At 39.4% G+C, this 144,179-nt stretch overlaps 3 protein-coding genes and 1 long non-coding RNA gene across 7 annotated transcripts; 1 reads left to right on the top strand and 3 right to left on the bottom strand.

The window, feature by feature from the left end:
- Positions 1–34,043: 34,043 nt before the first annotated feature.
- On the bottom strand, positions 34,044–39,350 carry LOC138930917 (uncharacterized). The gene is made up of 3 exons (XR_011446285.1): positions 39,066–39,350; positions 36,759–36,958; positions 34,044–34,811 (listed from the first exon to the last, which is right to left on the bottom strand). It is a non-coding gene; the product is annotated as an uncharacterized lncRNA (long non-coding RNA).
- AP1S2 (adaptor related protein complex 1 subunit sigma 2) lies at positions 39,218–66,290 on the top strand. Of its 4 annotated transcripts, none has more exons than XM_070291362.1 (5): positions 39,218–39,586; positions 41,714–41,892; positions 47,720–47,828; positions 48,453–48,590; positions 64,730–66,290. In XM_070291362.1, exons 2-5 carry the CDS (start codon positions 41,714–41,716, stop codon positions 64,775–64,777), a joined length of 474 nt encoding a protein of 157 aa, XP_070147463.1. In that variant the 5' UTR covers positions 39,218–39,586; the 3' UTR covers positions 64,778–66,290. The 4 variants fall into 4 exon arrangements, with proteins under 4 accessions (XP_070147463.1, XP_070147466.1, XP_070147465.1 ...); XM_070291365.1 differs by lacking the exon at positions 64,730–66,290 and adding an exon at positions 54,118–54,269 and having other exon boundaries at positions 39,267–39,586; XM_070291364.1 differs by lacking the exon at positions 64,730–66,290 and adding an exon at positions 59,938–61,378 and having other exon boundaries at positions 39,363–39,586.
- Positions 66,291–67,721: 1,431 nt separating this feature from the next.
- On the bottom strand, positions 67,722–90,738 carry ZRSR2 (zinc finger CCCH-type, RNA binding motif and serine/arginine rich 2). The gene is made up of 11 exons (XM_070291358.1): positions 90,652–90,738; positions 90,186–90,265; positions 86,703–86,793; positions 81,415–81,523; positions 80,981–81,067; positions 78,146–78,184; positions 77,444–77,562; positions 72,654–72,867; positions 71,752–71,807; positions 70,720–70,829; positions 67,722–68,690 (listed from the first exon to the last, which is right to left on the bottom strand). The coding sequence occupies exons 1-11, from the start codon at positions 90,690–90,692 to the stop codon at positions 68,233–68,235; spliced, it is 1,404 nt and encodes a 467-aa protein (XP_070147459.1). The 5' UTR covers positions 90,693–90,738; the 3' UTR covers positions 67,722–68,232.
- Positions 90,739–95,065: 4,327 nt separating this feature from the next.
- Positions 95,066–127,575, bottom strand: CA5B (carbonic anhydrase 5B). Its single transcript, XM_070291359.1, has 8 exons — positions 127,354–127,575; positions 118,301–118,495; positions 105,873–106,070; positions 103,101–103,219; positions 101,959–102,054; positions 101,360–101,422; positions 100,161–100,316; positions 95,066–97,380 (listed from the first exon to the last, which is right to left on the bottom strand). Exons 2-8 carry the CDS (start codon positions 118,440–118,442, stop codon positions 97,201–97,203), a joined length of 954 nt encoding a protein of 317 aa, XP_070147460.1. The 5' UTR covers positions 118,443–118,495; positions 127,354–127,575; the 3' UTR covers positions 95,066–97,200.
- Positions 127,576–144,179: the final 16,604 nt, after the last annotated feature.

Raw genomic sequence — 144,179 nt, 5'->3', positions numbered from 1 at the left:
TTTAGCAATTAAAAATAGAAGATGCCAGCAGGGAGGAGGGAGGGGGTTTCAAGCTGGGGGGACACATGTATACTTGTAGCTGATTCATGTTGATGTATGGCAGGAACCATCACAATACTGTAAGGTAATTATCCTCCAATTAAAATAAATTAATTTAAAAAAAGATGCCCAGTTAAATTTGAATTTCAGATAACAATGAGTAATTTTTTGTACAAACATGTCCCAAATGTTGCATAGTATTTAATTTGGCAACCTTATTCCCCATGAAATACTAAAATCATAAACAAATTGCCAATTCATGACAGGGGGAAAACGATTAAATAGTTACTGTGACTCTTTTCTACTCCAATGCTGTATTGAAGTGATGAGAACTGGGCTGTGTTGCAAATAAGTCACTTTGTTGTTGTTTTTGTATTGTTGTTAAAATAATAATAATAATATACTTCACAGCAGGTCATAGTGAAAACAGCACTTACTTTGGAACCAAGTAGCTCTGAGTTGAAACTTGACAGTCATTTTTGAAGGTGTGAACTTTGACAAGTTAACTTCTGAATCTCTACTTCCTCTTTTATGAAAAAATTAAAAAAAACTCGCAGGCATGGGAGAGGGAATTATAAATTCTGTTACTGAGTAGCTGGGTGAGTCTATGATGAAATGAGGTAGCTTTTTAAAGATGAAGTGAATAATATTAATACATAACATTGCTGGCACTTGGCACTCTCTGGATGTGTGGGGATGATGACCTAGGACTCCAGGAGGCTGTGGACAGGATGTTCTTCTGGTGCTGCTCCTATCCCAGATGTAATCTCATAGGCCCCAAGCAAAGGTCCCAGGCAGCACCTGCCAGGGGGCAAAAGAGGAAGCTAAGTTACCCATTCACTCATAGCCGCACCTGACTAATAATAGCTGAACTACCCACTCACAGGGCCCCCTGAATGGGTCTGCTAGCAATACTGAGCAGAGAAGTGTGAAAAACCGAGAAAAAAAAAAAAAGGGAACCACAGCCTGACATTTGTAAGGCTATGGTGTTCAACTCCTAAAATGCTCTTCTCAAAAAAGCTTTTCACTCAGATTTTTTCACCTTGCAACTGGTCTGACAGTGTAAAAGATATATTGAGTTTTTTAAAAGATACTTCCCTGTATTTCTATTTCTTCATTCCCAAAAGGAAGGAGTGGGGCAAGTGAACTCTAATATTCATTCCAAGTTTGAAAAACTATGTGAAAAAAACTATTCCTCCTTTCAAAGGGCTTCCCTCGTGGCTCAGCTGGTAAAGAATCCACCTGCAATGCAGGAGACCTGGGTTTGATCCCTGGGTTGGGAAGATCCCCTGGAGAAGGAAACAGCTACCCACTCCAGTATTCTGACCTGGAGAATTCCATGGAGTCGGACAGGACTGAGTGACTTTCACTTTGACTTCACTTTTCCTTTCAGAGGCCCAACTGAAGCTGGTTCCTCCTGAAGGGTTTTGCTCTGGAAATCCTGCCAGCACTAGCCTCTCCCTTAGCTTGTGATATAAAGATTATATTACCTGCATAATGTATAAAGAATAAAATAAATATCTATGTTCCACTGCTCAATCTAAGAAATAATGTTACTGATGTTTTCAAGGCCCCATCTGTATCCCTTTCACTCCCAGAAGTAAAAGGGATACAGACTTTTGTTAACTATGTATCCTTTTTTTACTACTTCTTTGCTTTTCTTAATAATTTTATAACATATATATCTATCCCTAAAGAGTATTCATTTAAAGTTGTTGCTTCTGAATGTTATATCTGTGTTTTCATACTTTATATATTCTATATTCTGTGACTTTTACTCATTAGTGTATTTGTGAGACAGCCATGTTGATGGGTGAAATTCTAGTTCAAGCATGATCACTGGCTCCATCACATTCTATTATTGAATATACTAGCATTTACTTATTCATCATACTGGTCAGTGGACTATTAGGCTGTTTTCAGTTTGCTGCTATTTTGAATAATGCTTTGGTGGCCATTTTATTCTTTATGCCTCCTGGTGCAAAGAGACTAGGGTTTCTTAGGGTAGGTCCATCTTCTCTTTTCTCGGTTCAGTTCAATCGCTCAGTCATGTCTGACTCTTTGCAACCCCATGGACTGAAGCACGCCAGGCCTCCCTGTCCATCATCAACTCCCGGAGTTTACTCAGACTCATGTCCATTGAGTCACTGATGCCATCCAACCATCTCATCCTCTGTCATCCCCTTCTCCTCCTGCCTTCAATCTTTCCCAGCATCAGGGTCTTTTCCAATGAGTCAGTTCTTCACATCAGGTGACCAAAGTATTGCAGTTTCAGCTTCAGCATCAGTCCTTCCAATGAATATTCAGGACTAATTTCTTTTAGGATGGACTGGTCTCCTTGCTGTCCAAGGGACTCTCAAGATTCTTCTCCAACACCACAGTTCAAAAGCATCAGTTCTTCAGTGCTCAGCTTTCTTTATAGTCCAACTCTCACATCCATACATGACTACTGGAAAAACCATAGCTCTGACTAGATGGACCTTTGTTGGCAAAGTATTGTCTCTGCTTTTTAATAAGCTGTCTAGGTTGACCAGCAAGCTGTCTTTTAATTTCATGGCTGCAGTCACCATTTGCAGTGATTTTGCCCCCCACCCCCACCCAAATAAAGCCTATCACTGTTTCCACTGTTTCCCCATCTATTTCCCATGAAGTGATGGGACCAGATGCCATGATCTTCATTTTCTGAATGTTGAGCTTTAAGCCAACTTTTTCACTCTCCTCTTTCACTTTCATCAAGAGGCTTATCTTTACTTTCTGCCATAAGGGTGGTGTCCTCTGCATATCTGAGGTTATTGATATTTCTCCTAGTAATCTTGATTTCAGCTTGTGCTTCTTCCAGCCCAGCATTTCTAATGATGTACTCTGCATATAAGTTAAATAAGCAGGGTGACAATATACAGTCTTGACATACTCCTCTCCCTATTTGGAACCAGTCTGTTGTTCCATGTCCAGTTCTAACTGTTGCTTCTTGACCTGCATATAGATTGCTCAGGAGGCAGGTCAAGTGGTCTCTTATTCCCATCTCTTTAAGAATTTTCCACAGTTTGTTGTGATTCACACAGTCAAAGGCTTTGGCATGGTCAATGTTTTCCAAAGGGGCTTACCAATTTACATCCTCACCAGCAGCCTATCAGTTCTCCTTGCTGCATGTCTTCTACCCAGGATACTGTGAGAGCAAAAAAATCAGTTTCTCTGCTTGCAGTGGGCAAAGAGACCATTCTCCTACCCACCCCTTTTCTTAAGAGTACTTCCTAAAACACAGGGACAGAATTAATCTGAGCCCTCATTCTAAACTTTGGAATAGAGATAAATCTCTCTATGGGTTAAGCCCAGTCTCCAGCCTTTACAACAGAGTTATCTCCAAGGCCAGGAGCAAACAGAATTGTAAATACACGTGTACCTCTGGAATTAGCTAAGGGGTTGGTAGGAGACTTTCAGAAGGCACAATCCCTTGTCTTTCCAGGAGATAAGAGAAGTCATTGCTCTTTCTCCTGCTGTGCTCTATAAATTACATGAGACTTTGTCCTAATTTGTAGTCTCTTGCATGGACCACCTGCATCATGTGTTTTCTCTCTTCTAAAATTGATATGGAGGAGGTCTTGCTGGCAGGATTGTTTTGTTTCTCCAACATATTACTCTTTCATCCATTATTAAAATGTTTTTTAAATTTTGGGAATAAATTTAGATTTGCAGAAAAATTGTAAAGATAGCATAGAGAGTTCCCATGCACCCCTGATTTCCACTCACTGGAAATTTTTATTTAGTTGAATATTTAGTATCTTACATTATTTGCATATCATGTATATTATACATATTATATATATATATATGTTTGCTCATATGCATTTTTATTTACATAAGGGTCTGGGCAAGGTGCTGCTCTAGGTATCAGTACTTACTGTAAGGTCTTAACAATAGGAAGAAAGGCCCTAGCTGAATTTGAAGGCAGAGGTGGGAGAGGGCCAAATTGTTCCCTTAAGAAAATGAAAGGAATTTATATTTGTCTTCTGAGAGAAATGAAGCAGAAAATGGGAAGGAGAAGAAAACTTAACAAGGACACAAGCTGATACGGAGCTGCAGAGGAGGCCAAGCAATTGTTTTAAGAACCAGGATATTGAATGTTAATTTTAAGTTTTGTCCACTCTAAAGCTGGGATGCACCAAAAACACAGTTCAGCCACATGCCCAATGGCCCAAGCAAGGCCAGAACCAAATATTCTATCCTAGGATGAAATTCCATACATAAAATTTTATTTTACAATATTAGAATTGTATTATTAAAAGTTATAGTCATTTTTTAAGTACAATGGTTTACTGTAGCTATAGAAACATTCGGGCTCAGACAGCTGCTGGCCTGCTCTTTCAACCACTGCACCATCGTTTGTAATTTTGTACCAAAGGGATACTCACTTTCAAGTGAGGTCAGAACAGGTACACCATGTTTCTGGCCAGCACCACCTGCATGGAATTCTGTCCCTAGTGATGCCATCACAGATTTATTAAGTTTCTTTCCTAATAGTAACTGACCAAGGTCAAAACTTACCTCTTGAAGTCCAAGGTTAGGTCGATAGTGACAGTGCAATTTCACTGAAGCAGGCTCAACCAACTGAGCTTTGTGCAGGATTTAAAGAAGACAATTTCTGAATATTTTCAGGAGCTGCCTTAAGATTGTTTTTCTTGCTCTGGTTTTATATTTCTAATATGTGTTCAGCACTTACAATGTTTCACATGATCACAGGAGATAAATTTGTCCTCAAACCTTGGATCTGGAAATGTGGCATTGGAGCAAGTAATTGGCTTTCAAGATGACAAAACTATCTCTGAATTTCCACCTGAATCTCAGCTTTCATTGCATTCACACCAATTTCAGCATCTTCACTGGAGAAAAATGATAGAGGTATCTCTCCAGCAGGTCATGGAGAAAATACTTGCAGCTTCAAGGCACATCAGGCTGGTTAACTGCTTCAGTAGCTTTCAGCAAATAACTACCTTCTCTGCAAATAACTGCTGGCTGCTAATAAGCCCTGCTATGTTGGTATCATTATCTTCAAAACACAGAATTAAGGTTCTATTGCCCAAGTAACTTTTTTTTTAAATGCGTTAATGCTGCTTTTATATCTTGTTTGCTGCAGTTTGGAAAACACCTTGCACACTGTTTAAGAAAGGAGTTCTCGTTCATTAAAGGCAACAATGAGTTAAATTAATACTTCCTCAGCTTTAGTGATGCCCAGGGATTCTGATTTGGTAGCTTGGGGTAGGACCCACATTTCTTTTTTTTTTTAAGATTTATTTATTGATTGATTTTTAGCTGTGCTGGGTCTCTGTTGCTGCATATGGGGTTTCTCTAGTTGCAGCGAGCAAGTGGGGGAAGACTTTTTGCTTGTAGTACGTGGGTTTCTCATTGCAGTGGCTTCTTGTTGTGGAGTGCAGGCTCTAGGGTGCTCAGGCTGCAGTAGTTGTGGCACACAGGCTTAGTTGCTTGACGACATTTGGAGTCTTCGTGGACCAGGGATCTAACCCATGTCCCCTGCATTGGCAGGCAGATTCTTAACCACTGTACCACCAGTGAAGCCCCAAAATTCACATTTCTAATGAGTTTCCAGGAGCTCCAGCTGCTGGTAAGGGGCCTGTACTTGGAACAGCTCCAGGTTAAATCATGACCTTGTCCCCACCCACTGTCTTCTGTTGTGGGTCTGGTTTGCTGCAGGGGTGTCCATCTGCTTTTCTTATTTTGCCAGCTTCTAAACTTCTTTCCAAGGAAACCACTTAGTCTTCTATTTTTTTTTAACAGCTTCATTGAGATATAATACACATATCGTATAATTCATCCATTTGAAGTGTACAATCCAATGGTTTTTACTGTATCTACAAAGTTATGCAACCATCATCCTAATTTTAGAATATCTGCATCATCTCAAAAAGAAACTCTCTTAAACTCTCACTACCACCTCTCTCCAGGCCCTGGCAACCTCTAATCTTCCTAATGTCTCTACAATTGTGCCTCTTCTAGCCATGTCACAGAAACAGAACCAGTCACCCTCTGTCCTTGAGTATTTTCATGAAGGGACAGGAACACAGCAATATTTGTCATGACTAAACATGATGAGAAAAACAACCCTGTTGGGCACCGTTCTTTAAAAGACAAGGCCCTTGAGGATGATATCTCTTCAGGAACAGGGTCAGTTAGTGGCGTTAGCGGCAAAGGTTATCCGGATTTTGAAAGTTTACTGTTGTGGTGGCATCTACTTACCTTACGTGGCCATCACTCCACCTTGTGAGAACGATTCATTCTTCTTTTGGAGAACTCATCTTCACTGGTCCAATAGTGTGGTTGTAATGGTACTACTAGTACCTCTTCCCAACTCCCATCACTCCACCTCTTTAATCCACATTATGGACTGAATGTTTGTGTCTGCCCAAAATTCATATGTTGGAACCCTAACCTTGAATGCATGGGCTTTAGGAGGCAGAGCCTTTCTTTCAGAAGTGATTAAGTCATGACGTGGAGCCCTCATAAATGGGATTAGTGCTCTCATAATAGAGAGAGCTTGCTTCTTCTCTCTGCTCTGTGCTAAGTAAGAAGGTTCAGTTCAGTTCAGTTCAGTAGCCGTGTCCGACTCTTTGCAACCCCATGAATCGCAGCACGCCAGGCCTCCCTATCCATCACCAACTCCCGGAGTTCACTCAGACTCACGTCCATCGAGTCAGTGATGCCATCCAGCCATCTCATCCTCGGTCATCCCCTTCTCCTCCTGCCCCCAATCCCTCCCAGCATCAGAGTCTTTTCCAATGAGTCAACTCTTTGCATGAGGTGACCAAAGTACTGGAGTTTCAGCTTCAGCATCATTCCTTCCAAAGAAATCCCAGGGCTGATCTCCTTCAGAATGGACTGGTTGGATCTCCTTGCAGTCCAAGGGACTCTCAAGAGTCTTAACCACAGTTCAAAAGCATCAGTTCTTTGGCGCTCAGCAACTGTAAAGCAGAAAGAAGGCTCTCATCAGAACTCAACCATGATGGCACCCTAATTAAAACTCCCACCCTTTAGAATTCTGAGAAATAAATGTTGCTTAAGCCCCCCAATATATAATATTCTGTTATAGCTGCTTGAGCTAAGACAACCCAATTCATAGGAGAAGATACACGATCCAAGTTTGCTCTGTCAGAGGCCTTCCCTGGACATTTTCAAAACTGTCCTAAAAAAATAATAATAATAATAATAAAAGATGCAAAAGAAGAAGAATGTACCAGTTTTAAAAAGACAGCCACCATGGAAAACAGTATGGTGATTTCTCAAAAAATAAAAATAGCACTACACTGTGATCCCACAAAAAAAAAAAAAAAACTGTCCTAAGGGAATGAAACTGCTGGGAGAATATGAGCCCTTGATCTGCCATCAATCAAGAGTTTCAACGTCCTGGTTGATATGGGCAGGGAGTCAGAATCTTGAGGAGAGGGGATTCCAATCTTGTCCCTGAGGTTCCCACGTTCTTGCTTCCCTAAGAGTTGGGTTTGTTCATTCAGTCTCTATTCTAGAAGTATGGAATGGACCTCAGGCAGGTCTGAAGGCTCAGACCTAGAAACTTGTGGTAAATTAACCTTTAATGTTACCAGTCTCATGGCAAATGAGAGGTGTGTCTACTTCTTATACCTTCTATCTGCTTATATCTCTGTGTCTCACTTCTCATATACAGTGAGCAGGCAAGCAGATAGCAGGTTCTCCCCAGTATGACTGAAAGGGGCTAAGAGAGTAAAAAGACCTCAAGGGTAGAGAAGAGCGAAGTTCTCATTCTGTGCTCACTGTCCTTAAAGGGATCCTGGAGGAATAAGGATGTAAGCCACATCGTCTCCTGCTTTGTGAGGTTGCTGGGTGCAGCTGTCTTTGTATCTTTTGATATCAGAGAAAACACATTCCTTTAAAAGTGTTATGGGCATCTTTCCACCAATCACATCACTGCCCCACTGAGACACAGTGCGCAATAAATTATCCCAAGATCCTGCCAATAAATCCCTTTTAACCTAAAGTCCTTGGTTTGCTTTACCATATGTTTTGAAAAGTTCCAACTATATACAACTACTGATGCTAAGAAATTTAGTTGTCATCCTGCTTATTTAAAGATAAGATATTCACTATACTTTTGCATAAATGTGACTGTCAGGCTGAACACCATGTACCGCTACCAACCCTAGAGGAGGACTCCAAACACTTCTACCTACCTGGTGTGTTGGGTTGGAGTTGCCAAGGAAAACACAACACAGTCAAGCACCAGATGGAATGATGCTTTACTTACATAGAGAGGAAACAGCAAGATCAGCTTCAATAGTGGGTTTCAGCCCCTTGTGGCCAGCAGGCCCCAGGGCAGCCAACACAGAGCAAAGGTCTATGCACACCCCTCTTGTGCTGCAACAGAAGGACCCTGACCTCTCCCTGTGGAATCTGAAATATTGAAAGCTGGATGCCTGCCTGTGGGCCGTTAATATACATACTTAGGCACCATCAACACTCTGTGAGCATAAAACAGGGAAAGATACTACATACAAGACAGAAAGACCAGCATGGGCTATGTGGGCTCTTAACCTCTTGGTAAGGAAGTGTTCCAGGCCCAAAGTGAAAGTGTTAGTTGCTCAGTCATGCCCAACTCTTTGCCCAAGGCTCTTTCTTATTTGGCTGAGCAGAGGGTCAAAAGATTGCCTTTCGATCCTGTCTTTACCCAAAACAACCATATTTACTTGGAAACTTTGGCTTTCGAGACACAGAAACCCCAACTCAGAACTGGCTCACACAACTAATAAAGTTCAGTAGTAAGAGTCTCAGCTCCATTTATTTGTAACTCTTTGCTCTGCCTTCTTATGCAATACTGTCACCATTTTAAGACAGGTATTCTTTATGGAAGCAAAACAGGTGCACACTTTGTCTCTCCTTAAACTCTTCTGTACTTGGACAAACTCAGCATTCTTGAAACAAAGGGGAAGGCATTAAGGCTGCCACTTGTTGCGAGAGACAATCTCAAAGTTTGACATGTTTTTCTGGGCTCTGTTTTCACTTAGTTTTATAATGGTTGAATTCAATTGTTTCCCGAGTATTGTCAATGAAAGAACATAGCCCTGCCTCAAAGAAATGGAGTCTTCTAGTCAACACACAAATAGTTGCTCTGAATATAATACAGAATGCTAATTTAAAGGTAACCCAAGAAACCCAGAAGAGGCTACTTAGCCTAACCTAGAGTACTATAACCCTGGATGAGGCCATGGCAATCCACTCAAGTATTCTTGCCTGGAGAATCCCATGGAGAGAGGAGCCTGGTGGGCTACAATCCATGGAGTCACAAAGAGTCAGACATGACTGAAGTGACTTAGCACAGCACAGAGTGCTATAAAGGCTTCCTGGTAAACAATTTACCTGCGCTTTGAAGGTATTTCCACTTGGGACTTCAACTCCATACAGACACTTATGAGAGCAAGGCCTGTCACCACAGTATCCACTTATCCTAGCAGGGACTAGCTCTCATGCCAACCTAAATTTGTTCCAGAAGAAGCCATTGCACAGTTGCATTTTAACTGGTTTGTGGTTTTCTTGTTTCCATTTTCAGTCAGTTGTTTATTCTTTTCGTACATTCTCCTTCCTCAACTTCTGACAGTGTAACAATCCAATCCTGCTCTCCTCCATTTGTTCTTACAGCTCTCACCTTCTCTATCTACATGTGAAAACTTGATTTTCATTTTCCAATGTATGGAGACACAGAAGTAGTTTTCAGAGCAAGTTTGACAATACGGGGAAGGTGAGAACTGACATTTATTAAGCACCAACAGTGTGCCAGGCACAAGAGAAGGCTTTTTTTGCATCCATTTAATTCTCAGAGAAGTCTGTGAGATAGATATAGTATCCTTGTTTTACAAATGAGGAAACTGAGCCCAGAGAAGATATGTTACTCACAGAATTCTATACAGCTGCTTAGTGGAGTGGTTGCATTCTCTACATAAGGCTACCTGATTTCAAAGTTTTTCCAAAGCTACATTCTTTTCATTACCAAGTGATTTAAATTTTCATTGCAAAGAAAAATCATCTGGAGAAGTTATACACACACACACACACACACACACACACCAAGACCTGGGCCCCACATCTAGAGATCCTCATTTTAAATGGGGGTGGGGCCAGTATTTTCCTTCAAATCTCCTTGGATGATTCTAATGAGAATCCAGGCTTAAAACAAATTGTACTAGAATGTGTTGCCTCCCAAACCATATCAATAAATTTCATGAAACCTAGCAGAGGCTGGACAGCACTTCAATCTCAACATCTAAAAATAGCTAATAGCGGCACCAATACACAGTATTAAAGGAAACTGAGGATAATTTCACCTAGAATGCTTCACCCATGCAAAGTGTTTATGATCGGCCTGGGACCAAGATAGACAGCACAAATCAGACTCCGGAAGCCTGCTCTTGACTTTGCTTCTGAGCCTGTGTATGACGGTTGTCTTCTCAGCACACACTGCAAATGCCCTGCACCATGTCCCCCTGGCAGGGCCTGGGTCATCTGCAGCTGTTGGGAAAGACAGTCTGCTGACAGCTCTTCACCTCCAGCAACCACCATGTCTCTTTCTATCTCTGCCCCAGGGCTTCACTAGCACCTTCAGCGTGACCTCAGTGGTGCAGGGCATCTAGGAAGGGCCAGGGACTTAACTCAGCCTTTTTTGCTTACTTCTCCCTCGCCGTCCAAAAGTCCCCACTCCCTCACTTATGCTCCCTGAGGTCACGTCCCCTGTTTACTCCCTGCACTCAAATCCTAGTCTCAGGATCTGCTTTGGAAGAACCAGACAGGAAATAACCTCCAAGTGTTTCATTTTAGCCTCAGATACAAATAAGCATTAGGCCAACAATGATACTAACTTATATATGAATTTTACTTTATAGCTTACAAAGAGCTTTCACATTCTCATTTTGATCACTAAAGGAGAACATTCCCTAACACCATCACAAGGGGAATTGGAGATGGATACAATTCTCTTTCATTTCTTGAGAGTAAAGTATTCCATTATCATAATAAAGACAGGCATAGATTAACTTTTCCCTGTATGCACACACTCTGCCCATTCTTGACTCTGTGTGTTCTTCATAAGAAAAATGGACAATTCAAGCAAATATTAGAAATAATTCTATTGTTTTATATAGTGGATTCTCAATCAATTAGTGCAACAATGTTAGTGTGGGTTTTTTTTTTTTAACTTTTATCGTGAATAGTCATTCATGCTTCATTACGTAAAATTATATGTCAAAAAATGTTGTGGAAACATTTTTCACTGAGGTAAATACAATTTAACATGGGTCACAGACTAGGGATAACACGGAAATTCAACATTTTTTATGTGTTCTTATAAGTTAAATAAAAATGAGATAGAAAGGGGGAGATCATTGGGGTTGCACCGTAAAAAGTAATATACCTTTGCCATTTCTAAAGATTCTGCTGGGTATTATAGCTTACAGCAGTGTCAACTATAGAAAACTTTAAATAAAATTGACTGGCTTGAGGAAAGGATATTATTATTTTGAGAACAGGAATGAGCAAAAATGCACAGTTCTCTCTCTGAATCTAAATCCTTAATGAAATGGATAATCCTGCAGTAGAAGAATTCAATTTAAGCTATTATTTTCCCATCTGTGCTGAGTCAGGGCTGGCCACCTTGCACAGAAAAGTAGGGCTCCTTTTCAGTAGAATTGCCATCTTTTCTCTACAATTTGGATCTTTTTGCTGCTGGTTGGATTTCTATTATTTGTATTTGAAGGAATTTCAAAGCATTTCCTTAAAAACAAGATAAAAAGTTTTAAGTTTATATGAGAGGTACCACATGAACCATGTAAGTAAGGTTCTTTTAGTTCTTTATTTACTTTTCAAGAAAATTTAGAAGATTTCTTAAAATGTCTAAACTCTAATATCCACAACTGAAGCCTTGAACTTTCAGAGTTTTTTATCTTAATCCATTGCCTGCCCCCAGGGAGAAGGTGGATTTGCTAGTGACTGCATATTTGACCTTCTTAGTATAGTCATGGTTCCTCAAATACATAAACAATTCCTGTTTTAGCCACCAATCCCTACTGGAACATTCTGTGTCAAACTGGGGAGAGCAACGGGTTGGGCTCTGTCTGTAGTCTAGCATTTCTATTCTTGATAATAATAGTAGGGAGATGTTCACATATTAATTAAAACAGTAGTAGTGTTCTTGATCATGATGCTAATTATTACTACAGACTTAGGACAGACTGCAAAACAGTAAAATGTAGTAAGTGCATATATTCACCCATTTTCCTGTGCTAAATTAATACGACATTTATCTTGGGGAAGCAGAAAGGTGTAATGCTGTTTTCAACATTTTTCTTTGGAACTTTTCATCTTTACCATTGGCTTTTGGATTGTAAATGGAAATCAGTTCTTTGGAAAAACTCAAAATGCATTCACATCTCCTTTGAGGCATATAATCTAAAAGAGGTGATTATTTGTTATCAGCATTCCAAAAATGCTGTTTATTGGGATGACTGCCCTTATCTACATTTATTTTTATAACTTACCAAACACTATCATTCTAGTCTGCAAGTAACTTTAAGAGGAAAAAAGTGTTTGAAATGGATTGTACTGAAATTAATAGAGACTTCAGTTTTGGTATTTCCTACCTGAGGACTGTCTGAGACTCAGTTGAGTTGTTTAGAATCTTCCTATGGCCCCACATTGACTTGAATTTTATGAGTGTTGCTCATGAAGATGTCATCTTATCCAGATGAGGCATTTACATTTTACTCTGGGTTATGGAACAACTTCTGTTTTTCTCTTTGCTAGGGTAGATGTATTTGTGATATATGAATTTATGGTTCTGAAAAGTTTTAAGTAATCAGTTAACTTAAAGTTCAAACACTACCACATAACACAGAATACTTGTTTGTGTTTGCAAACAGCAAACATTACTTTAAAATCATTCCTGCTGTAATGTTCAGATGAGCTTTCTTTCAACACTTGGAAATTATAATATTCTTGGATGTTTTATTTACCAGCTCCCTTTCTCCTACTGCTGTTTGTAAGTTGAAAGAACAATGCAAGACAAAAGATTTAAGTTTAAATCAGGTGAAGGTTACAAACGGTGGTGACTGTAACTGGACTGGAACACAGATATTCCTATGTCACTTCATGCAGATTTTTTTCTGGGTCTGGCTAAGAGTTAAGTCCTTTGATATCAGCTAAGACTGTCAAAATCAAGTCAGTTGTGAAAATTCAAGTCTTATGAGGCATTCTTTATCTGGAAATCTGTAAGTATGCCCAGGCCCTCAGGAGAAAATCTGGTGAAAAAGATTTTGCAAGAGCAGATTTGAATTTTCTAATGCATGTTTCACAGTTGGAAACAAATCATGTTTATTACCTTTTTCTTATTTTTCATCTGCAATTTGTAGATTCATAAATACTATACATAGTTAAAAACTGAATGGAATTCTATGATTTACTTTTTTGTAATTTTTTAGAATGCAATTGTCTTGTTCTTTGGTGCTCTAATGATATTGAATATAAAAAGTATTATATAAGCATTTTGATGGATTTTCGTTTTAAAAAATCAATGGTGTGGAAGTTGACTCTGGAATAATACAGTTTCTGATTTGGTGTCTAAATTGAACTTTTTCTACTCCTACTCCCACTCTCCTGTACACACTCCACTCATTAACTGCATTAGGTATGGCACCTGGGGGGGAAAGTGCTCCTAAGAGAGATATCAGTACATCAAGCAAAATATTTGATAACCAGTGGTTTTTGAGTTTGTCAATATAGAAGATTACTGAAATTTTAATATTAATCTGTTATGAGATGTTGGAAATAAATCCAGGCACTTTTAGTGCATTCTTCAACAGGCTACCTGGGTAGCCTCTAGCACTAGCAGCTATTGTCATGTTGATTTTTCTTAAACAGGCATTTATTCTTCCTAGCTTTTGTTACTCTCTGAAGGAAAAACTAAATCCTTAAAATTAACCCTGGTTAAAATATATATTCGGTTCAGTTCAGTTCAGTCGCTCAGTCGTGTCCAACTCTTTGCGACCCCATGACTGCAGTATGCCAGGCCTCCCTATCCGTCACCAGCTCCCGGAACTTACTCAAATTCATGTCCATTGAGTCGGTGATGCCATGCAACCATCTCATCCTCTGTCGTCCCCTTCTCCTGCCTTCAATCTTTCCCAGCATCAGGGTCTTTTCAATGAGTCAGTTCTTCTCATCAGGTGGCCAAAGTATTGGAGTATCAGCTTCAGCTTCAGTCCTTCCAATGAATATTCAGGACTGATTTCCTTTAGGATGGACTGGTTGTGTTAACTGGCCTAGGAAATCTCTGGGCTTTGCTGGCGGTCCAGTGCTTGAGAGTCTGCCTGCGAGTGCAGGGGACGAGGGTTTGATCCCTGATCCAGGAAGATCCCATATGTTTCAGGGCAACTAAGCCCATGCACCACAACTATTGAGCAGGTGCTCTACAGCAAGTGAGCCACAACTACTAAGTCCATCTGCCACAACCACTGAAGCCCCTGAGCCTAGAGCCCATGCTCCACAAGAGAAGCCAATGCATTGAGAAGCCCACACACCACAAAGAGTAGCTCCCCTCACCACAACTAGACAAAGCCCACATGCAGCAACAAAGCCCCAGTGCAGCCATAAATAAATATACACACACACACTCATAAAGAAAATTTCCGATTTTTTTCTACAGGTGACCCATCTGACCCACTGATGTTATTTGCAAAATTAAAAAAATACACACACACACACAAATAAATATCATCTGGTTAGGTTTTAACTCATCTTTCCTGCTTGCTTCAATCTTTCAAAATCCTGATTCTAAATCCTGATTCTAAATCCTTCCATTTGGATGTCACCTGAAAATTTGATCAGTTTGCCATTTCAAGAGACGGATAGTCTGCTGGATGGGCCTGGGCCTTCCCTCAGGGAGCTGAGTAACACACTGTCTCATAAAAAAGACCTCAAGGTGTTCAGATGAGAAGCATTTGCGGTGTGCAAATTTTATGGTGCTTCACATCCTAGATAAGGATGAGTCTCACTTCAGCAAGGCCATTCTGCTGACCATTAATCCAAGTCTTCCTAATTCCTGATGATGCTCTCCTGATGTGGTACCTCTTGCCTTTCCTAACTTCTCTAGAAGTAAAGAGGAGCAGAGTCCTCCTAGAGCCAACCCTTGGTGCTTCCCACTATATCCTGCCTCTAACGCTTCCCATGGAAAGAGCAGCTGCTGTGAAAAACAGTTCAATAGTTCCTCAAAAGGTTAAAGACAGAATTTCCATATGGCCCAGCAATTCCACTCCTAGGTATATACCCAAAAGAATTAAGAACAAGTGTTCAAACAAAAATTGTTCACAAATGTTCAGAGCAGTATTGTTCACAATAGCCTAAAGGTGGAAACAACTCTAATTTCCATTAACTGATGAATGGGTGAACAAAATCTAATATAACATTACTCAACTATTAAAACGGATGAAGTACTGATACAGGCTACAACACAGATGAACTTTGAAAACGTGATGCTAGGTGAATAGAAGCCAGATAAAAAAGACCATGTTATATGACTCCATTTATACAATGCCCTCAGAATAAGCACACTCACAGACACAGAAAGCAGATTAGTGACTGCACAGGAATGGGGGTAGGGGAAAGTGGAGAAGAATAGCAGTTTCCTTCTGGGGTGATGAAAAAGTTCTAGGACTAAAGAGCAGTGACAGTTGTACAACATTGTGAATGTACTTAATACCATTGAACTGTATACTTCAAAATGGTAAATTTTATATTATGTGTATTTTAGTACCACACTTTAAAAAAAAGAAACTAATAAAAAAGAACAAAGCCAACTAACAAGGTGACCATTCAGAGCATATCTATCCATCTCATCTATGAGGATATCAAGAACTTGCCAAATACTTTGCAGAAATCTCTGTACATGATTTGTACTACATTACTTTGATCAACCGGCTTAATATCATTCATGAAGGTGTAAGTGAAAGGAAGTCTGATAACTTATGTGATGTTCTTTGTGACCCTACCATCCTAGCTCCCACAGTTCACTCACTTCCTGTGTGGGTGCTTATAAATCATTCTTTGAATATCGTAGTCAGTTACCTGGGAGTAACATCAAGTATACTAGGCTGTTATTTTTGGCACTGTCTCCTTTTTCAGAATTAGGACTCTCCCTATACCCCACCCCATGCCCTTCCATTCCTCTAGCTTTTCTCCTCTTCCCCAACCACAGGAATTTAGGGTCTCATTTTTAAGTTTTCTCTGAGGGTTTATCACATTCACCCAGGCCCGCCCAGCACTTACAGCCAATCCATCCTGCACCTTTTGTCTCTGTGGTGGTGGTGATGTTCTTGTTTTTATCTCACTTCTCATCACTATCCTCTTCATTCACTTCACTCCAGACATACTAGTCTCCTTCCAATTCCTTACATTATATATGGCTTGCTTCCTCATGCTGAACTCTAAGATTTGGCAGTCTCTGTTCTCTCTGCCTGGAAAGCTTACCTCCTGGATTCTACTGGTTCACTGCCTCACTTTCTTCAACTTGTGCTCAAATATCACTTTGCCAGAGAGGCATTTCCCAACCAGTGTATATAGAGATTCCTGAGACCCCTCTCTGACATTTCTCTCTCTCCCTATTTATCACCTTCTGACCTATTTGTTTATCTGCTTATTGTGTGTCTCCCTCTCTCACTCTCTTCCCTTCACCTCTTGGCACTCCTCACCACTTGACAGATTTATGTGTTTATATTTGGGTTGTCTGGCTCTGCTAGGATATGACGGGGGCTGTTTTATTTATGTAATAAATCGAGATTGGCCTTCAACTCTCCCCTGACCCGTTCAGTCAATCAACCAGGAGTTACTGAGCAATTTTTATATGCCAGGCACTGTGTTAAGTCTCTGAACTAAGGAAAATGAAAAGACATGGCCCCTGCTTATAAGTAGCTTCCGGACTAGTCAGAGTAGGTCATAGGAGAGGCTACAACCTAGGGAATGAAGAGGTGATAAGGGCTGAGGTTTTCTGAAGGCCAAGGAAGGCTTCCGCAGATGTTCAGAGTCACTGAGTTCTCATTCAAAGAACTTTAATATTCTAAGGCTGGAGCACCAGATATGAGGGAGAGAAGGGTAGCACTTATTATCACTTGATTATTTGTTAATTGTTTATCTGCCCCATTCTCTTCCCTTTAGTTCCTGGGCTTATCACCTTCTGAGCAAGCCCCAAGAGTCTGACCCCGAGGGCCATCACACAGAGTTTGACACCTGTAGGTCATGGAACATGTGGTCAAGAAGACAGCAAGGGGGAAAGGAGGCCTGGAACCCAGCAGTTACGCTGTTTGTACAAAGCCCTCATTATTCTTGCTTTCAGATGGCTGCAGTACTTAAGAAAGCTGCCAAGTCAGATTAAAATCAATCAAGAATGTAGAATATGGGTCTTAGGTTCAACAGACAGAACTACTGGCGAGGGAGTCGTTGTTAATACAAAAGCCTCCCTGTTTCAGCGTAGGCTGGATCAGGGCAATGTTCAGGGAAAGGCTGGTTAACCAACCCAGCATGTAATTGAGTCTGTTCTTTTCTCTGTTCTACTAATGATTCATTAAGCAGAGTGTACCACTCACTGTGATCCAGACTCATGACTTCAAATCAAACAGAGGAGGCCAATTTCTGCAAAGTACAGGAAGGAAACAATCAGTGCCCTGGGCTTGGTTGAACCCTGCAACTGCTTTGCTCTAGGCAAGGCGTTTTGGGAAAACTATAGCTTCTTTCTGCAGAACCAGTAGTAGAAAAAGTCGAGGCTAATAATAAAGACATGCGTTGGACTTGGTTACCATCACACAAAATTTTTTTTTCTCACAAACCTATAAATAATTATGAAGTTAGGACATTTTACCTGTAGTTAAATGATTGTGTTAGGGAAAGAGATGGACAACCGGCACTAAATTTTTTAATATACAAATATTATAGTGTTAAGAAATTAACTTAGACATGTTACTTTAAGGGAGGCTGAGGATTATTGGAAAGTTACTGTGTAAGAAATTAATAATAATATTCATATTCCATGGTATATCTACTACCTACTAAGCATTATGATGTTATTAGCATACTTTATTTCACCTTCAAAATAACTTCCTGAAATATATATTAATGACCTCCTTTAACAGATGAGGAAACTTTGTCTCTGAAAGATTAAAACAAAGTGACTAAGGGACCCAGAAAAAGCCAGGATTTAAAGCCTGAGACTGTTTGGATTGGTAGGGCAAGTCTTATGTTTTCTATTGTGCCCTGAAAAGCTCTTCTAAGCTTTTGTGTCAAATACCAAGTACTTTTCAAATCAAAGTCCTACTGGAGAGAGACTAGGATGAGAATTAGGAAAATATTTTTATTTAACATAAATTTACAATGATGGAAATCATAGTATGGAGGCGCAGTTTCTTTAGAGTACAAACACACAATTTTTCACTCTTAAATTAGGAGATATCCACAAGCAAAAAGAAAGCACTTGAAGGAGAGAAATCACCTCAATGCAAGGCTACATCATAGATATAAAGTGAGAAAGCATCTTCATGAGAAATACAGAGAAGCTTCAGAAAAAGAGCCTCTTCACTGAGTGCCTGCGGGTTGGGCATTATAGGGGAGAGCCAAAACAAATTCTTGACACTGGCCTTTTACCCTATTTGTGCCTGTATATTCTAGACTTCTGATACATAAATCAGGAACATCTCATTTCTGCTTAGGGTGGAGAGAAACGACATCAAAACACATACCCACAAATCCCCAAACAACTGACTGGAGGTAGGATTTTCTGGATGCCTAAATCGAAAAAAAAAGCCTTTAAGGTTCTGAGCATTCAACCCTTCATATAGCAGAGGAGTCCCCTCTGCCAAGTCATTTGTTTGAATATCTCCAACAACTGGGAGTTCACCTACTTTGATTCCAGACTCTTAATTATTAGTAGTTACTTGTTTATATTTTATCTGAAATCTACTACCCCAATAACTTTTATCTGTCAATGCTCATTTTCCTCTTGAAAGTAGAGAGAATTCTGTCTTATGTTCCAGCTCTTTCAATGTTGTGAGAGAGCCATCCTTTTGCCCCTATTTTATTCCCTGAGCTAACCATCTTCACTCATTTAAGCTGTTGCTCATATACCATGATTTACAGTACTCTATGATAGGACTGCTATGAAGGAGTTGAAGTTGGTCTATGTCTCTCATGAAATATATTTCCCAGAATTGAACATAATAAATCAAAGTTTAGTAAGATTGATTATCAAAAGCCCAGAACAGTCAGAATACTGTATTTCTACTTAAACAGCCCAATATTCCTTTGGTGTTTTTTTTCTTTTTTTCTTCTTTTGTTTTATAGCCTTATCATGCTCTTGGCTTATATTGGCTTAAGGCCACTAACATCCCTAAGTCTTCTTTTCAACATGCTGCTATTTAGCAAGTTCTCCCTACATCCTCAACTTTGGTTCCAAGGATAGAACACTAAAACTTGTCCATTAAACTTTTAATAGAGATGACCATTTAGTTACATATTTACCCTGCCTTTTTGCAAAAGATACTAGCTGATACATCATTCCTGGGCCGATGCCAATTTGGAATCTGCTTTGTCATCTGATTTATTCACACAATTTATTCACACTCTCTCCCAGATTCTTGTTCTCTATACACTGATAACCAGATCCATTCAGCCCATATCCAGATACTTAAAAAGGATCATGATAGTAAAGCAACCCTGTTCAAGACAGATTTTCAACAAAATTTGCCAGATTTGACAGAGATCCATTAATCAGCTTTCTTACAATAGAATGATTATGCTGTTAAATTATCCAATCATCCATCCAATAATTTCTCCCTCTTTTCAGGAAGGATGCCACAAAAGTGTTTGAAAAATGCCTTGCAGAAGCACAGAAACTCTATGTCCACAGGATTCCTTTGATCTACTCATCTAGTAAACATATAACAAAAGAAAGCAAGGCCTGTCAGGCTATCTCTTCTTAGTGAATTCGTGCTGGGTTCTTTAAGGATCACCGCTTCTCTCTTTGGGAGTTCACGCATCATCCATTTGATGGTCTTAACAGAGAGTAAATATTGAAATCTTGTTAATATTTGCATCATCTACCATCTCCCCGGGTTGGGAAGATTCCTGGAGAGGGAAATGGCAACCCACTCCAGTACTCTTGCCTGGGGAGTTCCATGGACAGAGGAGCCTGGATGACCATAGTCCATGGGGTTGCAAAGAGTTGGACATGACTGAGCAATTAACACTAGACTACTACACCATCTCCCAGTTTTGAAAACCAAGACATTTGTCCATCTCCTGTCTTCAGGAAGTACTTCTATTTCTAATCTATAGGAAACATAGATTGCAGATGATATTTTAAGAATCTCTTTTAAAAATTGTCTTCATAATCTCAGATGTGATGTGTCCCAACTTGAAGATTTGCATTTTTAGTTTGCATCCTTGGAATGGGAGTGATGGTGGTATGGGGAGAGAATAGTTTCCCTAAAGAATAAGGGTGCTGTTTTTAGAAAGAGTGAGAGATGCTGGGCAAACAAAAGAGATTCCACTGCATCAGTGAACCTTCAAATTCAAATACCCTTCAGCAAGCTTCAGTTCTCTCTAGCTGGTCTTTCTTGCATTAGTGTTATAGCTCTGTGCTGTTCTTGTGGTTTGAGTCTTTGATTACTACCTACCTCCCTCTTCCCAGGTTTTTATGTGTCTTTTACAATCTGAGCTCCTCAGAGAGCCTTAGCCCCTCTCACCAGCACATTTAGTCTCTTGGATTACTTCCTGTACCATTATTAATAAGGGGCTCTAGTCCCTTCATACAGATAACAGTCCCTTCTGCTTATTTGTAATTGACATTTTCCGGAGGTTGATGCATTCATTCGGCTTTATTGCTTTTAGTAGGCTCTGATCCCATTTTTGCAGTTTCAGTTTCCAACATGGTTAAAAAAAATTATCCAAAGACCAGAGAAGATAAAGCTGTTGAGGGCTTCTAAGGTCAATAGGTTAGAAAATAAATTATTCCATTATCACGATGAAAACTGAATCCTCGCATTAACGTTCCTAATTGCTTGCTTACCTTGTTTTCATACTTTCTAAGTGAACAAGAACAAAGCCACTTGCTGCTGTTCTCATTAACACTAATGATCAATAAGTGGAAAAAACTTTTTCTGCTGATTCTTATATTTTGTTCAACATTATGTAGGCTTAATTTAGAGCTTATTAAGGCATTGCCAGTTTTGCTCATTATCTCCTCTATAAGATGAATGTTTCTTAGGCAAGTAGTTAACATGAAGCAACAATGACTGACTCAGTTTTTGTCATTAAGCAAGACTTCTGGTTATGTTTACTGCTGGGGGTGGGAGGGAAAAAGCAAGCATGAGTGTTTAATACTGACTGAGATACTCCCCAGAGAAGGAAGAGATGTACTTATAACAATTTCAAAGCTGAATGTCAATGACCAGAGTTGACTTTGCATACAGGCAAGTGTTTGCCTTGCATCCTCTCCCGAACTCTTTTGAGGTTCTTTCCAGCCATTAAAATCGTGCTCTGAAATGAAATCCTGCCACAACATGGATGAACCTTGAAAACACTATGCTAAGTGAAGGAAGCCAGACACAAAGAACCACCCATGATATGCTTCTGTTTATACTGAATGGTCAGAATAGGTAAATCTTTAGACAGAAAGCAGATGTGGCTGCCAGGGGTTGGGTGGTAGTGAAGAGGGAGTGCTGGGGAGATTGGAGATGATGACTAAGGGGTGTAGAGTTTCTTTTTGGAGTGAGGAAAATGTTTTGAAATTGACTGTGGTGATGGTTGCACAACTCTGTGAATATACTAAAAGCCACTGAATTGTATACTATAAATGGATGAACTGTGTGACATGTGAATTATGTCTCAATAAAAACTTCTTTTTTTTAATCACACCCTACTCCTCCTGCTGCCATTATATACTACTCCTTCTTTGGAGTCTTTAGCAACTGGATCACTGTCACCTTTTCCATCAGGTCTTGCTACCATCCCGGATAACTTCGACATCCACATAGATAACCTACTACTCATCAATCAACCAGAGAAGGCAATGGCAACCCACTCTAGTACTCTTGCCTGGAAAATCCCATGGATGGAGGAACCTGGTAGGCTGCAGTCCATGGGGTTGCGAAGAGTCGGACATGACTGAACGACTTCACTTTCACTTTTCACTTTCATGCATTGGAGAAGGAGATGGCAACCCACTCCAGTGTTCTTGCCTGGAGAATCCCAGGGACGGGGGAGCCTGGTGGGCTGCCGTCTATGGGGTTGCACAGGGTCAGACACGACTGAAGTGACTTAGCAGCAGCAGCATCAGTCAATCAAGTGAGTCCCTTCCTGGGTCTTCTCTGCAAAGGAGGACCTTTGCCTCCTTTCTACCTGGCCACCACTCCACCTTTATTTGTTACATTTTCCACCCAACCTCCCACCTCCCCCACCTCTAAAACAATGCCCTCACAGGTCTATCTCAGAACACGACTCCCAACACTTCCAGCTGGCTCACTCAGCTGCTCTAATTCTAACCTGGCCCTGGTGCACACAGGGTCCTCCTCTTCCACTGACCCCATCACTTTGCCTCCTTCTGCTCTATCATATCATCATCCACCACCTCCCTCCTGCCCCAAAACTCCCTGCTTGGGAATGGCTCTCCTTTTCTAGCTTGAATTCCACTTCAGTGGTTTGTCCTTCTCTCTCAGCCATCAGGCAAATCTCAACCCTCCACCAAAGCACCTAATTCCAGAATGACCCAGCCACAGATCTCATCTCCACTGCACACTCAGCGCCCTCAGTGATCTGTTCACATTGCTCCAGGATCCTCTCTCCAGTTCTCCAAGGTCTCTGGGAGAAACCTGCAGATAATCTGCCCTCCGCCTCTATGTCAGAGGGGAAGAAGTTGCTTCCCTACCACCAAAGTATGTGCTTGCTGGCATCCTTTTCTCTCCCACCATTCGCTGATCTGAACAAAATGGAAAAAATATCCCTTCTCTTATTTAGCCTATACCCTGTCTGGCTTGCATCACCTCCCTCACAGCATCCTTGTAGGACTAGTATTTACTCCTTCCCCCCATATCTTCAGCGTTTTCCTCTCTACTAACTCCTACCCATCAATATGGCTCTCCCTCCTGAAGCAATAAGAGCACCTCAAACTTGATGCCATCCCCCCTTCTCCAGCTCTCTTTCTTCCTCTTTAAATACAAAGATGTATTTGTATTGTAAATACAAAGATGTATTTGGCTCTCTCTCCCAAGACAGCCATCTTCACTTCTCCCTTTCCACTTTTTCCTCTATGTGCTCAGGGTGTTTCCACACATCACTTCAAGCAAATGGCTTTTTTGAATCTCATGAGCCCTTTCTATTTCTTCTTGAATTCTCAGCAATATCTGGCACATTCAGCAACTTTCTCCTTATCAGGATCTCTTCCTTTAGCTTCATTACTCTACATACTTCTCAGTCTCCTCCTATGCTTCTGACCACTCTTTCTCAGTCTTCTTCTGAGGCTTTTCATTTGCCTGCCCCCTAAAAGTTAGTGTTCCTGAGCTGTGTCCTGGGTATGTGAATAAGTAATTAATTTATAACAAACTTACACAAACTTAGCAGTTTAAAACAACATCCATCTATTTTCTCTCAGCTTCTGTGGGTCAGGAGTCCAGATTAGCTGGGTCCTCTGCTCAGGTCTCACAAGGCTAAAATTAAGGTGTTGGCTGTGGCTATATTCTCATCTGGAGCTTGGAGTCCTCTTCCAAGCTCATTCAGGTTGTTGGCAGAATTCAGTTCCTTGTGGCCATAAGACAGGTCTGTTTTTGGTTGGCTGTCAGCTGGGTTCATTCCCACCTCCTAGAAGCTATCCTCAGGTCCTGCCACGTGGGTTCCTCTATCTCATCAATGAAGAACTCCCTCTGATCAAATCCCTCTTATGCTTCAAACTTCTCTGATTTCTTTTTCTATTAGCTGGAGAAAATTCTCATCTTTAAAAAAGTCCCATATGATTAAGTCAGGCCCAGTTTTATAATCTCTCCACTTTGTCAACTGATTGGTAACCTTAATTATATCTGAAAACTCCCTTTGGCCAGGTAAACTAACATAACATCATGGAAATCGCCTTATAATTCTGTCTTTCATGGTATTTTTTAAAAGAAATATATTATTGTTGTACACAATCTTCTGGAGTGACCTCATCCTCCTACTCAGCTTAATTTACCAGTTCTATGCTGATGACTCACAAACCTCTAGTTTCAGCCCTAACCTTACTCCTGAGCCTTCAGATTTAAATCAGCAACTCCCACTGTCCATTTCGAGGCCCCACAGATATCTGATTTTGGAGGATGAAAAACGAGTTCATTATTTCACCACCAGTCTGCCTTCCTCCTGGGATCTGTCTCTCAGGGAAACATCCCCCAGTGGCATCCTTGACTTTACACTCACTTCCCCTACACTGGGATCAAAGCAACCTACCTCCTAACTCTCTCTAATCAATCCTTTCTTTTTATTCCTTGTTCAAGCTACCTCCACCTCTCATGTGAATTATTTAATAGCTTCCCAATTGCTCTCTCAGCCACCAGTCTTGACCCCTGCAGTGGACACTGTGGATCTGCTTGCTCAATATCAGTGCTCCTGATATTCAGTATTCCTTCCAGAAGATTCCAACAATCAGGTGCACCTATGCAATACCTGGAAGGGGGAAGTAACAGATCATGAAGAGGCGGGGGCCTCACCTCTCCTATTGCTGCTGACTAGCATGGTTAGGGAAGCATCTGACTTTCAGGAGCAGTTGTAGAGGGAGTCCAGTGCCCAGTCTCTAGCCACAGGAGTGTAAAGAAGGTAGACCCATGGCATCTACTTTGCTAGCAGCAGATTTTTTATTTCTCAATTACAGCAGAGGCAGTATAGGCCTGAAGCTAGCAGTGATGAAGACAGCTTCTCAGCATTCCAGCTCACTGATTATTGCAGACATAGTAGCTCCCTGGCAGTCAAGTTCTGCAGTGTTTTTCTGGAAGGTTTTCCCAGAAACTCAGCCTAGATTTGGCTCTTCCAATCATTTTCAGACTGCTTCTGTTTGTTTTAGTTACAACGGTTTATTTTATCTGCAACTAAACTCAGATTAAAGTGCATCCTACAATTAACTGCATTTCACCCTGAGTGATTTTTCTGAAACTCTAAAACTCAAATCCAGTAATGGTACTGCCCTTGCTTAAAATCTTTAAATATCCCCAATATCTTTATATAAAGCCCAAAGGCTTTAATCCTGTTGAAACATCCTGTATAATCTGGTCTTCTTATTCTCTGCAGATTCATATTTACCTAGGTACTCCCTGACCACACTGATCTTCTATTTAGGTCAGCGAGACAGTCATACATTCATCTCATCTTTGTACATACCATTCTTAGAACACCCTTGTCTGTCTTCTCTTGACTTTTTTCTTTCCCAATTTTGGCATAATGGCTGTATCCTACAAAAATACTTCTCTGACCTCCCCAATTCTGCTGTGGCCCTCTTGGTAGGATGGATGGGATGGGGATGGGGGGGTCCTTTTAAAATGTACACTCCTTGGAAATTCTTAGAATTCTGTAATAAAGACGGGGGCTCCCCACTCTCCATCCAGGAACTGGGGGCCCTCCATGCCAGGCATCCTGCTGGCAATGCTACACAGGCCCAGGAGGAGCCCCTGTCCTCCCAGGCTCACATGCTTGTATCACCATGAAGGCTGGCTTCTGAGATGTTGCAGCATGGGTACCTCTCCCAGAGGACCCGACCAGTGGCTTAGATGGTGACTGCAGCCATGAAATTAAAAGATGCTTGCTACTTGGAAGAAAAGCTATGACCAACCTAGACAGCATATTAAAAAGCAGAGACATTACTTTGCCGACAAAGGTCCACAGAGTCAAAGCTATGGTTTTTCCAGTAGTCACGTATCGATGTGAGAGTTAGACTATAAAGAAAGCTGAGCACCGAAGAGTTGATGCTTTTGAACTGTGGTGTTGGAGAAGACTCTTGAGAGTCCCTTGGACTGCAAGGAGATCCAACCAGTCTACCCTAAAGGAAATCAGTCCTGAATGTTCATTGGAAGGACTGATGCTGAAGCTGAAGCTCCAATACTTTGGCCACCTGATGCGAAGAACTAACTCACTGGAAAAGACCCTGATGCTGGGAAAGAGTGAAGGAAGGAAGAGAAGGGGATGACAGAGGATGAGATGGTTGGACTGCATCACCAGGTCGATGGACATGAGTTTGAGCAAGCTCCAGGAGTTGGTAATGGACAGGGAAGCCTGGCATGCTGCAGTCCCTGGGGTCGCAAAGAGTCAGACACGACTGAGTGACTGAACTGACCCCACCACTTATCACTGTTGCTGTCTGGGTTAGGCACTCTCCTGTATGTTCTCACAGCAACCTGGCCTTCTCCCTTTTGAAACACTTACTTTACTGCAGTGGGATTGCCAGTTGTAAACTGTGCCCTCCTGCCCTTATAGTATATGAACCTGGTAGAAGGTTTCATGTCTATGTTGTTCTCTATTTTACCCTTAGTACCCAATGAGTATCTGGCCCAGACTTAGGCGTAAATATTAAAGTAATAAACAAATTGAATCATTTTAAGTAGAGGGTCTAATCTTCACTGGATTTAAGTTTCAGGGGAAAAAAAAACACTCAGATGGCCACATGCAGAAGAAATTACAGTAATGGGATCAGATGGAGGAAATGAGCTGAGAGAGAAAATCCAGTCTGTTGATCTGACCCAGAGCAATATTAGTGGGGATGGAAAGGAGATTACTCTGTATGCTATGGTAGGGTGAGAGGAGCATTAAAAACTGATAACACTCAAGGAGTTTATTTGAGCGATATGGGCTTATTTTTCTTTTAGCATCCAATTCAAAGTAATGTATTCTGAGCATCTACTCTATGGACTTAACAAGGTGGCAGAATAGAAAGACATGTGCTCATCTTTTCCCGCGAGAATTCCAAAATTGCAACTCGCTGCTGAACAATCATCAACAGGAGAATGTTGGATCCCATCAAAAAAAGATACTCCATATCCAAGGATAAAGGAGAAGCCCCAACAAGATGGTAGGAGGGGTGAAATCGAGTTTAGAGTCAAACCCCAACCCTCCAGAGATGCTCGGAGGGCTCAAGTAACCTTGTGCATGCACACCAGGACCCAGACGCCCCACAGAGACTGAGCCAGACTTGCCTTTCAGTGTTTGAGTGTCTCCTGCAGAGGCACAGGTCAGCGGTGACCTGCCACAGGGACAGGGACTCTGGCTGCAGAAGACCTGGGTCACACTGTGTGTAGCATAAGCCCTCTTGGAGGGCTTTAGCCCCACCATAGAGCTGCCAAGCAGATGACTCAAAAATTGCAGAAAAATTATGCCAAAGACATTCTTGTACTGTTAAGTTCTAGAACCCACAACAGATTTCTGAACCTGGGGATCCAGCAAAGGAACTGAGAACCACCAGGGAATTTGACTTTGGAGGCCAGTGGGAGACTGAGCCAGACTTGCCTGTGAGTGTCCAGGAGTCTCCGTGTAGGCATGGGTCAACAGTTCGGCCTCAGGTCAAACAACAGGGAAGGAACATAGCCCCGCCCATCAACAGAAAATTGGATTAAAGATTAACTGAGCATGACCCTGCCCATTAGAACAAGACCCAGTTTCCCCCCACAATCAGTCTCTTCTATCAGGAAGCTTCCATAAGCCTCTTATCCTTATTCATCAGAGGGCAGACAAAATGAAAACCACAATCACAGAAAACTAACCAAACTGATCACATGGACCACAACCTTGTCTAACTCAATAAAACTATGAGCCACGTTGTGTAGGGCCACCCAAGACGGACAGGTCATGGTGGAGAGTTCTGACAAAACGAAGTCCACTGGAGAAGGGAATGGCAAACCACTTCTGTATTCTTGCCTTGAGAACCCCACGAAAAGTATGAAAAGGCAAAAAGATAGGACACTGAAAGATGAACTCCCCAGGTCAGTAGGTGTCCAATATGCTACTGGAGAAGAGTGGATAAATAATTCCAGAAAGAATGAAGAGATGGAGCCAAAGTGAAAACAACACCCAGTTGTGGATGTGACTGGTGATGGAAATAAAGTCGGAAGCTGTAAAGAACAATACTGCATAGGAACCTGGAATGTTAGGTCCATGAATCAAGGTAAATTGGAAGTGTTCAAACAGGAGATGGCAAGAGTGATCATCAACATTTTAGGAATCAGTGAACTAAAATGGACTGGAATGGGTGAATTTAATTCAGATGACCATTATATCTACTACTGTGGTTAAGAATCCCTTAGAAGAAATGGAGTAGCCCTCATAGTCAACAAAAGAATCCAAAATGCAGTACTTCGGTGCAATCTCAAAAATGACAGAATGATCTCTGTTCATTTCCAAGGCAAGCCATTCAATACCACAGTAATCCAAGTCTATGCCCCAACCATTAATGCCAAAGAAGCCAAAGTTGAATGGTTCTATGATGACCTGCAAGACCTTCTAGAACTAACACCAAAAAACGATGTCTTATTCATCACAGGGGATTGGAATGCAAAAGTAGGAAGTCAAGAGATACCTGGAGCAACAGGCAAATTTAGCCTTGGAGTACAAAGTGAAGCAGGACAAAGGCTAACAGAGTTTTGTCAAGAGAACACACTGGTCACAGCAAACACCCTCCTTCAACAACATAAGAGAGACAACTCTATACATGGACATCACCAGATGGTCAACACTGAAATCAGATTGATTATATTCTTTGCAGCCAAAGATGGAGAAGCTCTACACAGTCAGCAAAAACAAGATCAGGAGCTGACGTGGCTCAGATCATGAAATCCTTATTGCCAAATTCAGATTTAAATTGAAGTAGAGAAAACCACTAGACCATTCAGGTATGACCTAAATCTAATCCCTTACAATTATACAGTGGAAGTGACAAACGGACTCAAGGGATTAGATCTGATAGACAGAGTGGCTTAAGAACTATGGACAGAGGTTCGTGACATTGTACAGGATGCAGGGATCAAGACCAACCTCAAGAAAAAGAAAAGCAAAAAGGCAGAATCATTGTCTGAAGAGGCCTTACAAATAGCTGAGAAAAGAAGAGAAGCAAAATGAGGAGAAAAGGAAAGATATACCCATTTGAATGAAGGGTTCCAAAGAATAGCAAGGAGAGATAAGAAAGCCTTCCTCAGTAATCAACACAAAGAAATCAAGGCAAACAATAGAATGGAAAAGACTAGAGATCTCGTCAAGAAAATTAGAGATACCAAGGGAACATTTCATGCAAAGATGGGCTCAATAAAGGATGGAAACAGTATGGACCTAAGAGAAGCAGATGATATTAAGAAGAGGTGGCAAGAATACACAGAAGAACTATACAAAAAAGATTCTAATGATCCAGATAACCATGATGGTGTGATCACTCACCTAGAGCTAGACATCCTGGAATGCGAAGTCAAGTGGGCCTTAGAAAGCATCACTACGAACAAAGCTAGTGGAGGTGATGGAATTCCAGCTGAGCTATTTCAAGTCCTTAAAGATGATGCTGTTAAAATGCTGCATTCAATATGCCAGCAAATTTGGAAAACTCAGCTGTGGCCACAAGACTGGAAAAGGTCAGTTTTCATTCCAACCCCAAAGAAAGGCAATGTCAAAGAATGTTAAAATTATTGCACACTTGCACTTATCTCACACACTAGCAAAGTAATGCTCAAAATTCTCCAAGTGAAGCTTCAACAGTACATGAACCATGAATTTCCAGATGTTCATGCTGGATTTAGAAAAGGAAGAGGAATCAGAGGGCAAATTGCCAACAAAAAACATCTACTTCTGCTCTATTGACTACTCCAATGCCTTTGACTGTGTGGATCACAACAAACTATGGAAAATTCTTAAAGAGATGGGAATACCAGACCACCTTACCTGCCTCCTGAGAAATCTGTATGCAGGTTAAGAACAACAGTTAGAACAGGACGTGGAACAATGAACTGGTTCCAAATCGGGAAAGGAGTGCATCAACGCTGTATATTGTCACCCTGCTTATTTAACTTATATGCAGAGTACATTATGTGAAATGCCGGGCTGGACAAAGCACAAGCTGGAATCGAGACTGTCGGGAGTAATATCTATAACCTCAAATTTGCAGATGACACCACCCTTATGGTAGAAAGCAAAGAGGAACTAAAGAGCCTCTTGATGAAAGTGAAAGAGGAGAGTGAAAAAGCTGGCTTAAAACTCAACATTAAGATCATGGCATCCAGTCTCATCAGTTCATGGCAATTAGATGGGGAAACAATGGAAACAGTGACAAACTTTATTTTCTTGGGCTCCAAAATCACTGCAGATGGTGACTATAGCCATGAAATTAAAAGACGCTTGCTCCTTGGAAGAAAAGCTATTACCAACCTTGACAGCATATTAAAAAGCAGAGACATTACTTTGCCAACAAAGGTCCATCTAGTCAAAGCTATGGTTTTTCCAGTAGTCATGTATGGATGTGAGAGTTGGACTATAGGAAAGCTGAGCGCCAAAGAATTGATGCTTTTTAACTGTGGTGTTGGGGAAGACTCTTTTTGAGAATCACTTGGACCACAAGGAGATCAGACTAATCAATCCGAAAGGAAATCAGTCCTGAATATTCACTGGAAGGACAGATGCTGAAGCTGAAACTCCAATACTTTGGCCACCTGATGCGAAGAACTGACTCCTTGGAAAAGACCCTGATGCTGGGAAAGATTGAAAGCAGGAGGAGAAGGGGATGACAGAGGATGACGTGGTTGGATGGCATCACCAACTTGATGGACATGAGTTTGAGTAAGCTCCGGGAGTTGGTGATGGACAGGGAGGCCTGGCGTGCTGCAGTCCATGGGGGTCACAAAAAGTCAGACAGAACTGAGCAACTGAACTGAACTAAACTCTATGCAAAGTATTGGATTAGGTTCTGTGATAGAAAGATTAGTAAATTACTATCCCAATCCTGGAGATCGCAAAGGTTTCAGTTTGTTTGTGCAGACAGAAATACTTTAGAGCCAAGCAGAAAGGCAAGATAAAGAAGAGTTTGTATTTTGAGGTGTTGTGGGTGTGTGGTTTTCCAGTTTATCTGTTTATTTTTGTCTAAAGATAGTGGGCAAAACCAATACAGTATTGCAAAGTAAAAAAGTTAAAATTAAATAAAATTGGCTTAAAGCTCAACATTCAGAAAACGAAAAAAAAAAAAAAAGATAGTGGGTTAGTAATTTATGGGCAGGAGACAATGGACTATGGTGGGAAACCACTGGCTGGATATAGAACACAGGGCTCTGAGCTCCTCATGATCTTGAGCAACTTGTTTACTTTTGGGGGGCTAAATTTCCTTATTTGTAAAATGAAGTTTTTAAGTGAAGCGGCCTTTAAAAATCCATTATTTCACTTAATTGTTACATTTAAAATGTATGTATTTTTTCTAAAATTTTTTCAAACCATTCAATTCAAATGTCTGTTTATTCTAAACAGTGTTTCAGGATAATGTTTTAACTTTGTCTTATAGTATTTATTTTTTTATTTTTTTTTTATTTTATTTTATTTTTTTTAAATTTTAAAATCTTTAATTCTTACATGCATTCCCAAACATGAACCCCCCTCCCACCTCCCTCCCCCTAACATCTTTCTGGGTCATCCCCATGCACCAGCCCCAAGCATGCTGCATCCTGCGTCAGACATAGACTGGCGATTCAATTCACATGATAGTATACATGTTAGAATGGCATTCTCCCAAATCATCCCACCCTCTCCCTCTCCCTCTGAGTCCAAAAGTCCGTTATACACATCTGTGTCTCTTGTCTTGCATACAGGGTCGTCATTGCCATCTTCCTAAATTCCATATATATGTGTTAGTATACTGTATTGGTGTTTTTCTTTCTGGCTTACTTCACTCTGTATAATCGGCTCCAGTTTCATCCATCTCAACAGAACTGATTCAAATGAATTCTTTTTAACGGCTGAGTAATACTCCATTGTGTATATGTACCACTGCTTTCTTATCCATTCATCTGCTGATGGACATCTAGGTTGTTTCCATGTCCTGGCTATTATAAACAGTGCTGCGATGAACATTGGGGTACATGTGTCTCTTTCAATTCTGGTTTCCTCGGTGTGTATGCCCAGAAGTGGGATTGCTGGGTCATAAGGTAGTTCTATTTGCAATTTTTTAAGGAATCTCCACACTGTTCTCCATAGTGGCTGTACTAGTTTGCATTCCCACCAACAGTGTAGGAGGGTTCCCTTTTTGTCCTATAGTATTTAGAAGACAAAGATATAATCTGATCATAAATAAACTGTCAGCTTTGGTGTCTTGGTTCTAAGAAACTGACATCATCCACTTTTGACAACTAGGGATAGTTCACCAGAATATGCTCCCCCATGCCATTTTCTTGGCTCCTTGAGTCATCTGATTTTTAAAATATTGCATCATCTACTGCCTGGTACAAATGCTATGTTTTGCCAGAGGAATGTAAAGTTAATGAGAAATCTCAAATCAGTCTTTTCTGCCCCTTTGATAGATGAGTAGTTTTAAATTCTGAACTAAGATTTTTATATATAGGTTTCTCTTCATATTTCAATCAAAGGGAGACACATGTAGGAGCACAAAAAGGTTCAGAATTTAGACAAAAAGCTAGCCACTTGAAAATGTACCACTCTTCCCATCGTTATGGCTTCTTCTCTTTGTAATAAAGTATGTAACAGTTTGCAAGGATGGCGAGTAACACTAATAGTTGTAACAGATGAACCTGGAAAAAAATCACTGGCTTGATATAGTTATTTCTCATTCACTTAAAGTACAACTGGTGGAAGGAATGATGATGCTGGTAGTAGTCCGTGTGTCTGCTCCATGCAGTCATTCAAGAACCCAGGCTGATAGCAACTCAGCCATCCTCAAAGCCTGATTTCCAAGGTCACCCTGGGTGGCCACCTCCAGGGGACAAAAGCAGGGTTGAGGTGGGAGGGAAGGAAGAGACCTTCTTGTGGAAGGTTTTCTGGGCCCAGCCTGACAGCTCTTCCATCCACATTTCATAGCCTGATCTCAGCCCCACGGGCCTATCTAACTGCAAGGGAGGTGGAGGAACAGGGTAGCCGGATGCCAAGGAAGAGAAGGCAGATTTTGATTAAAATACTACTTAGTGGTTTCTGCCTTATCCAGGGATACAGATTCTGTTTAGCTGGTCCCTCTCAACTCTCTCCCTTCTACCTCATGTCTGTAATTGCTGACAAAGTATTTAGAGGTAATCCCCACTTGGAGGAAGTAGTTGGAAAAAAAATTTGTATCAGTAGTGATATTCATCAAGTAAGAATCTGATTTTTATGGTACAACCTTCAAGTTTCTCTACGTGCCCTAATTTCTAACTTGGACTATTACAGTACATTAGTTTGTAAAAGGCACATCATGATCATAGGCAACTGTGGGTTGTGTATATAGACTGAGTTTCAGGTTCATATAACTGGGAATATTGCTTTCCCAATGTTATAAGACTTAATGAGATCAGCAATAAAAAATATTCAGATCTCAAGTTTCTTTTAGATCATTTGTCTGGGAAAATTATATCACAATCACTGGCTTTGAGAAATTTTCTACTAGCTATCATAGCTTTTTTTTCTATAGGGTAGTAGAAATGGCAACCCACTCCAGTATTCTTGCCTGGAGAATTCCATGGACAGAGGAACCTGGCAGGCTACAGTCCATGAGGTCGCAAAGAGTCAGATACAACTAAGCGACTAACACACAGTGTTTCTCCAAGTGTGATTCTAAGTCCAGGAGCATCAGCACCACCTGGGAACGTTAGAAAAGCAACTCTTACCATAAAACTTCTAAAAGAGAATCAGGCAAAAGATTATCTGACATAAACTATAGCAATGTTTTCTTAGTTCAGTCTCCTGAGGAAAAAGAAATGAAAGCAAAAATAAACAAATGGGACCTAATCAAATTTATAAGCTTTTGCACAGTAAAGAAAACCACCAATAATACGAAAAGACAATCTATGGAAAGGGAGAAAATATTTGCAAAAGATATGACCAACAAGAGATAAATTTCCAAAATATACAACCACCTCATACAGCTCAATATATATATACTTTAAAAACCTATTCAAAAAACAGGCAGAAGACTAAATCAACATTTGTCCAAAGAAGACATACAGATGGCCAACAGACACATGAAAGATGTTCAACATCGCTAATTGTAAGAGAAATACAAATCAAAACTACAGTGAGATAACATCTCATATGGGTCAACATGGACAGCATCAAAAAATCCACAAACAATAAATGCTGGAGAGGATGTGGAGGAAAGAGAACCCTCCTGCAGTGCTGATAGGAATATAAATTGATACAGTCACTATGGAGAATAGTATGGAGGTTCCTTAAAAAACTAAAAGTAGTGTTACCATATTATCCAGCAATCCTACTCCTGGGCACATATCCAGAAAAGACAAAAACTCTAATTTGAAAAGAATCATGCACCACTATGTTCATAGAAGCATTATTCACAATAGCCAAGACATGGAAATAACCTGTGTCCTTTGATAGATGATTGGATAAAGATGTGGTGGTGGTTCGTGTCTGACCCTTGTGACCCCATGGACTGTAGCCAGTCAGTCTCCTCCATCCATGGGATTTTCCAGGCAAAAGTACTGGAATGCGGTGCCATTGCCTCCTCCAGAAGCATCTCTAGGGGTTTCCTAAAAGAAAATGTATTCACATGTTTGACTGGTGATTGCTCCCCTGACCATCCAGAGTTTGTTGCCAAAAGACATGGAATTCTGTGTCAGGAGATCATTTTGGAGCTTTAGGATAGAGTCAACATCTTACTTGTCTTTGTATCTACATTACCTTCCATAGTGCCAAGCAGAGAGCAAACATAATAAACATGTATGTTAATGAATGAATGTATGGAATAGTCACCTCATGGATCTTGGTTGTAAGTAACTCCCACTAATATTCCAGGATCACTTTGAAAAAAAATCCCATTTGGATAGCTTATTCTTGTTAGGTTAAAGAATACTAACTGCCTCACATATGTGGCCAGCCTTTTTAGCAGTTACGGATTTTACCTATCAAATATTAAGAATGCCCCCAACTATTCCAAGAGAAAACAAACATATGAAGGTAAGTGCTTATTTCATTTCTTTAAATATCTATATGATATCTCCATTGCTGCATGTTAACCTCTTCATTGACTAACTCAGGTTTCTCAACCTCGGCACTATTGACATTTTGGGCTGCATAATTCTTTGTCATAGAAGCTGTTCTGTGCATTACAGCAGCATCAACAACTGTTCCTGAGCTCCCTTATCCTGCTGTGACAACCCAAATGTCTCCAGATATTGGCAAGTGTCCGCTGGTGGGGGATAAAATTGCCCAGGCTGAGAATCCTTGCTTTAATGTAATACTAAAAGGAGAAGAGTCATTTTCCTGCATTTTCTTCAAAGCTATGGAAACAGGCTTCAAGAAAGAACATATGTTCTACATTTCTCTTTAGTTCATTGTGGAAGACTTTGTGACAGGGACAGCCCTTTCTACTTGAAATGATTTGGCTCATAAATCCTCATTATTTTAGGCCAGTTTTCTCCTTAAAACAATTTTATCTTAGGAGACGCAAATTCACAAACTCTAAGTATCTTTTTGACACTTGCTGTGATTTTCTATACTGATTCAGCACTGAATTCCATTAGAAGACATTTTTATTTAATAAATAATAAATAACATATAGACTGGCTAAAGGAACACTGCACAAATCCATAATACAGTGCTAGCATTAACAGAAGAGTTTTTATCTACTTCATTACAGTATTTCAAAAAACTAAGTAAAACCTACACTAAAATAAAATGTAATAATAACTTTTATTACATCCTACCTCAAGATTCTATCCCTGGAAAGACATCACTGCTTCTGGAATTTACTTCCTGGTATTGAAATATGCTAATAATGCTAATTCTCTCTTCTTTTTAGTCTTATGTTATTTTTTAATATTCATTTTTATTTATTTATTTGGCTGCACCAGGTCTTAGTTGGGGTATGTGGGATATTTTAGTTGCACCCTCTATTTCTAGATTTATTTTCTGTTACTGCATGAGGGCTTAGCACTGTTTCAACATTCCTTCACTTCTGTCCTCCATATTCTCAATATAAATACAGTACTATTTTTACTTAAATTGTCAGTGCTTAATAATGCACCTTGTCAGTGCTTAATGACACCCTTGTTGACACCCTCACATTAATGTCCCCTTAACATTCCCTCCCTTACCATCTATGTGGGTCTATACTTTAAATATTCCTCTTCTTTTATTTTTTTTTTCATTTAATGGCATTTTGAGAGGGAGAGGAGATAAAAACATATGGCCATCACATATTTAACAGGAAATTAAAACTATTTTTGAAAAATTATAAAAATCTCAAAATTTTACTGTTAGAAGGTAGAAATCTCTATTTCACCCTCACCACTTGGATTTAGTACAAATAAAAGCTAGGCACTTTTTTTTTAAGAAAACAAGTGATGTTAACTTGACTTACTGCAATCATTTTGCAATATACATAACTATTGAATCATTATGTTATACATCTGAAATTAATATAATGTGATATGTCCATTATATCTTAATAAAAACATAAATAAAAGGTAGGTTACCAGAAATACTTCAATTCTTCCCCTTCTGTACACTTGGAATACAGTTATTTCTATTCCATGATAAATCTCTTCTCTCTTCTGACCTTGCTAATTTTCTTTTATCTACCAGGACCACTGAAACCTGGAAAACATCTGGCAGCCGTGCGTCATGAAACCACATGCTCTTTTTCCATGAGAAACAGTAGTGTAATAAATATCTCCTGTATCAGAAAAAAAGAATAAAATCTTATTTTTAGTTTTTCATAAAAAATAATTCTTGTACCATCAATCAATAACAATCAAGAAATCAAGACCACCCAGATAACAATAGCAGAGGACTAAAAACAAGATACCCTATTAACATGACAGATGAAGAAGATACTAGGTGAGAAGAACCCTCTATATAACAAACAAAGCCTACAATTTCCAAATTGTGGGAATCAAAGTCAAGCAGTTAATTACCAACAAAGACAATAACAGTGCTCCTTTTGTCTTTCACAGTGAATGCACAATTAACACTTAATCTAAGACTGGGAATAAGCCATCTATAATCTACTGAAAAAGACCATCTGCTTCTATAAATTTTGTTCTTATACACTTGCCAAAAGAAGAGAACATATTAACAAAATAATGGGCCCTGCACTGTTAATTGCTAGGTTGTTTGCAGTTGTGCTGTTGCTATTAGAATTTAATAAGCCATTCCTTCTGCTAAATTAATAAGCAGCCAAGATTATGTAATAACTGCTTTCAGCTGCTAATTATTTTTCCCATAATTCCTCTCCCTCCCTCCCCTTAACCCCCACCTTTTCTTGGCTAGGAACATCAGAGACTGCCAGCATGTCATCAGCAAGTCTCCCGGCCTCGTTTTCAGAACCACAGACCAAGATGAGGAACACAGCCAATGACTTTAAACTTGGAGGTAGTTATCTCAGGAAATTTGAGGACATGAGTTTTATACAGAAAAGCAGCTTTTCTAGATTTGGATTCAGGGGGCGAGTTTTCATTACATACTACTAGATCTGTCTTTGGCTAATGGCATGTTTTGTGTAGTAAGGGAGAAATGGGACATTAACATGTGCCTCTGGGACAGGATTGGTCAGGTTGCTGAGAGAAATTTGGACAGGGGGCCTAAAGACCTACAGGAAGTCAACTCTGTGCTTTATGTTGACCACTTTTAAAATATTACAGTAAATGTTTATCATACACATTAGTAGCAAAATTTCCAAGCAGCATAGCAGTGTCTGAAAGGGGAGGTAATATACATTTTTATCTTGCCAAAGAAGGGCATTAAAAAATGCCCCCAAATCCCTATTATGTACTTAGTTTTACAGACATTTTAACACACGTGAAAAGAACACAATCCCTAGTAAAGGATTCCTTTAGATTGATTAAACTTCGCTTCCTAGAAAACTTTCCCTTTGGGCCATTAAAAAATTCTGGCGACTATGTTTGGGTGCCTCTGCAAAAAGGCCATAGCTTAACAAAAGCAATATTCTAAATTTCCTTTGTAAGAACCGGTGACTGGGATAATGAATAGCGTTCGACATAAGAAACCCGTGGCTGCTCAAGCAAGGTCACTTAATCCCGTGGGGCTCCCCTTTACTCATCTGTAAAAGATGAGTCGGACTGGATGATTCAACCACTCTCTCAATCGAAAAAAATGGACATCCATTATGTGCCAGACACAATGCTCAGCACCATGGCTCTTAACAAACAAATCTACCGTTTTAGAGTCCTTATCAGTCAACTCACATTTATTAGTGGTGTTACATACCAGGCAGAGAACTAGGCTGGGATGCAAAATGAATAAAACTCAAGATGTGCTAATGGGTATATGGGTGAGTGAGGCTTCATAGGAGCTGTGACATTTGAGAGCAAGGGCATGCCAGGCAGAGAAAGTCGTCGGCAAGACTAAACTGGAACCCAAGCGGCTGTGGGGGAGGTGAGGGTGAAAGCAGCGGAATCTAGAAGAGGTGCCGGTCGGGCTTTTCAACAGGGAACGGACAGTAACTCCTCAGGTTCGCAGCACTGAGGATGGGCGAGGCAAGCCCCGGCAAGAGACAGTTGCACAGTTTGGGGCGAAAAGGTGTCTAGGACTGCAGCACTGCGATGGGAAGGGCCGGATTCCCGGTGGTTTTGAGGCAAAGTAATTGCAAAAAAGCCCTCTAAACGCGTGCACGAGCTCCACGAAAGAGCTTTGTTTTCTTCCGAGTTGCAGCACTCCCTCTCTCCCCTCACCAACAGTACCGGCCATTAAACGGCCCCGTCCCACCCTCTCGGGGCACCGAGAGTTGTCGGAGCTCGAATGTGGTTCTTGGAAGTACGGACCTTCCCTGCCCAGCTTAGTACGGTCAATAAACGGCACAGTGAAACACTGTCTTCTCTCCACAAAATAGACCCGACAGCCGCGCGCGTCAGAGAAGCGCACTCAGGAGAGCGCAGGCGCGCCAGCCCTGGCAACAGCCGCTTCCGGGTCACGTGGCCTGGCTTCCGGTCCGGACCTCCCTCTCGGTAGAGACGCGGCCAATCAGATTCCTCGGACTTCGCGGTCACCTGAGCTGCCTTCGGAGCCGTTGGCAACAGCCGAGCTGCATCCAGCGCACCGCCCAGCCCGCCCCTCTGCTCGCCGCAGCCCCGGCTCCTCCCTCGTCCGGCCCCCGGGGCGGGGTCTGTCGGCTCGCCCTCCCCTCTCAGCCTAAGCCTTCCCTCCGCGAACCGGGTCCCCTCCCCACAGCAAAACGGCTTCTCTTCCTCAGCTCAGCGACAGGGGCTTCCCCTTAGTCGCCGCCGCCGACGCTGCCGCCGCCGCCGCCGGCCGAGCCCCGCCGCAGTCGCGGCCCGCGGCCGCCGTAAGTCCCGGGAGGCGAGCGGGGACACCGGGGTCGGGGAGTGGGGAGGGAGGGTCGGGCGAGCCCCCCGCCGCCCAACGAGCGCCTGGACGACCCCACCCCGCGCCCGCCCGCCCGGCCCGCTACTGGGGCACCGCGCCCCGAAACTCACTTCTCTTTGCTTCCGCGCCCCTCTCCACTCGGCGCCGCGTCCCGGGCTGCGGGGGCCAGTTTCGGACGCTGCAGCGGGTCCGCGGCACCTGTGGTTTGGGAATCGCCTCAAGTTTTGCGGGGCATTTGCGGGCGGGGTCGGCGGCCGGGGGCGGCGGAGACGGAGGACTCTTGGCGCCCCCTGCGCGGCGGCGGTTGCCATTGTCTTCCCCGCTCCTTGCTTGTCACCTCGCCCGGGCTCGATCGGTCAGTGATGGAGTGCGGCCCCGTGGGGCGGCGGGCAGGCAACGGCCACTGGCCCCGAGCCCGCTCCGCGGCCGAGCCCATTGTTTTTAATACCAATCTCCAGGAATTGAGGCGCCTTGTGATTTGAAGCAAAATCGGAGCGTTGGTTTTTAACTAGAGGGAAGGAATACTTGTGCCTTGCGACCAGGCATCATCCTATGTTAACATATAATTTATTTTAAAGAGCATAAATTATTTATTCGTCATATAAAGTGATGGTGGGGAGAGATGGAGGACCTTGCTATAGACTCCCTTGAGTCCTAGAGTTTCAAAAGCAAACCCCCAGTCCTCCTGGTCTCCAAGATCCTGGAATACGGGTCTGTTCTTTTCCAAGTTCTGCTAACGGGTTTGCGTGAAACATTGTCCAGTTGATGCGTTACTTGCTGTCCCCTTCTAATGTCGCTGTCTTAACAGGACTTCTGTATGAGGTTTGACATCACCAGTATTGTTCGTTTATTTCGTGCCAGTGATGCGTTTTAAGTGTGATGTTAACAGCCAGTTTCAACTTTATTTAAGTTAAATTGTCGCATCGTAAATTTCTAAATACCTTATTGATGCCCGTTTGGATTATTACAAAAAGCGGCAATGATTTCTTGGCGAAATTTAGCGCCCATTTTATTCAGATGGATGGTGTAAATTCCCCCACCCCATGTTCAAATTCAGTATGGTGTGGTTAATACCAAGAGTCAGGCTGAATCCTACTTGCAGAAACTAGTACTGAAACTTAGAATAATTAAAAGAAAAGAAAATATCTAATTTCTACCTTTAAATTACCTTTGTAGAAACAATGCTTTCTGTTTGCAGTTGGGGAGACTGAATTACAAGAAGGTTTCCTTAAAAATTAAAACATGTAGACTAATCATCATTTGCAGATTCTAAATAAATGTATACAAAATAGTTTGCGTGAAATACACTAGAATTCAGCATCCACTCCATCTGTAGATGCTATGTTTTTAAATCGTTTTAAATGAAGTATTTCGTATAATGTCTGAATGTGTGTAGCTCTTAGTTTGGCTTTTTAAAGGTTTATATTCTCTTTGGTAAAACTATATTAACTCACTTTATTGTGTGTATATTTATGTTGGAATTTTTAAAATGAGATGCGAATTTTTTTAATCAGGCTTTTATTAAGAAAAATGTGTGTTTATGGGATTTTTTTGGTTTATATTTTAGTTCTTTTGTTTTGCTTAAAATATGTAAACATAAACTGAAGACAGCATTTCAAGTTATAACAGTCTGTCTACAAGTAATTCAGTTTGGCTCTAGAACAGCTTGTTCTGTGTAGGGTGGAAAATAGTAGGTCTGTTTATTTCCAATGCATCTAAACCAGTTGATGTCAACAGTTCTCCTTTGATCCATATACATTCCTATAGCACACATACACAATAGTTTCTTAAATTGCAAGAATTATCTTTCTTTTTCATCAGAATTTTCACCTCACCTGTTTTTGTCCTCCCCCCTCCTCCAAACTTAAATGGAACAGGGTGAGGTGGGAGGATTTGCATCTGGTGGAAAGATCTTTCTACAAGAATTTCCTGCTATTTTAACTAGCATAGAAATATTGATGGCTACTCATCATTTGTTGGCTAAACGCCCTGTCCCTCAAAGCTTCTCTTTGCCACGTGTCATCTTAATCTTAACTTTATTGAATCAAAGTATTGCCTGTAATCTTGGTTCTGTTTATCTTAACAGATGCAGTTTATGTTGCTTTTTAGTCGTCAGGGAAAGCTTCGACTGCAGAAATGGTATGTCCCATTATCAGACAAAGAGAAGAAAAAGATCACAAGAGAACTTGTTCAAACCGTTTTAGCACGGAAACCTAAAATGTGCAGCTTTCTTGAATGGCGAGATCTGAAGATTGTTTACAAAAGGTATAATTTTTATTTATTAGAAGGATGAAATAGAATCAGATATTAGATCATTTATAATGTGGAAATTGCAGACTTTCAAGAGATTACATTTATAAATAAAGATTACTAAAGATATAAATGAAATAGTCTTAAGGTAAAGCTTTGTACTTTTAAGATAACTACTGTTTTGGTGAAATGATAAAATCATGGGACTCTTTTTAAACGAAATTATGTAACTAAAGGCATAAATGATACTTCATGCTTAATCATCTTTTTAGGAAAACTGAAATAATTCATTTCTTTGCAGGGGAAAATAAAATCAGTATTTTAAATTGTGTGAGTAATTTTCTGAATTTAGATAAGCATTTACCTCCCCCTCCCTTCTCCCCGCAAATCCGTAATGACTGGTATTTGATATGCCTTTTAATCTGACTTTCAGAATCTCTTATTCATGTATAAACTCCTTGGATATGTACACTGTTTTAGTCATAGATGTTTAAAAATCGGATATATACACGATTTGTTCGTTACTGCTTATTAGTTTGAAGTACACTTGTTGCTGTGGTGGTGGTGTGATTAGATCTGGTAGATAGATAATTTTGCCCAGAACAGATTTTAAAAATTTTGATGTTGCAAAATGACTCATAGATTGGCTTTGAACACTAAGCTTTTAAATGATGTTATACATCTTTATTAATAGCTGAAACCTTTTTGATACCTTAAACTTCTCAAGATTGTTCTAATAGGGTTAAAAGAAATATAATCACTTTGTTTCTTCACTATTTCTGTTCCCTTACAGTTAACTTTCTGAATTTAAGATAAGAATGTTCATGCATATAAAAATTCTCTTCTGTGGGGGCTGTGCAGAGAACTAACTGTGGATTGCAAGGAGGGTCAAAGAGAAGTCTGGGTGTTATCTCAGTTTTCATTTATTCCACTTTACTATGGATGGGGTTGTGGGCAAGATGGCAAAGAAAGACATGAAGATTATAGAACATGTAGAATTTTTAAAATACCATGGATGACTCTACAATTTTTAAAATACCATAGACTCCTCTTTACAATCGAATGAATTTAGTCATCTTTGGGTGATTTTGTATCCAGTGTTTGCTGTAGTATTTGTTGAGAAAACTCATAAAAATACCATTTTAGAGGAGGAAGATGTTTTAGAGTAATCTAGTCAAGTGTTTTTTTTTTTTAAAGAAACTTTTTGTCCCAGAGATGAAACCTTAAATGAAACAAGTGGAAGTGGAGGTGCTTGTGTGACTGTATCTCTACTCACTTGGCTTCCACCCTCTGTGTAGGGCTCCTGAGTTTGAAAACCACTACTGTTGGTCAAAACTGAGTTTTATTTTAAAAAAATGAGAATTTGGGAGAAGTGACTTGTCCAAGGTCAGTTGCTCATGACTGCCATAGGGGCCAGAACTCAAATCTTAAACCTGGAGGCAAGGGTTTTAAGCTGGGATGAGAAGAAAATTTGCATTTCTTTAAGGATCCTGTAGTTGGAAAATGGGTAGGGGGAGGGCTGAGACTGGCACCTGAGGGATCTATTAGGTTATGTCGGTCCTGAAGGAAGATTTCTGCTGTGGGCTCAGCAGGTGGAAGAGTTGTTGCTGAGGTAAGTTTGGTAAGACTTGGTCATTGCTAGAAGCAGGGAGGGCAGTGAAAGAGGGGGAGGACTGGGGTGATTCTGGTTCAGCTGATGAGGTAAATGGTGAGGTAGAAAGTTGACTTTGAGGAGCCTGTGTGACGATTTGGAGATGCCTAGGTTTCTCAGGGTGGGCATAGGCATGGACATCTGGGGGGAAATGAGGCGTAAAGTGTTAATCACCAGCATTTAAGCGGCAGACAGAGGGTAAGTTATAGGGTCAGTCACCTTAGGGAAGGGGAGAGAGTTCAAAACTAAGGTCACCAGTGCCAAATGTTGCATGAAGGTCAACTAAAGTGAAGAATCTATTAGATTTTACAGTGAGCATTTCACAAAATGTCCTTTTCAGTGAAATAGTAGAGACAGAACTCTTGAAAAAATAGGACAAAGTGTGAAGAGGTAGAGACAATAAAACAGCAGGTGTAGACTGTTGGGGGGGGTGGGGGGGCGGGGGGGGCGGGGGAAGCTTTGCTATGAAGGACAGAAGAGGTGATAACCACCCATAGACAGGAGTGGGGAGACAGGGTTAAAAAATGGCATGAGAAACTTAAGCTTATTTCTAGATGGGGAAAGGAGTCCCCCATGTGGAGGAGGAAAATACTAGCAAGGGAATCAGTCCCGGGAATCAAGATTCTTGGAGCTGAAGGAGATGGCCTGTCCATCAAGAGGAAAGAAGCGCTAGTTGGTACTGTGCATAGCATTCAGCCCATCCATGTTGGGATACTGCTTTTTCTGTTGTAAAAACCTGTAAAGTGTAGTCTCACCTGACTCTGATATTTACATCAAATTCCTATAAATAAAGATGCATTTAAAAATACCAGCTTTGCTAAGATGAAATTCACATACAAAAGTTAGATCCCATTTTATACTAGAAACTTTCCTAGCACCTTAAGGACATTTTTTTGGTAGATATGAACAGGTGGTTATTTCCCTGGTCCAGCTGGAAGAGAAGACCTTTTAAGTAAAAGAATTACCACTTAGCTCCTGAGAAATTCTGAACTAGCATTTTTTGCTGTTCATATCACCAAGTGATCTTTCTGTTTGCCTTCTTCAAGTTGCCTCATCCACATTCTTTATTCCTGAGCCTTTCTTACAGTTGCCCCTCTTGGGGAGGGAGAGATGAGAGAGTGGAGTAAGCTGAAAAAATAGACTGAAAATCTGGGGACTTAAGTTCAGTTCCTTTGTGCCATTAGTTTTGTGACTTTGAACAGGTCATTTTGCCTTTGTTTCCTCATCTCTAAAATAAATACTCTTGAAGATCCTGCGAAGACAGAAAACACTGCTTTTTTGATTCCTATTTTGTGCAGCATGTTACAGGATTAAAGTCTTTAAAAAATATACACCTACCAATTACGAGCTTCAGAATTTGTTTAAGAGTACTGTATTGATTTTCTTCACTAACAAAAGAATTTTTAATGACATACCAGTAGAATATTGAGAACAGTTTGGTTACGTTCATCCATAGTCAGCTGATATTTAGCTGACTGGGGAGAAGTCATGTGTTATGAATATAAGAATAGGCACTTTCAGATGTTCTCTGAGTGCCAGTAATTAGAGTAAGCCTTAATCTACTCTGCTAAAAATAACCAAACATACCTTCTTTCTTACTAGTCTATTAATTTTACTTCAGATTTAGACTTACAAATAGGCACTGAGAGAACAAAATGAATTCATTATTGAATTTTTTTTTTAAATCACTTGGTTCTAAAAATAAGGAATACTCTTCAGGTTCTCTTGGTAATCTTTTACTAAATCAGTATAACAATTTTTCTTTCCCTCAGAGCATGTGAAATATTGCTTTGAATATGTTTTAATTTTTACCAGTTGCAGGATTACTTTATTTAATACAGTTTTGGACTGTAGTTTTTAATATAAAACTTGGGCTCTGGAGTCAGATTACTGTTCCTGAGAAGGTTACTCAGTTAAGCCCAAATCTCCTATAAATGCAAATAATAATGGTATCTCTCTGAAAGTTTTTTTGTGAGGATTAAAATGGTAAATTATGCCAAGGCCTTAGGTAACATTTAGTGCCTTAGTCACAGTGAGGATTCAATGAATGTTACCTGTTATTATGCTTCTGTTTCTTCCTTAAACTTTTTGGAACGAGGTGCCTTCTTATGGTCCTAATAACTAGATGTTCACCTACAGTGAAGAATTCATTTAATTTGATATTAAAATAATATTTCTGAATGATTCATACAATCTAGGACCTTTGACTACTGTTTAAATGCTATTTATTTATAAGTAGAAGGCAGTTCTGTGTTTAAGGAACAAGAGTGATGTAAGCATTAGATTGCTTAACAGTAGCATTGGAGAAATCTTGAAATTAAAAGTAAAAGGAATTTTACCCAACATTGCCTATTAGTAAATTCTTTCTAGTAGAATTTATTTAGCACTGTGTTCATATCAGCTAGTCGTGTCAGTTTTTTATTTACCATTTTTAATATCTTTCCCTTTCATCTTTAGTTTTATTAATTCAGAGAATCTTATGTGTCATTTGTATCAGTTTTCCAGATTTACAACTCTATTTGAGCAGCATGGGTTAAGGAGGATGGAAGGTTGGGTTGGAATATCTCATTGCCTTTAAAGCAATAAACAGAATAGTGCTGGGAGAGGGAGCGCTTTGTTAGTAAAGTTGGAGGTGGTGCATGTTGTGCCCTTTATGATAATAAACGAATGTGCTTGAATGCCTTCTCAAAGACTGCAGGAGACCAACCATTTAAAATAACGTCGTGAATGTAGAAATCAGATAGAATGGACATGGCAACTAGTGTACGTGTATGACAAGGGAGTCACTATGGTAGGTGGAAAAAGGCCTGGAGTTAAGGTCTCAAGATCAGATTTCTTGTCCCAGTTCAACCACTTGGCAGGCCTTGTACTTTTGGGCCTCTGTTTTCTTCTGTAATCAAGGATGATGGTGTTTACTGTTGAAAAGCTCAAATAAGAGGAAATGTTTTTTGGTAATATTGAAATTAATAGTGTTATGAAAATGCTAGTTATTCTCAGACTGAAGAGCAGAAATTCATTGGATTTCAAAACTGAGGTTGTATGTGTGTGTGTTTGTGTATTATTTTACATTAATGCTATGAGCAGTGATTACCCATTGTTTTTCCTAAAAATTGCTTAAATGCTCCTCAGTGGAAATTATAACGGCACCTGAGACTTATTTGGAATGTCTTAGTTTTTCATTTTGTTCCTTTTCAAAAGCTTCAAACACATTTAAACCATTTGAAAATACTTTTAATCCTCCTCAAAGGACTTGGTTAGGTCATCCTTTGTTGTGCCTCAAGGTTTTGTGTTAATAAGTTTTGGCTTCCTTGGGTCAAGTATAACCTAGTCCCATGTACTAGAATTCTTATTTGGAGAATATGAGTTTTCCAACCTTATACCTTCTTCAAGGGTAAATAGCCTGAACTTCAACAAGGAAAACTTAGAAAATTTGAGGACATGTCTTAGTTTTCCCTGTTCTCTTTCTGCAACTTCTGTGATACTTGCAACTTGTTTTTTTTCCCCCTCAAGGCTTATTTTCCACAATCCTATATACCTCCTTTAAAAATAATTCTATGCTGTTAGGAGTCAAGATAGTAGTTACCTTTGGGGATAGGAGGCTGTGACCTGGAGAGGTTAGAAGAGGGGCTTCAGAGGTTCAGTAATAATTCTGTTTTGTGGTCCAAGTGCTGGTACCACAGGTACGTTCACAGTGAAAATCATCAAGCTGTACATTTATGACTTGAGGTCTTCTCTGTGTGTATATTACGTTTTAGTAAAACATTCCAGAACATTGACTTCATGTTGACAGTATCTTCAATAAATCCTTCAGTTGGAAAGTTTATTTTCTTCCCTGTTTACTTGTGGTTTGAAATAGTCACACAGTGCATTTTGTTTTAAGTAAAATTCAGAACAACGTATGTCAACTATGTTTTAGAATATTCCTACAAAAGGAGCCTGAATGAAGGAAGAGCAAATAAATAACTCTTTCTAGATAGTGTGTGATTTTTTTTTTTTTGGCTTTCCTGTACTTTTCAGAATTTCTTTTTTGTACATTTATTATTTTATAGTCTAGGAGAAAAACAATTTGCTGTTGTAAAGAGGAAATAAATTGTATAGGCACAAGGTCTTTCACGATAGGATATGAAAGTATATTTTAGAAAATACATGATTATAGGGTAAATGTTTTTCTGCATCTGTTTTTTGTTACAGATATGCCAGTCTGTATTTTTGCTGTGCTATTGAGGACCAGGACAACGAACTAATTACCCTGGAAATAATTCATCGTTACGTGGAATTACTTGACAAGTATTTTGGCAGTGTGAGTAGTATTTTGTTTTAGGAAATTGAATGCCATAATATATATTTTTTAACCTTTTCTGTAACAAGTTTATTATTTGTCTTCAGAATTCTATTTGACAGTAACCTCAAGAGAGGGAAGGAATGACTCTATTTCTTGTCATTGCATGTCAGAATTGCCTAGTCAGTTAACTGCCAGAATTGCTTGACCCCACAGACCTACTCATTTAATTATGCTGGTGAGAATGAAGTTTAAAATAGTGAAATAGAAAGGAGTCCAGCTGTAAAGATTAATATACTGGAAGTGCTTAGTATAGAATTTAGATTTGGTTAGCACTTGTAATCATATTACCCAGAAATATGTAAATATTTCAAAAGACCAGTCTTTATGAGTAGAAAATCATTATTAAGTTGCCCATGTTAGGAGCTTGCAGAACCTGGTCTTTCTTAGCTTGAAGGCATTGTGTGTTTCAAGTACTTGGGACTTGAAGTTAAGCTGACTAAATCAATGATGCTTAGTTAGCAGGATTGCCATTTTTAGATATAATTAGATTAATTCACTCTGGTCAGATTTTATTGACTACCTGATAGTAGATAAATATCTTCTGCTTTCTTCAGGTTTTATTTATTTATTTTTGCTTTTCAGGTGTGTGAACTTGATATCATTTTCAATTTTGAGAAGGCTTATTTTATTTTGGATGAGTTTCTTTTGGGAGGAGAAGTTCAGGAGACATCCAAGAAGAATGTCCTTAAAGCAATTGAGCAGGCTGATCTACTGCAGGAGGTAAGCTACTCAGAGTTTTCTTAACTAGACACTGGCATGTTTTGCTCTTGCTAGGGAAGTCTCAGTCATCTTCCCTCATTCTTACAGTTTCAGAAATTACTCTGAAGCATGCTTGGCATGTAGTGTCCATGTGCAGTTTATTGATTGGCATATTTGTCAGTCACATCAACTCAGTTATCTGTGGATGTATTGTTTACTTTGGAGATGGTCTGGAGATGGCCCATTTTTGGACCCCAAAACACCAAAGTCTAAACATTTAGAGGGACAGAGTACTTTAAGATGGGAAAAGTAGGAGTAATTTGAGAACTCTGTGTCTGTTGTTCTGAATTACTTAAGATAACCCCTTATCTCATTAGTGTCTGCAATGAGGAGTTGACTGTGAGATTATGGCATTTTCATTCCAAGTTGGTTCATATTTTCATCCCATGTCCATTAAGTGCAAATGTAGCCAAGCAAATGATAGTGTTTTATTATATTTTTTGTAGAGTCCTCTAGTTTCTTGTTAGCAAAACTAACTGAAAAGTATTTCTACTTCTCTTTGCTTTTCTTGAATACAAACCCACGTTTTGTCAAACAGCTACATTCTTGTCTTGCCTTGATATCACAAGAACCACTGATAAAACCCCCTTCACTTTCTAATTTCCAGTTGTCTTTGGTTAAATGTATATTTGATGCTTCTGTACCTTCAATTTCTGAAGCTAAAAATTCATAGATAAGGCTACCTTTCCTGAAAAACTTAATGATACATTAATTCAGGTACCTAGTTGAATTATGCTTTAGTCATAATTGAAGTTTAATCAAATAGAAAATTTGTAGCAAGAGGAGGAATTAGTCAATATTAAAAAATGTTACTTGTTTTCATTACAGTAAGTATCTTTTATATTATTATTGAAGGAGGTTTTAAATCAGAGTAAATCTTTTTTCTTCATTATAATTTATTAACTGTTGGCCTCATTCGGGCTTCTCATTCAGGATCTCTCAGTAATCCCTCTGCATCAGTCACTGATTTAGGTCAGTTGTGGGGATTGTTTGAAGTTGGGATGACAACATCTATAACATACATAAATTAAACATTAGACAGTGATTTTTTACATTTAATGATACTGAGTTACCAAAACAGGGGTTAAGGTGCCTGCAGAATGAAGTATTTTGTTGACAGCCCTAATACCATCTGCTGCTCACTAGTGAAATGAACACAGCCCCTTTTCTGTGTGTGTATGGTTTACTATAGTTTTTTATTAATTGATTGCATACTTGTCTTTGGGAGTTTTTTTTCTTTAAGTGTCAGGTGTGCTGACTACACACTCCTATTCTACTGTTATAAAATTGGGTTAAAGTTAGCACCTCCTTATTTTGCTGTTTGCTGACCAGACTTTTCTGAAAATTAGGTCAAAACAAGGGTCATAACTTGGAAATTTTTCATATTTGTTCCTTTATTTGATCACTTTTATATTTCATTATTATGGAACTATATTCTGTTGTATCAGATCCTGGTATTTCCTTTAGTTTGTTTATCATTTCCTAATTAACTACATTTGCCTTAGAACATTTCTATAGTTGTTGAAGTTAAGCTTTTATTTTTAATATGTTTTTTCTGGAGAATAATGTTTAGTGCATTGATACCTTCTTGTGTTTGGGTTGTTTTTTAAACTTTACTGGGAAATCGCTATATACTTTACAATATGACAAATATGCTGAATTTACTTTATAGCCTGTATTGAATAATGTACTAGAGGATCAGAAAGTTATTACATGTACATGTTTGTGAATGTGTGTGTGTGTCTCCCCTATAAAAGTATTTTAATAAGAAGGCTCCTTTTTTGAAGTTGTATTTTATATCTCTAAGTGGGAAAAGTAGGAATGGAGAGAGAAGCATGGGATGTCCATAGTTCCATGCAAAATTCTCCTTACCCCATCTTCACCTAGTTTAAAAAAAAAAAGTTTACTACTGTTAATTATAGTTCCTTGTCTTTAGAAGAGACAAGGCCCTATTTCTCTTCTGTGACTACCTTTACATTTGTTTTCTTGGTACATAAACCGAATTGATAACTACTAAGGACATTTTCTATTCAATGGACCAAGTGAACCATTTTTCTTAATTTCCCCATGCAAGCAAGTCTTAAGGAGACAGAAAGTGGCTGGTCCATTCTGAATTTACAATGATGTTAAGGCCTTTATGAAACCAAGCTAAAGTCTGTATAAGGCAGTTAAGCTTCAGGTTATTCTGTTCAGTTTAACAGTTTAACTTGTTTATTCATATTATTCACCAACAACATATTGTCACAGGAAATCCAGGATGATAAGATGTTTCCTAAAACAGTCATTTATATGTTGATACATGATACAAGTTTACATCTCTGGGAGAGTATTTGAATCTTATGTTCACCAAATAGATGATAGAATATGATGAGAAAAAACATTCCACAAACTGCTAAAATGATTTGTCTGGACACTGTGATAATAAAAAAGAACTTCGATGATAGCTAATCCTTACTGAGCACCGGGGCATCCTATGCTAATCATCAGGATTTCCTGAAAAAGGGTCCTGAGAGCTTTTTAACCAATGAAGTAGAGGCTCAGTGAAGTTCCAGTGACTGATCCTAGGTAGCAGTTGGCAAAACCAGGATTCTAAACCCAGATCTGCTAGACTTCAGAACTGTATGAAATCTTAACCACTGTGTTGTCTGCCCCAACTCCCATTCAGGTATTTTCTTGGTATGTATATTTTAAACATTCTGTTTTAGATACCAAGTTCTGTTTGCCTCAGTAATATAGTAAAGAAATTCCTTATTCTCCTGGAAATATTGTCCAGTTTATCAGTAGTTGGAATTCATTAATCGGATATATAGATATACATTAGTATTTTTCAAGTCATCTCTTGTTGGGTTTATCAGAATGTCTAAATCTATAGTAGCTTTTTTGGTCTTATAATTTAGGGTATAATAATCACTTAGTTTATGTCATGAAATGATTTTGCTTCCAAAATTGTACATATAACTGTAAAGACACTTATCTAAATGCAGTCTTAAATTTGTAGAAGTCCAAATTTATTTTAGTTTACATATATCATGATTTTTTTTTTCCTGGTGTCAGGTCTTTTACTTGAATCAATTGTTCTGAACACCAAAGATGACTGAACTATATTGAAAATATCTGCTGGCTTAAAGATACATGCAAATCACAAAATAATTTTGGTTTTAATCCTTTTTTAATTTTGTGAAATAATACATTTCTATCTTTATGAATTTTTATTTTCAGAAATATTTCTTTGAAATGTCTCTTTTACTTTGTGTAAATGTTATGTAGTTTGTCTAGGTAGTCCTTCATTTCATAGGCAAATAGGGTAGGACATCAGTGGATAAAGTAGATTTTGTATTAGCATTTTACACTCAGTAATGAGAACATAAAATGAATGTTTATTTGAATCATAATTACTAAAATATCAGACATTGTGATTAAAAAATAAAGATATCTTTCTTATTTTACTTACTTAGTAAAGAAGGGTTCAGTTTTAATATTTCTAGACTGAACTCTGTTTATTTCTTTTGGTATTCCAGTGTATGACTCCTTAATTAGATTTGGGGGTAAAGCCCAGAAAAATTGGTCCATTATCCAATTTTTGATGTTTGACCGTTGGAATTTAAAACATATTTTCTTGACATGCCACTAGTACTTAACTTGATTCTTAAATTATTAAAGTGCAACATGCTGAGATTGCTAAATTGACTTTTTTTTTTTGCAATACTTGAACATTTTCCCTAGCACCAAATACCTATTTTAAGCTAGATTAGATTTTTTTTGGAGGGAGGGCATGGGGGAGTGGTACAGTTGGGGTTTATTTTATAAACATTACATATAATGACCAAGGAAATAATAGAGTGCATATTCTTTGTGAAGTCAGGCACTTACCAGTTTTTCTCTGCTCCTTAATTTTATAGAGCCAGAATGAAGAATGGGGAGGTTTGTCTGAGGATATCTTATGATAAAGAGCAGTCTAAGGCTTTAGTCCCTTTGACCCCCAACTTATTTATTGGTAACTACTAAATTTACCATTTTTGTGGCATGGATAAGATGGGGTGTTATGCAAAAACTGTTGCACGTGAAATGATTTCAAGTCCTTGCTTGATCTGTGAAGATCAAATAGTTAAATACTGGGCGTTGGGCTTTAACCCTCAGCGGTAGATGCATGATGGTGTTGATCAGCGCTTTGAGATGTGTCAGCCTTTTTTTTTTATACTAACAGCATCATTTTCAAATTTGTGGAGGCTTTCCTTTTGAGCTTTGTTTGCTGTTGGTATTGTTTCTCACTAAGGTAATCTGAGAAATGAAAAACAAGTGAGGTACCAAAAGCAAGCATTACACTCATGAATTTGCTTCTACTTCACGGTGGTCCACTATATAAACAGGTTTATTGGATTTACAGTTGTTAATTTGCCTCACCTAGAAAGTGGTGCTCTATGGAAAATTAGTGCTGCTAAAATTGATTTGTTTTAGTGCTGGGGCTGCATGATATATCTTAGTACTATACAACATCTTTGTGGAAGTAGTAATTAATAAATCTGTTGGACTGCATAAAAACGGAAAGGTAAGAATCTTAGGCGACAAAGGGATTTCTTTAAACATGGATCTTTTGTAAATTAAAAGTATTTTAAGTAAGTACATACTTATCAAAGTATTTGATAACATGCTTCTTAATAAGTTTTTTTAATTAAAATCTTGCTAATTAAGAATATTAAGGCATTGGGTAGTTAAACTCTATTAAGAATATCTTACATTGTTTTAAAAATCAGATGCTTTCAAATATGTACAGTAATATACAGTAATATAACAGCAAAAAGCATTTTGATAAAAATCCTCTTAGATTGGTTTTAATAAGACAAACTCCTATAATTCCTTTGTAATTACCACTGTTTATGTTAAAACCTTTAAGCCTAAACCTTCTTTTCAGTTGGGTTAAAAATTAACAAGGCTATAGTCCTTTATACCAGCATATTTTAATTTTTTATATGTTAACTTGATTGGGTTCTACTAGAACCGATTCTGGATAAGTGAGGTTTAGTTACATTAATGCTTCAAATGGAAAACACAGAAGGATAGATACAGAGAAAACAGAAGGTGGAACAAATCTTGCCTTTCACTTTGCATTTAATAAGAAGCAATTTGGCCAATGCCCTTGGTCACTGGTTTTCAGGTTGTAATCATTCGCTCTATGTCTTTCGAGCTCTTTTTCCTTTGCTTTTCAGAATTTTGAGAATTTCCTCCTTACTCTTTCATTTTAATTCATTTTGAGCCAACTCTTGCTACTCTGGTCTATTTGTAATAAAAGTCGGAATAACTTAAAATATTCAGTTACTGTAAATCTGATTTTCCGAAGTGTTTGACAAGAAGCCACAGTAATACCATACTTTTTTATATCACAATAGTTACATATACATAAACTTAAATTATATATGCTTACTCGTATTTCTTGTTTTATAGTCTCATGTTGTCTGTTCTTTTTTTTTAATGCTGATCCTGATCTACTAAGTTGATTGCATGAGCCTAGGATTGAGACCTGCACAGGGACCTGCAAAGAACATATTCCTAGGTGTTGGTGATGGTTTTGTTTATTTATGTATTTATTTTTTAAAATTAAAGTAAGTTGACATGATTTTTAAAAAAAAAGTACTTTCTGAAAAATTTCAGTGTTTGAGTTCTTTTTTTACGCTCCTCTGAGACATTGGTGGTTTTTTTTTTTTTGCTTTTTCTGTGGTCTTTTTTAAAATAAAAATTCCCACTATAGGAATACAAGCAAAGACACTAGAATATAATCTTACCCACCAACCAGAGAATTAGATTAATTCTGGTTCTCAACTGGAGTTGGGAGTAGGGCAGTTGTGCCTCCTCAGGGGACACTGGGCAATGGCTGGACACATTTTTTATTGTTACTACTAGCCACTACTAGCCATGAGGTGCCACTGGCATCTAGTAGGTGAAGATCAAAGATGCTATTAAATATCTAACAATGCCCAGAACAGCCCTCTCAGAGTAAGAAATTATCCTGCCTCAAGTGTCAATGGTGCTGAGGTCCAGAAACCCTGGTTTAATTTAACACCATGTAATATATAAAGATTTCATTTACAGATTTCATGTATATTTATGGACTGCTACATCTTTTCGATACAATATGCAGATTACAAATGACTAGCCAAAAATGAATCAAAAGTATAAGGGGAAAAAAAACCTAAAAATTGTGAAGAAAGGGATAAATGTACTCAAGAACATGTAAATGGCTATAAAACTCACCTCTGTGATTCACCAAAATTACTTTTACTTGATCAAAAATAACTTTTGATAACCAGAGATAACCCACAGCAAAACTTACGGGATGTCACTGTATAATTTAATTTCCTCAACAACTAAATCTGTTAACATTTATTCATGTTATTCAGTTTTTGTCTGGAAACAAAATTGAGCATACCCTGTAGGCAGTTAGAACACTTGAACTTGCTGCCAATTTCCCTATCCACCTTAGGGATTTGATAATTCCTTATGAGAGGAATAGTTTAAATGACCAGAAATTACATATATAATATAGACTTATATTGTACATACGTACTTTTTTATTGTTTTTCTTTTATGCCCTATTAGCCTTATAGAATTTACTTAGTAAAGAGAATATTTGAAATTCAGTGATTCCAAGAAATCATTTATATTTTGAAAACCTTGGTTAAATTTAGGGCATTTCAAGTTATGATCCAAATGGAAGACCAAGACAAATACAATACAATTACCCTAAGATGTACTTAAAACTATTTCTTTACAGCCTAAAGTTATATTTACTAAGTTAATTATTCTGCTTCTTTATTTTTATTTTTTTGGTTTGTTTCTTGGATTGGCAAAGAATTGTTTTCTCCTTATGAGCACTTAAATTTGTATTCTATTTTGGAGGATTAGTTTAGTGATATCTATTAACAAATGTGTACACTTTTTGCCCCATTAGTTATACTTGAAGGAATTTTATCCAACAGAAATACACAAATGCACTAAGACACACGCTGGGTATAATACTAAACCATTGGAACCTAATCAGATGTCCATCAATGGGAAATAGGTTAAGAAAATTACAGTATACCATATATGAAACTGTTACCTGGCTATAAAAGAAATGAGATCAATTTCTATGTAATGATATGGAAAGATACTCAAGGTTTATCAAATAAGAAAAGATCTAGGAATAGGACATTAAAAGTATTACCTCTGATGATATTTGAGGTTCCCCCCACCTCCTGTTTTAAAACATGTAATGTAAAAAAAAAAACACTCAACTTTCCTAGTGCTTCAGAAGTGCTTGTGAAATAAGACACCATGAGTCCTGTCATCTAAAAGATACCACATTAAGTGCTTTCATTTTTTTCTCTTTTTACTCATTGCTAAAAAGAGATCTTCATGAGTTTGGACACTCAGCGGCCCTTTGGTCTTTAGATCAAGGAATAGGGTTCCAGAGGTAAGAGTAAGGACTTTGCCACAGTATTCAATAAAAACTAGCACTGTATTCTAGAACATGAAGGACTAAGGATACTACATTATAGTGCATGGAATAAGTGAAGCCCCTTTAAGAAAAACTGGAGTGTAGCAGTAACTTCAAATTATACTTATTTTTATATATATATATATATATATTTTTTAGGGCTTCCCTGGTGACTCAGTGGTAAAGAATCCACCTGCTAATGCAGGAGACACAGGTTCAATCCCTGGGTTGGAAAAATACCCTGGAAAAGGAAGTGGTACCCCACTCCAGTATTCTTGCCTGGAGAAGCCCATGGGCAAAGGAGCCCAGTGGGCCACAGTCCATAGGGTCTCAAAGGGTCGACACGAACCTCCGTGCATATGTATATATATTATTAAATGTACGTAATTTTCTCTTTGATTGCCTTGCATACCAGAAAGAAAAATCAGGATACTAGGTTTTCCGTTTTGGATCCATACCACTAGTTTATTTAAGCACTTCTCGTCCCAACAAGACTTAAGCCTTTAGATGATTTTACTTGTGAGTCATCAGCCTAGTATAGTGAATATCTGGGAATTTTAAGGTAGTGGGGTTTGTTTTAGAAACATAGGTGGCTTTGAGAACAGGTGTAACTTAATTCCTCTCTGCTGTGTTTGTCGTCCTACACTTCCCACTACAGTTCAGTTCAGTCGCTCAGTTGTGTCCGACTCTTTGCGACCCCATGAATCGCAGCACGCCAGGCCTCCCTGTCCATCACCAACTCCTGGAGTTCACTCAGACTCACGTCCATCGAGTCGGTGATGCCATCCAGCCACCTCATCCTGTCGTCCCTTTCTCCTCCTGCCCCCAATCCCTTGGATTGAGAAAAAGATTATTCTTAGGATGGAGGAAAGTTGAATGTGCATGTATACTAAGGAAAAGAGCGAATGCAGAGAGCGATGAAAAACAGGAATAGAATAACGGAAAAAGTATATTGGGAGGGTGAATAGGAATGGAATCACAAGCATTGGTTTGGGTAAGACGAGTCTTCTCCCTCCTCTGTTTTGAGGTTAATGGGTTTAATGAGCTCAGTGGGCCGTAGATTTCTTTTTTTTCCTCATGAGTTAGGTGAGTTGAGAAACTGTGTCTAGAGGAGAGCTGCTGGGACTGAGGAGAAAGAAGGGGCAGATAATTTGAAATGTTGAAGGTTTGGCACAGACTTAATGGGGAAGAAGTCAGTGATTTGCCCAGATTAAAGGCCCATTTCAGATTGAAAATAGTAAATATCTAATCTTTATTCCAAAAATAGGTCTCCAGTGTGTACTAAGGGCAACTTGTGGTTTATATTTATTTGTGTAATACACTGGATTAAAATTCTTTTTCTCACTATTTTCCTTTTGGTCTTTATTCCCACATGGTCTATATCACTGACATTTCAGTGTATTTAACTCAGTTTGCTAGGTCATAGAAGACAGTAGGTCTAGTTCTGCAGAGGACTTTCACCCTCCCCGATTCTTAATTAATATAATTATTCCATGACTCATAAAATGTTCTGGTGGTGTGAAGGCCCAGAATACTGGGGTTATATTTAATCCACTATAATGTTTTCATTGTATATAAGAGAAAAAATAACTGTTAATTATGGGCATATCTATCATTTAACTAAAAATCAACCTTAAGTGTTAAATGGTCATTAAGGCATTTATTTATAGCATAACCTTTTCTGCTTCTGTCAGTTTAAAATGGGAAAGTATTTGAAACATGTTATAGCAACTTAAAAGTGTTGAAAGAATACATTTGTTTTTGTAGATTTTAGAGTTTTTCTTCTTGAAGAATGTTTTTCAGGTGAGGATTTCTGCCTTTGAAGAGTATTCTTCACAATTAACTGGATGCTAATTTCTTGTTTAAGTACAGTAATATGAATCATTGCTATAAAGAATAGTTTGGCTTTATCAACTCTTTTCTTTCCTGGTAGTGGTTTAGTTTAGTTGCTCAGTTGTGTCCAACTCTTTGCAACCCCATGGACAACAGTTCTTTTCTAAAGGGTAGTAAAAGGTCTGTTAGAAATGCCCCAGGCAGTCAGAGTTGAGAATTGCTCCTATAGAATTGTTCCTTTTCTTTCATGGTTGTCTCCTCTGGTGAGGAACTGCTGTGTACTTGACCCTGTTTGGGAAACTACCTTTTTGTTTTCTTTTTTTTCCTCCCTTACTGAATTTTTCTTTTAATTGTTGGTTTTTACTTGGTGTAATATAAAATTGAGAAACAAAACAAAAAAGATGCAAAGCTATAAAGGCTCAGATATTGGTATTATTTAGGTGAAAGTTTATTTGATAGATTTAAATTTTTCTTGTTCTCGCACCAGAAAACAGAGAATATGTTTTACAGCAAGAGTTTGACTGGGTGTAAGAAAAAGCATACTAGAATACGTGCTGGAGTACTAACATGCATCAAAATGTAGTAGGATATATAAATTCAGTTTGTAATAACAGTCTTGTCAAGTTCGTTACTTATTATGTGAAAAGTTTAATTACATTAAATCCTAAGAGATAGTCCCATTTACTTAACTGATGATATTTTCATAGGAAATTTTGCTCTGATAATGATTCATCATTGGGGCTTATAATTTATTGTTTTACACAGAGAATATTGAAATAGGTTCAGAGTTCATTGACCAAAAAACTATTATTAATATCATTGATACAGAAATAGAATTCCCTCATTAAAATGAAGCATTTGGGGGTTCGATTTATTATTGATATTATTTTAGCTTTTTGCTTTATTTCACAATGTTCCCAGTGGGAGAAAAAAAGCAATTATATCTTTAAACTGTTTAGGGATTATCTGAGGATTAAAATTTTACTGGCTTTTTTCTTCAAATACTTTTGTATTTAATGGTTATTATATAAGGTATCTGTTACATATTTTACTGGAACAGTTTATATTGACTTTGTAGCCTAACAGTTCAAAGTGCCAAGTTGAATAAATAGTAAATTGAGGATATCTTAAAAGCAGTCAAGCAATTTTAAACTTTTGGCTCAGGGTATAATTGCTTTGAGAGTCTGATGGTCCATGGGCTGCCTTTTCAGGAAAATCTGTATCTAATTTTGCCCCTGGTTTCAGGGAGTTTTGGAGTCCCTAGATATTCATCTCTTCTGTGCGCTCTAGGGTCAGTTTAAAACCACTTCAGGTTACCTTGTTGATGTGTGAGAAACAACCTTTTAGATACATTTAGAGGCATAGACATTTAACAAATCTGTTTGGTGAATTCTTTAAAATCTGTCTTCAGGATTATTCAAAAAGTAATACCCTTAGTCACAAAGGCATAGTCTTTGGAATTTTCTCTTTTTTTGGTAAGCTAAGCGAATGATTAAAAACCTCTATTGCTACTAAATGGGTAACTACTTTTCCATTCTTTTCTTGGGAAAGATTTTCCTTTAGAATCTGTAAAAGTTCATGGTCATTCTAGGATGTAATGATTTTCATTAAGGGATTAAATTCCTTTGCTTCATGTAGTAAAATCCTGATGAACACTGGCGGGAGGGATTATTCTAACTGGATTTTGAGTTAACTCAGTGTTGACTAGATGACTTATACTGAAAAATCTTTTCAGTATATTTTTAGTAAATACAGTGCTTTTTGATTTTGTAGGACATAGGTCATCATTTTGGTTATTGTTATATACATTAAAGTTATAAAAGATGAATATGAATTCCTGGGCATTGTTTAGAAGTTAAGTATTCCGCCATGAACCAAAATTCTAAAAACAAATTCTAAGTTTCAATTAAGTTTTCTTTGCTGTGCACTGAACATTCTAGAAATCTGATTGTGTCTGTGTCAGTTTGTATACTGTGTGTAAGAATATATGCATTTCTTTTGTAGCCACGTCATGAATATTTTAATGTCCCTGTGTACTAAATGACCACTCATCGTGTATGCAGAATTTCACAGAGGAAATAGAAAGCTGATATGCTTATGAAAGAAAATATCCTCAGCTTGGTGACTGATTGCCTTGTGTAATAATAGAACATTTTAGAACCGTTACCTTTGTAATAATTTTCCTGTTCTCATCCTCTTTTCTGTTTTATTTTCATTCTGTGTGTGATCTTGATACAGCTTTTCCTGCTTGCAACTGGTTTAATTTCTTCTTGAAAAATATGATCTATGATCATTTTGAGTAATGTTTCATTTCAAACACCTACATGTCGTCATTTGTGAACCATCTGTGATTAATCTTGTAAGAGAATACCTAGCAATCATTAAATGTTTACCAAAGAAAATGGAGCTGAAATGCTTGGTCAAAATTAGCAGTGCCACAATATAGCATGATTTGATCTTCAAATGTTGGCAGGATGGGACTATATTTAGGGTAATTATAGTATACATGAGGAAACATTTTTAATTATCACATAAAAGTATATTTGGCAATAATACAAGAAAGTAAAATCTATACTATTATATAATATTTAAGGTAAAACATTAACGATTTCTAAAAAATTTGTAATGCCACATTTATTGACTCATATTTGTGCTATACAATATCAGTCCCTCTAAGAACTATCAGAAAGCTATGTCAGAAAAGTCTCTTCTGCAATATCTATTGTTTAAAAGTAAGTAATCCTTTCAAAGTATTAATATAGGGTTTATTTTATATAGTTAAGATTCTAATATTGTTTAAATACTATAATATTTTACTAGTTATATAGTTAAGTCTGCATTTAGATACTTAATGATTTGTTAAATATGGTTTTATATTTCAGATATTAAAACCTTTAATATTGATCATTGTGTTTTAATAAAACATGCAACATATATTATTATAAAGAGGAAATTACCAAATAATTCATTGTTACTGTTTAGAGAGTTTAAGGCCCAACTTAAGTAAGCTATCATTAAACAAGTTCAAAAGATGCTCAGAGTGGTTTACCACTGAAAGAAGACCTGTGAAAATGTGTATTAGACAGGGGTGCAGATCAGTTGTTTCCATTCTTCCATTCTTGCTGTACTACATGACATTTGAAGCACCTGGATGGGCTATCAAATGAGAAATTAGCATTATACATTGATAACATTGGGAAACATTGGTCTTTCATTTCCACTTTTTTCCTCCTTCCCTCCCCCAGCCCTGCAACATGGTATTCATCTGGTTTTAATGCTGCATAAATATGCATTGTCTCATGCCTGTTTGCTTTGGATGCTGTATGCCCAGCTGTAACAAGATGTTGCTTCTTTTGTTATTTGTATACAGCCGCTTGCTTTAAACTAGTAGATTCTGAAATAGCTTTCCTTGCATGTCTAAAATAAAAATATTGCATGTACTTTGTCTCATGTGAATGACTTTTTTCTTCTCCATCCTTTTGACAAGTAATATATTTCATATTTTAATTTTTCAGGTAATTTTTAAAAACGATGGTTATTAAATGTAACAAAATTTACTAGTTTAACCATTTTTAAGTGTACAGTTTAGTAGGTTCAGTATATTCACATTGTTGCACAACATATCTCTAGCTTTTCATCTTGCAAAACTGAAACTGTATCCATTAGAAACAGCTGTTCCCCATTTCCCCTCCCCTCAGCCATTGGTAACCACCTTTCTACTTTGTTTCTATGAATTTGACTAGTTTACATAATAGTTTTTTCTAGATGGTTTTGAGCTACAATTTCAGTGTGAACATGTGAAAATTAATTTTATATTACAATTGATTAAAAAACTAACTTACTATTTGTATAAGTCTCAGTGGAAGAAAATATATAAATGATTCTTTGAAATTAGGCCTTTTAGAAAGGACAGATATTTCAAATGCATTGAGAAGCAATGTGGTTCTCTTCAAGAAATGCTGTCTATATAAGATTGCAAGCAGTGAGCACATAAGGGGAAATCTAACCAGCTTCAACGAGTAGGATGAGGGGGCATGTTTACATGGATAAGCTAAGAATCTTAACTCTATAGAATTCAATGTAGGCACCCTGTAATACCTTAAAGGTTGCATGACATTTTAAAAATTATTTAACATTAAGTGAAAATGATTATTTTTAAATTTCCCCCCTTATTTAATATGTGATTCATGAAAACTCTGAGACCGTACAAATAGAACAGTATAAGAAACCCTTATGTACACATCACTCATCTCCAACAACCATCAACAACTCAATGTTGTTTCATAAATCACCACCCTACCATGCCTTTTTTGCCTGAGTATTTTACAGCAAGCCCTAGACATCCTATCATTTCATCTTATATACTTCAGTATGTATCCCTAAGAGATAAGGACAGTCCCCCAAATTAACAGTAATTCCTAATATCTTATTCTTGATTCGTTATTTTCCTAATTGCCTGGAAATTGTATTTTTATAATCAGTTTCTTAGAGCCAGATTCCAAACAAGTTTCACACTGTATCTGATCTTTTTAAGTCTCTATTAATCTTTAATGAAAGTGAAAGTGAAGTCGCTCAGTCGTGTCCGACTCTTTGCCACCCTGTGGACTGTAGCCTACTAGGCTTGTCCCGTCCATGGGATTTTCCAGCCAAGAGTACTGGAGTGGGTTGCCTTTTCCTTCTTCAGGGGATCTTCCTGACACAGGGATCGAACCTAGGTCTCCCTCATTGCAGGCAGACGCTTTACCCTCTGAGCCACCTAAGTACTTTAATAATTAAAGTAATCTTTAATAATTCTGTAAATCTTTAATTTTTACCCTCCCTTGCCTTTTTTTTTTTTTTTTTTTTTTGGTTAAACTGAGTCTCCTATACGGTAGAATTTCCTCCATTCTGTATTTGGCAGATTATAATGGCGATGTTTAACTTGTTTTCTTATCCTCCATATATATTTAGATCTGTAGCCTGGTTAGGTTGAGGTTCAATTCAGAGGTGGAAAGGAGGGCAAGAATACTTCATAAAAAATAGCCTTTTTTCACCAAAGCTGACTTTTACCCATTTTTCCTTAATGCACAAACATACTAAAAGGTCATTATATGAACTTTGTATATAGAGTTGGTTTATAAACGGCTAAATACCTTTATTTAGATTTCAGTTGTGTCATGTATCAGCTAACATATTTTGAGCACTTTCTGTGAATCAGGCACTAAGCCTTATTTCTCTTAATCTCTACAAATGAAGGTAAGTGCTATGATCCTTGTTTTCCAAATAAGGAGACAGACCAGAGAGTTTAAATAATTAATTTGAGATTATTCCATGTAGTGCTTTACATAAAATTAAATCTAATGTATGGATTTATGGTTTAATTAATTTTTCTTCTCCTGTTTTGTGCTGTACCACAATTAGGATGCAAAAGTAAGTCATTTGGGTACAAAAAATTGTTTTCCTCTGTTAAAATCTAGTATGCCTTTTAATTACAAACTTGTTGCTACTAATACCTGAAATTTGACCTAGTTGGTCCTTTTATTTTGTGCTGTACAAAACTGACACTTTGGAAAATTTTTAATTTTTTAATAGTATGCTTGCTTTGGTTAGTCTTTGGCATTTACAGATGAGTATTGGTTGTTACATAGAACAAAAGGCACTTCTGTCTCAGGTATCAGAGCATTCTTTCTGTATGTTGCTTCCACTGAAGCCATCGGTTGCTCTGGGGAGGTCTGGAAGGTAAGTTCCTGAAGACAGGAATAAATACGTGTGACTCAAAAATAAGAGCAAGGAAAATAAAAATATGTGAAGAATGGGGAGAACTCAGGGGGTTTCCCTGGTCTTTATTTAGGGGAGGTTTTGAATTTTTACACTAAGACAACTTACGTTTTCTGTAGAAAGTGTGAGTCGCTCAGTCGTGTCTGACTCTTTGTGACCCCATGGACTACACAGTCCATGGAATTCTCCAGGCCAGAATACTGGAGTGGGTAGCCTTTTCCTCGGAGAAGGCAATGGCACCCCACTCCAGTACTCTTGCCTGGAAAATCCCATAGACGGAGGAGCCTGGAAGGCTGCAGTCCATAGGGTCGCTGAGGGTCGGACATGACTAAACGACTTCACGTTCACTTTTCACTTACATGCATTGAAGAAGGAAATGGCAACCCACTCCAGTGTTCTTGCCTGCAGAATCCCAGAGACGGGGGAGCCTAATGGGCTGCTGACTATGGGGTCGCACAGAGTCGGACACAACCGAAGTGACTTGGCAGCAGCAGCAGCAGCAGCCTTTCCCTTCTCCAGGGGATCTTCCCAACCCAGGGATCAAACCTAGGTCTCCCACATTACAGGTGGATTCTTTACCAGCTGAGCCACCAAGGAATCCCAAGAATACTGGAGTGGGTAGCCTATCCCTTCTCCAGCAGATCTTCCTGACCCAGGAATCAAACCGGGGTCTCCTGCATTGCAGGCAGATTCTTTACCAACTGAGCTATCAGAGAAGCCTTTCTGTAGAAAGGTCACTATCAATAATTTCCTTAAATGCCAGTGGGTTTGACAGCTTTTTGTATTACAGCAATGGAGCACAGCACAATTGGTAGGTAATCAGTAGGTATTTAATGCATGCTGAAAAAATCTTCCTGTGGTCTCTGGTGTTTGGGACACAAATTGCTAAATAAGCACTGGCTCTCCATGGAAGTGCCCAGACTGCTGAACTGCTTGTGTTCAGCTTCTCTGAAACTTGCATGCGCTTCCGTGTCCGTGTCTTCACATTCTCAAACCTCCCCAGATCTGCTTACCAGAGTCTCACATTTTCCCTCCACAGGAAGCCGAAACCCCACGTAGTGTTCTTGAAGAAATTGGACTGACATAACTCTCCTCCCCTGTTGATGACTTCCTGTGGCATTTCACACACTGTAGATGGTCACTGCCTTCATGTCCATGTTAGCTAATGGTGTAAGATGATGTCTTGTCAGTATTACTGTTCTGCTAAGCTGCTTCATTCAGGCCTACACAATTTTTTTTTAAGGGAACTTTGGTTAATCAAGTGATAACAAGGGACTTAAATATGAATTAGAATGAATGCAAAAAAAAGTAGTTTTTCTGGCTATTTTAAAGTTTATAGGTCCGTTTCTCTTGAATAGGTTATTACTTTTGATTATGTGTATCTATGAGTATGACACAATCAGGCAATATACATTTATTATTCTCTTTGGCAAAAAAAATCATGTGAAAGAAACCTGGTTTTATGAAACCAAAGACTACTACATTTCAGTATATATGCGAATAAAGGGAATTGACATGTCACATATCAAATGAATGGAAATTTCACTCTATGTTGAAACTCAAATTATACCAAAGACCCTTATTAGAAAATAAACACCTTAAAACAAAGGGAATACATACAAAAAACTAATGGAATGATGCTGTTTTACACTAAAAATTATTTCATAGGCATTCCAAACCTGGGACGAGGAACAGACAGAAGCTGTTTCATAATAGTAAACATACTATTTTTAAGGCCAAGCAACATTTGACTCCGGACAAATTTTTTTGTGGTCATAATCATTTAGTCACTTAGTTGGATTGTTTTTGATGTCTCCCAAATAAAATGAAAATGTTGACTTACCAGGGATTCTTAATAACTGTATCTTATGGAAAATGTGTTGCTCTTTTCACAAAGTGTTGCATAAGTCATTGTTTAAAGCATGAATATTCCTTCTGGGGTGCTTGTTACAGCCAAGTTTATTTTACTCCCCTATTACTTCCCTCCACTTAGAAGTGCAGTAAACTTTAGGGCAGCTTCCTTCCCTTCCATGGCACTGCCTAGTTATTGGGAGTCCTAAATATAAAAACAGACACCACCTCTCATGAAAGTGTGAGTTGAATGAAGTAAAATGGCATTAGTGGGCACTATATTTTTTAAGGATATAGTCGTTTCAATGTCACTTTTATACATACTTCTACGTATGTAAACGTCTTCACAGTTTACACTTTTCATTTGTATCGCTGGGCTGGATTAAGCTTTGTTGTGATTGTGACCAATATTGAGGCCACGTGAGCACTATCTTACCACATTGCCAATTAGTCGTAATAAATGTTCAACGTACACAACTGTAGTGTGTTTTTATCTTTTTCCAAAAGCCTGTCAAACTATGAAGAGCTGCTAAAGGAAGAATTTTTTCAGAAAATTTTCGAGTTAAGATGTTGAAAATTCACCTCCATTTGAATGTGGTGGTGGTTAAAAGCACACACAAGATAAATGGTGGAAGATTTAAGGAGTCTTCATGTACTTCAAACCCATTAAAAAATAATGTGGAGTCCATGCTACTGAGAGCTTATCTACATACTTATTTTCAATCAATAAATGCCGCTTTTAAAACCTTGATGCAGTTGATTTTTCTCTTTCTGAATGAGTTCAAATCACTCCAGGTAATCAAAGGTGTCCTAACTCAACTGGAGTTCCCCTACAAACTGGAGGTACTTGCACACTTGCTGAGATGGATGGGTATAAGCAAATTACTGCATAGTATAAGTACCAAAGCAAAGCTTTGGTTATCTTGATAGTTGAGGGGCTGCCTATTAACTACAGATAGGAAATGTGACATAAAAATAATGTGGAGTTTTTTTAAAAGTATACTCTGATTTCTGGAATAAAATATCTTTATAGGAAAATAATAAAAAGGATATTTAAGAAGGAGGAAACAACTACCATATCAAATGAAGTTGCTAGTCTGCTAAAAATAAAAGATGTGTGCAATTTTTAAAACGTATGTGTAGATTTAAAGAGCCTCTAACAATGCAGGTGTCTCTTCACTGAAAACAGGCCTATGGCAATGTAGAGTTGCAATTTTTGAATCATAAATAGTAATCAAATTATAAATTAAAAAAAATACAAGTTTAAGTTCAAAGGAATACACAAAAGACTAATAGATATTTAACAGAGTAATGACCCAGTCACTTGAGGGAAAAGTCAATTACCTTGAGAACAAGCTGATGTTCATCTTTTTTCCTTCTTGATCTATTAAAATGAATGTTCAGCTTTGAATGCCACATTTTATTATCTCATCTGTATTTAGGAAAGGATTGAAAAATTTTGAATTTAGTGAGAACTGTTCAGTATTAGTGAATCCTGTAGATACTTACAGAAATTTTTCAATAATTTTCCAGGCATTTATATTTTGAAACAAATCAATTTTTCTTTTTTTCTTGGCTGTGCTGTACAATTTGTGTGATTTTAGTTTCCCAACCAGGGAAACGAACCCTTGGCTGTGAGAGCTAGGGGTCCTAACCACTGGACCACCAGGGAATTCCCTAATGTTTTTTTCAACAAGTTTTCTCTGAGCACTTTTTATCAGAATTGCTTTAGTATCTGGCATATTTAGCAATAAACTCTGTAACACAATACAAAATAGATGAATGCCCTAATGGAAAACTGTGGGGGAGAGGGTGGGGAAACAACTAACTCTTTAGTACTTTAAGAAAGTGAATTTTAAAGTAAAAAGCTGTTCAGCTATTAACATATAAAAAATCCAACAATAAGGGGCAAACAACCAAACTGAATGCCCATTAAATACAGAAAGTATTTGGCTTAGCTTATATGTACAGAGATAAGTAAACCAAAAAATTTTCCAAACTGGCAAAATAAACTGGAAAAGTAACTTGGCATAGGAACAGCAAAATTTATTGTTGACAGCATAAAATTTTTCGTAGTCTTTATGGACGGCAATTTGGAAATACTTTCTCTTGATATAATTTATACTATGACAATGATCAGAAATGGGTTAAAGTATTTAAGAAAATCCACCACAGGACTGTTTATAGCATGGGATTCTTTAATAGTGCAAAATTTAAAATAACTTAAAAATCCAACAATAGGGATGACTTAGTAAACATAGATCCACACTATGCAGTGAGTAAAACAGACTAGAGCTTGATGAAATAAGACAATGTTTGGTGTGAAAAAAACATTTCAACTACAGCCATGATCTTTGTGTAAAAAAAATGTGTGCACACTCATATACTCAGAAAAAAAGATTTAAAGGAACACTGCAGTGTTAACTGGTTATCTTTAAGGGTCAGGATTTTAAGTAATTTTGGGGCTGTATACATTTTATGTTTTCTAGGTTCTCTATACTAAACACACTGTGATTATCAGAGAATAAAAATATTTTAAAACAGGGTTCCAGTCTACATACAGTTTTGCCAGACTTGCTAAGCCACATGAGCTGAGAGCCCTCCATCCAAGTATGTAGCCGCCATAATAAATAAGGTGTACGATCACTGAAAAACACAGTCAGTTTATTTGGATTTGGGGCTCTGAAGAGTTCAGTCTCTGCTCCCTGACCTCCTCCCGCCACGGCTCCTGGACCTGGAGGAGCTCTGGCTGCGGCTCCTGCGGCTATGGCTCCGGCTGCCCCGTCCGCGGCTGCGGTCCCTTTTTCTTCCTCTGCTTCGGGAACTGTGCCTTCCCCGGCTTCTGGACCTGTGTTTGTGAGATTTCTTGGCTCCGTGACTACTCCTCCTCTTCCGGTCGGCCTCCCCGTTCCTCTTGTAGGAGTGGGCCAGCCCAGGGCTCCTCCTCCTCCTCCTCCTCGGCCTGCTGTAGTAGTCGTCGTGGGGGCCCAGCCTCGCCCTCCTCTCTGAGCTCTTCCCAAAGGAGCCAGTCCGATCTGGAGATAGGTAGATGTCTCGATTCGCTTCCCAAAACTCATTGTTGGGATTTCTGAACACGTGAAGGAAGTTGCAGTGTTTCCCTCTGGGACACTGCTGTATTTCAAATAAACCTGCAATGGCACAGCAAGGGAACAGGTTTACTGCTGGCACTACATCCTTTTCACAAGGTACATTTCTGATGTTCGCTTGTGATAGGACTAGTTTCTCCTTACATACTTTGACCTCACAGTTTGGGTTCCCTGAATTTCAAAAATATTAAATGCTCTAACAAAAGGCACTGTGAAAAGTAATACATCAGAACTTCTAATTAACCAGAATGTCCCATTCCCCTACTGGGTTATGGTGTGGAGTGCAACCCAACCAATGGCAACCATATTATTTATTACTTTTTCTATTGTTTTACCATTCTGCTGACTGACAATGCAGATCCCTAACTAACACTGAAGAACCAGCCCTGGTCGGCAGTCCTGGTGGCAGCATGTGTTGAGGGCACGGTGGTGGGAGGACAGAACCACTGGCTAAAATAAAGAGCATGTTGTAAGTAGAGGATCCTGTATTTTCTTACATCTCAAGAAGATGATAAACACTGGCCTAATGCTTTATCAGGTGCTTTTAATATGAAAGACTTTTGTCAACAGTGAAATCTACTTGCACAGTTTAGAGATCCTTGAAGATTTTTAAACTTTTTTGAAAAAGTGGTAAATGATCTAAATATGTAAAAGAGTTAAACATGAAATACCTGTACACCATACACTATATACAGAAAGTCAGTCAAAATGGGTCAGAGTCCTAAACGTAAGCTATGGAACTATACATTCTTGGAAGAAAACACGCAAGTAAATCTTCATGGCATGGGCTGACATGGATTCTTAGATATGATACCAAAGCACAAGCAAAAAAAAAGAAAAAATAGATGAATTGTGAGTCATCAAAATTAAAAACTTTTGTGCTTCAAAGGACACCTTCAAAGTGAAAAGACAATCTATATAATGGGAGAAAATATTTGCAAATCATATCTCCAATAAGGGACCTGTCTGTAGAACATATCAAAGAACTCTTACAACTCAATAATAAAAAGACAAAAGAAAAATGGGCAAAGTATCTGAACAGACATCTCTCCAAAGATGATATACTGTGGCCAATAATCCAATAATAAAGACACAAAAAATGCTCAGTAGTTAACTAGTCACACTCAGAAGCACCTCACTGAAATCACACTGGATTCCTGGGAACTGACAAAGGTAACTGCCTTCATGGAGAAAACAGAGCCATCTCTTTCAGTCCCAAAGTCTTTAAGGTATAATGGTTCTTCTGGCCTGCCAAAGAAAGGAATTCTAAATGCCTCCCCCCTCGCCCACCTCCCGCTTCACATGATTTTTAAGCGACAGCATCCATTAAGACCAGGTTTGCCAAAGATTCAGACTTTATAAATTTACAGATTTTGAAATAGAAGGTTTTAAGCAAGCGAGTATAAAGTGAAGTGAAGCAAAAGGTAAGGGAAGTGGCCCCCAAAGGCACTGGCAGCTCCTCTCATAGCTTCCGGGGCACTTCAACAATAAATGGTTTGGCTAAGCCTATTTGATAGAAATCACAACAGAATGACCCCTTCAAAATTGCCAGCTACTCAAAGACTGACTCATTTCCTGATTCGGCAGCCACTATCTGATGAGTCAGTCTGACTGAATGTGCCCTGACCAGGTTCCAAAGCTATAATCAATCTCTAAGGCACAAAAGTTTGTATTTCAATAAGGCAGGAAGTGTTACAGGTACTGTTTTAGGTGGCAAAGATGACAAGGTTCATTAGGGATAAAGATGGGGGAAAAAAACAGCTCAAGTGAGGACCCAATGAATAAAAAACATAGACACAACTTCTCAGGCTTCCTGCAGAGCCTAGGACTTTGAGCACTTACCTTGTCACCTATACACCATGCCCCCAGTCACTGCATCCATAAAGTGACCCACAAGGTCGGTTACAGGTCTAAAATGTGATGTACTTTATATAGTGGTCTCTGTTCATCTACCAGGTGAGGCAAAAGCTAATCTCCACTCCTTTAAAAGGTTGCTTTCCCCTCTCCCCCCAAGAATATCACTTTATATGACAGTAGAACAGTTGGGGGAAAAAAATCATGTTGTATTTACCACAAATTGCCATTTTCCATCGGGTCACTGGGCAGAATTCACACTGAAGCTGTCGTCCTGCGTACCACCGTCCATTAAACAGAGAAAGGGCTGCTTGGCATTCTTCTTCCCTTTAAACCACAAAGGATGTAACTTTATAGAGTAACTTTCTAATATGTAGATTAATCCTATCGTTAACTAAACTCTTCTATTTGTTTACCAGAGGGCCACCAAGCTCACTGCTTCTGTGCTACCTAGGGAGTCCTCATTACAGCATTCAAGCTCCTGAAGCTCACAATTTATTCAGAAACCTTTTTTTTTTTCTAACTAACCTCTCAGAGATTCTGATGCATGGAAACCAGCTTGAGTCAAAGCTTCTTAAACCAAAAGACTGGACCATTAAAAATGCAGAAGTGTTTTCCACTGTCAGTGCCTGTTCTTTCTCAGCTCAGATCGCTGTCCTTCCTATTACAATGGTTAATTTACCCCATTAGCCATGGCTCCGCGCAGGCAAACAACATGACGAGCATAAATGACACACTAGCTGCTCTCTTAGCAGGCAAAATGCACACTGAAATTATTTGGGGCTTTAATTTCTCACTCTTTCGATTTATCCTTTTCTGTTCTCTATTCTGGTTATCCCTTTTCAGTTTGTGTTTTAATTATTAAAATTATATAAGTAAAAAATTCACTATATTGCAAAAGATTAAAAACTCTAAGTATACAAAGAATGAAATACAAATATATAATTTTCTAATCTTTTCTGTATTTCTAGATCAGCTCCTAATATTTACACTTTTAAAAATACCATGCAGGGACTTCCCTGTTCCAGTGGTTTAAAGACTCTGAGCTTCCAATGCATGGGGCACAAGCTCGATCCCTGGTTAGGGAACTAAGATCCTGCATGCCCTTCAGTGCAGCCAAAAAAAAAAAAAAAAACCAACCCATGCATATGAAAGCTATATAGTCAGGGAAAAAAATCCCACATGTCAATGTAAGTCACAACACTGTACTGTGACAAAATGTGAAGCTGTTTATGTTCAGAATACTTACGATTGATACTGAACATACACATTGCCCCTCAGATGAGGTTCCAAGTTGCAGCTGACCTAAGGAGCAACGAAGAACTGATTTACTAAAAAAAAGACAAAAACGTAAGGAAAAGAAGCCCTCCAGTCATCATACGTACTTCTGTCCAGGCCGACATTACCATAAGATGTTATCAATCAAAAATTTCAAAATTAAGATACTACCCCATGCTCACATCTATTTAAGGCATACTTCAGCACATAGCAGTGTTGCAGGCAATTACCTGATCCTTTTTTTGTTCAAAGATATAAAATGTTACACACATGCATAAAAATAGACTATTAAAAAAAAGAAAAAAAATACAGAGACTAGTAATCAGCCCCTATATACATCACCCAGATTTAATACTAACATTTTCCATTTTTGACTGAGCATGTTTAAATACATAAAACATGAAAGACCCAGTTAAGGCCCTTCCATCCTGTTCTCCCTCCTCCATCATATAGATCAGCACTCTCCTGAGGTTGGGCAAATCCTTCGCATTCCAAATACACCCAGACATGGGCACCCCTGTCTACATAGACCCAATACCCACAGCGCACATATACATGTGCATGCATGCTAAGTTGTTTCAGTCTGTCCGACTCTGCGACTCTATGGACTGTAGGCCGCCAGGCACCCCTGTCCATGGGATTCCAGGCAAGAATACTGGTGTGGGTTGCCATGCCCTCCTCCAGGGGATCTTCTTGACCCAGGGATTGAACCCACATCTCTTATGTCTCCTGCATTGACAGGTAGGTTCTTTACCATTAGCACCATATATGTGTGTCATAAAATATATATATTTATGCATGGACATGACATAGAGGCAGAGCCTGCACCCTCGCTTTCCCACTCCCTCCTTCACGTGCACTGCTCGTGCCCACCTTAAACTGGATCACTTTTCCCACATTCTTGAACTCAGGGAGCACGTCATCATAAAAGTCCAAGAACTGCTGGTAGGTTTCCTCTTCGCTGTACTCCAGGCTTGCATCGGGGTCATAGTCGTCCCTTCTGCACTGCTCCATCCCAAACGTTGTAAACATGCTTTTAATAAGAAGGGTGGGACTCGATGTCGGGAAATTATGTTTACGTGAACACCTGCGTATGAAGGAAAAACTTCAGCAGTCCAATGGTGAGAAATTACACATAAGATACCTGCATTAAACTGTGAGATAAAGACTTGAGCAACTTAGCTGTCTTGACTAAACTGTAAGATGACAAACCTCATTCAGACTTTAAATATCAACACTTAACAAAACTGTTCTACAGCTGACCTATATATTGGATCTCATTAAAATGTATAGTTGGGAATTATTTCCAAGTTCAGGAGTCATTTTAGCTGCCTTTTACTGAAATTCAGAAAGCCTTACAGACATGGAAGCACATGGAAAGAGGAGCTGCGTGGGCATGACAGACAGTGATGACAGGCACAGAGACACCATGTGTGGGACTCAGGACAACGTGAGAATAGTGCAATCCTGATTCCATACAGTCACCAACAAACCCAACACCTAGAGAACAGAGTATGCTGACAGTTTTAGCTAAATGGAATGCAGTTCATAGTTTTCATGGCATTTTTATATTATTTCCTCTGATCCTTGCAACCTGTTATGACAGCCAGGGCTAGTATTTTCTCCACTTTGAAAGAAGGAAAGTGAGGCCTAGAAAAGCACACAAGTTACCTGGCTGGGGAGAGAAGATCCCAGAGATCTGAGCTAATCGACAGTCCACTGCTTATGTGTTATATGATGTGCTAAATGTTAAGGAATTTCTCTTTTATGAAGGAGGTTGACCATTGTGAAGAACAATTTTCTTTTCAGTTTAAATTAGACCGGGTTGTAACTGAGTAATTTTTTACAAAAAAATCTTTCATATGAGTTTACTTTCTTATTTATTCTTTCTCCTCAAATAAAATGAAGAGGGGAAAAAATACAGTTTAAGATTCCAAATCATCAAATTTTCCTGATTAAATTTCTAGCTTAAAAATTACAACAAAATTTTTAGAAAAAAATCCCAAGAACTCTTGAAGAAAAAAAAGTTGAAGAACAAACCAAGTGTTAGAAAAAAAAAACAATGGCCCTGAAATGAATGTTTAACTCATGTTTACTTTCCACTGTCTGTAACATACATCTGTACACCTGGCTGAGACAATGCACAAGAATGCCTTGCACATAACATGCCCAACTCAGAAATGTGCAATCAGTGCTCATTAATGTGAAATTTTCTAGTTTTCAAAGGACTCTCCTAGATTATTCAGCCAAAGACTTAGTTATGAAATCCATCTTCCCAAGGACAAGTGCCCACAGAAAAAAGAAAAGGAATCAACCTGGTTGGCAGTGTTAGCAGAACCAGAATTTTACAAGTATGAAGCACATACAGAATTAAATGAGAAACCAATTTAACAAGGTTAAAATCCTCATGGGATTCTTATCTCTGAATAAACTGGGCTCTAGTACCCAGGATGTCAAATGAACATTTGTGAGTTTTGGAACAGTGCCAAAGTCCCCGTCTAGGGGAAAATCCCACTTGGCCTGGAGACAGTCCACATAGTATGAGTGTATTTAAGGCTAGTTCTACAGCTTATACTGAAAATTCAGCTAAGACAAGGGATACTTGGGAAGGCAGTCTAAAGCTGTGGTACCCAAACCCGTGTGATTCTTAGAATCATCTGGGAAGAGCTGAGATTTCTTTGGTCCTGCCCTAGACCAATCTATTCAGACCTCAAAGAGTGGGGAACCCATGTTTTCAAAGTAACTCTACACGTGGTCCTTAAGGTCAGTCATATCTAGGGACTCCTGGTTTAGGCCACGCTATTTGCCCATTAATAATAATAATTATTATTATTTACCCATTATTCAGATCCTTGAATCAAGTAAGACTGCCACAAAATCAGGTAGTTGGACATTACCTTAACTGGAAGGTCAGCCAATAAATGGCATGGGTCTCCAAATGCCCCCTCAGGTAGAACTGACTATGCCTCTTTTTCTCTTCTCAGGGGAGAACTCCAGGCACTCACTACCTTTGTTCTTTATAGAATAAAGTTACACACTAAAGTTAGGCTCTGATTATTTACTGAAGGTCTTTGTGAGAAATATTCTCATGAAAATTACATATGCATCTGTTAATAAAATATCCATGAAAGTTACTGTCCACCTTCCTACTCAGTATCTTTATACAGTATTTTATGGGAAAACATTTAGATTTAGACTCTGATGCCTAGAAAATCTGTCATTCCAGAGATCCCACTCATTTCCTTTTTGGTAAAAACTACAAAGCTCATTGTTGTGTGGGATGGATATAACTCCAAAGTCAAATGTACTGTACATTCACAGTAATGCACTTCTCCTTTCCTTGCTATTTATTTTATTAAACAGTGTAGTAGACTATGAGCCTTCTTTAAACCACTTTTGGAAACAAGTAAGGTATTAAATAACCACTCTGGTCAAAGAATTTTACTTTTCACCAGTGATTATGTTCTTTAAGGACCAACAAACAAACAAAAAAAAAACCTGAGCTTCCCTCCAAGCTGTGACTCTAAGAAAAATCAACTCTAGAAAGGTTCTAGAATTGAATATTATACTAACTACAAAAACAAAGTGACCAAAGAGATGCTTCGGTTATGCAAATGTGTGCTTATGTGACAGACCTCAACAGAGAAGGACAGTTGCATGATCTTGAGCAAGACACTGGGGCTCTCTGTGGAAGGGGAGCAGCATCTTTGTTTGAAGGGACGGTACTGGATTTTGTAACTGCTAGTTTCACGGAATCTTATTTCACAATTCATCACCTGAGTGATGAAAATATCCAAATCAGTACTTTTTAAAGTACTTTTTTTGATAGTTGCGATGGTGAAATGTCACATGCCTATGAAAATATTAAGAAATCTTCACAAACTAATCTGACTACTGTCAATATTTCCTTGAAATGGCTCTCAGGGATGAGTTTTGAGAACCTGACAGACCATTCCCCTTTTCACAATTAAGTCCTGTCAACCAATTTCCTGAAACCCTTTAGAACATCTTCCCTTCTCTCACTTATGCCCAACAGAAGAAGAATCCAGAATCCGATGACTGCAAGCCTTCACATCATTACTACTTTGATGAAATTAAACATACATTTGGGAAACGTTTCTAAGGGTACGAAGGGGGATAAAGTCTTTCTCTCTTCCTTTTCCTAAGGAGCCCAGATCCTCAAGAGGAGGCTTTCACTACTGACTGGATTCTGTGAATACTTTCACAGACATTCTGGGCATATAGCATCCCAACTATAAAACATAAAAGGAGTCACAAATCCTACATCAGTGACTCTCAATCCTGGGGCATATTACAAATACCTGAGCACATTTCAAAAATTAGGGTGCCCAAGTCTCAAAAACTCTGATTTACTCAATTTGAGATAAGACGTAATTTTTTTCAAGCCTTCTAGATGATTCTAGTCGGAATCTAGGGTTGAGAACCACTGTTCTTAAAAACTGTAAAATGATGTAATGGCTTAAATTTTAAAAGAAAGAGAAAGCTAGAGAAGGTTCATATTTTCAGAGAAGGAAATAAAACTCACAGCATGTATAACTTTATGAATAAAATAAACACGAGAGACAACATACAGTTTCTCATTAAATACATATGAATTTGCCAATTCATATCCCTTTTTATGATGAATAGGACACTAAGATATAATTAGATCTTTTCTTCTGCAGAATGAAAAGTAATAATTAGATTTTGCCTCAGATGGATTTATTCGCCATTATGAATTATTTATCCACTTTAAGTTGTTCAGTCATAAACAAGCCAAATTATAAAAATCATCATTGCCTGCCATACAGTTGATATTTAAATATTTGCCAAATGAATCAAAACATCAACACTTAGTTTTCTAAGTGAATGTCCTGTTTTAAAATCATTGATCCAAAAGAGGCAGGGAACCAGAGGGTCTCAGAGAATAATGGCAACAGTAACAAAAAGAAATTATCAGCAAACACTCAACGCTTGCCATGGGCCTGCCACATTTGACCTGTCGACCTGCTTTCCCTGAATTCACTCATTTCAGCCTCACAACTGCCTTGGGGTTGGAGAGTACTACTTTTAATATCCACTTTACAGATGAGGAATCTAAGGCACTAAGGACTTAAGTAACTTTCTCACTGCTATAGCCACTAAAGCCAGATGCTGAACCCTGCGTCTGTTCCTCGATCAGAGCAGACTGAGAATGTGCACTAGAATTTTTCTCTACTCACTCAGATCCTGTCTTTCACAGACATCCCTTTGGGCATGCCAGTTTTTAAAGCCTCCTTCGTGCACAGTATTTGCCATTCAAAAAATAAAGCCAGGCTGCTCCAGTCTTTTGAAATAGATTTCCTCATCCCAGTTCACCCATGTGGACCAATTCAAGCGCAGGAAGAAAACAAAAGTGAAAGGTCCTCAGACAGCTGTGGGAGGTATGAAAAGGAAGCCCTGCCAAAGAACTGGACCAACTTACCCGGGCCGGATGGGGAAGAGGGTGTCAGGGAGCAGGGGACACTCAGCTTGGGGAACTAGAGCAGCAGCAAGAACATAGCAGAGGCCTGACTGAACATGAACATTTCAAACTCCAGCCTGTGCCATTCTCCAAATGGGAACTTGGAAACCTTGATGTTTTGAGTCACTTAACTCTGACACAATAAAACAAAATTGGTTACCGATCTCCGAATCTGCACGCTCCTGTTTTACTGTAGAATGGACAATTAGCTCGATCTTTCTCCATTACTCTTAATTCCATGGGTGGTTCTGGGTTTTGCCATGTGGCACCATTTTCCAACTGTTGAAAATAACCGTGACTTTATTTGATGTAAAAATCCATAAAGAATTAAATGTTTAAAAGGTATTCAAATATTTCAGTCAAAAATAAAAACAGATTCCTGTAAAAATATACACATTTAAGTTGTGCCACACAATCGAGACTCTACAAACAACTGTCATGAGATGTCTCCCCTGGCTCCTGGGCACTGTCTAGCATCAGGCATTGCCTCGGCTACCAGGAGCACTCACCAAGGTTTCCCTTCTGTCCATCGATTCTGAAAAGAGTCAAAGGACTTGTTAGGGAACTATCCCTTGATTTACTCTGAATCAAGTTAAAATATCCATTGGGGTATAAAAATGTGTGACACTGATTACACATTCTTTAAGGACTATAAACAAGTCCAGTCCACAGGGGTGATTTTTGCTTTTGTTCATCAATTCACTTTTGTTGTTGCTGTTGTACAAATTACAGAGCCTCAGATGTGAATCCCATATTCAGACGGGATCTAAGTAACTTACCACAAAATTAACATTACTGGAAGTAGAGTTTTTAAAGAAATGTTCATTGGCCTCAAATTGTTAATGAAAGGTTTTGAAAATACCTCATTTTCAGCCTGCTCCAGCATCTTCTGCACAGCTTCCTACAAATGGTGCAAACATAGGACTAATGAAAACCTTGAAGTCAGGTAAGTCATATCTGGTTTATCTGGTTAAGAATCTCATGTATAACAATTAAAAAAAACCCATCACACAAAAGGCTTCAGGTTGTAATTTGCTTTCTATAGCACAATCTTCCGAAAAGCTTTCAAAAGACATACAGCTGAGAATCTTCATTCAACTAGGACATTAAACAGCTAACATTTCAAAACATAGTCTTCTAATAGTTTCAGTAAGAGTAATATTTAGCAGATTTGAACATATATTCCACATTCTAGTTTTTAAGGTGAGGTACTAGTGAATATCATAAAAGACAATGGTAGCTGAAACATCACAAACACTTAACAGATGCTACATTATGATATGAACAGTAGGAACTGGGATTGATGAAAAATCTCAAACTTTCTGATAAGGCAGTATCACAGTTCTGCACTATGCCAGTAAAAGTTGACATCCTTGGCATTTAAATAAGCTTTAAATTATGTTTGACAGACTTTTCCCTAGCTCCTTAAAATAATACATAAAAGACTTATGTCTAGCTGCTTATTTGATTAACTACCTGGCCATGTAAGGGTCCTTAGTAACTTAATGTGCTCAAAATGGAACTCTACTCTTCCCTACTCCTTACCAATCTAAATGCCTCATCTCAAACAGAGCTGCCATGTGCCTACATGCTCAAATTAAAAACATATGGCTTGAATTCTCTCCTCCTTTCCCCTTCCTGCCCATTCAGCCTACCAGCTAGAGTTCCACTAACTGCCACAACTCATTACAAATCTGTGTACTTCTCTGTATTAAGCATCAACTGCCATCCAAACCACCATCATGTCCTGTTTGGAGCAACAGCCTTCTAATTGGTCACAACAGTTCTACTCTTGCTTCCTTAGTCATCACTCCCAACTGCCACCTGCTATTCTTTATACAAAAGTTAGAATGATCTGTTAAAGGTAAAGATATAAATTAAATGAAGTCAGTCCCTGCTTCAAAACCCTTTAATTGCTTCCCATGACACTTCAGGTAAAATCCAAACTCCTCCTTCCCACCCACGAGGCCTTACATGAATGATCCTGCCTACCCTCCTGAACTTGGGCCCACCTCTGCCACTCTCCTCTTTTTGGTCTCTAGGATTTAGGCACCCTAACCTCCTTTCAGCTCCAGGCTCAGACTTCCCTGCCTCTGCCTGGAACCCTTCTCCCCAAGATCTCTACACTCAGCCGTCAGTTCACACATCGGCACCTCCTCAGAGCAGTCTTCCTTGACAGGCAATCAATTGAAAGATGTAGTTTCCTACCACAATCAGTCTGTCATGTGACCTACTTTCTTTCTTTATACCACATACCATTACCTTAAAGCACCTAAAATGATCTTTTTGGTTACTTATCATTCAGTTTCCCCATCAAGAAACTGAACGCAATGAATACAGATCTTTGTAGCTACCCTATCTCCAATCCCAGAGAAGCATCTAGCTCACAGCAGAAAACTCAGAATGCAGATCCCTTTATATATGCTTAGAATTGACTTCATTTTACCCACTTCTCATGTCTCAGCAGACTTCCTTTGAAACAAAAACTTTAGCTTTTATCTGGTGCCAGAAAAGACCTCAATTGAAAAACATTTCACTATTAAAATAGTTATTACTCTCTCTCTAAAAAAAAAAAAAAAAAAAAGACAAGCTCCAAACGATTTTCCTGCCCCCTAAAAACCTAGCATGATCTTGCCTCATCTGGAAAGCAGTACTCAAGTAAGGGTTTTTTAAATTTACACTGGAATTAACTGATGGCTTGAGACACAAGAAACAAAGGTTGCTTCTACCCCATTATGACTAGGATGTAAACAAATGCATTTTTCCCACCAGCAGGTGATTACCCAATTTTATGCTATTCAAATGTAGCAATATCACAGAAAAGATACATCCTGATGAATCAGTGAAGGAAAGATGAGCTGTGATATCTTTGAAATAAATGCACTGTTAAGGAATAGCAGCAAAATAGACCAAAGCAATCCTTAAAAACAATCCTAGAAGATACAGATATATACAAATACCTTAAGATTCTTTTTTCGTGTGAACAACGATGTTACTTACAACTGTCTTTAGAGCACAAGTTAGAAAAGTCAAAACTTAATAACAAAAAATATTTCCTAATCTCTCAATACTTGAGCTTCTGATTTCTTTCAATCTATTAGTTCTTGCTGACATGTCCAAAGTAGTGAAGTCTCTTACGAATCAAACAAAGGTGGAAACTATAAAAAATAATATTCACTAAGTCAACCCATATACAACAAAACCTCAGAAAAACACCGTCTGCTGTGGAATGGTACAAAGTGTAAAGCAGGGGTCAGCTTCCTGTTTTTATCAATAAAACAATAAGGTTTTATTGGAATTTGGCCACAACCCTTTATTTGCATGTTACCTATAGCTGCTTTCATGGGACACTGGCACTGTTGGATGTTTTCAACAGAGACCATACAGACCATAAAGCCTGAAATATTTACTCTGACCCTTTACAGAAAAAGCTGGCCAATCCCTAGTATACAGGATAAGATAGGTAGAGTTGGGGGAAAAAACCCTTAATTTAAGGCATCTGCCACAGCAAACACCCAGAGAAAAGCATCATAAGAAAATACTAGTGTATATCTAAACTAAAAACATGACTCTTTCTAAAGAAAAAACCAAGCTCAAACCCAGATATGCCTATAGCTTATTCTTCCACCCCATCATCCACCCCATCCACCCACTAAGAGGATACGCAGTGCGTTTATCCTCCTGTGACAGGCATCACCTCTCTTTCTTTCTTCTCCTGTAGCTTCTGCTGCTCCTCTTCTCTCTCTTTTCTCTGCTGTTCTTCCCATTCTTCCTTTAACTTTCTCTTTACAGAGGGGAAAAAATAAAAAGAAGAAAGGTAATTTTTTTCACACTCACGTTTTTAAAACATTTGACATATGGGGCAAATAAATGAAAAATGTTAACATTGGTAAAATGTATAACATCCCTCCCCCTCTTTTATTTGGCTGCACCAGCTCTCAGTTGCAGCACGCAGGATCTAGTTCCCTGACCAAGGACCAAACCCAGGCCCCCTGTATTGGGAGCACAGAGTCTTAGCCACTGGACCACCAGGGAAGCCCTAACATCTGGTTTCTAAAGTTCAAGGTATGTAACTCTTACTGAGAGTCATTTTGGTTAACTAGTTAATTGGTTATCTGATTAATACCATACCTCTTGTTCTTCCTGCCGTTTTCTAGCTGCCTCTTCCTTTGCCTTCTTTATTCTGAATTCTTCTTGTGCCTTCTGCTCCCGCAGCAACCATTCCTCATGTAATTTTTGCCTATTGATGTAATGATGTGATCAAATAAAAGGAATGGGCGCTAATCCACAAATACATCCACACATATATGAAAGTAAAATGACATTTTGTGAATGATGAAAGTATCATGAAAGATATTTTCTAGAAAGCAGTTAAGTAGAGGTAAGAGGACCAGGATACATGAGTAGTGATCCTGGAAAAGCACTGCATTTTAGCAACTATCCTCCTAGAGGGAAACAGTGTAAAATCATTACTTCTACATTTCCTAACTGTAACATCTTTAGACAAACCAATGACACTCTAGCTTTCTCTTTAGGTTGGCCACAGTGATGTTTCAGTTCAGTCGCTCAGTCATGTCCGACTCTTTGCAACCCCATGACCGCAGCACACCAGGCTTCCCTGGCCATCACCAACTCTCGGAGTTTATCCAAACTCATGTCCACTGAGTTGGTGATACTATCCAACCATCTTATCCCCTGTCGTCCCCTCCTCCTCCTGCCTTCGATCTTTCCAAACATCAGGGTCTTTTCAAATGAGTCAGCTCTTGGCATCAGGCAGCCAAAATACTGGAGTTTCAGCTTTAACATCAGTCCTTCCAATGAACAACCAGGACTGATTTCCTTTAGGATGGACTGGTTGGATCTCCTTGCAGTCCAAGGGACTCTCAAGAGTCTTCTCCAACACCACAGTTCAAAAGCATCAATTCTTCGGTGCTCAGCTTTCTTTATAGTCCAACTCTCACATCCATACATGACCACGGGAAAAACCATAGCCTTGACTAGATGGACCTTTGTTGACACAGTAATGTCTCTGCTTTTTAATATGCTATCTAGGTTGGTCATAACTTTCCTTCCAAGGAGTAAGCATCTTTTAATTTCATGGCTGCAATCACCATCTGCAGTGATTTTGGAGCACAAAAAAATAGTCAGCTACTGTTTCCCCATCTATTTGCCATGAAGTGATGGGACCAGATGCCATGATCTTCGTTTTCTGAATGTTGAGCTTTAAGCCAACTTTTTCACTCTCCTCTTTCACTTTCATCAAGAGGCTCTTTAGTTCATCTTCACTTTCTGCCATAAGAGTGGTTTCATCTGCATATCTGAGGTTATTGACATTTCTCCCAGCAATCTTGATTCCAGCTTCTGCTTCTTCCAGCCCAGCGTTTCTCATGATGCACTCTGCATATAAGTTAAATAAGTAGGGTGACAATATACAGCCTTGATGTACTCCTTTTCCTATTTGGAACCAGGCTGTTGTTCCATGTCCAGTTCTAACTGTTGCTTCCTGACCTGCATACAGGTTTCTCAAGAGGCAGGTCATGTGGTCTGGTATTCCCATCTCTTGAAGAATTTTCCACAGTTTATTGTGATCCACACAGTGAAAGGCTTTGGCAGAGTCAAGAAAGCAGAAATAGATGTTTTTCTGGAATTCTCTTGCTTTTTCGATGATCCAGCCGATGTTGGCAATTTGATCTCTGGTTCCTCTGCCTTTTCTAAAACCAGCTTGAACATCTGGAAGTTCACGGTTCATGTATTGCTGAAGCCTGGCTTAGAGAATTTTGAGTATTACTTTACTAACGTGTGAGATGCGTGCAACTGTGTGGTAGTTTGAGCATTGCCTTTCTTTGGGATTGGAATGAAAACTCACCTTTTCCAGTCCTGTGGCCACTGCTGAGTTTTCCAAATTTGCTGACATATTGAGTATAGCACTTTCACAGCATCATCTTTTAGGATTTGAAATAGCTCAACTGGAATTCCATCACCTCCACTAGCTTTGTTCGTAGTGATACTCATAAGGCCACTTGACTTCACATTCCAGGATGTCTGGCTCTAGGTGAGTGATCACACTATCGTGATTATCTGGGTCGTGAAGATCTTTTTGTATTGTTCTTCTGTGTCTTCTTGCCACCTTTTCTTAATATCTTCTGCTTCTGTTAGGTCTATACCATTTCTGTCCTTTATTGAGCCCATCTTTGCATAAAATGTTCCCTTGGTATCTCTAATTTTCTTGAAGAGATCTCTGTCTTTCCTGTTCTGTTGTTTTCCTCTATTTCTTTGCATTGATCGCTGAGGAAGGCTTTCTTCTCTTCTTGCTATTCTTTGGAACTCTGCATTCAAATGGGTATATCTTTCCTTTTTTTCTTTGCTTTTCGCTTCTCTTCTTTTCACAGCTATTTATTTGTAAGGCCTCCTCAGACAGCCATTTTGCTTTTTTGCATTTCTTTTTCTTGGGGATGGTCTTGACCTCTGTCTCCTGTACAAATGTCACGAACCTTTAGGTGCCAATAAGTGAGTAACATCCAGCTTTTCACATTCAGAAAGTATTACCCTTCCTATTCCATGCAGTTTGAAAGTGCCAAATGCAGGATTGTAGCATGACAAAAACCTGGCATCTCCTGCTCTAAACCCTTGGACTGCTACTCTTTACAGTTCAAAGACCTGGTTTGCCTCAAGCAAAAGAGAACTATATTGTGATCACGTCTTTAAAATAAAGCTTTAAGAAACGACGACAAGGAGTTAAAAAAAAATGAGTTGGTGTCTAGTTTATGCTTAGAAATGACCAGTTATAAAGAGTGATCTTGTATTACAATGGTATCTCAGATATCCAATACCACAAGTTTCCAACTTAAAGACAGGTTATATTTCAAAAGTTTATTAGCCAATTTGGTGTTCAAAAACCTTGACTGTATATTGTCCCACTGAATTTATTAAAGGAAAATGAAATATGAGAAACTGTACTATATTACTTCAGGGACATCAGGAGTTAAATAAGGTTTTATGTCTAGTCTGGAGACCCAACCACAATTTCAAATACTCAATGGGAGAAAGTATTCCATTTCCTACTACAGATTCCAGGAACCTATCTTTTAGCCATGGTAGAGACTGGCATGTTGCATATGCCAGCGTTTCTGTGTATGTCATGGGGTATATGTAGATGTTTCAGTGTGCAGAACTCTGATTCATGAACTGCAGTATTTTCAAATAATTATCCTGCTTTTCAACAGTAAAGTATTATGCAACACTTACAGGAATAAACAAATATTAATGGAACACAAAGACACATGTATGTGATTTAAAAGAAGCACCTAAGTAAATGGGGAAGCAAAAAAAAAAGACTTCCCTATTTCATACTATACATATTATCCTCATCTTAACAGAAATCTCTAATAAGAACAACCAGAGTTATTATAGCATCTCCTATCTGCTCACACTATGTTAAGCACTATACACTTACCACCTCATTAATCTCATTCAATCTGCTCAATTCTACGTAGTAGGTACTATGATTATTATTATATTTTTTGGCTATGCCATGCAGCATGAGGGATCTCAGTTCCCCAACCAGGGAGTCCTAACTACTGGACCACCAGGGAAGTCCCTGTTTATGTTCCTATTTAGGGTGAGGAAATCGAAGCTTAGAGAGATTCAGCAGCTTGAACACAGCTAGTAAGTAGCAGGGCCAAGAATGGAATGCAGATCTGGCTGAATTCAACTCCATGTTTCCCGTCACTACTACCTTTTTTTTTCCCCAGCATTTTGATACTTCCACCTACTTATGTGCTTAGGTAGGTAATAGGAATTAATTACAAGAAAAGAAGCAACATTACCAGTGAACACACTAAATAGCTGGAGAGGGTCTATCAAGTTTTTTTTCCTTTAAAATATTATTTATTTTTTGTTGTGGCAAAGTATATATATCATAAGACTTACCATTTAAGTGTACGGTTGAGTAGCATTAAGCAAATTCCTATTACTGTGTACTACTTTTTAAAAAAGCCCAGAAAACAAAACAGTACTCCCTGAAAAATACCAAAAAAAAGAGCAGAATATTTTTGTCATCTTGTGCTGGGGAAGGCCTTTTAAAGTCAGACACCAAGGCCAGATATCATGATGAAATTGACAACATGGAAATCAAATTAATTAACTAACACTAGAATCTAAGTTAGGACTGATGACAAATGGAAAACATATATATCACACACATGACAGATATAGGATTAATATCCTTAATCAAGTAATAACATTGCCTATATAACAAAAAAAATGTATCCCCAAAGAGAAAGGTTTAAGCAATCTACAAATAGATATTATATAAAAAGATACTCAACCTACGAATTAAGTAGAATATATCTGAACTCTACTCAATACTCTGTGATGATATATATGGGAAAAGAATTTTAAAAAGGAGTGGATGTAAGTATACATATAACTGATTCACTTTGCTATACAGAAGAAAGTAATGCAACATTGTAAATCAACTGAACTCTAATGAAAGGTTTTTTAAAATGTATATTTGAAAAGATGAGAAATAACTTTTTACTATATAAGTTTTAAGAATTGATAATGCGTATTGTGACTGACAGTATGGAGAGATGGGCACCTTGATTCACTCTTGGAAAGGTGGGAAACTGCAAACCGGGATGCTCTTTCTACCTGCATAAAAGTGCATTTTATGTGCACTTTTCCTCTCGGCATTTTTCTAAGGAAATAATAGGACAATACCAAGGATATATAATCATGGATACTCGCTGCAACTTTTTTTAATAATAGTAAAAAGCCTGAATGTAAATAAATAACAAATAGTAAATGAGAGTAAATTAATAGTACCATGGTAAGTGAATGTGATTTAACAGTAACCAATATTTATTTCGAGAACTAAACATTCATCAGTAGAGAACTATAAATTATGAATAGGGAATAAATTATGCTAGTCATACAATGGATACTGTGTTGCTACTGAAATGGTTGATTAGATCTTTGTATCCACACTGAAGTAAATGTCCTATACACTTAGCAGAAAAAAGCAATCTATAGAAAAATATGTATAAATATCGTCCCACGAAAGAAATAAATATATATATATATATTTTCATCTACAGTTTCTTTCTTACCTTCTTAACAGTGGCTATCTTTAGGTATGTGGAGTTTATTGAAGTCTCTTCACTGTTTACACTTACTAATTATATGGATTTTTTTCTCAAAAAACATTTACAAATTAGCAAAAAGAGTGAAAAAACTATTTTTAAAGACAACATCTTGTTTCAGCCCATCAAGTAGAGATTTAAACAGCTTATCCAGGGTATTTTACAAGATCTATTTTGTATAAGATTGTGTAAAGAAGACCTGTCCTAGTTAGTGAAGACTTAGGATATTCAAGTAAAAGAACTGGGCTTGCAGAAAGAGCTTCAATCAGTGCTGACCTCTCTCTCTCCAACAGCCTCTCTTCTTCTTCTTGTTCTTCAGTCAAAGCATCTGCCACTGCCTCCTCTTCCTCCTTCTTCTGTGAGAGTCCTGAAGGAATGTAAATGTTTTAGGACACTATCCGTGTATTACAAAGCCTTGGTCAATAATTCCAAGAAAAAAAATTATATACAATTTTTTATCTTTACAATTATGGTACAAACCTCTTTTTAAAACTTTCTAACAATAAAGGGACCCCAACCACCCAAATTGGAACAATGTGAACACTGAAAAGAACAATTATGGTAGTAGATTAACACATTAAACTGATATCCCCTAAAATGGTGAGATATGGGAGGGAATATCCATCTTTATAGAAGAATGGCAACTGAAAAATGTAGACAGACTTAAGTAGAATAGTCCTCACTGCTGTACCCCACTGTAGGAACTAACTGTTGGGAGGAGGATATTTATTTACACTATCTCAAAATACCAGCCTACAGATGAATACTAATTACAAAGGGGGAAATATCTATTACAGTGGAGCTATCTGATTGGCAACACTTTGACCACACTTCACATCACTAGGAGTGGGACAGCTTGACATGAGAGGCCCCCAAATGTATGCAATGAGAGCTATATAGCATCAGTTGTGCAATATTTTTTCATAGTGTACCTGAAGCTACTCAGGAGAAGATGTACTAATCTAGAATGCAGGGCATTCCACAAAACTGGCTTGAGCTTTTCAAAATAATCAAACTTGAACTGGGAAAGTTTACATATGGTCTGTATATCATATTGCTGAATTACTATTCCTTTATTTGTTTAGTATTGTGGCCTTATTCTTAAGAGATGCAGGCTTAAGTATTTAGGCGTGAGGGCTATGTATATGCAACTGACATGCAAAGGGTTCAGAAAAAATTTGTACACGTGTCTATCTATCTATATACAGAGAAAGTAAGGCAAAATGTTAACAACTGACAAACCTAGGCAAAGGGTTCATAATGTCTACTGTACATCATGGATGTCTACTGTCACAATTTAAATTTGTGGGGAGAAAAAAAGGAGGAAAACTGAAGTGATCTTAAGGAACTATAACAGAAGATCTCAGGCTAAAAGGAAAAAGATACTGTCTTTTTCAATACATTAAATACTTTAATACATTAAATACATTAAATACCTTTAAATACATTAAGTATTTAAAAAGTGAAAAGTGTTAGTCACTCAGTCGTGTCCAACTCTTTTTGATCCCATGGACTGTAGCCCGACAGGCTCCCCTGTCCCTGGAATTCTCGAAGCAAGAATACTGGAGTGAGTAGCCATTCTCTTCTCAAAGGGATCTTCCTGACTCAGGATCGAGCCTGGGTCTCCCACACTGCAGGCAGATTCTTTACTGTCTGAGCCACCTGGGAAGCCCATATTAAGTATAGGTCTAACCAAAGGCTCACCTAGTCCTAGATAACTACAGTACTGAAACACTGAACGATGCAGTGGTTACAGGCACTGGCCGTACATGCAGTTGAAAATCCATGTATAACTTTAAAGTCACCCCTCCACATTCACAGTTCTTCCATATCTGCAGTTCTGCATCCTTGGAGTCACCCAACTGCAGACCATGTAGTACAACAGTATTTACTACTGAAGAAAATCCACATATAAGTGAACGTGCGCAGTTCAAAACCCACGCTGTTTAAGGGGCAAGTGTGTATCTAACTGTATTATACATGTAAGTATATATGGAGTCATTCTACAGTTTTCCAGCTTCCTTTTTTCCTTCGTGTTACCTTAATTTCTGATAATGCAGCTTATTTCAGGTTATTTCAAATAGAATTGGGTGCTAAAGAAGCTACCTGTAATAGAGAGGTTGATAATCCAGAAATTTCTACCAATCACTTGCCAATTCACTCTAGAGCAATTCTTACAGAATATTTCTATATTGTAGTCTTCTGGGTAATGTTTGGCCATCCAAGTGTGCTACAACCCACAGCAGTGTTTGGTTGACCATAGTATTCATGAAGCACCACTAAGTAAAAAATTGTGAGCTGGAGTAGGCCAAAGCAGGAGCAGTCATCCAGAGGCAAGTGCTTCATTGTGGCTCTGCCATTAACCATATATAATCATGAGCAGACAAGTGAGCTGCATCCTTCAACTGACTAAACTGCCAAAGGACACATCCACTTGCCTATTCATACAGGCTCACTCCAAATGCACTTTACAAAGTTAAAAGGGAATAAAAAATATCAATGCAATACATTGGAATTGAAGTATGTAAAGCAAAAGAGAAAGACTTTTAAAAAGTTGGGGCATGTTACAAGAAAACAGGTTAACATAGTAAGGAAACCGAGAACTTTAAGGGCGGTGGGGAATTACTAAGGGCATCAAAAATGCCAATCTACCCTGTTTCTCCTTTTATCCCTGATGTTTTATCCTGTCTCAAGTGGGACCAGTTTTGAATTAAAAAAGAGATAGTAATACAGGCTGCAGGGCAATGCACTGTTCCTTTCATTCTAAATATCCCAAGTATTGCTACTCAGTTTCTGGGCAACTCTAATGATAAATAAAACCTCTATGGCTATTTTTCTCAAGGCCCCAAAGTCCTGGTTCCTTGAGGCCATGGTCTGTGGACTTCAAGAATTGTCCAGGATAATTTACTAGGCATATTTTGGTTAATGTATATGACAACCATTATAACTCAGTACTCCTGTGTGATTTCAGTGCTTCCATGTGCATTTATTACTATTATATAACTTTACAACTAAGGTCATTAAACAGGTAGGTTTAATAAACAAACAGATTCTGCCATGTGAGGGCCAAATGACACCACCACCAGTACAGATGAAGGTTCCCACAGTATTTTAATAGGAAGAAAAAGTGATAAATAACCACATGGCAATAGTAGTAGTAGCATTCCAAACTCCACTCAGTACCATATTAATGTCCTGAGCATCTGTTTCCCATCATCCCTAACATTACATAAATGTAGATACAGCGATGTCGGTCGAGTGGTTAAGACTCCGCATTTCCACTGCAAGGGACATGAGGTCCGTCCCTGGTGCGGGAACTAACACCCCACATGCCACGCAGTGCGGCCAAACCAAAAGCCAAGTTAAGTTTCATAATTAATTTCATCTGTATGTATTTAAATAAGATCAACAAGGGGTCTCTCACGTTAGTGTAGTTTGAGAAAAACTTGCAAAATGTCTAAACCCCTCGAATCCTGCTGGTTTTACAAAGAAAAATATTCGCCGAATACTTACTATGTGCAAGGGCTGTGCTAGCTGCTGTAATTCATGATGCCTGCACCTGTAATATTAGATACTTTATAAATACTGATTCACCATGACTTCTTCCCCCTCGAGTAAGTACTTTTACCACTGTTTCTGATATGGGTCTAACAACTTTTTGAGGGGTCGTGGCCACAAGCAACTATGTATTAGATAACAATACTTGGACGGGAGTCGCGGGGGCAATTTAATACACAGAAAATAAGATAAGTCTATTACCAGAGTCTCTGAGTCGAGCGAGTTCCTGTCGCCGTTTCTTTCGTTTCTCCTTCTTCAGGGCAGCCCTGTACTTTTTGTGGCTGGAAAAACAAGACACACACTCCAGCGTCAGCGGCCGCAACTGCAGCGCTGCCTGAGCTCCCTTCTCCGCGCCCAGTGACAGGAACTCCAACAGTGAAATCTTGCTTCCCGTGTTTTAATTACAGAACATGCCTTTACCACCGCCTCGCCATCCCATGCGCACACGGCAGGTCTTCTCCATGCCCCTCTGCTCCCCTTCTCGCCTCCCTGAGCCCACAGATGCCCACTGGTAATTCAGGCGCGCCCAGGGAAAGGATAGAGCTGCTGCGATGGCTCGTGTGCTTGGCCCAGCTCCCCTTTACTTCATGCTTGCACATCTTCCATGCCCAGCCTCGGTCTGCTCCGTCCCCTTTTCTCTCAGCTCATCTCTCCTAAACCAGCTCACCTCAGCTTCTCCAAAAACAGCATATTCTCGGGCGCCGCCATCTTGCCAGCGCCGCCACGCCCACGGGAGCCGGCCGGAAAAGGCGGGCTTCAGGACGTGCGCAGACGCAGTTGCTGCGCGGCTTCTCGGGCGAGAGTGGAGGGGAGCGTTTCTGACCTAAGACTAAAGGCCGGGGTAGGTAGCTCGTATTCCAAAAGTCTGCACAACTAAATGTCTCCTTCCCGAAAAAGGAGAAGGGGCACCTACCCTGCCCTGTAAGTAATTCTTCTCTCCTAGCGCTTCCCCAGTGCGTTATCATTACCTCTTCCCAACTCATTGTGAGGTGTTTTGTGGGCAAGAAGTTAGTTACACCTCTCCTTTTCTCGTCATCCATTCCCGAAGCCTCATCGTACACAACGCGGCTAGCCTTTCTTTCCAGTCCGAGGCTGTGCCTCCATTCGTGGTTCCACTTATTGTCGCCTTAGACAGAGCCCTACACTCCTCCCCCTTCCACTGACACCTGCCGGCTCTAGAGGCTACAGAGGTGCAACCTCTGCTCCCAAGGAATTTCCAACCTAGAGACAGAGAAGGACCAATTCACAGATAAGATTATGTGTTATAGGCAACTCAGTTTACATTACAAAGGCCACCTGGGAATTCAAGGAGAGCTTTCTAATGCCTGAGTTGTTTTGAAGGCGGTTGGGCTAACCCGCCTGCCAATGCAGGAAAGAGACGTGGGTTCAATACCTGGGTGGGGAAGATCCCCTCGCATAGGAAATGGCAAACCGCTCCAGTATTCCTGGCTTGGAGAATCCCATGGACAGAGGACTCTGGTGGGCTACAGTCCATAGGGTAACAAAGAGTCTAACACTACTGAAGCGACTTAGCACACAGGCACGAAGTGCTATTACTTCAGGTGGAGAAGGCTGGGAATGGAATTGCAGGTAAATCAGCACAAGCAAAGGCACTGAGCGATGAAACAACGTGGAGTCTGCCATAACCGCGAGAACTTCGGCCATCGAGTATAAAGGGCAATATGAGAGTATCAAGAATAGATAGAGGTGGCTGGTGCTAGGTTATGGCGAAGGGCCATTCCCAACCCTTGCAAGTTGAGTTGAGGCTTTTGTGATCGTATTTGTGTTTTAGGTAAGTGACTGGTTTGCAGTATAAAGGATACAGCCGGAATAAAGCAATCTAGGTGAGAGGTAACAAGGAATTAAACTGGGACAACAAGAGTAAGAGATTGAGAAAGCAAAATCAATCCTGCTAATAATTAGACGGTGGTTTACACACATAAGACCAAGAAAAAACGTTTCTCCCAAGGACACATTGCAACTGCAAAAGGATTAACAATCCCCTTCTTTTAATAATTGGATAACTTCCTTCCTGGCTTGTCTTTGTTCCTCCCTCATCCAAATCAAATTTACTGAGATACCCAATTACTAAGCTGCCTGTTTCCCTACTCCCTCCCTGAAATCATACAGCAGAAGCCCAAACTCTTCATAAACTCCGCCTTACTCTTTCTTACAAAGACACTTGCATAATAAACAAGGCTCCAAGGTGGCCTTGTTCAGCTCAGTGCATCAGTAATTAGGAACATAGACTTTGGAGTTGGATGGACTGGGAAACTGCAGCCTTGACTATTTGATCTTTTTTTTTTTTTTTTTTTTTAAATCTGAGTCCTAACCAGTAGACTGGCAGGGAACTCCCAGTTCCTAATGTTTAGCCCTCAGTTTTCTCATCTGTAAAAATCAGGGAAATGCTATATGTTGGCATAGTGTCTGGCGATAATTAGTGTCCCAGAAACATTAGTTGTTATTAACAGCAGCAGTAGCTTGAAAACTTCCCAACGCCCTCAAGAGTAGATTAAATACTTGTCCTATGGGTGCTCCTTGCACAAGTATTTCACCTTTTATAACACCTATCACACTATATTGTACTTTGTTGCCTCCATAAGACTTCATCTTGCACTGTATCTTAAACTTCTTGAAGGTGGAGATTTGGCAGTTACAGCCTCTAACTAGAGAATTCCTTGGCTGGCACAAAATATAACTGTGCAGATCTCCAATTTTGCTGGTTTCTGTGACCAGGAATTATGCTGAGAATTGTTGCCATTCTGAAAGCATTAGTGTTTGGGTTGCTGTAACATTTCTTATGAATCAGACCAGACTCTCATATCAGAATAATTAAAGATGTCTTCTAGGAAGATACGCCTAATTTAAAAGGATACAGATTTAGATTTTATTCTATTATGATTTAGAAGTGAATTTAAATCTTCATTTATAGGAGTTAGATATTTATCTTCAGCAATTAACTGCTGAATTCATTTTCATGAATAAGTTTAAATTAATTTCATTACAGAAGTTACTCTACAAGCCAGTTTCATTTCCAAACTATAGTTCCCATCATTTGATAAATCATAAGATAAAAATAAGATATGTAAAAATGTAATACAAAGATATAGTCTACTATGATATTCTGATAAATAGAACAAATTTATATTTATTCTGCAATGTAACATGTATTTTCTATTTTTCTTGGTGCCTGAAATACAACTTCTACTTATTCTCAAGTATACATGTTTATCCCTTTTTTATGGGAAAAAGCCTAAGTTTTTGTCTTAAATTGTCAATAGGAAATAGCTGATTATTCTTAAAAAGTTAAAGAAAATATTTTTCCTTTATATTTAAAATATTTCACATTTATAAATATATAAATGATGTAATAGATAATGGTATTACAAATATGCTATTATTAAATGAGTCTTAATTACTATAAAATGACAAAAGAATGATCCATAATTGTATTTTTTTTTTCATTTATAGCAAGCATAAAGGGAGAGCAAGAAAAAAATATTTACTCTTTACCAGGTTGGGAGTCTTTCAATTAATTTGGCTTTTTTATTGCTCTCATAGGACAGTAATACTGGGACTCACTGAATGGTCAATGCAGGAATTCTCATGAAAGAATATTTCTTGCCTACCATTAATTTCATTATTAAATCACCAGATTTACTCAAGGAGATACAGTGGAGTCTCAAGTCCTCTTCAACACTCATTGCTATGCCAAAGGCTTTATATATTTTCCAGATTACAGTTATCCCTAAAAGTAACAAGATAAGATACTTATAAATGCATATTAATATGAAAATACTTAGAAATCTATATATGTACAACTGATTAAAAGTTTTCTTTGGAGGAAGGAGCTATCCAGTGGTAGTTATTCTTTATTCAGTTCTTTATTCAATCAGTTCTTATTCATTTATTAATGAATAAAGTTATTCTTTATTCATTCTTACTGATTCTTTTGTCTAGTGATAAGCTCAGAGCAACACAACTGTTAGAATGGTGACAGATGGTATCCCCACCTAGAACCCAAACCAAAGTACCACTTTTGAAGAGTAGGTTGAATTTGAAAAGCAGGAATCCAAATGTATATAGGGACAAGTGTCTTAGTCTGTTCAGGCTGCCATAATAATATACCAGACTGGATGGCTTATAAATAACAAGATTTATTTCTTACAGTTCTAGAGGCTGGGAAGTCCAAAATCAAGGTGGTGGCAGATGGCATATTTAGTGTCTGGTGAGTACTTTCTTACTAATTCATAGATGGCCGTCTTCTTTCTGTGTCCTCACATGGTGGAAGGGCTGAGAGAGCTCTGTGGGTCTCTTTTATAAGATCACTAACTCCATCATGAGGGCCCCAACCTCATGACCTAGTCATTTCTCAAAGGCTCCACCTTCTAATGGCATCACATTGGGAGTTAGGTTTCCAACATATGAATTTTGAGGGGACACATTCAGTTCCCAACAACAAGAAAGCAGTACTATTTATAGGCGAAGTAGCCAGTATTGTTAATATGTACTAATTAGATTGCAAAATTGAGCTTATTCACTTAATTGAATTGTATCCATTTTGATCAGTAAAATTTGATATGAAAGAACTTAAAGTTGAATTGAAAAGACAATACAACATTAAGTAGAATAGTTATCAAAATTTGAGTCTTCAAGTGAATGGAAAAACACCTAAAGTGATTACAGTACTGTTTTTGCTAATATTGTGCCAAAAGAATGTGTTCCCCCCGCCCCATCCCCCTACCCTGCCACCCTCCACTCCCCTGTAATCAAGAGAAGGGCATCTTCCTAAACTTTTTTGAGGTGGAAGCCTGGTTTTAGAATAACCAACCTTACCGTAACCCATGTAGCCCTGGGAAAGGAGAATGGGGCTGGCAGCTTGCCCTACTGGTGATGTCAGCAGATTGTGCACTGGTTCCATAGAAATTGGAGCACTGGATGGATCTTTCCATTCCTGCTTCTCTGGTAAATCCCTCATGAGTTTTCCAGTCATTTTTTGATCTGCATGTTGTCTCACTAATTTTACAAACATCTTACATACTCAAAGAAACTAATAGGAACAAAAAGTCATTTAACAAATATTAACATTTTAAAGAAAAGGTTTTATTATATTATGTAATGAAAATGAGCAGCAATTGTAATACAAAGAAGGACATGGTTGAGAGTGAAAGAGGGTACTGTTAAAAACTACACCAGAACACTAGATGTATGTTAATCAGGGGTGGCCAACCTGGACACACCCTATGAATATCTTCTATATCTCTAAGATGGAAGGGCAGGTGAGGAATTCTGTGCATTGGTTCTCCCTCCAATTTAGAAGACTCACTGCAATAGAATTTTACACCAAGAATTTGCAAGAAAGCTAGGAGGGAAGCCTGTACATATCTCACGTGTGTACCTGTTAAAGATAACTATGGTTTGCAATGGCTTCCCAGGGGATTCAGTGGGTAAAGAATCCACCTGCAATGCAGGAGATACAGGAGACGTGGGTTCGATCCCTGCGTCGGGAAGATCCCCTGGAGGAGGGCATAGCAACCCACTCCAGTATTCTTACCTGGAGAATTCCATGGACAGAGGAGCCTGGCGGGCTACAGTCCATAGGGTCGCAAAGAGTTGGACACAACTGAAGTGACTGAGCATGCACGCAGGCATGGTTTAAAACAGATAAGAATAAAGTTAACATAGCTTTTTCCCCATATTAATCTTGTAAAGAATTTTATTCATTTCCTAGAGCATGTATGCTTCCATTTTCCAGAGAAAGCATGCACTGTAGAAGCAATGCCTTCACCCTCTTCCTTTTTTAAGAGCAGAGATATGCCCCTAAACTTAAACATACAACTCCAACCCTATTTTTTTTCCCTACTGAATGTATTAGTTACTTTTACCTGTGGTAAAATACACATTAAAATGAAATTTACCATCTTAACCTTTTTCATTGTATAGTTCAGTAGTGTTAAGTATATTCATCCAACCTTATCTTACAGATCAGATGACTAGCATACTAATGAAACAAATATACTAGTAAATGCAGTATTGAGTTTGAATACAGGCTTATAGGCAATTAGAAACATTCCACATATTTACAAGCAAGGGTGACTCTGGATTGGATTCCTCACAGTATGTAGAATTATCTAGGTTTTACCTATCTGATGAGTTTCTTTCCTTCTTATTATAGCAAAAATCTTCTAAACCACTGTATAAATTAGGATATTTATATTATCTCCTACCTTGCACAGAACCTCAACTAATGAAATAAAATACAGTTCAGATAGTTTTAAAGGGAAGTCAAGATAGTTTTTTCAGTGTGGAAAATATGATTGTATTCTATGAATCAGTGTACATACAATGCAAAATAATATTGTAAACCATAGACTATTGTATTACTAGTCTTTTGAAAAATATTTCTGTAAAATAGATCATGAAAGCATTTCTAGGCACTCAAAGCATTTTCTTTAAAATGTTCTGCATATGCTTTTCTTTTTTCTTTTTGAGATGAACATATTTGTGGTTATATTTTCCTCAGAATGCATATGCTTTCTATATGATCAAGCCTTTAAGTAGAACATCTGGCTTTCAGAAATACAAAAGAATTTCCAGATATAAGTATACACTTGTGTTTTTAGGATTACAAAATATTTTTTCTATATCATTAATTGATAGTAAGTAATCATATCATGTGTTAGTGATGACAGCTAAAAGTTGAGGCACATATACCCACTGAGAAGGCCTTATAAAAGAATACACAGTTATGTTTTAAAATCAAATATACCTAAAACATAGCCAGTGTTCAACCAAGAAGTGCCAATCTGGGTCCTGTGGCTGTTTCTGAAAACCCTGCATTCCGGATGGTCAGTGTCTGTGCCTTACCAGTTGTTAAATCTTTTGATTCTCATCCCTACTTATAACTCTAGAATCACCAATTGATAAACATAAAAAAACAGCTCAAAAATGTTGCATGTAAAAAGATATTACAGTTACCAACAGGTTGCTATAAGAGAAACTTGTATCTCTTACTGGTACTTCAGTGATAAACATCAGCAGCAATAAAAGTAAAAATTTGTTTACTAAAGAGCTTCCCTCAAAGACTAAGGAACACTGCCATATGAAGAAAGGCTCGTTTATAATTGTTAAATGCAGGCATTTAGAAGAGTCTAGTTAACAATATTTAAAGAAGTAGTATATATTTAAGCAAGATAACTACCTAGATAATGGCATCTTAGGGAGTCACTTGGCTGGTGGAAGGCTTGGGTTTTGCCTGTATGTTTAGCACATAGTCATGACGGAAGGATGAGCGGACAGTGCGGTTCATTAGGGGCTGAAGGGGGCGGAAGTTGTCCACCATTCTTTTCTCTTTCTCCCCCTCAGAAGTGAAGAGCAGGGTTCGAAATTGCTCAAGCTAGAAACGGAAACAGGAAGCATAAATATTTTCAATAGAAAGATAGCTTTACTTCATGAATAAATTACTTTCATTTTTACTGCTTTCATTTTAAACTTGTATATATTCATATAGCTAAAAGAACAGAAGGAATTATGTGCATCTGTATAAATAAAAAACCAGAAGGATTTATCCAAACAATGATTAACACGTAGTCGTAAGATTATAGGCAACTAGGATTACTGATGACAGCTAACATTTTTTCTTACTGAATTTTCTGTGTTGAAATTTCATTTGAAAAGTTCTCACATGGGCCACTGACCCTCTGATTTATTTTATTTATTTTTCAATGTTATATCAATTTTTAAATATGAAGGATAGTAATAGACTAAATGCATAGGTCCCCAAGACCAGTCTTATGAGCAAACTCTGTATTGTCATTTATTTGTAGTGGTTTTCACTACACAAATTTTTTTTCTTTAAATTATGTTGTCTACTAGTTGCTATCTCTGTGACTTCTGGTTTCGATACATGGTTAGAAAAGCTTCCTCCATTTGGACGTATGAAGAGATTTTCCTGGGCTTATCCTAGTACTTTTGTGACAGTATTTTTAATACTTAATATGTCTGGAATATATTCTTGTCTAAGGTTTGAATGGTTGATCCAGCTTTTTGTCCCCAAGTGTCTGCTCAATTGTCCCCATTGATCTTACTGAATAATCTCTCTTTTCCCCCTAATGAGCTGAGATGCAACCTTTATCATAAACTAAATTCCCATATCTACATATGAGACATATTTCTGACATATTTCTGAATCTACATTTTTCATCCTATGATTGATCTCTTTATTTGTGTACCAGCACAACACTATTTGGGCTTCCTCAGTGGTAAAGAATCTGCCTGCTGATGCAGGAGATGCCGATTCAATCCCTGGGTTGGGAAGATCCCCTGGAGGAGGAAATGGCAACCCACTCCAGTATTCTTGCCTGGGAAACTCCATGGACAGAGCTGGGCTATAGTCCATGGAGTCACAAAGAATCAGACAGGACTGAGTGACTGAGCACACAACACTATTTGAGGCTTTGTAACTTGGTTGATTTAATCATCTTTCATTTTCTCTTTCACAATTTCCCTGGCTATTTGTTTATACTTTTTTTTCCACGTGAGGCCAGAAGTAGCCTATTTTTAAAATCCTATTGGTATATTTATTGGGATTACATCAAATTTATGTAATTCATGGACAATAACAACTTAAGGAGACTTGACATTACAGGTATCTTTATGATATCTTCCTATTCAATCACATGGAAGTAATTTTTTATCAGTTCAAGTCTATTACGTCTTTCAGGAGTATTTTAAGTTTTCTTGTTAAGCTGGTTCCAAGATATTTTGTATTTTTTCTTTCCATTATAAATAGCATTCTTTCTTCCATTATATCTTTTAACTGACTGTGATTCCTGCATGTCAAAGGTACTGATTTCTAGAAATTAATATTTTGTACTCCACTAATTACTGAATTATCATATTTTTGTAGTAGTTCCTTTTATTGTTTCTCTAATTTATTTTTTCTTTTCTTGTCTAATTATACTACTTCCAGAATAAAACTTAATTTAAAATTTAATATAGTAATATTCTTTTCCATATTAAGCATCCTACTTACTTTAGAACTGAGATCAATCTATTTTATCAAATTAGAGAAGTCTCTATACATTCCTATTTTATTGAAAATTAAAAAGAAAAACATGAATGTTGAATTTTGCTAGTGCATTTTAAGAATCTATGGAAATAATAATAATTTTTATATTTAGATTCATTGATATGATAAATAATATTCCTAGTATTGAACCATCCTTGCATTACTAGAATAAATACTACTTGAACAGAGTATAATATATATTTCTTTTAGCACACTGCTGGATTCTGTTTCTGAAATACTATTTTAGTTTTTGTGTGTGTGTGTGTTTTTTTTTAACCACAACCTCTATGTGATGTGCAGGATCCTAGTTCCCTGACCAGGGATCAGACCTGAGTCCCTTGCATTGAGGGTGTGGAGTCTTAACCACTGAACCACCAAGGAAGTCCCTATTTTAGCTTTTTAAAAAATATATTCTTCAGAGATATCAGTCTGTAAAATTTTTTTTTTTTTGGTCGTATCTTTGGTGGATGTTGGTGTCAGTTATCCTGGCTTCATAAAAAAGGTTTTGGAACTTTTGTTCTTGTGAAAATGCTTTGTGATGAATTAAAATCCCATAAAGCAAGCATAAGCAAATACTACTGCAGTTCACTTATATTATGAATTAAATAGGATTTGTGTGTTAACATAGTAATTAACACCTATTTAGTTTCTAGGGAAAAATAAACTCCAGGGTCAAAACAACTGACTTAAAATTTCTGGACACATGCTGTTGGCTTCTGTTTTTATCCTGAGGTTCCATAGCAAAATTCCCTTAAAGCTTTTGAAGAGTTTTGAGCACATCTACTTTCAGCCTTCCTTATTCCCTTTAAAAGGGTCTTGTTTACATAAAGATTCATATTTACATATAAAATATATAATACTTAAAACACATGTAATTGTCAAATATGGAAGTAAAAAGCTTATGTTTCCTAAGTTTTAACTCTTCTCTCTAGCCAATTTGAAGCATTCCCTAATTTATATCCAAAATAACACAAGATGTTAGCACATTTTAATAAAAATATATAAGTATTACAAGATAGTAAAAACTGATGCCAATGTTTGAGCTCAGCCTTGTTTTAAAGGCACAGACTAGAATTTCTTTATATAGAAATGTGGAAAGAACATACCTGATCATGATCAACCTCTACAGGCTGCTTCTTAATGATCCAAGTGACAGACTCAGAGAGTGGCGGTGTAGTCAGGGACCCCGAGTAGGTCCAATAATCTGGGCAAGTAGGCATCAGACAGGAAGGGTCGAATGACCCAAATTCTGCAAGTGTGTCCTAGCCAAGAGAAGGAGTCATTGAGTCATCATTTCATGGTGAAAACAACTCGGGAATCATATGATGTGGTGATGATTCTAGGGGAGTCTGAGGACCTGCAGTGGTCCAGATGGGCTCCAGGTACCTCTGGTCACCTTAGGACGAAATCACACTCTCGCTTTGTTCTTACAATTAACCATGTATTTCTGATAGTCCTCAGTGGGAACAGAGCAAAAGCCATTTTCTCCCTCAGTTCTAGTGAGGTTAGCGTAGGCTGGCTTCCCTGAACTCTTTGAGAGGCATTAGGTAGTAGCTGGTGCATAAACATGGAGGCTTTTCATTTTCAAGAGAGACTAAAAGAATTCACCTTTCTAAAATGAAGTGCATTAGGAGGAGACAGGATCCTGGATTGGGAATGGGAGAGGGAGGGATAGGGACATGGGAAGAGGGGCAGAAGAGTGAGAGAGAGAAAGGAAGAGGAAAAAGAGGGAGATAGAGAAGGAAGGAATGGGAAGGAGGTGGGGGAGAGAGACAGAGGCAGAGAGGGGGAGGGAACAGAAAGAGAATAGACTTTCAGAGAGTAGCCCCATCTGGGATTCTGAATATTGAACAATTAATCTTTGGGGCACACAGAAATATCCACCCTGAAGGATGTGGTAATTGTTCTGTAAGACTGGACAAACCAAGTTTCTATCAAACTTTGTTCCCTGCCTGTGGGAGGGTAGCTAGACTCCAGAAGGCTGCCCTGAGGGTTTGCACAAGGATTGAGAAGGAGCAGGGGTTGGGGCTGAGAAGGGGACTCCTTCTGTTCCTGAGTCCCTGAGTGTTCAGTGGCATGGCAGCCAAAGCAGAGCCCTTCTGTCCCCTGCAGAGTGTCCCAGGGCCAGGGGCTCTCTCAACAGAAGCGTCATAAATGGCAAGTTGTCTGAAGGGGAGACTTTCAAAGAGAACCTCAGTTGCACTGAGGTGAGTTACATTTCCCAACTCAAAGTGCCCTATTATTGTCTCCACTCAGAGATTGAAACATAAAGCATATCTCAAGTGATTTAGAGGGTAAAAATTACCTTGTGCTTAATTGATGGCAAAATATTCACCAGTTTCTGTAGCTCTTTGTGATGCTTGCCTAGCTAAAGAAACAATGAGAAAATACTAAAAAAAAAAAAAAAACAATAGAAATCTCACTTTTGAAACTGCAACAAAATGTAAATTAAAATTAACCACCTGGTGATTATATAAAAACAAACCAACCATACTACTTAAGCTACATTTAAACTGGTAATTTAGAATGTTTTAAACATCACTGAATTCAATTAGACACAGAAAACTGAGTAGGCTGTTTGCTGACAGGGTCAACGTGCCTATAGGCGAAGGTGCCCTGCTCCATTTAAGCATCATTTCTTTAATTAAAATTAAAAATTGTTCCACAAATTAGCCACATTTCTTTTTTTTTTAAGTGGTCACATTTCCAGTGCTCAGTTGCCACAGGTGGCTTGTGACTACCGTACTGGACTGTGCATTGCTATACCATTTGAAATATATTCATAACAACCTTGTCTTTTAAACATTTTTATCTCGATATTTTTAGAACTTAAAATTGCAATGTTGTATCTTTGCATCCTAGGATACACTATATCATTTAAAGCTAGTAGGATTTTTTTTTTACCTTTAAAAATACTCCTATCACAGCCAAACCATTTTCTTCCAGTGCTGCATCCTCAAAGTGTTCAAACTTGACTGCATTCCAATGTACCAAGTGCAGCTGAAACACCATTAAAAAATGGTTTCACATATGATTGTGTAGGATTGCTCAAAAACAGCCTTATTCACATATGATATTTACTGTGCTTCCTCACCCAAAATAAAGCCACTGAGAAAAGCATATGACAATCTGGTGCAAAATAAGACAATTAAAGAACAGGAAGAAATATATACAGGGGCAGTAATTAATACTACTTTGGAATAGGCTTTATTTGGGGTGAAAATTTTGTATACACATATGTGTATATATCTATCTCCAAGTGAATAACATTTCAGTGAGGGAGCAACATTTGTCTATTCCCATCCTGATTTGCATGAAACACTCATATACAAAATCCATTTGCATCTAAAGGAGAGATGTTTATGTTGAGAGAAATAGATTCTCCCTATGTGGACTAGGAGTTTAGGACAAATTTGTTCGAGGCATAACCACTTAAAATGTGTTTCTTTTTAAGGTACCATTTAAAACTAAATTAGGTGGAAAGTTGTTAGGAAGAAATTCTATGTATTTTGGCCCCTTTTATTTCCCTACAAATCATTCCTTGTCCATCATTCATGAATCCTCACCCTGCCTCCCAAGTGACACTCTCAAGGTCATGTTTAACTTTTTCCTCTCCTTTCCTGAAGAGGACTCTGCCTCCAAGTCATTTTGCTTTAATTTCAAAAGTGCTTGTTAAGTCGTCCTCTTTTTCTCTGTTTCTATTGCCACCACTTTCATTTAGGCTCCCAGCATCTCTCACTTGGGTTAACTTGACCTGGTGACCCTGCACTGTGCCTGCGTTATTAATTTAGGCTATCGTGTGAGCCTAGCTTAGAATTCTAGAAGAATTCTGTTTCAGGACCTTAAGGTTGATTTCTGTCATATTATTTGAAATGAGGGCAGTTATTATTTTTACATGTTTGAACTGGGAATCATCAAATATGCCCTTGAGAGAGTTAGCATTTGTAGGAATTACCTGATTCTTCTTGATAATTTCTTAGAACTGGAAACTCAGAACTATTCCTTCTTCTCCACTGTTGTCACTGTTCCCAAACTTCTCAACTTACCTCTGCCGGGTAACATTTGCTGTCCACGGTATGCTCAGAGCCCCAGGCATCAATGGCCCCCCAGTGAAAATGGAACTGCTTTAGTCGGTAGTTGTGTTCCAGGGGTCCTCCCTCGATCACTGAAATGGCACATCCAACAATTCAGGGGATTTGATGTTTTTGATGTTGTGGAGAAATGCAGGGGAAAAGTAGACTCTGTGGGTGGACCTTCTCATGAACTGTCTTAAGTGGAGCACACTGTATTATATACCAGTGTTTACAAACTTGATTTCCATGCAGTTAATATATGCATAAGGGCAAGACCTGCACCCAGAATGACACCAGGATTTAACTATACTTCAAGCCGCACACAATTATTAAAAGCTAATTCTTGCCTTAGTTTTATGGTCTATATTTACTATGGCCAGTGTTTTTTATGCACAATAAAATGCAGATTTCTCTCAGCATATTTATCTAACATAGTCTTATAAAACTGAAATATGGGTACAAAAGATACTTTCTTTTTTATGCGCCAGCACTTTGCTTTTTAATATTTGAAGATAACAGTGTTTCTTTTCCTTACATTGAAATGGAAAAGGAAATTTGCAAATCAAAAACTATCACCTATCTCCCTTTGGACAGAGTGAACAATGTGAGTCATCCACATACTTTACTTTCTGGAACTACTGAAATCAGTACATTATAGGGGAAATGTTCAGATATGAGTTTTAAAAGTCATCCTTCCTCAGGCTTTGGGTTGTGCAGTTTTTTTTTTGTTTTTTGTTTTTTTTGCTTGAATCTGCTGAAGCTGTTAGTTCCTCATTTCTGGCATCTGAGCAGACCCTGGCGATGTCTGTTCATGGTTAAACCATACAACAACAGGAAAACCAAACCTTCCATCTCATCCATATTAACTATTTTAGAGTTTATTGCCTCATTAGTTGAATTTTATGTATGCAAATGACTGAGTACAGTCATCCAGAGGTCCAAATACACTGGCTATGTCATGTAATGGTCTACTGTTTATCTTACTGGCTTTCATAAATGTTTTACATAATTTCCTTTTTTGAAAAAAGAAAGAGTTTAAAAAAAAGGAGTTTTGTAAGGGTGAGCAAAGACACTAATGACTACTTTTCTTTGAGGGCTAGGGGAAGTGCAGAGAATAATACCACATGATTCACTAAATTAGTAAGAGTATGATACTAAAGTGTAGTGAAATAGACATAAAATTGTCTTCTAAAAAATTCTGATTTTTCTGTGCCAGCTCCATATTGTGAGCATGAATTTGGCAAATGTTCAGTCTAATCTGTTGGGTGAAATTGAAATCCTGCCCGGCCACATGTGGAATCTTCTCGGACCAAGGATTAAACCTATGTACCCTGCACTAGCAGGCAGATTCTTAATGACTGGACCACCAGGGAAGTTCTGAGATATACTTTTAACTTTATTCATTAACACTTTCATGGATGTATTTCACCTTCATGAGAGAAAATCAAAGCTTCTCAATCTTAGCTCTATTGATTTTCTTTTGCAGTAAAGAATGATTTAGGCCTAATAAAAATCAAATTTAATTACTGTATCAGTATTGGTAATAGAAAGAAACAAATGCACTCTAGTGAGTGCATCTATTGATATTTGAAGCTGGATAACTCTTCATAAATGCTGGTGATTGTGGCCTCGACCCACGAGATGCCGACAGTACACTCCTCCCAATGTGACAACCAAAATGCCTATAGCTGTTGCCACGTCCCTAGTCCCTGGGGAGGGACGGGCAGCAAAATTGCCAGTGGCTGAGAACCATTCCTTAAGATGGATCATGTGCTTAGTTGCTCAGTCATGTCTGACTCTTTGCGACCCCACAGACTGTAGCCTGGCAGGGTCCTCTCTCCATGGGATCCTCCAGCCAGGAAGACTGGAGTGGGTTGCCATTTCCTCCTCAAGGGTATCTTCCTGACCCAGGGATCAAGCCTGTGTCTCCTGCATTGCAGGCAGATTCTTTACCTGCTGAGCCATGGATCAATCATTGCTTAAGATACATTATTTCAAGTAACAATTATTTTAGACAAATTAAGATTATTTGATACTATCAAATTCAGTTTGAAAAAAGAATCCTGCATAGAATTAATCACATGGTTTTCAATAGACACTAAAAGTTTCAGGTAAACTTTGAAGTCATTAGATTAGTTTATATCTGGGTAGGCTGAAAAAAAGTAGATTTAAAAGCAATATAATATTTGAATTTTAAAATCTCTTTTAAATTGTGCTTCATTTACACTAGGTAATATTGTTTAACAAAATTAACAGAACATGAGTTTCCATTTTTCTTACATACCATTGGTCTCTTAACTAGTTTAGACTGTAACCTCATGCACACATGAATATGCTTTATGCCCCATTTCAGTGGTATTGTAGTCTCATCAGTTAGATCTATTTAAATAATATTACAATCTAAATAAAAATGTCTTATAAAGTCAGCAAGCAGAGAAAATTTGTACATATGCAATACACATATGCAAAAGAAATTTCTAGCAAGGGTTTAATTTCAAAGCCTATCTTTTTATCACTTACAAATTCTCTCTATAGAGATATTTGTTCACTAATGAAAAACACTACCGATACTAGAGGAAAACGTTCATAAAAAAGAGAAGGGGCTTCTTCCATACATTATGAAAGTAAGTCCAATGAGTCCCATACCACTGCTACCAAGAGACTTCCCGGGGCTGTGTGATGTAGCCTATGCTGACATGAAGTTGTCCCTTTAACTCCAGATGAGACCACGGGTCTGGCTCTCACCTGATTTATCTGCAGAGTCTTCAAATTCCACGAGGAAAGAGTACCCGTTATTCCAGACGTGGAGGCAGGTGGTCGGGTCATAAGAGATGGTGAGCGGCTGTAAGCCAGGATCGTAGACACTGTCCCTCCACCGGATGTTGATGGGCGACTGGCGCTCACCCGCCGGGGCCAGGTCCACTTTCTCCCAGAGGGGGTGCACTAGGAGAAAGCACATCGGGGCTGTCATCAAGAGGCCCACTAGCTGGGATCCTCACTGTGGGGATCATATGGGCCCACGTAGGCGTGTCCTCTGAGTTCACCTCTCATAGGAGCCAGCTGTGAGGATTAGGCAGACATCCTGCAAAGCCTGGCCAGACGTTACCATTGCTAAGGTCCCTGGAGTTCTGTCTGTCACATGCATAGCTATGACACTGTAAGTTCAGGGGTACACGCACACTCTGTCTCACATGGCATCACCGGTGCTGATTTTTCTACCAGACTCAAGCGCCAGGTCTTTGTGGCAAGTCTCTGATAAATCTCAACAAATTTCTTATAATAAAGAGAGCTATGCACATGTGATAGACAGACTCCATGTGTATAACTCAGGTTGTCCAGGTCTCTGCCCTTTAGAAGCAGCATGGATGGGCAGAACCAAGACCAACAGGAAAACCAGACAAAATATGAATTGAGATAAATCATGACCAATGCCCCTCTGTACCTCATCCGACCGCTGAGAACGAACCTGAGGATTTGAGAAAGTGACAAGGCAGCTGCTGCCCAGTCAAACCCCTCTGTGCATGGCAGGGTCACTGGTACTCCACTTGTCAGAAAAAAACAAGCTTGCCTCCGGTTTCCTCTTACACGGGAGATGGTTCTCTTCCTGAGACAGCTGCCCCAAGCGGGATCCTACAAGTGGCCCACAGTATAGACAAAGAGTGTGCCAAGGCAGTTTCTAGACCAGTGGTTCTCACAGGAGGGAGCTATGGGGACCCCAGGGGACATTTGGCAATGTCTGGAGACACTTTTCAGTTGTCCAACTGGAGGAGGGTGCTACTGACATCTAGTGGGTAGAGGCCAGAGATGCAGCTAACATCCTCCATAGTAGCAGGACAGACTTTCACAAGAATTACATGCCCCCAAATATCAGTAATGCCAAAGTTGAGAAAGCTTGGTCTAGAGCCAAAAGCAATAGGCAAACTCAGGGTATTCCCTTTTTTCTGCTCAGCTTTTCACATACTGCAGATCATCTCTTCTCTAGAGAGGTCTGAACCCAACGTTTTGGGTTTTCTCCCTCGGTATAAAGTAACTTCTGAACATAGGCAAAACACTCTCAGACATAAATCACAGCAGGATCCTCTATGATCCACCTCCCAGAATGCTGGAAATAAAAGCAAAAATAAACAAATGGGATCTAATTAAAATTAAAAGCTTCTGCACAACAAAGGAAAATATAAGCAAGGTGAAAAGACAGCCTTCTGAATGGGAGAAAATAATAGCTAATGAAGCAACTGACAAACAACTAATCTCAAAAATATACAAGCAACTTCTGCAGCTCAACTCCAGAAAAATAAACGACCCTATCAAAAAATAGGCCAAAGAACTAAATAGACATTTCTCCAAAGAAGACATACGGATGGCTAACAAACACATGAAAAGATGCTCAACATCACTCATTATTAGAGAAATGCAAATCAAAACCACAATGAGGTACCACTTCACACCAGTCAGAATGGCTGCGATCCAAAAATCTGCAAGCAATAAATGCTGGAGAGGGTGTGGAAAAAAGGGAACCCTCCTACACTGTTGGTGGGAATGCAAACTAGTACAGCCACTATGGAGAACAGTGTGGAGATTCCTTAAAAAATTGCAAATAGAACTACCTTATGACCCAGCAATCCCACTTCTGGGCATACACACCGAGGAAACCAGAATTGAAAGAGACACATGTACCCCAATGTTCATCGCAGCACTGTTTATAATAGCCAGGACATGGAAACAACCTAGATGTCCATCAGCAGATGAATGGATAAGAAAGCTGTGGTACATATACACAATGGAGTATTACTCAGCCGTTAAAAAGAATTCATTTGAATCAGTTCTGATGAGATGGATGAAACTGGAGCCGATTATACAGAGTGAAGTAAGCCAGAAAGAAAAACACCAATACAGTATACTAACACATATATATGGAATTTAGGAAGATGGCAATGACGACCCTGTATGCAAGACAGGGAAAGAGACACAGATGTGTATAACGGACTTTTGGACTCAGAGGGAGAGGGAGAGGGTGGGATGATTTGGGAGAATGCCATTCTAACATGTATACTATCATGTGAATTGAATCGCCAGTCTATGTCTGACGCAGGATGCAGCATGCTTGGGGCTGGTGCATGGGGATGACCCAGAAAGATGTTATGGGGAGGGAGGTGGGAGGGAGGTTCATGTTTGGGAATGCATGTAAGAATTAAAGATTTTAAAATGTAAAAAATAAAAAACTAAAAAAACAAAAAAACAAAAAAAAACAAAAAAAAAACAAAAGGATAAAAAAAATAAATAAATAAAGTAACTTCTGAAGAACAAGAACTTACTTGAGAGCAGGAGAACTTTCTGTTTCAGAAATCTAAAGTGAAAACTGGGGGGAACTGGCACCATATAATCATATTATTATTGGATTGGAATGCAGATTCTTTGCAGGCAGGAGCCATGTCTTCCTCCCCCTTTATTGTGCCCTGTAGCTCCTAATTTGATAAATGCCCTTTAATCTGAGCATGGATTATCCAAATGCTATTGTTAGGTTAAAAAGCTACATTTTATTAGTGTTTAGTTTGGTATTTTAAAGCTTTCAGAAACCCCCAGAACAGGCCTGAGTCAGTCTTAAAGCTGACCGCCAGCAGAGACCTGACAACATGTCCCCTGAGATGCCCAGAGGGAGGCTGAGACTTTGAGCATTCACACCCTTCAAAACCAGCTGGTGAGGGTCTGTCTCCCATGGAGACTAGGGAAGACAGGAATGATGAGCAGATGCCTAAGACGATGCCCTGTTTCACCTTTAATTGGCCCCCACTTTGTTCAGGAAATGCCTAAAATCTTCTCCCTCACCCACAGAAACAGTAGCCTGAGGAAACCAGGCCTGTTCTTCAGTGGCTCTTTTATGGTCATAACGGGCTTCCCAGGTGGCACAGTAGTAAAGAATCCACCTGCCAATGCAGGAGACACGAGAGACTCAGTTTGATCCCTGGGTTGGGAGGATCCCCTGGCGTAGGAAATGGTAACCCAGTCCAGTTATCTTGCCTGGAGAATTCCATGGATGGAGGAGCCTGGCGGGCTACAGTCATGGGGTCACAAAGCATGCAGGTATGGTCATAACACTCCTATCAATTCACGCCCTTCAATTCACAAGTTTAGCTTCCAAGCTTTCCCCCACTCACCTCCTCCTTTTGGAACCCAACCCCCTCCACCCGCCTCCACCCACCATTAGGGAGGCCTTGGTCACTGTCCCCTTAGAGAAGCCAGCTTTTGCCCAGGCTTGTTTTGCCAATGATAAAGTCACATTTTTGTTCTCGTCTCTCTTCCTCTTCCTCCATTCTAACAAAGTACAGATTAAAATGATTTCTTGATGGTTGCTCAGAATTTGCCTCAAAGCAGGAAGATGATTACATGCTCTGACAACGGAGCCTGTGTTTCCAGTTTCTTCTTGTGTGGGGAAAATGAAATGAATAGCAAGAGTGATTCTATCAACCGTGGTTTAAGGGGCTACACCACACTATTAGGTGTCATTAATGAAAGCCCTTAGATCTCATGTGCCTGGCTTGGCTTTAGTTCTTGTTTATATGACTGGTCCTGGCTTTGATTTTTCTTTGTGCTTATACTACCTATGGCCCCAGCCTGGGCTGGGATGGGGGAGGGGCATCACTTTTAGCCCTTGAGAAGCTTATTCTTGCCTTAGCCCCTCAGTTCCTGCTCTTCCTGCTCCTCAGAAGTTAATTTCCTCTCATTGAGTTTATGGCTGGCTTCTATTACATTTAGATATTGGGCTTTTCACTTCCTCAGTAAAATCTTCTCTCACTACTCTCCTATATAATATGATCCCCTCTTATTTTTTAATCACAACACTCTGATCTTTTTCCCTCACGTTTATTACATAGGCATAGTCATAATTATATACATATGAAGGGTAGCACAATATGCTACTGTAGGGGAGTAAAAATAACTTTCCCTCAGCCTTTTAGGTCCTTAGCTGAGACCCCCACACCCCCACCATAATAAAAAGACAGATTATAGGGACAAAAAAAAATTAATTACCTACTTACTTACTGGAATCCCCACAAGGATATAAAACTGAAAAGGCATCTGGAAAATTGTGGCTTAAATACTATTATGAGCTAAGGGCTGGGACCAACCTGGGACTTCAAAGGGGAGGAATGAATTTCACAGGAAGGTGAGAAGAGGAAATACATCCTAAACAAAGTTTATAGAAAGGTGAACCAGTAACAGTTGTCTTCCAGGTACAGGCCCCCTTTCTAATGTAAATGGATTGTGCAAAAAAACCTGGTAATTTATACTGTGTTTCCAGAGCTTCTTTGTCTGCAGTGTCTCAAAATAATTAGCTCAAAATAATCCATATGTCAAAGAGGCATATTTTGGGGTAGTGGAAGGGAACCGAATATGCAACCCCCAAATGTATCTCTTTGGTATAAGGATTATTTTGAGAAGCAACAGACATAGGAGAAGCTCTGGAAACAGAGTGGAAGTTACCAATTTGTAAAGGAAATTTACATTTCCAGCAGAAAGCTCCATTTGAAAGGGTGTCTCCCTCTCAGTATCAGGAAGAGGAGGATGACTAAGTCACCAAAAACTCATCAGTCGAGAATGCAGGACTTAGATCTGTAGAGCAGCCTTACCCTTGTTGAACGTGCTTTTCCTGGTCATCTCCAATAACACCCCTGTCTCAGCAGCCTCTTTTGTCTGTAGCTAGAGTGGGTATTGAGGTGGTCTAGGGCCACCTGGAGGAATTCCTGCTTTCCTGGGTCTCTCCCATGCTATCGAGGAGGTATGCATGTTATTAAACCCTTTTTGTTTGTTTTCTTCCTGTTAATCTGCCTTATTACAGAGGCCTCAGCCAGGACCCTAGAAGGCTAGAGGGAAAATGAGTTCTCCCCCTCAGTGTTCTGCAGTCCAGGACCAAGCTGCAGACAAAGGCCACCATTGGGAAGGGCTCATTCCCTTTTTATCTTTGTTTTCTATTACCCTGCTGATCATCACACTATTTTTTCTTTAATCTTCCTTCAGGTTTGTCTCTTCTTGCCTTGCCCGTGACATGGCCACCAGCCTAGTTTAGGCCTCTCAGCCCCACACTTCACACCACACTGCTTAGTTGTTTCTCCTCCTGTCTCACCCCTCTCTACTCCATCTTCCCAAACTGGTCTTGACATCTTCTCCAGTCACTTTAATCTTTCCTTCTTCAGAACTCATATTGCATTCATTCTCACACCATTTAGCACCAACCATTTCACATATAAAGTGTATTTGCTTTATCTGCTCAAAGGGCCTGTGTCCTTCACTTTTTATACAGCCCAGGGTCAAAGTTGGTGCCATGCACAAAGGAGGCACTGAATGCTTATGTTACGAATAGAGAAAACCAGACAAGGTCATGCCAAGTCTCTCTACCCTTACCTCACAGTCTCTCCAACCAAGCAAGCAGGCTTACCCCCAGAACCCTTGTGTTCAGATGATCACATCTGCCAGTTTCTCTCTCATTTCTTAAAATCCTACGAGGCTCTCAAGGTCGGTCAAAGCCCATTCCCTAACAAACCCACACTATATTAAGCATCCCTTCACCTGCTGTTGCTCTCTTAACCTGCACTGTCTAATATGGTAGCCACTCACCCCATATGACTTGTTAAAATTGAGATGTGCTGTAAAACACCTAGGGACTTTGAAGACTTAGTACAAAACAAAGAATGTAAAATAGTTCATTTATAATTCTTATATTCATTTTAAAGAGACAAGATATATTTTGGATATATTGGGTTAAATAAAATATATTAGTGAAATTAATTTCCCCTCTGTACTATATCTCACCTATATATTTGATATATTATAATTAATTTCACAAATGAATAAAATTTATTTTTTCTTTTTTCCCCCAGTTTTATTGAGATGTAACTGACATACTACTTGTTCTTTTTAAAATGTGGTTATTGGAAAATATAGAATTGTCTATATGGCTCATATTTGTGGCTCATATTCCATTTATTTACTGGACATTACTGTTCTATACCATCATTAACCTTTTCTCCTGTGCCTTGCCCTGTACTGTCCTTTTTCTTGAGATGTGCTGTTTACTCATCAAATTGAACACCATCCTAGCAGGCCTAGGTCTACTGCAGTAAGAGGATACATAGGGACCCTCCATGTGACTTTGTTGAGGATGGTCACAGAATCACAAACTGCCTTGTTAGAGCATCAGGGCTGTAAGAGGCACTTTGACGCTGAGCCCAGGTAACCACAGCATCACACGCAATTACCACCACAGCAGACTAAGGCCCACACTTCCTGGTGGTCAGTTTAGGGCTATTTGTTAGTGCGCTGTAGCTGCAGATTAAATTCACCCATTCCCAACCATTTTAGTTGACTGAATCCTAAGGTGTCGATGTTCACTCTTGCCATCTCCTGCTTAACCACTTCCAATTTACCTTGATTCATGGACCTAACATTCCAGGCTCCTATGCAATATTGTTCTTTACAGCTTTGGTCTTGACTTTCACCACAAGACACATTCACAACTGAGCATCATTTGCACTTTGGCCCAGCTGCTTCATTCTTTCTGAACCTATTAGTAATTGCCCTCTGCTCTTCCCCAATAGATACTGGATACCTTCTGACCTGGGGGAGCTCACCCTCCAATGTCACATTTTTTGCCTTTTCATTCTGTACATGGGATTTTCTAGGCAAGAGATTGGAGTGGTTGCCATTTCCTCGTCCAGTGGACTACTTTTGTCAGAACTCTTCACTATGACCCATCCATCTTAAGTGGCCTTGCATGGCATGGCTCATAGCTTCATTGAATTATGCAAGCCCCTTTGCCATGACAAGGCTGTGATCCATGAAAGGGATCCACAAATTTAATTCAGATGACCATTATATCTACTACAGTAGGCAAGAATCCCTTAGAAGAAATGGAGTAGCCCTTATAGTCAACAAAAGAAGCTGAAATGCAGTACTTGGTGCAATCTCAAAAACAGCAGAATCATCTCAGTTCGTGTCCAAGGCAAACCATTCAACATCATAGTAATCCAAGTCTGTGCCCCAACCACTAATGCAAAGAAGCTGAAGTTGGTTGGTTCTATGAAGACCTACAAAACTCTCTAGAACTAACACCATAAAAAGATGTCCTTTTCATCATAGGGGGTTGGAACACAAAAGGAGGAAGTCAAGAGATACCTGGAATGACAGGCAAGTTTGGCCCTGGAGTACAAAATGAAGCAGGACACAGGCTAACAGAGTTTTGTCAAGAGAACATGCTGGTCATAGCAAGCACCCTTTTCCAACAACACACAAGACGACTCTATATGGGCATGACTGAATAGTCAATACCAAAATCAAATTGATTATATTCTTTGTAGCTGAAGATGGAGAAGCTCTATACAGTCAGCAAAAACAAGACCTGGAGCTAACTGTGGCTCAGATCATCAGCTCCTTATTGCAAAATTCAGTCTTAAATTGAAGAAAGTGGGGAAAACCACTGGGCCATTCAGGTAGGACCTAAATCAAATCCCTCATGATTATGCAGTGGAGGTGACAAATAGATTCAAGGGATTAGATGTGACAGACAGAGTGCCTGAAGAACTATGGACAGAAGTTTGTAACATTGTACAGGAGGCAGTGACCAAAAACACTGCAAAGAAAAAGAAATTCAAAAAGGCAAAGTGGTTGTCTGAGGAGGCTTTACAAATAGCAGACAAAAGAAGAGAAGCAAAAAGCAAGAAGGAAGAAAGGGAAAGATAAATCCAACTGAATGCAGAGTTCCAGAGAATAGCAAGGACAGATAAGAACGCCTTTTTAAATGAACAATGCAAAGACATAGAGGAAAACAATAGAATGGGAAAGACTACAGATCTCTTCAAGAAAACTGGAGATATCAAGGGACCATTTCATGCAAGGATGGGCATGATAAAGGACAGAAATGGAACAGACCTAACAGAAGCAGAAGAGATTAAGAAGAGGTGGCAAGAATACACAGAACTATACAAGAAAGGTCATAATGACCTGGATAACCATAATGGTGTGGTCACTCACCTACAGCCAGACATCCTGGAGGTGAAGTCAAATGGGCCTTAGGAAGCATTACTACAAACAATGCTAGTGGAGGTGATGGAATTCCAGCTGAGCTATTTAAAATTCTAAAAGATGATACTGTTAAAGTGCTGCACTCAATATGTTAGCAAATTTGGAAAAATCAGCAGTGGCCACAGGACTGGATGAGGTCAGTTTTTCTCCAATCCCAAAGAAGGGCAATGCCAAAGAATGTTCAAACTACCATACAATTGTGGTCATTTCATATGCTAGCAAGGTCATGCTTAAAATCCTTCAAGCTAGGTTTCAGCAGCATGTGAACCAAGAACTACCAGATGTACAAGCTGGATTTAGAAAAGGCAGAGGAACCAGAGATCAAATTGCCAACATTGGTTGGATCACAGAGAAAGCAAGGGAATTCCAGAAAAAACATATAGTTCTGCTTTGTTGACTATGCTAAAGCCTTTGACTGTGTGGATCACAACAAACTGTGAAAAATTCTTAAACAGATGGGAGTACCAGAATATCTTACCTGTCTCCTGAGAAACTTGTATGTGGATCAAGAAGCAACAGTTAGAACCAGACATGGAACAATCGACTGGTTCAAAATTGGAAAAGGGTAAGTCAAGGCTGTATATTGTCACCATGCTTATTTAACTTCTATGCAGAGTACATTATGTGATATGCCAGGCTGGAGGAATCACAAGCTGGAATCCAGATTGCCGGGAGAAACAACAGCAACCTCAGATATGCAGCTTTCTCTTATGGCAGAAAGTGCAGAGAAACTAAAGAGTCTCTTGATGAGGGTGAGAGAGGAGAGTGAAAAAGCTGGCTTAAAACTCAATATTCAAAAAACTAAAATCATGGCATCTGGTCCCACTACTTCATGGCATATAGATGGGGAAACAGTGGAAACAGTGACAGATTTTATTTTCCTGGACTCCATAATCACTGCAGACAGTGATTGTTGCCAAGAAATTAAAAGACACTTGCTCCTTGGAAGAAAAGCTATGAAAAAACCTAGACAGCGTATTCAAAAGGAGAGACATCACTTTGCTGACAAAGGTCCATCTAGTCAAAGCTATGGTTTTTCCAGTAGTCATGTATGGATGTGAGAGTTGGACCATAAAGAAAGCTGAGCACCAAACAATTGATGCTTTCGAGTTGTGGTGCTGGAGAAGACTCTTGAAAGTCCCATGGACTGCAAGGAGATCCAACCAGTCCATCCTAAAGGAAATCAACCCTGAATATTCATTGGAAGGACTGATGCTGAAACTGAAGCTCCAATATTTTGGCCACCTGATGCGGAGAGCTGACTCATTGGAAAAGACCCTGATGCTGGGAAAGATTGAAGGTGGGAGGAGAAGGGGACAACAGAGGATGAGATTGTTGGATGGCATCACCAAGTTAGTGGACATGACTTTGAACAAACTCTGGGAGATAGTGGAGCACAGAGGAGTCTGGCAGGCTGCAGTCCATGGGGTTGCAAAGAGTGGGACATGATTTAGCGACTGTCAATGGCTGCAGAGACCCCTGAGGCTGTTACTGTAATTCCAAAGGGCTCTTAATAGGTTAGTTGTTTCTCAAGATTATTTGAAAGTTAATGAAGACAACACATTCTGGATATCCCAGCCTCTGTTATCTGGGAAATACAGAAATTTTTGTGAAGACATTGCAAAACAAACTTTTGAGTACTGTTGTTCTCCAGGCTTTATTGGTGTTCTTTAAAATTAATTGGAGCACTAATAGAACCGTTTTCTAACACTGTTCAGTTATTAATAGATAAGTACTGTAAACTAGAACTTTCTCTGATGATGAAAATGGCTGATACGGTAAGTGCTAGGCACTTGTGGCTATTGTCAGCTACAGACTGGCATTTGCCATGGGCACTTGCCATCCATCTCTGCGAGAATTAAATTATGTATTGCTACAGCTGCTGATTTTCAACACCGCCTGAAAGATTAGGATTGAGAGCAGAAGTGTAGCCCTCTGTGCTCAGGGAAAACATGGCAGTACAGGTCGTCAGATAGGTATTTTCAGGAGCCGACTTTATGAGCCCAGTTCTTGTATCTCCTCATGTAGAAAAGCACTAATAGCCTTCATGGTGACGACAGCTCCTCATGACTAGGCATTTAGGCTCAATTTCAGTAGGTGATACATGAAGTGAAATTAATTTTTTTCATTTTGGGTAATTGGTGCAGGCTTTTATCTTTATTTTATCATATTACCAGTCCGTAGGGTTAGGACTGTCAACATTTACTGTCTGTAACTTGAGAGCACAGCAAATAGCAGTTTGAGCTGACACCAGTGATTCCCTGGGGCTGATGGGGAATGAAGGTAGAGCACGGGGCACAGGCCCCAGTGAAATGCTGCTTCTCAATCTGCCATCACCCTCCTCCTCAGTCAGTCCTCGCTGTGCTCCCCAGATCCTAAAAATGGTCAGACATCTGAGGGGGCTGCTGAGCATATGACATGATGATGGTGGTGATGACGTGACAACTGTGGTACTGGAGGTAGCTGCCAGCACTGAGTTCTCACTGTGTGGGACACGCTTGCTAAGGACTTTGAACATTATCTTTTCTAACCCTCAACGATTTTGGATCATTCTTGGTCACTGGACCTTATGCTGAGGTACTGCGTTTCTAGGAATAATGAGTATCGTCCTTAGAGCTAAGCAGATAAGGGACCAGGACATGCTCAGTGGCTCAGGGCAGCTAAGCAGATAAGGGACCAGGACATGCTCAGTGGCTCAGGGCAGCAAAGACCAAATATTATTCTGGGTGAAACAAGAAGGGACAGTATAAGCGTCTAAAGCAAAACCAAATTATGACTGTCATCAGTCTGTCTTAGTAAGCTACAAACAAGAACATGTGATATGGGAAATTAATCAAGGGTAGCCCCTCATCCCTACATCATTACCACTTTTTGTTTTTGTCGTTACCAAAAGGAGCAAACTGTTTTATGGTTTTTTTTTTTTTTTTGGCCCCACCACTCGGCTTGTGGTATCTTGCTTCCCCAACTAGGGATCAAACCAGGGCCCTTATCAGTGAAAGTGTGGAGTCCTAACTGCTTGACTACCAGGGAATTCCTTAGGAGCAAAGTATTCTAAAGACATGAGCATATTGAATATTAGACCCTTAACTTTCAAGTTTCTGTTAAAAAAAAAAAAAACCTTTCTGTTAGTAACTAGATAAATATGACTAATTTTTTTCCATTTTTAGCCTTAGACTGCAAAGTACCAGTGTTGAGAAGAAGCCATTCTGGGGAGGATGTGGGCTTGCTGGTAGGAAGCCACACCCAGCAACCAGAAATTTATTATGACTCAGGCCAGTTCAGTTTAATGAGAACACAGTTAGTGATGGAAGAAACAAAATAAACTTAGAATAAAAATATATATATATGAAGCAGTTTCAAGGCAATGGATTTAGCTAGACTGGCATTCTCATAAATTCCTTTTTTAATGTGCAAATAAGGTCAGAGAGAGTAAACCCAAGGAAGAAAAGTTGAGAAACCTACAATCTGGAAGCAAACCAACATTGGAAAACTGTGTGAATTCACTGTGAATGGTGGAAAATATAGAAAATAACTATTGGGCAGATACACTTAACCAGTGCATTAAACTCATGTCTCCACCATCACACACATTATCCTCTCCTATCATCCCAGGGGTTCTGTGCCAGTGTCCTTTTGCCTCCAGGGGACCTTTAGGGAGGTCTTGAGACAGTTAGGGATGCCATGCAACATCTGCAGCGCACAGTCCAGCCCCGACAGCACGGAATGAGCCACCCCCACGGCAGCAGTGCCGTGGAGTCAGGGAAGACCGCCTGCCACCTCCCCTGATCTGCGGGGTCACAGCGAAGCACACATGGGCCAGGTGGTCAGCTACAAGTAACTCTTCTGCAATTTCTGATGAGAGATGGAACGTTCCAGACTACATCATCATGATGTGTACCTCAGACTTAGGTCAGCTGTAGCTCAATAAAGTTAGGGGAAAAACTTCCCATATTTTCACAAACAGGGAAATAATGGGGTATTCTCCTCAAGGCATCTAATCCCAGTCTGGAATGCCACAGACATCAGAGCTGCACACTCAACACACGTGACTCTTAGGAGACAACCAGGCTTCTGCTCTGTCCAGGCAGCCGTGTACTCACAGACTCGGTTCCGGGATTTGTAAGTGCAGGTGTAGAGGCTGCAAGGCCTTGCAGGCGTGGACCTCGGAATCTGGAGCCTTCTCCACAGTGTCTTGCATGGAGAGGCTTGAAGAATGACCCTCAGGTAACTCATCACCACCATCTTTAGCTTAAAATCTTGATCAGCTCTCCAGTAGCTTGCAGAAACCTAATAACCTAGAGGCAGGACAGAAGAGGCAACGCCATAAACAACAGAGGTCCCGATCATGTGGAAAACATCATTCAGATTATTAGTACATAGGATGGGAGGCCAAGTGAGAGTCAGTCATTTATCCACTCTTATTCTTCAAACACATTGTTCACCTTATTGGCAGGTCCAGATGACTGACTCAGGCGCCTTGCCTTTACCTTATGGTTACTAAATATTAGCGGTTCAGAGAAAGGACTCTCTTAATCCACAAAATGAAAGAGTGTTAACAATACAGCTTCTTAAATTAGAAACAAAATTTTACTCCTTGAAATCCAGATTAATAGTCCAGCATGGTACTGATATTTAGGAGAAACCAAAGATTAAAGTTTCCTCCAGGCAGCCTGAATTTAAAAAAAAAGAAATCAATCTGCATCTGGACTGCTTAAAAAAAAAAAAAGATATATCCCCCCAAAACACTCATGGGTAGTTTTTGAAACACTTTTAAATGCTAGTGTGTCCTTTAAAGAAGTAGGTCTCATATCCCTACATGTAAGACCCGAAGGACTCCCAAAGTTCTGCCTGATCTAAAAGAGAAACCTTCCTGAATATGTGAACCTAACCTAACCTCACAGCTTGGGAATTCTGCCAGTAAACATTTTTGTTTCAACATTTTTTTTGCTCTTAAACACTCTGTTGGGTGCTGGGAGGTAGTAAAGATGAAGTAGATCATAAAAAAGAATGAAGTTCTTGTACATGCTATAATGTGCTGAACCTCGAAAACAGTGTGCTAAGTGAAAGAAGCCAGACACAAAAGATCACATATGGTATGATTTCATTCGTATGAAATACTCAGAATAGGGAAATCTACAGAGACAGAAAACAGGTTGAGCAGAGGGGGAAACGGGGAATAACTGGTGAATCGGTATGGGGTTTTCTTTTGGGTGATATAATTATTTTAGAACCAGATAGAGGTAGTTGTTACATAACATTGGGACTGTACTAAATGCCTCTGAATTGTACATTTTAAAGTGGCTAATTTGGGGAATTCCCTGGTGATCCACTGATTAAGACTCCTCATTCCACTGCAGGGGACCTGGATTCAATCCCTGGTTAGGAACTGGGATCCCACAGGCCACGCACTGTGGCCAAAATATTAAAGATAAAATACCTAATCTTATGTTATGTGAATTTTGCCTCAATAAAATAATGCACATCATATGGGAAGGAAAACACATACCAAGCCAGTTCTCAGCAGGTATTGGTACCTCCTGAGTCTGCTTTCTCCTGCCAAAGGAGGCGTCTCAGCAATTTGGCCTTGACTGGGGTGCAAAGGCACCAAAAGGGAAACTGAGGGGACAGGAAGACACGTCACTTACTGACCTGCACTTTATTCATTCATACCGTGTTTCCCCAAGAAGAGCGTTAGATACAGAAAAAGCACATGACCACAAGCGATGCTGAGCAAGGAGGGACACATTCTCATTTCATCCTCCCTCTGTTCGTATACTTCACTGCAATTAATTAGCCATGAACTAGCCCTTCTGCCTGTACTGCTGCCCTTGTCACTGCTAGCTCCGAGCTGGAGGAGACAAGGCTGCACCCAAGGGAAAGGAGAGAAAATCACACCTAAGGTATGTCCAGTGAGCGCAAGACACAGAGAACAGAGAACTTCCTGTCACTGCCCTGCAAAGCACAAGTGAGGGCTCCAGACAAATCTCTATAACTGGCTCCCCACAAACCATGTGCCCACACCCGTATTGTAACATGAAGCACAGCATGGTGACAAGCCAGCCTTTCAGCCCGGGGCCATGCCCTCTGTTGTACACATCACTTTGCCAGTGAACACACTGAACTAAGGGAGTGGAGGTGCATGGTCACCACATTAAAGGGGACCGATAGGGAGCTCGTGACTCCCAGGGAGGCTCCTCTCCTGCAAGCCTAACTCCCTACCTAGGGTCTTTAGGCCAGTGACACCTAAAGTGTGTCTGCATTGCCAAAGGTATTTGATATTCTCAAACTAAGTTAAAATCACTTTTGTTCATAGTTTTATGTGTATGTTTGCATATATATTTTAAGGGTGTGGGTATGTAAAAATATACCTTATTTAAGATATGCAAAGTCTGACACAATTTCAAATAGAGACTGATAATGAAATTTCAAGATATTATCTTGATAGTGCCTTGAGTCAAACGAGTACCTTGTTTTCAAAAATCTTAATATTTGAAATATCATTAACCGAATTAACTGAGCAAGGTTAAAGAGTGGATGATTTGCCACATCAATTCAGAATCTATTTCTGCTTTTTAAAATTTTTTTATTTTGGAAAACTTCAAACTTATAGAAATAGTGAAAATACTGTAATAAAACTACCTATGTACTTGCTACTGCATTTCAACAATTATCTCTTGGTGGCTAAGCAAGTTTTATTTGTGCCCAACCCACCACTTCCCCTCTCTGAATTATTTGAAACAAATCCAAGAAATCTTAGAAACTTATCCATGATTTTATTTTCCACATGAAAGTGAAAGTGAAAGTCACTCAGTTGTGTCCAACTCTTGTGACCCCATAGACTGTCCATGGAATTGTCCAGGCCAGAATACTGGAGTGGGTAGCCCTTCCCTTCTCCAGGGGATCTTCCCAACCCAGGGATTGAACCCAGGTTTCCTGCATTGCAGGCGGATTCTTTACCAACTGAGCTATCAGGGAAGCCAGGGAAAATATCCTCCAAATTCATAGTTTGTTCTCCATGAAAATAATCTATATGAAATAGCCCTTGGCAATAGTTTATTGGCAGAATATGTAAACTATCAATTTTTCAAACTTAAAAACAGCACAAAAGCACAGTAACCAGATACCTTCTCAGTGCCTACCTATCCCTTAAAGTAAACACTTCATTTCTCTCTTGATATCTCCACTCTAATCTTGGATTAGCACTCAGGTTCAGAACTTTATGCTTCTAATTTATAAGACTATGTCTAGCATGAAACAGCTGGAGAAGGCAATGGCACTCCACTCCAGTACTCTTGCCTGGAAAATCCCATGGACGGAGGAGCCTGGTAGGCTGCAGTCCATGGGGTCACTAAGAGTCGGATACGACTGAGCAACTTCACTTTCACTTTTCACTTTCCTGCATTGGAGAAGGAAATGGCAACCCACTCCAGTATTCTTGCCTGGAGAATCCCAGGGATGGCGGAGCGTGGTGAGCTCTCATCTTTGGGGTCGCACAGAGTTGGACACGACTGAAGTGACTTAGCAGCAGTAGCAGCAGTAGCATGAAACAGCATAATCTATAATCATGGGTCAGCAGGGTCAAAGGAGTATATGAACGGAAATGTTTAAGATTAAGACTGAAGGGAGTTCCCTGGCAGTCCAGTGGTTAAGGCTCCCTGGCAGTCCAGTGGTTAAGGCTCCTTAACCAGTGGGTTAAGGTTCAATCCCTGATCAGGTAACTAAGATCTTGCATGCCACACAGCACAGCCGAAAAGAAAAGAAAACAAAAAAGATTAAGATTTAATGTACGTCCTTCAATTTATGCAAGAAAGAATCCAGAACCAGAGGAGCAGGAAAAACAGTCATTCAGTAACGCTGCACAAGAAGTAGAGTTTCTGTGACTTCAAATAGTGTAAGGTCTGAGAAAAGCCCAGAAAATCCTGTTAAGTATTACATAAATGAAAATTATTATTACTCAAATTGAATTTGCTAAAATGCTACCCATGATATAAGTACAAAAATTAAGAAACTAGAAAGCAGCTTTAGATGATTTTTAATGTCATTATTTTCTTTTTAAGACAGTATCATGAAGTAATTCCGACTAAATAGGATTCTCTCTGATAAAATCAATTTGTAAACTTTCAGAATTGCTAAGAGATATGGGGAAATCTTGCCTTAATTCTGTGCTTCTTTCCATTGACTTCCATTCCTGTATTGAAGCAATAATGAGTGATTATCTCATGCAAAGCACTGTGCTGGGTTAAGATAATAAAGTTATGTTTTCTCCTTATTCTCACAAGCTTGCCATCTACAAAGAAAAACTATTTAAACAAATAACTTCTCTTTTTAAGTTACTTTTTCATTGTAGTAAAATATACATATTTATTGTTTTCACCTTTTTAAAGTATACAGTTCAGTGGCATTAAATACATTCACAATGTTGTGTAACCATCACCACCAAAACTTTTTCATCATCCTCAAAAACAAGCTCTGTACCCATTAAACAATAGCTCCCCATTCCTTCCCATGTCATAGCCCCTAGGAACCTCTATTCTTTCTGTCTCTATGTATTTGCCTACTCTACAGTGGACTCATAGAATATTTTTTTCCTTGAGTCTGGCTTATTTCACTTAGCATAATTAAATACTTCTTAATCAGAGTCAGATCTGATGACAGCCCTGACTTAACTCAATGAGAACATAGAGAGTAGAGGCTTTAACTTTCAGGAACAGGTATCATCTGGAACCATGGGTCAGAGGGGACAGTTTTAACAGGTGGGGCAAAGGCAGAGAGATGGCCGGGGAGGAATGATAAGGACATTTAGGCGATGGATGGACTGCTTAAGAGCCAAGGCCAGAGAGGACGACTGGGGTTGAGTTGAAATGGGAAAAGCTTTGGGTTTCTTCAGTAATCAATCTCAGTGTCAAAAGAGGTGGGCAAACATGTGAAAAAGGACTCCTTTCTTGCTTACAATCTGGATGGTAATGCCCAGGAAGACAGTGCCAAGTGTAAGATACTGGTTTGTCCTTCAAAGGGAAGGTTGTGATAAGACAAGGCCACAGACATGCCTGATGACTGAGGGAATTGTACAGAAAAATGGGCACACACTTGGCCCTGCCTGTGGAGCTGGGTGGGGAATCTGAGGCCTGTTGGCATGGCACCTGGAGAAGTCTGGGTAACTGATCCTTGGTCTAGCTCCACAGAGAGTAATCAGGAAAGCACGAGGCCAGGGTGAGCTGACATCACAGGCTGGGGCTGACTGCTGGGGCCATGGCCATTGGGGGACTGCCCTGCATGCTACAGTCGTGCTGTCTGTGAACAGCATTGAGGCTAATGACACATGGCCCAGAGGAAGTGTCTCCTGTCCACTTCGAGACTGGCTGTCTAGGGCTGGGGGGAAACGAGCTCTAGACTATCTAACATCACCCTCACTCACAGTAGTCTCCCCAGGGCCCACTCGGTGTGGGGTGGGGGGGAATGCATGTAGTAGTCTGGAGAGCTGAACCTCTGTCCCCTAAGAATGCTGCTGATCTCACTGAAGAACACTGACTCTGAAGATTACCTTTTGTGTTTTTAAACAAAAACAAAACCCAAATCCTTTTTTTGGTAACAGAGCCAAGTGTATCAGAACTTCCCATCCTCCCAAGTCTTCTATGAATATTTTTCAAGGTGTTGGCTAAGCAGATACTCAGGGAACACAGTGGAAGGTAGAGCTGGATAGAGATTTGAGATTAATTAAGGGAATATTAATTTCCAAGAGACAAGGTGACTTTCAGATGTTATTCCCTGTGTACAGGATGAAGCACTGATGGTTTCTGATGACTCTGTCAGCTCGGCACAGGATGGATGGGACTGGGCAAAGAGGGGAGCCAGGAAAGCCATTCAATCCATCACTCTTATTCTGTCATTCACGAGGACATCAATCAAATATGATAAATAGCAATGTTGTGCACAATTAAACTAAAATATGTTCAGTGAAAAGTAGAGCAGGCTAAGGTGAATTTGTAGTGCCACAGGGGAGGGGGTGTTGGGTTTTAAATAAATTGCTCAGGAGAAACCTTATTGAGAAGGTGAAATTTGAGCAAAGACCTTATTGAGAAGGTGAAATTGCTCAGGAGAGACCTTATTGAGAAGGAGGTGAAAGAATTATTTATACGGCTTTCAGGAGGAGGGTTATTCCAGGCAGAGGAAAATGCCTGTGCAAAAACCCTGAGGTGGGAGCTTGTCTGGCACATTCAGGGGACAGTGAGGAGGCCAATATGACGGGAGTGCAGCAAAGCAGAGGTAAGGCAGTAGGAGATGAGGTCCAGAGGTAATGAATGCTAAGCAGATTTCTAGGCCATTGTAAAGGTTCCCCACTGTGGGAACACAGTAGAGTTTTTGGAGTAGAGGAGGAATTTAATCTGATACACTTTTAAAAAATGTCATTCAGGAAAATGGAAAATGACCAGAATGGAAGAAAGAAGCGGGGACCCCATTCAGGATAATCTAAGGGCTGCAACTAAGGATGCTGCAGTGAATGTGGTGGGAAGTGGTTGGGCATTGGCCGTATCTTGGGGACACAGCCTGTAAGATGTGAAAGAAAGCAGTCAAGGGAGACTGGCAGATTCTTGGCCTAAACAACTGCAAGGATGGAGTTGCCATGAACTGAGATGGGAAGGCTGTGTGTGGAAAAGGGTTTGGGTGGGAAATCCATAGATCAGATTTGGGTATGTGGAGTTTGAAATGAAATTCCAGTAATTCAACTGAGAGAATATGGTAGAATAGTCTAACTCATGGTAGAACGAGGATGAATCCCTGAACAGAGAAACAGAACCTGGCACAGCGGGCAAGGGAAAGATGGTGCTCTTATTGCTAACCCTACTGGATTTGAGGTGCTGAGGCGGGGGCAGGCGAGAGCAAAGGTCTAGGGAGAGTTGGCAATGCAGCGCTGCTGCTCAGGAGACGTGAGGCTAGAAAGAGAAACAAAATCCCCTCCCCCAGGGGTAACAGGTGTCTAGAGGGAGACTAACAAAATGGAGTGATTAGGGAGGCCTAGAGAAAAGGAAGTCAAATGCAATCAAGGAAGGAAGGGAGCATGAAAGGTCAGGGGCAAGGAGGGTTCCAGGGAAATCCAAATACAAAGAAAACTTAGCTAATGCTCAGTTACAATACCTGTAACAATACATGAGATTATTTATGCTAAAGCCAAAGGCCAATCCCCTCTGTTACATTAAAAGGTAGAATTTATTGAGAGGTGAGATGGTTATTTAAATTTACCCATGGGTCTTATAAAGCCCAAGCTAGTGAAACCACAAATGTTTAATTATCAACCATAATATGTAACAGTAAACTACTAGCAGACATTACTGGGTGTCACAGAAAATCTGTCCTTACTTATGTGTGTCCTTAAAGATGGGACCATGGGATGAAGGGGCCCCAGAAGAGCCTTTGTTATTGCTAATTATTTACGTATGTCCCTGGATCTTACTGATACATCCCTTATCTGTTTTGCAGATTTGGAAATGTGTGAGGGAAAAAAAGAGATTCTGAAAGCCTTTAAAAAATTATTCATAAATCATGTATTAAACGACAGTAATTTGAACTCTGCCTGATTAAGCAATTTATAATACATGCAAAACAGCAAGAAAAAGGTACTGTGACTAAAGGTTACAATTACATTGAAAAAAATTCCTGATTCTCATCAGATTCACTTTTCCATTTCTCACCTCCTCATTTCCAAAGGAAGCAAGCCTTTTGCAGTTCCCTGACATGGAAATTAGGGGTTATGTTGCCATGTTTTGACTGAAAAAGCTGAGTTTCTTCTCACCCACTTCTCTGATAGCAGGATCCCAATCTGGGATTGCCAAAGGTTTCAGAATACATTTCTAGTAGCTGTTTTGCGTGCTGCAATTAACTTCCCCAGTGTGGCCAATGAGATGAAATGCATTTCCCTCCTTCCATCAGATTTCCAAAATACTCATATTTCCTCATAAGTCACTCAGTCTTTATTGAGTTCTGACTGTGAGCAGTCACAGCCTTTTGCCTTGCTCCTAGGACAACAAGGCAGGAGTGTACAGAGAGAATGGTATCCTGCTGCTCTTGACCTTTTGGTGAATTTTAGTCCTGCTACTATGTAAAAATTGTCTGAGTAAAGGAAGAAAGCTCCAGATAGCTGAAAGGTTTTCCATTCCTCCAAATGTGCAAAAACAGTGATCCTTCTGTAGGATGTGCAAGGGAGGAGAGGGGTAGGGTCTGGGACAGCTTCCCTCAGAGAAATCTAGCTACTCCCTTGCATATTCCAGCAAGGTTTTTCATAGCAGAGTGAAGATGGCCAGATGAGTAGTAAAGGGGGAAGAAGGGGAAGCAGAAAGCAATGTGGTTTTCAGTGGCTGGGTGAGAACAAGTTCTGTCCACATTAAGGTGTACACATTAACTTCTCAAATATCTCAGTTTCCCAGTGAAAATACGCCAGAGGGGAGGGCACTTATATTAACAAGTTGGCACCAGCCTCAGGGCAGTAGCATTTAACACTGAATTTTAACACTGAATGCCACAAAGACTCAAAACAGACATCAACAATGTTTGTACTGCGGAGGTTCTCTTCCAGTTCTGGGGTGGGGCACGAAACAAAAAGGCAAAAGGGAATTGTGGAATGGAGAACGCTCAGATTTGTCCACGTGACACAGCTGTGAGGCAGATACCCTGCCCTGGGGGTGGCTATGACTCCGTTCTCAGACCCGGACATATTGGTGGGGGTGGGGGGGGCGGGGAATGCAGGGAAGACCCAAGTCATTCCTAGTTTGCTGCGCCTCGGTTTTCGGAACTGCAGTCTCAGATTTGTAGTCCTTATACCAATTTCAAGCTATTTCACAGCAGGTTGGACTTTTTGAGTTATTCACATCCAACCACCCCTAGCAAAACTCCCTCCCAAGTAACTGCCCTTATGCCCCGACAAGTTCCCTGAGACAGCTGTTTACCCGTCGACTGCAAATAATCCTAAAAGAGGTGCAGCCATCTGGTTGGTGACTCCCACAGTAGAAGAGGTCCCTGGGCAAGGAGAACGGGCGGGGGCGATGCCCTACGGGCCTCCGCAGTCCCCGGGCAACTATTCGCAGGACCAACAGCTGTCCAGGCTCTGAGACCCGGCCTGCCTCCGGTATAGTCCCCAATCTACGTGGCTACCCATCCTTACCTGAGCCTTTCCCCAGAGAACGAACCGTGCGGCTCGCTCTAGTCCCCGCAGCAGGAGCGCTTGGCCATCGTAGCCACGCCTCCATCTCGCCCACAGCCCTGACCAAGCGCGTACCCCTCTAGGCCACGCCCCATATGGGATAGCCGCGCCCCTCCAGGCCGATCCTGTCCCTGCCGGTTGGCCTGGCCATGTTCCTCGCTCCAAAGCCACTCCCTTTTCTTTAGGACCCCACCTTGAGTTCCGCCTGGGCCCACCCCCTCCACCTTGGTAACGCCCCTGCATTCCGCTCTGGTCCCGCCCCTCAAGCCCTGCTTAGCGGCTCAAGCTCCCGCCTTGGAGCAGGACTTTGTTGCGGGAATTCGAGGTCGTGTGGGCGGCCCTCACCTTGAGTCTAGAGAAGCCCTCTTGGGTTCTGGCAAAGTTTTGTCGCATGAAGTCAGATGGCGGGCCTAAGTGCCTCGTCTAAAAAATTGCTTTTCTCAAGTTTCTCTCATTTCCAAACATCAAGACTAGATATACTGAGAACAGGTGATTCGGGGAAACGCAAACACTGGACAGATCTTGCAACCGTGATTCTTTCCTCTAGTTTGCATTTCCACTTTACCCCAGTTTTTTTGACCCAGTTTTCATGTCCTCCAGACTGGAAGTCAGTTTTCACGTTCTTTAAACCAGAACTGTCACCCACGTTCTTTCTAGTCCCTTGTGCATGCTTGCTAAGTCGCATCAGTAGTACCCGACTCTTTGTGACCCTGTGGACCGTAACCCACTAGGCTCCTCTGTCCATGTGATTCTCCACGCAAGAATACTGGAGTGGGTTGCCATGGCCTCTTCAGGAGATCTTCCTAACCCAGGGATGGAACCCGCATCTCTTATGTCTCCTGCATTGGCAGACAGGTTCTTTACCACTAGCGCCACTTGGGAAGCCCCTTCTAGTCCCTCATGGGACCTTAAAGGCTAGGAGATCAATGGAGTAAGCAGAACTCATGTATTTCCTGGTGTCTCTGGCTCCAGTGAGCTCTTGCTGTCTAGGGCCTGTCAAAACATTATCACATTTAGACTGAAACTCAGGTTGCCACTCTGAGTGCGTTGAGATTGTTCTGCCAGCCTCATTCTCTCCATTTACAACTCTGGGTCCACAAGGAAAGTATATAGAGGTGATAACAAGCTTCCCCACCCCTATACAGAAATGTTTGATTCATTCATTCAAATCATATTTATTGAGAACATGCTCCCCTGACAAGCCTCAAGGAGTTGCAGAATGAAGTAGTTCCAACTTGGATTGGGACATGACAAGAAATGATGAGAAAAAGATGTGGCAATAAATTGATAGGTAGAAAAGGATTTGGTAATCACAGGTCTTCCTGATTTGATTAATAGAAATATTTTGGGGGAGCAAATATAGAAGCAAACTTTTATAGGACTTAGTACACTTCTTTACACGATAAATTCTCAGTAAATCTTCACTGAAACCCTTTTGTGTAGAAAGATAACATTTCCCCTTCTAACCAGTAAAATTTGCTACTTGTATATCTTCAAGTATACAAGGGCTTCCCTTGTGGCTCAACTGGTAAAGAATCCACCTGCAATGTGGGAGACCTAGGTTCGATCCCTGGGCTGGGAAGATCCCCTGGAGAAGGGAAAGGCTACCCACTCCTGTATTCTGGCTGGGAAAATTCCATGGACTGTATAGTCCATGGGGTCACAAAGAGTCAGACACGACTGAGCGACTTTCACTATATCTTCAAATGCCAACAAATAAAGATTTTATGATAGCATATTTGGTTACTTTTTGTTCTCTTCCCACCCTCCACTGCATTTCTGGCTTGAAGATAGTGGGAATGTTCACAGTATTGTGCTAGAAGGAACACAAAGAAAAGAACACTTTTCAACTGAACGCTTTCATTAAGCTCACCCTGACCCTGAAAACTCTGTCTCATTTATAAAATATTTCAACTGTCATTTTTTGTCCTAAAAATCAACTCACAGAAACTGGTCCAAATACAAGCTGTACAAATTAACGAGTCAATTTTTGTACAGTTAGTCATACTTCACCTCCTTCCACAAATGATTTGAAGTAGTTTACTAAAATATAGGTATTATTGGATAAATGAAATAGTTGAAGGAACCAGGGAAAGTGGAACTTAATGGAAGGAGAATAATGCAGCTGATGATAAAATTAGCTTTTAAGTGAATAGGCCATCAAATCCAAAATAGCTGTTTAAGATCAATCAGAGATTTGCCCCCCAAGCTTATGAATGGCAATAGAAACAAGGAAATAGCTATCATTTAAAGGTCTTCCAATGTTCATAAGATAAAAATCAACCTTTTGTTCTTTTAGAAATGCAGTGTTTCTTGAATTTTAGTCCTGGAAGAAATCCCATTTCTCTGTGTAGATGATGTAGTGACCTAAGTGGGAAATACAGAATTAAACACAGGTCCCCTCAATGTAAACTGTTGGTACAATCACTAAGCACAGTGCATTAATCAATCCTATGAACCATCAAAACTTTTCTGTTCATCCAAATATACAGACCCTTAATAGTCTGACTTAATTCAGGGTAGCAGTTTGATAATTTCTCCCCAGGATGGCAAATATGTTTCAACTCATATGTCAACTTGGAGTCATTTGTAGTGGCTGCTTTGATAACTGTGTTGACTTTTGTGGCTTTGTCTAGGCTCAGAAGGAAGAAGTTCTGTGATTGATTAGCAATGTCTATCATGGGTGCAGAATGGGTGAGTGGCTGCATGCAAAACCCTATCTGGTGTCCCTGATTTGTAGAAAGGAGGTCTTGATCCAGGGCTTTTGTATCAGTTCAGTTCAGTTCAGTCACTCAGTCGTGTCTGACTCCTTTTGACCCCATGCACCACAGCATGCCAGTCCTCCCTGTCCATCACCAACTCCTGGAGTTTACCCAAACTCATGTCCATTGAGTTGGTGATGCCATCCAACCATCTCATCTTCTGTCGGCCCCTTCTCCTCCCACCCTCAATCTTTCCCAGCATCAGGGTCTTTTCAAATGAGAAGCTCTTCACATCAGATGGCCAAAGTGTTGGAGTTTCAGCTTCAACATCAGTCCTTCCAATGAACACCCAGGACTGATTTCCTTTAGGATGGACTGGTTGGATCTCTTTGCTGTCCAAGGGACTCTCAAGAGTCTTGTCCAACACCACAGTTCGAAAGCATCAATTCTTTGGCTCTCAGCTTTCTTTATAGTCCAACTCTCACATCCATACATGACTACTGGAAAAACCATTGCCTTGACTAGATGGACCTTTGTTGGTAAAGTAATGTCTCTGCTTTTTAATATGCTGTCTAGTTTGGTCATAACTTTCCTTCCAAGGAGTAAGCGTCTTTTAATTTCATGGCTGCGGTCACCATCTGCAGTGATTTTGGAGCCCCCAAAAATAAAGTCCTATCACTTCACGGCAAATAGATGGGGAAACAGTGGAAACAGGGCTTTTGTATAGTCACTCCAAATCTACAGTTCTCTAGACGTAGTGTTAGTCGCTTAGTCAGGTCTGACTCTTTGCAACCCCATGGACTGTAGCCTGCCAGGCTCCTCTGTCCATAGGATTCTCCAGGCAAGAATACTGGAGTGGGTAGCCATTCCCTTCTTCAAGAGATCTTCCTGAACCAGGGATCGAACCCTGGTCTCCTTCATCACAGGCAGATTCTTTTCCGCCTGAGCCACCAGGGAAACCCACAGTTCTCTAGGGCTTTTGATAAATACCTGACAGTAGAGAGTTCAAGGTCCCTCTCTCAAACTCTGTCCCATCCACACTGGTCTTCCCCTGTCCACTCCTATCTCAGAACATTTTCCTTCACCTTTCCCATTGTTTGGACTATTCTTTGCCTAGATTCACATGGCTGGCTTTTTCTCATCTTTCAGGGTTCAGCTAAAATGCCATCTCTTTAGAGATGTCTCTCTTAACATCCATATCTGATGTTATATCCAGAGCCTCTCAGTCTGTACTGGGTGTTTGATTCACCTGGAGATCTTATTAAAGTGGAGACTCTCAGTGGTTCCGGGATGTGCACTGAAGTTCTGCCTTTCAAGGAGTCTCCCAGGAGATGTTTACAAAAGACACTTTAAATAGCAGCCTAACTTCTCCCTCTCTGTCACATTATTTGTTTCATTTTCTTCATGTTGTATCTCACTATTTGAAATTATATATATATATATATATCTGTTTGTATATTGGATTGTTTGTTGATTGTTTATTAAATGTAAATTCCATGAGAGCAGGGACTTTGACCAATTGATTCAACTTTGTATCCCCAACACTTAACACAGTACCTGGCACATCTGTGGATGCTCTTTCAATGTTGCTGGATGAACGATGTTATTCAAGATTCACCGATTTCTTTATCTCTTCAGTGCCCATGTATCAACTATTGAGTGACTGTTTATTTACACACCAGGAACTAGATTATAAGTGGAAAAAAGGCAGTGCTTCTCAGGTACCAGTAAGTGAACTGTTAGTTACTGGTCCAAACTGAGATAAGAAACTTGAACTAGAATGTAAATCTGATCTGTCACTAAGGACAATGTTTAGTTAGGATAACATTTTCTATTCTTCATAGCAAGACTTTACTGATGAAGCAAGCAATGAATGAGTTGTTTTCCCTTCTGGGGCAAGTTCCTCTTCTCATCCTGGTAACTGTCAGAATTGGCACCTGGTGGTAGGACACATTTTGAGTAGTGCTGATATAGAGGAGAGAAATATGTAGTCTATTATTTGAAACGTATGATTTTCCATCTTCAGAGAATTTATAGGCAGGTAGAAATACACATTTAAAGATAGAATTAGAAGATTTTTAGTTACTTGCTACAATAAACAATTGTATGAGAGAACAGAGACTTGTGAGAGAGAATGAACACTTTTTAGGAGAAAGAATTGCCCAATTTAGGAGAAAATGGGGAATTGTGGAACAGAACAGAAAATTGTGAGAGAAAGGGATAATTATAGAAGAGAATGGAGAAGTGTGGGAGACAATGGGGGAATTTTGTAAGTAAAGGAAGAATTGTGGGAGAAAAATAATTATTTGATAGAAAAGGATGATGAAAGAAAGCACTCTGGGAGGGAGTGAAAGATTGGGGACAAGAACAGAGAACTGTGGGAGAGACAAGAAATTTGGGGTGACAAGGTGTAATAGTTAAGTTTATGTGTCACTTTGTTGGGCTACGGTGCTCAGTGTCACTCAAACATTATTCTGGATGCTTCTGTGAAGGTGGGTTGTGGAGGGATGATATTAACATTAACATCAGTGGACTCTGAGTAAAGTATCAGTCAGTTCAGTCACCCAGTCATGTCTGACTCTTTGTGACCCCATGGACTGTAGCCCACCAGGCTCCTCTATCCATGAGGGTTCTCCAGACAAGAATATTGGAGTGGGTTGCCATGCCCTCCTCCAGGGGATCTTCCCAACCCAGGGATCAAACCCAGGTATCCCGCAGTGCAGGTGGATTCTTTACCATCTGAGCCACCAGGGAAGCCCAAGAACACTGGAGTAGGTAGCCTATCCCTTTTCCAGGGGATCGTCCTGACCCAGGAATCGAACTGGGGTCTCTTGCATTGCAGGTGGATTCTTTACCAGCTGAGCTACCAAGGAAACCCCACATGCCACTAGGCATGGCCAAAAAAAAAAAAAAGAATTTTGGCCTGGAAAAGCAAGCATTATAGGCCAAGAACATGAAAAAAATTTCAATATAACATCCAAGAAGCAGTGTAGATAATTGAACATCTAAGAGAAAATATCAGAAGACTTAGTCCATCCTTGCTTTTACTGCATGGGACTTAATATAATTTATTTGTCATAATTCATAGACACACAGGTACACACGCACCCCTTTCAAGAAAATGTTCTTTAGATCCCCACTTTAGGAATACAACTTGGGCAAAGTTGCAGTTACTCAGTTTGTTTAGTTTTCATTTCCCAGCAGTAGTGATTAACTTTCACTGAAATAAAATAATGTTAGACTGTGAAAAATAAGTCAAAATTTATAATGGTTGTGACTGTTAACCTGTAAAATTTGATGAGTCCTTTGAATATCCTAGGATTGAATATCATGAGATTTTCTCATCGTAAAGTAGAGCATAGAATATAAGGATAAAGACAAAAATAATTTTAAAGTCTAGTTTATGACAAATGCTATCATAAAGTTGGTTTTCTTTTTACCCATCTAGGAAGTTGTTTTCTTCTATCTAGAAATGAGAAAAAAAATTATAATGCACCCAAGACACTTCATTTCCAACAGTTTGAAGCTTAGAAATCCAGTTTATGATAAGAATTAGTCAATTCAGCAGTCAAATATTCGTGGACCATGAGAAATGCAAAAAAAAAAAAAAAAAGAACCAAATATAGTTCTTGCCCTCTAGGAAGTTTTAATTTTGTAGGATACAAAAGTAAATCGTGTTGGCTATAGCTGCATGTATGAATGTGAAAAAATGCTATGAGAATACAGGAGGAAAGGATAAAAAGTTGGATTGGACTATTATAAAACTTTACCCAAAAAAGGATAAGAAAGTTTTCTCAAAGAAAGTGATAGTAGAGGTAGACCTGGAATTATGGCTAAGACATTTAAAGGTTAAAAAAAAAAGAAAAATTTCATAGCGTTCAAATAAAACTATAGTATAAATATGCAAAGAACAAAGGTAGCTGGTGCTGGCTGGTAGAATGGCTCAGATGGGGGCAATAGTGTAGGTGCATCTGACCACTGGGTTCAGACCTCAGAGGCCAGAGAGTTCGGATTCTCTGTCACAGGCCCTGGTGCTAATGAAGATTTCGATGTGGAAACGTTGTTGTTTACTTGCTCAGTCATGTTGGACTCTTTACGACCCCATGAACTATAACCCACCAGGCTCCCCTGTTCATGGGATTCCCCAGGCGAGAATACTGGAGTGGGTTGCCATTTCCTTCTCCAGGGGATCTTCCCTACCCAGGGATCAAACCCGTGTCTCCTGCATTGGCAGGCGGATTCTTTACCATTGAGCCACCAGGGAAGCCGGATGACCTCAGCATAAACGACAAGGAGAACAAGGAAGGTAGAACAGGACTCAGGACTGAATTTTTAGTGTGGCAGCTCATAGTCCCTCTAACAACCAGGGGGCGCCAGTGAGGCTCTGTAGGGAGGGAAAAAAGGACAAGAATTAGAACAAATGAATGAAAAGTGGAAGCAGGAGAAGGGGAGTTTGAGCATAATAGGTGACATTGACTTTATGCCACCCTTTCTGGACCTAAGTTATTGTTTCCACTTGTAAGGTGACACCCTGGACTGAAGGATATTTCAGTTTTCACTCAGGTTTACTAATTCTGCAGTGTTCTGTGGGGTTGAGGTAGGTGCTATGTAATCTGAAAAACCAGTTCCTGAGCTAAGTGATGTGACCAGAAAAGCCCAGAAAAAGAAAGCTTTCTCAGGATGGAAGTGAGGAGGCGGTGGTTGCCCTGGTGGAGGATCAGATCCACGTGGTCTTAATCCAGGGGACTTTGGGAACAAGTTTTGACTTAGAACAGATGAGTGAATTCCAAGAACACAAGGAGCAGAAGAGGTGAGCACAACAGCTGTCTCCTTGCCCCCCGTTGTAGGTCTCTCAACCTTAATGCGCCTCCTACTGACCTCACTCTCCTTCCTTCTGGGCCCTTCTGATCTGCGAGCAGAGTAGCACTGTTTCCTTCTACTCAGTTTTCCCAGGCTAGACATCCCTGTGGTTCTTGACTGCCTTCACATCTACACTCTCCATAATCAGTCAGAATCAGTGACTGTGAGGCCCTGTAGCTTCTGCCTCCTAAAGGTCTCTTGCATCTGTCCCCACGTCTCCACACCAATTGGCACTGTCATCACTGATGCACCACCACTTCCTCCATGACTTGTTACAGCTGGCTTATGGCTGACATCTTGGCTCTGGTCTCTCCCACACTATGCACCATACTGGTCCTATAGGCAGATCTTAGCATGTCTCTACTAACCTAAGCACATTAACTTGCTTTTCGGTGGCCACCAGATAAAGTCCACACTCCTTGGTAGAGTCTGTAAAAGCACTTATTACCTGGTCCCAACCCTTCCCTCCAGCTTCCCACAACCCATCCACACCATCCCATGCACATACAGACATTCTGCCCTGTGTCTCCACACAGGACCTTCCCTCTCTGGGTTCTTTCTCCTCTCTGATGCTGATCTATTGTACAAGGCTCAGCCTGAACATCGCGTCCTCCAGAAACTTTCACCAAAGCTCCAAAAATCATTGTAGCACTGCATTTTTGTGTGTTCCTTTGTCCGTTTACAAATTTTTAAAAAGTAAAAAACTAGTATTGTCCTTCTTTACTTGTTAGTTCTATACTTTATGCTTCTCAAGGACATTCGCCATCTCTGACTGCAGTACTGCTGACCATATAGCTGATGCTCAATGAATATTTGGTTAAGATCAAATCCAGTTCACTTGTGTAAAATTCCTAGCAAGTGCCAGACACCATGTCAGAGTTAATAATGGAAGTTCAGCAAGAGCTCAGTGAATCATAAAGCAGTAAAGGCTTAAGGATATGATGAATCAGTCAGGCTTCATCATGACGGTTTACAAAAGGAGAAGCCTAATTCTGTTTGCTGTACTTAGTTTGTAACCGTGGACATTTTTCCCCACATGTTGAAAAGTAGTTCTTGCATTACGAATATCACCTTTAGTGAAGAGGCCAAAATTGAAGCAGCTGGAAAGAAGGGGAAAGACTAACCTATATCTTGGTCCCAAGATTACTGTTTCAGAAAAGAGGGCTGCCTGTTTGTTTGGGTTCTAGCAGCAGTATAATATCTGTGGTAGTATAACAGGAGTCTGCTGTTCATGGGTCATACCCTGGACTAGTTTCCTTATGTGTATCCACATCGTTAGCCCAGATTCATGTACCTTCATATTTTAAATGCCAATTGGAAATATTCACTTGCCGAGTTTGTCTTTTATATCTACCCCTCACCAACATTTGCCCCATTTTCCCTTCAAAATATGAACATGTTATATAATTTATTATCAATAGTAGTATAGTTAGCATTGATTGAATGACTACTACATGCCAGGAATTGTTTGCATAAAGCATATACATCTTATTTGACACTCACAAGGGCTCATGAGATAAATACTGTTAAGTAACTAAGTGAAATTTGCAAAGAGGGCTATTCCTTAGCTTACTTCACTTCAGTTCAGTTCAGTTGATCAGTCATGTCTGACTCTTTGCTACCCCATGGACTACAGCATGCCAGGCCTCCCTGTCCATCACCAACTCCCAGAGTTTACTCAAACTCATGCCCATTGAGTCGGTGATGCCATCCAACCATCTCATCCTCTGTTGGCCCCTTCTCCTCCCGCCCTCAATCTTTCCCAGCATCAGGGTCTTTTCAAATGAGAAGCTCTTCTCATCAGGTGGCCAAAGTATTGGAGTTTCAGCTTCAACATCACTCTTTCCAATGAATATTCAGGATTGATTTCCTTTAGGATGGGCTGGTTTGAGCTCCTTGTAGTCTAAGGGACTCTCAAGAGTCTTCTCCAACACCACAGTTCGAAAGCATCAATTCTTTGGCGCTCAGCTTTCTTTATAGTCCAACTCTCACATCCATACATGACCACTGGAAAAACCATAGCCTTGACAAGACCGACCTTTGTTGGCAAAGTAATGTCTCTGCTTTTTAATATGCTGTCTAGGTTGGTCATAACTTTTCTTCCAAGGAGTAAGTGTCTTTTATTTCATGGCTGCAGTCACCATCTGCAGTGATTTTGGAGCCCCCAAAAATAAAATCAGCCACTGTTTCCACTGTTTCCCCATCTATTTGCCATGAAGTGATGGGACCGGATGCCATGGTCTTAGTTTTCTGAATGTTGAGCTTTAAGCGAACTCTTTCACTTTCATCAAGAGGCTCTTTAGTTCTCACTTTCTGCCATAAGGGTGGTGTTATCTGCATATCTGAGGTTATTGATATTTCTCCCGGCAGTCTTGATTCCAGCTTGTGGTTCATCCAGCCTAGCGTTTCTCATGATGTACTCTGCATATAAGCTGACTTGGATGAGGCCAAAATGAGGAGCCCTATGCCCAGATGCCACTAACTCACGAGGTTATCCTGATGGCTCTTGCATGGCAAGTCCATTCCTTAAATTTAAATTATATGTCACCCAGCCTTTAATAGCAAGTGTTGTCATTGCTTGTATCTTGCTTAAAAAGTTATTAAGAAGACCTCAACTCATTTATTACTACTAAGTTTTAAAATTCCATTATTCATTATTCTTATTTCCCAGCTAGATCTTATAGAACCATTCAGTACATCCAAAGCTATACACAGACTCCAACTTTCCATCAAAAATCTGTAGTTTAACATTATTATTAAAACCAACCTTTGAGTAATTATTAAATGCATGGGCCGAGCATTAGGTATGAGCACAAGATGGTACATGAAATGCACAGTGATACTGGCAGTGATCATGAGTTTTAGTTAAAGGTGTTTTTGACCAAGTTCCAAGGTAATAAACTGGAGGATGTTGAGGAAAGTGAGGGCCTGAAGGACCCCAATGGGGACACAAGGAGGGGCGAGGTGGCTTCCTCCTCAGACACCATTTGTTGGAATCAGCTCATTGGTCTCTAGAGGAAGATGCTGCCAGCATGTGGTCTCTTCTTATAAAGCATTTTCAATCTTGTTACTTAATATTAACAGTTAAATGTTTATTCAAGGAGGGGATATTTAAAAGGAACAAAATCTAGCCACAAAATACATACTAAAAATTGAAGCATGATTTTTCCCCATAAGCCTTAAACAGAAAAATAAAATGAAATTTTAATTAGGCAAGTCAGATAAAGTAGGTGAGGTAAGCTAAAATTAATCAGTTATAGTAACAATGATATTAACTGAGGTTTAATTAGAAATAAAGATCATAGGTTTTACTCTTCTACATTCTCATTAGCCATCTTAACAAGATCAATGAGCTTATTGAAATAGTAAATTCAGAATATAGAGCAAGTGATATATTATAAGCTTATAGCACATATGATGAAAAAATTATATAATATATATTATATAAAATGAGAGGTATATAATTATATATTATAATACATAGTATATGTTATATAAAATAAGATACAAGTATCCCATAAGTTTATGAAATGATAATCTTTAGAGAAATATTATTTAGGTCTTTAACTGGTTCTTTTTTCCTACTTATTAGTTATGTTAATAGAATAACCCCAAATATAAAATATGGGAGTTAGTAAAATTGATAAGTCAGGCTAATGATAATATGAAGTCGGGGGGAGGCTTCATTAGAATATACCAAAATGCTACAGTCACCACAGAGGAAAACAGAGTTTTAAAAGAGGAAAGATTCAAGTCTAAGTAAAAGCTCATCTGCACAAGCAATGTAAAAAGTTAATGCAAATTCTGCATTCTTTTCCACATAAGACTGACGTGTCCAAGTTGAGAGCTCTTTAAAGTAGACTCTGCAGTCCTAAGAAGCAGCTTCTACAGAGCAGTCAAGGCTGAACCCAGTCATTGAACCCGATCGCATATCTAAGCAGATAATGAGAAAGCAAACTACGTATACAGCTAGGAGGTTTTCCTCAGAATATGACATATAACTTATTTATTTGTACAGTAAGCAATAAAAGCAATGATGCCAGTTACCAAGGTGTCAGTGCCAAATATTGTCTCCAATATACTAGAGCCCAAAGTGGCTGTTTCTGATACGGTCGGAAGGAATGCATGGTCCATTACCCAAAAGCATCTGCACATGAAAGTGGCATCATTAGGTTAAAACAGGGTTCCTCAGCCTTGCGTTATTGACATTTGGGGCCAGATAACTCTTTGTTATGGAGTTGGGTGGAGCAGGGAGAAGGCTGTCCTGTGCATTGCAGGATGTTTAGCAGCATCCCTGGTCTCTACCTACCCATTCAATGCCATAGAACTCTCTATCCCTGCCCCCCACATTTGTAACACCTGAAAATGCCTCCAGATATTTCTGAATGTTCTCTGGGGGAAAAATCACCCCTGATTGAGAACCACTGGGTAAAAGATAATAGACTTGCACAGAGGGAAACATCTCTTACCTCCATATGTATCTTAACCCAATGATAGCTTTTTTTTGTCACCTTTCTCATTATTCTGAAAATATTTTGTAATTATTAGAAACTTCTTGAAATTGTTTATTATATAGATATATCAATTTCACTCTAATTTAACTATGAAGGATCACATTTGATTAAAAATGTACAACTTCTATTCTAGAAAGTGGGTGACTCTAAACATAATTGAGATGCTAACTTTTATTTTTTATTTTATTTTTTTTTTAAATTTGAGATGCTAATTGTTAAAGTGTAAAGTTTTTTCTTATAAAAGATTTCCGTAATCCGTGATTAAAGGTTTCATTTGGTTTCTTTTAAATGTGGCATAGCCAGATACATTATGCAAAAACCATTAAAAATGTATAAAGTAATGTATTTTAAATGGTTTTACAGTTTGCTGTAGTAGATTTAGGTACTCTAGGTTTAGTAAATTTGTGACAATGAAGCAGAATAATCAGGGTCAAAATTCAAAAGGGATATTGGCTCCCTACTACATCTTGTTTTAGCGCAGGTAAATGGAGCATATATCCGCCACATGCATTTACAGCTCTGATGAACTTTAAAACGCATCTTATGTGAGTCAAAAGACCAACTCATGTGTTTTCTTTTCGTCTGATCTCATATTTAATTCATTCTCCAGATCAGTAGTTACATGCCGAGAAACTGCTTTCCAGTAGTGGTGTGGAGTATGAAAAAGCATGGAGAAATCAATTTCTCTTTCCTGTCTCAGGAGACTCAGTGCCTTTTGTATTGCTCATGGCAATAGTAGTCTCAACTTTTTATCTGCATTCTTGAAACTCTAAACACTGGCAGTAATAGGGCCATATTCTGAATGCTTGAAAGTGCTTTGTCATCATTACCACTGTTACTATCAAGTTATTAGGCTGCTATATGTGGAAATGAGCTGAAATGAGCACTGTATGAAGCAAGTTACATAAAAATGAATCCTCTGGAAGTTCATTACTTAAAATTTGCACATCAAAACAAACCCAAACTTTGTGTAAGATTTTGAGAAGTGTAAGAAAGTAAAGACAGTATGCTGAGAAGAAAATTTCTAGCATTTAATTCTGTTTTCCGTCTGTTTCATTGAAATCTTCATCAAACTATTTAATAATTTATTTTTAGTACTTTCTGTTCATGGGGTCACAAACAATCAGACACAACTGAGCAACTGAACTGAACTGAACTGATGTGATGTATATGTAACTTGTGGTATCTTTGGATTTGGAGTGGAATTATTGACAGTGTCTCATAATAGTTACTTTAGCTTTTGTCTTTCTATTCACCCGACAGGATCTATAAAAGTCCATTTATTTTTAGTCATGTCATTTGGGGCCACACATCTACCGATTCCTTTTGCTAATATCAAACAAATCCAAACATATGAGCACATCAGCTCATAGTCAGGAATTTGCTTGATCCTGATATAAAAATCTTACTACCTTAAGAAATTTCCCTTTTCATAGCATTTTAATATTTTAATATGTTTGCTTTAAAACAATATGAAATAGTTACCTATGATACCTTTATTGTAAAAAGGGAAATTTACTCAGCACAGTGTTCTCACAATTCCTTTAAAAAGAATATTGTTAGATGCTCATTTGAAGTTATTAATGAAATATCCTTGGCTACTAATGGATCAATTTTAAGACTTTCTTTTATAAATCCTAAGATTAAAAAAGAGTTAATGTACTTGAGATTAACAAGAATACTATTTAAAATATAGCATATACATAGATACTTATAGTTAAATCTGAGAAAAACTTAGAAATTTAGAAAACACTTCTCAAAATAATTACTGTTATAGAATAAATGAAACTATGATTATAACTTCCCTGGAAGCTCAGCTGGTAAAGAATCTGCCTGCAATGCAGGAGACCCTGCTTTGATTCCTGGGTTGGGAAGATCCCCTGGAGAAGGGATAGGCTAGTACGCTTGCCTGGAAAATCCCATGGACGGAGGAGCCTGGTAGGCTGCAGTCCATGGGGTCGCTAAGAGTCGGACACAACTGAGCGATTTCACTTTCACTTTTCACTTTCATGCATTGGAGAAGGAAATGGCAACCCACTCCAGTGTTCTTGCCTGGAGAATCCCAGGGACAGGGGAGCCTGTTGGGCTGCCGTCTCTGGAGTTGCACAGAATCGGACACGACTGAAGCGACTTAGCAGCAGCCACTCCAGTATTCTTGGGCTTCCCTGGTGGCTCAGCTGGTAAAGAGTCTACCTGCAATGTGGGAGACCTGGGTTTGATCCCTGGGTTGGGAAGATCCCCTGGAGAAGGGAGAAGCTACCCACTCCAGTATTCTGGCCTGGGGAATTCCATGGACTGTATAGTACATGGGGTTGCAAAGAGTCGGACATGACTGAGCGACTTTCACTTTCACCCTTTCATTTTTCATGGTTATAACTATTTTGGAATTAATCATAATGAGGCCACTGTACATCTACACTTCTTATGTCATGTGGCCAGAGCAGTACTCAGAGTAAAATTCATAGCCATAGATGTTTTCATTGTCAACTAAGAATAAAAATGGGGCTGGTGCACTGAGAAGACCCAGAGGGATGGTATGGGGAGGGAGGAGGGAGGGGGGGTTCAGGATGGGGAACACATGTATACCTGTGGCAGATTCATGTTGATCTATGGCAAAACCAATACAATATTGTAAAGTAATTAACATCCAATTAAAATAAATAAATTTATATTAAAAAATTAAAAAATGAGCTTCTTAGTCAATTCAAGAGTCATAAAAAGAACAGCAAAACAAGTATAACAAAGAAGGACTTAATAAATGTAAATAAGATGGATTAGTCAGAAAACAGGAAGAAGACAAACAAAAATTAAGAACATGATCTTTGAAAAAGATAATAAACCTTCTGACAAGTCTAATGGAAAAATGAGAAGAAAATTAATGTATTCTGTATTAAATATGTAGGAAACATAGTAACAAATATAGATATTTTATGGGAAATTTTCTATAAAGCTCAAGAGAGTTATTAGAAAATCTGAAAGAATGAAATTAAAATTAATGTATTCTCTATTAAATATGTAGGAAACATAGTAACATATAGATATTTTATGAGAAATTTTCTATAAAGCTCAAGAGAGTTATAGAAAATCTGAAAGAATGAATTTCTTTTCTTAGAAATTGTAAGGAACCTAAATTGATTCAGAAAAAAGTATGAAATCTTAAATAACAATGGAAGAAATTGAAAGTTTTCAGAGAACTCCTTGTGCCAAATATGTATGTATGATCCAGATTATTTACCTGTAACATTTTAATTTCTTATGCTTTCAAAGTATTTCTATACATAGAAAATGTTGGAAGTATTTCTGTGTTTTTCAAGGTGGCAATATAATGACCAAAATAGACTCTTCGAGAATGATCACCAGAAAAGGAACTCACATGCTTTTCTTCTTATAAAAGTAAGTCTAAACATCCAAGGAGAAAAGAAGCAAAGTCAGTTCAGTTCAGTTCAGTCACTCAGTCATGTCTGACTCTTTGCGACCCCATGGACTGCAGGACACCAGGCTTCCCTGTCCATCACAAACTCCTGGAGCTTGCTCAAACTCATGTCCATTGAGTCAGTGATGCCGTCCAACCATCTCATCCTCTGTCGACCCCTGCTCCTCCTGCCTTCAATCTTTCCCAGAATCAGGGTCTTTTCCGATGAGTCAGTTCTTCATATCAGGAGGCCAAGGTATTGGAGTTTCAGCTTCAGCATCAGTCCTTCCAATGAATATTCAGGACTGATTATCTTTAGAATGGACTGGTTGGATCTCCTTGCAGTCCAAGAGACTCTCAAGAGTCTTCTCCAACACCACAGTTCAAAAGCATCAATTCTTCGGCACTCAGCTTTCTTTATAGTCCAGCTCTCACATCCATACATGATTACTGGAAAAACCACAGCTTTGACTAGATGGACCTTTGTCAGCAATGTAATGTCTCTGCTTTTTAATATGTTGTCTAGGTTGGTCATAGCTTTTCTTGCAAGTGTCTTTTAATTTCATGGCTGCAGTCACCATCTGCAGTGATTTTGGAGCCCAAGAAAATAAAGTTTGTCACTGTTTCCATTGTTCCCCCATCTATTTGCCATGAAGTGATGGGACCAGATGCCTTGATCTTAGTTTTCTGAATGTTGAGCTTTAAGCCAACTTTTTCACTCTCCTCTTTCACTTTTATCAAGAGGCTCTTTAGTTCCTCTTTGCTTTCTGCCACAAGGGTTGTGTCATCTGTATATCTGAGGTCATTGATATTTCTCCCGGCAATCTTGATTCCAGCTTGTGCTTCCTCCAGCCTGGCATTTCACATGATATACTCTGCATATAAGTTAAATAAGCAGGGTGACAATATACAGCCTTGACGTACTCCTTTCCCAATTTGGAACCAGTCTGTTGTTCCATGTCTAGTTCTAACCGTCACTTCTTGACCTGCATACAGATTCCTCAGGAGGCAGGTCAGGTGGTCTGTTATTCCCATCTCTTGAAAAATTTTTCACAGTTTTTTCTGATCTACACGAAGGCTTTGGTGTAATCAATAAAGCAGAAGTAGATGTTTTTCTGGAATTCTCTTGCTTTTTCTGTGATCCAACGGATATTGTCAATTTGATCTCTGGTTCCTCTGCCTTTTCTAAATCCAGCTTCAACATCTGGAAGTTCATGGTTCACGTACTGTTGAAGCCTGGCTTGGAGAATTTTGACTATTACTTTGCTAGCGTGTGAGATGAGTACAATTATGTGGTAG

Source organism: Ovis canadensis, chromosome X, assembly GCF_042477335.2.
Source record: "Ovis canadensis isolate MfBH-ARS-UI-01 breed Bighorn chromosome X, ARS-UI_OviCan_v2, whole genome shotgun sequence".
In the NCBI taxonomy this organism is placed as follows: domain Eukaryota; kingdom Metazoa; phylum Chordata; class Mammalia; order Artiodactyla; family Bovidae; genus Ovis; species Ovis canadensis.
The sequence above is the reverse complement of the archived record's forward strand: the minus strand, read 5'-3'. Positions and strand labels throughout refer to the sequence as shown.

Bases quoted from the DNA above. Each gene is read 5' to 3' on its own strand.
- AP1S2 (XM_070291362.1), top strand. From the start codon at position 41,714: ATGCAGTTTATGTTGCTTTTTAGTCGTCAGGGAAAGCTTCGACTGCAG. The intron at 47,829-48,452 runs GTGAGTAGTATT...TTTGCTTTTCAG, and splicing joins TTGACAAGTATTTTGGCAGT to GTGTGTGAACTTGATATCAT. The intron at 48,591-64,729 runs GTAAGCTACTCA...TTCCCTCCACAG, and splicing joins AGGCTGATCTACTGCAGGAG to GAAGCCGAAACCCCACGTAG.
- ZRSR2 (XM_070291358.1), bottom strand. From the start codon at position 90,692: ATGGCGGCGCCCGAGAATATGCTGTTTTTGGAGAAGCTGAG. The intron at 90,266-90,651 runs GTGAGCTGGTTT...TTGTTTTTCCAG, and splicing joins CTGTTTTTGGAGAAGCTGAG to CCACAAAAAGTACAGGGCTG. The intron at 71,808-72,653 runs GTGGGCACGAGC...GTTGCTCCTTAG, and splicing joins GAAAAGTGATCCAGTTTAAG to GTCAGCTGCAACTTGGAACC.
- CA5B (XM_070291359.1), bottom strand. From the start codon at position 118,442: ATGGTGGTGATGAGTTACCTGAGGGTCATTCTTCAAGCCTCTCCATGC. The intron at 102,055-103,100 runs GTAAGTTGAGAA...ATGGTGTTTCAG, and splicing joins GCAAATGTTACCCGGCAGAG to CTGCACTTGGTACATTGGAA. The intron at 100,317-101,359 runs GTAATTTTTACC...TCTCTTGGCTAG, and splicing joins TGCCATCAATTAAGCACAAG to GACACACTTGCAGAATTTGG.